Source organism: Ictidomys tridecemlineatus, unplaced genomic scaffold (genome assembly GCF_052094955.1).
Source record: "Ictidomys tridecemlineatus isolate mIctTri1 unplaced genomic scaffold, mIctTri1.hap1 Scaffold_50, whole genome shotgun sequence".
NCBI classification, from domain to species: Eukaryota; Metazoa; Chordata; class Mammalia; order Rodentia; family Sciuridae; genus Ictidomys; species Ictidomys tridecemlineatus.
In genome coordinates, this window is record NW_027523264.1 from 1310344 (window position 1) to 1454522 (window position 144179).

The 144179-nt window shown below is 38.1% G+C and overlaps 1 protein-coding gene across 1 annotated transcript; it reads left to right on the forward strand.

Annotated features, from left to right (window-relative positions):
* The first annotated feature begins 16300 nt into the window (after positions 1–16300).
* LOC144373815 (biotin--protein ligase-like) lies at positions 16301–105161 on the forward strand. Its single transcript, XM_078036792.1, has 7 exons — positions 16301–16451; positions 16893–17001; positions 44064–44224; positions 83279–83360; positions 93121–94088; positions 98961–99143; positions 105115–105161. The coding sequence occupies exons 3-5, from the start codon at positions 44105–44107 to the stop codon at positions 94062–94064; spliced, it is 1146 nt and encodes a 381-aa protein (XP_077892918.1). The 5' UTR covers positions 16301–16451; positions 16893–17001; positions 44064–44104; the 3' UTR covers positions 94065–94088; positions 98961–99143; positions 105115–105161.
* Positions 105162–144179: the final 39018 nt, after the last annotated feature.

Genomic DNA, 144179 nt, shown 5'->3' on the forward strand with positions numbered 1-144179 from the left:
TTACTCAAGTAGCCACAGAGAGTGTGCTCTAATTATTTTCTGGGAATTAACAGACATGTGTGCTTTTAAATCCCTTTTTTGAACTACTGCTCATGAGTGTAGCAGACAATGGAGACACTTGCACACAAAAAGAAAACCACTGAATTGTGATCCTGAGGACATTTGCAAATGCTCAATAAGCTTTATTCCCAGAGCTTGAGGGTTTAGAACATTTTCTGTTTTTTGTTTTGTTTTGTTTTGTTTTTGGTATTGGGTATTGAACTCAAGGGCACTTGGCTACTAAACCATATATCCAGCTAAAGTTTGTATTTTTTTAGTTGTAGTTGGACACAGTACCTTTATTTTATGTATTTATTTTTATGTGGTGCTGAGGATCTAACAAAGTGCCTGACATGTGCTAAGTGAGCACTCTACAGCTGAGATACTGCCCCATCCCCTAATTTTGTATTTTATTTATAGACAGAATGTCAGTGAATTGCTCAGCACCTCACTTTTACTGAGGATATCTTTTAACTCATGATCCTCCTTTCTGAGCCTCAGGTTTACTGGGATTACAGGTGTGTGCAACTACACTTGGGTTCCTCCTCTTAAGCCTTCTTTGTTTATATTTCTAAATATTTTGCTATATGTGAGTCAATTATTTTCTTCTACTGAATGAAACATGTTTGCGATGAGACACATAGTGAAGAAAAATTTTTGTTCCAGGGAAAATTGGCAGTTGTGTAATTTTTACAAGGGAGGCTAGAGATTGAAGCTCACTAAGTGCTAAACACCAATAAAGGTTATAATTTTCCTATATATTTTTATCATTTGTAACTCTGATGCAGGCTATGGAGTACCTCAACTGTCAACATTAGTTAGAAGATTACCCTATCAAATCTTTTTAGGCATATTTCATGCCAGCTGAGCTTTAGCTTATCTCTCCCTATCTGAGGTACTGAAGCCATGGATGAACTTGCATGAACATAAACAACTGTCACTTTTTTTGTGTACTTGTCACTTATGAATGTGTAGATTTTTCTTCAGCACAGGATAAGACATAATCTATATAAATATTTTTAGAGTTAGGGTGATATATATATATATATATATATATATATATATATATATATATATATATATATACATATATCAACTCATTTTTTTTACTTTTTCTAAGAGGGACCTGAAACATAATATATGTGTTCAATATATTCAATACATTGGAGGGATAGTCAAGAGCCTCCTATTTTCTTATATTCCTAATATCACCCTCAGGTAAGATATGGCTTTTATTGTTGTGCTGAGATTTGACCCCAGTGCCTTGCAGATTTTATAAATACATTATGCAATTGAACTGTGCCTCCAACTCAATTTTCCTTTAGATTTGCCTCTATCATCCATTCACAAGAAATGTTGTTTGTGATGTGCTTATTTATGTAGGCCTTTCAATTGCTATGAAAATGCATAAAATTTTTACATGCATATTAATGCACCTATACATATACTTTGAGTTATAATTTCTTGGTTTTTATTATTGCAAAATAATTTTATTTTTTAATTCAAATTTTTAGAGGCTAATTTCAAATATATACATGTAACATTTCAGATAAATTTTAGAAGTTTTGCTCTGGTCCCTCTTCAATTATAACTAAAATATGCTGGTATTTTGAAAAAAAATAGATATCATGGGAATTTTACAAATTGGTAATAATCAGTTTTTTTTAAGAGAGAGTGAGAGAGAGAGAATTTTTAACATTTATTTTTCAGTTCTCGGCGGACACAACATCTTTGTTGGTATGTGGTGCTGAGGATCGAACCCGGGCCGCACGCATGCCAGGCGAGCGCGCTACCACTTGAGCCACATCCCCAGCCCAATAATCAGTTTTATTGTGTACATATGATGTGCATAATTGAATCTTTTATGTTCTTTGTATATTTTTATTTTCTTAAATTCTAAATATTTATTTTAAAAATATAGATGCATGTAAAATATAACATGTATATGATTTCTACTAAAACTCTGGTGTTTCAGAATATTTTTCCAAATAGATACAGTATGATGAAAATGGGTTTTGGAAATAATTTTCCCCAGTCTTTACTACTTATGTCTTTCCCAATATGCTTTGTCTTTTATCCATTCTCTAGGTTTCATCTGTTTGTACAAATGCTGCCATATCCTCACATGTTACCATGGTACACATGTACGATGATTTTTATAAGCATATGCTTTTGCTGGGGAATGAGCATGTTTCTTTTTTTTACTTTTTGGTATACAAAATTTAACTCAGGGGTACTGAACCACTGAGCAACATCCTCCATCCTATTTTGTATTTTATTTAGAGACAAGGTCTCAGGAGTTGCTTAGTATTTGACTAAATTGTTTAGGCTGGCTTTGAACTCCTGCTCCCCCTGTCTCAGCCTCCAGAGCTGTTGGGATTACGGTCATATGTCACTAAGTTCTGCATGATCATGTATTTTTAATAGCCATTTTATTCAAAGAAATAACAATTTTAACCCCATCTTCAGTTCATAAGAATTTATTTGCTCTATATGTTTCCTAGATACTATTCAATTTTGTCTCACAGGTGCGATTTTATTTTTCCTTTTCTCTAATTTCTAACACTATTGAGCTATTTTATAATTAGTGAGCACTTATGTTTCCTTTTATGAAGTGACTTTTTAAGTATTTTTTTCTCTTTGTTTGTTTGTCTTTTGTGTTGCTGTTGTTGTTGTTGTTGTTGTTGTTATTGTTTTGGTATTTGGTACTGGAGATGAAAGCAGAGGCACTTAACCACCACTGAGAAATATATATATAATATATAATAGACAGGGTCTCAGTAACTTGCTTAGGGCCTTGCTAAATTATTTTGGCTTCCTTTGAATTTGTGATTCTACTTTCTCAGCTTCTTGAGTTGTGAAAGTATAGGCATGTGCTTCCATGCCTGACTCTTGACTTCTCTTTTTTGGAGTCTCTTTTTTTTCTTTATTTCATTTTTCTTTTACTTCTGTGACATCAGGTTATGTACTCTGGGGTGCTTCCAACTGTGCAACATCCTCTGGTCTGTTTACTTTTTAAATTTTGAAACAATGCCTCACAAATCTGCTTATGGCCTGGAAAAGTTGCTAAGATTGGGTTTAAAACTGAGAGCCTCTTGCCTCATCAAACTTCTTTATTATTATTATTATTATTATTATTATTATTATTATTATTATTATTTGGTGCTGGGGATTGAATCCAAGGCTTAGTGCATTTGAGGCAAGCACTCTACCAAATAAACTATATCCCAGCTTATATATATATATAAGTGAGAGAGAGAATTTTTAATATTTATTTTTTAGTTCTCAGCGGACACAATATCTTTTGTTGGTATATGGTGCTGAGGATAGAACCCGGGCCACAAGCATGCCAGGCGAGCGCGCTACCGCTTAAGCCACATCCCCAGCCCTGCTTTTTCATTCTAAGTAGCTCATATCAGGAAAATTTATAATGACATATATGTCACAAAAATACACTATTGTCCCAGTAGATTTTGTGGAAAAATATATCAATTTTTGTAATATATTTCAATGTAGTTTTTATCTTTCATTGTCCAAATGGCTGTGTGTTTTTTTTTTTTAAGTAATCTCTGTTTATTTCCAAAGGAGAAATTTTTCATCTCATTAGAGATCTATACAGATTGCTATAATGTTAAATCTTATAGTTATATATAGCATAATATTTTTATATAGGTACTGGAATTCATTGCACTGATGGTTACAATATAATCTAGGTATGTAGGGGTTTATGCCATCTAGTAATGTGTCAATAACTTATATATTTTGATAAATAAAGGAATATACTTATGATGCATTTTTTAGAATGTATCTCCATCATTAATTTAGGCATCATTATATATAACCATACATGTTGAATCACAAAATATAAATAGTATGCAATGTTTACTTATAAAATTTACCAGAACTCTTTCAATTTATTTGTTGTCTAATTGCAACATCTCTCATTCCTGATACTTTCAATGGTATGGTCATTGCTATTATTTTAAATGTTGCTCATTTTCTGTGTATTTTTTTCTCTACTTGCCTTTTTTATAAAAATTTCCTTTAGCAAAATATTGAGACTGATATTTAGTGAATGAATTCTCAGTTTTCTTTTAAATTTATTATTTATATGTGTGATTTATTTTTAACCTCAACCTAGACACATTACACATCTTTCAGTGTTATTGATATGATTACCAAACATATTTAAGATTTATGTATTATCTTTTGACATTTGAACACATCCATAACACCAGCTCAATAATCAACATAATTAATATAACCAACATCCCAATGTATGTTCTGGTATTTTTCTAAATCTTTTCTTTTCTGCTCTTCCCCACTTAACTTTTATTTAATGAATTCAATATTATTAACCCACTCAAATAATGAACCAGCATAAAAACTATAATGAATTATTAAAAGGTAAAATACAATGGAACTAATATTTATATCAATGAATAGAACATTAATTATGCTACAGATAATACCTACAGGTACTCTTGCTTTCACTATACCATCCAGTCTCACTAAGGCAACACATTTGTTTTGTTCCAATTAGTTCTTTTAAAGAACTCTTCTTTTTGAAAATGAAACAAAAAACAAACAAAAAATAATAATTGTGACCATATATTTATTTAATTATACAAAAAAGGTAGCTTATTGTGTAGAAAACAAAACCTGATAATCATACTTGATGCTTTGTTACTACAGAAAATCTGAGGGTGTTACAGAAACCAGAATAAAGAGGGGTTGGGGCATTAATAGTGATGGTATGAGAGGTTACCAGAGAATATAATTTGGTAGGATGGGCTGAAGAAAAACAAGAATGGGTATGCATTACTAAAGACAAGCTGGGGGAGATCATATGGAATAGGTCAGAAAGTGGAGCAAGGAGCAACAGCAGATATAAGTTGGATGAGCAGTGGCTGGAGGAAAAAAATTTAAAAACTTGAGAGGAAAAAAATTGTGGAATTTCTTGAAGAGCTGTAATAGCAGGGAGCCAGGTATGTGGCACACTTGTTTGATTGCACCATTAACTCCTGGTTTATAGGAATTTCTAAATATGAGGCCACTGGAATAAGTATTATGCTTTCACAATATCTTCTTTTTTTTTTAACTAAGAGCAACCTATTTATCCCTGCATCTTATACATCTTAAGCAGTTTCTCGTTTCTTCTCAGATCGATTCTCCTTCTTCATTACTATTTTTTTCTTCTGCTCTTTTTAGTTTGACTTTTCTTCCAACTTCTTCTCCTCTGATCCTTGACTCTCAATTATGCTAGTGTTATTTGCTTTTCTTGATATCTGTTGGGATATTATCATGTTCCATAAACATTTTTGACAACAAGTAAAAAAATTCTAGAAGTCACCAGGAGCTAGAATGAATTTTTTTTTCCTAGAACCTCTAGAGAGAGTGTGGCTTTGCTAACCCTTTGAAATTAATCTTGTGTTATGATAATAATAATATAACATTTTTTTCCTGTCCAAGCAAAACGTATTGTATCTTCCTTGTGTCTTTTGCTATCTTTGTTTTGTTCTTTCTTCAAATGAGAAATACCAGAGTTTGCAAAGTGGACACTTTCAAGGTCATTCAAAATGAAATGTTCAAAAGTTGGAAAAATGAGAAGAAATATATAAATTAATAGAGCTTATATTTTGGGCTTGTGATCAGTATGAATAAGGTGGTGAATTTCTCTTGAATTTTTAATAAGGTGAGTTTTCATATGTGTAGATAAAAAAATTGAGAGCCAAGACTTAACTTGACTATGTTAGCATAGGACTGTTTTCCATCTTCAACTTGTCTGAGAATTGTCACCAGGGATATTAATGGCTTTCTGCACTTTTTACTGTATAGTGTTCAGTAGCATTAAAACCATTCATGCATTCCCTTTCATGTAACTTTTAATAAACTGAGAGCAAAATATCAAGTTAAAAAAATGAATTGAGTGCTTCATGCATGCCTAATTCTATTCAGCATGTTTTAAATTCTGGTTTCCTGTTTGTATTGAATGTATTTGTTGATGAGCTATAATGTATTACAAACAACCTGCAAACTAATTCATGATTCAAATGAACAGTTTATGAGTAAGACCAATTTAGACTGTGTTAATCTGAGCTATTCTGAATTCCTCAGGATTTTTTCAAGCACATGCTCTCTTATTTGACTTTGTTACCCTGTGCCTTGAAGAGAAATAGCTGTCCTCTGTGGTCTTTTCATCCTCATTTATATAGCTTCTTCTCCTTCATAAGCCTAATATGAACTTCTCCTTCTTGAGATGGTGAGGTTTTAAAAGATAATAACAGGAAGAATTCAAGACACTTAAGTCTAGGCACCATACCAGTAAACTTCCATATTGTCTGTCTTCTATTGGCTCTAATGTAATAACCATTTTTATTCACATCTTGACAAACAGATTCTGCCTGTTGAAAAAGACAGCTATAAAAAATATTGTCAATGGCCTGGATGCAGAAAAGAATATGAAACTGGAGGTGTTTTTGCATTTCATACCTTTTTTTCATATTGATATGACAAGGGGATTGAACTTGTGGGCCAGGGTAAGGATGGATGTGCAGCTGCAGGAACAAGGGAGGGCAGAAGGGAACAATGTAATAACAGCTGAGGCCAAAACTGACTGTACAGTGACTCTGAGAAAGTAAAATCAGCCTCACTGACAGAGTGAGATGAAGAGAAGCAGACACGATACATCCCCAAATAGAAGCAAATTTAAATGAAATTACAGAGCATTTACTGAAGGGATCACATGAGTCCAAAGAAATGTAAAGCATAAATATTTAGTTGAGGAGAGCAAGAGATTTAAAATAGAGTGCAAATTCTAAGCCTGGAAAGCAAAACACAAAAGCAAGTTCACAATTGACAATTAAGTTGTGTTCCTCCTTTTCATTCACTAATTGTTTTCTTCGGGCTGCTTTGTAACAGAGAAATACTTTCCCACAGCAACACCATGATAACTGGTGGATAAGTTCCAAAAGAGACCCACAAAAATCTCTTGAGTTATTAAAATCCTACCTTAACAGTGCTCCACTAGTCTCAGCCTGAGTTCAGGGTCCTGGGCATGAGGAGTGTGTTGTCAGCTTTGCGTTACTGACAAGGATCCGAGATGATCAACTTATAAGAGGTTCTGGTCCATGACCAGGACATGCTGCTCTTTGGGCTCTGGTCATGGGTAGCTCATGGTAGCTGGAACCCAAGGCCAGCACAGAGCCATTAATTTCGTAGGAGAGATGTGGAAGGAGGAGAGAGAGGAGGGGCTGGGGTCCCACTGAGCCCTTCAAGGCCACTCCCCCAGTGACTGGAGACCTTCCCCCAGGTGCCACCTCTTAACAGTTCCACCACCTTCCAAAGCTTGAGACCAAGTCTTTTTTTTAAGTTGTCAATAAATCTTTATTTATTTATATGCAGTGCTGAGAATTGATACCTGTGCCCACACAAGCTAGGCAAGCTCTCTACCATAGAGCCACAACCCCAGCCCTGGAGACCAAGGCTTTAACACACAGGGCTTTGGGGAACATTCCAGATCTAAACTATAGAAAGGAGTAACAAAATTCCTGAGAGGACAAGAGGAGAAAAGGAAAGGAAAGGATGAGAAATAAGAGAAAGGTGAAGGAAGGTTTCTTCCTTCTCGAACACTGGGTTTCAGAGCCCTGGCTTCAGTCTCCACAGTTCTGCTCAAGGTTAGAAATCACCTAATTCACAGCAAGCTCTAAGCATCCGTGATCATTGTCCATTAGACTTCCTACCAAGGGTCCTTGCTGTTTTATTTTTATTTTTTAAGACAGGGTCTCACTTGTTACCATGCCTGGTCTTGAACTATTGGGATCAAGAGGTCCTCTTGCCTCAACATCCCCAGTAGCTGGGAACACGGTGCACCACCACACCCAGCTGTTGATTTGGAATTTAGCAAGAATGTTCCAGGACAAGTCTCCCAACCGTTCCTACTTCTCCCAGCCTCATCTTTCCTTTGTTCCTCTGAAGCATCCCGGGTTTTGACTTGGGGCTCTGAAGGTTATAGATATAGAGGGTTGGGTAGTTGTGTTTGGCAGATACAAAGTGTCTATGCAGAAGGCAATTTTTTAACTGCACCTAGAGAAGTGATATTACAGATTGTAGGTGAAGTATACAGACTGTTTAAATCTTTTAACGTGGAAATATGCCATCACATAAAGCATGTCAAAACTCTGAATCAGCGGGCGAAGACTGTGATTACTCAGAGACCCATAAGGGAAAGCAACAATTTAGAGAAATAAATGGATGACAGATAATTCAGGAAAACATGGAAAGTCAACTTGGAAAAACAAGGTTGGAAAGAGAAAGGAGTCAAGTGATTGGAAAAATAGAAAAGGGATATGGCAAGGAGTCATGAGGTTCACATCAGCAAGGACACAAGTAACCAAACACCAGTAGTCAAAGGTGAAAGGCAAGTCACCCCCAGAACAGAAAGAAAGCGCAAAGGGTTTACAGAGTTCCCACTGATGAGATGTTTGGAAGAACAGTTTTCAAAGAGGACTGGGACAGGAGGAAATCTTCAGTAGGACAGGAAAATGCTTGAACTGTAGAGCTATGTTCCACACTGGCAGGGTGTGTACATACATCTGTGAAAGGATTATTATTAGGGGAGGAGATTTTTTTTAAATGTGTACTTCCAATAAAGTGTCTTCTTACAGTTAATATTTGGAGAGGGGCTCTCTCAAGGACAATGAAGGGCACATTGTGATTGTGGGTTGGCTTTTTGTTGTCATTGTTATTGTGTGTTTTTTATTGTACTTCCTCCACCTGGGCCAATATGCCTCTAAATTGCACAACTAAAGAAAATATCAAAAAGAAAGAAAATATTGAGGGGCTACGGTTGTAGCTCAGTGCAGAACACGTGCCTAGCATGTGTAAGGGACTGGGCTTAATCCTCAGCACCACATAAGGATCAATAAATAAAATATTTTAAAAAGAATGAAGGATCAATAAATAAAATATTTTAAAAAGAATGCTACATTAAAAAAAAAAGAAAGAAAGAAAGGAAAGAAAATTATCTATACACGACAGCTTTGGCTTTGTATTGTCCCTTCATTTTTGCCCATGCAGAAGTTATTTTTATTCACCTCATTTCCCAAGTAACTGAAAAATTTTGTGACTTATCATCAACAATACTCCATTGAACACTCTGCATGTTATTGTTAGACATTGGTGTCTGGAAAACAGAGCTGAGAATATAGAATCAGGGAAACCTAGTTTAAGCCCCAGTCTGTTCCTTACGAATAACCAAGCAAAGTCATCAAACTTCCCTTCCCTCATCTTGTTATGAAAGCCTTGGATGAAAAGAACTTGCTGGATCTTGTAGTCCCCTTGTAGTCATAATATTAGTCCAAAAGTTAATCTATGATAGTTATTATTGTAAGTTTTTCTTCAGGATGGCTTTATAAAATTTATTGATAGCCTGAAATAATCAATAATTTATAGATATATAATAGGTAAGAGGAGAAAGAATAAGTATATTATGTCTTCAAAGGCAATATTTCTGTCATTATGTAGAGAAAAATATTTGGGTATCATTAAAAATTTTAAATCTGTAACTAGCATGCAGTTATTGATATGCAAGCATGTTAACCATTAATATAACCTATTAATATATATATAGCTATTTAAAACACGAATTAGTGCCTCATTTTGCTGAGGCTGACTTTGAATCTGTGATCCTCCTACCTCAGCCTCCTGAGCTGCTGGGATTATAGGCCTGCACCCCTGTTCCTGGCTGTGATTCTAATCATTTTGAATCGCTTTCTAGTTCATTGCTTATATTTTCCTAGTCTGTAAAATGAGACAAGTAATAACTGCTGCATCAATCTCTCAGAAATGCTGATGTAAAGACACACTGATCACATAGCATACTCACCTTGAAATATATGGTTTGTGACCTCACATCTGATGTCACTGTGTTGGGAACATTCATAAAGAAAATGTTTCTTTCATCCTCTACAGAGAGAAATGGAGGATTGTTTGAGTGGCAGGGGTTCTACTGAGCAGGAGTCAGCATGTTGACTTCCACTAGTTTAGTCTAGTATTCAAAGTGTTTTTCATCAGTCAGTAGTAATCCTATTTCAACCTTATAATTTGGGAAGCTGCTTGGATATGTAGAGAATCCTTCTTTGAAGTTCTAGTGAGATGACAATCTTCTCAAATTCATTGAGCTTCTGTTTCTTCATCTGTCAAATGAGGGTAAAATCTACCTTGTCTACTTGACAGAATTCTTTTGAGGATTCAGCGAGGTCTTTCCATTCATTTTATTCATTCAGTAAATATTTATCATGTGCTTATCACTTATGCTGGAGGATGGGAATGTAATGTTCATCAAAGTAGACAGGTTCCACACCTTCCTATAGACTCCCGTTAAGTGACATAGACAATGTGTGTGAGGCACCTACGATGGTGCCTGGCATGTTTGTAAATGCCAGTAAACATTAGCTTTCTACCTGTGATGTTTAATTGTATGTGTCAACTTGGCTGGGCTATGGAATACCCAGACATTTGGCTAAACATTATTTCTAGGAATGTCTGTGAGGGTGCTGCTGGATGAGATTTAGCATTTGAAGCTGTAAGTTCAGTAAAGCAAAATGCCTTCCTCAGTGTGGTGAGCCTGCTTCAATCCACTGAGGGCATGAATGGAAAGGCAGAAAAAGGAGGAATTCTCTTTCTTGACCTGCCTGCTTGACATGGGAAATGGCCTTCTCCTGCCCTCAGACTAAAACTCACACCATATATGCTCTTGGCTCTAAGGCTCTTGGATTTGGATCTGAGTCTCCAGTTTACAGACAGCAGATTGTGGTACTAATACGCTAACCCTTGAGGTAAGCATCCTCAGAATGACTCGTGGGTATCCAACTCAGTGCCGTGGAATCAGGAAGCTGGATCTCAGTTGCAAACTGATTCCCTTACTCGTTGGGTCATGTTGTTCATAATCACAATCCTAAGCTATTGCTACCCATAATGTAAAGAGTCATTCTTCTCCATATAATATGAAATGAGGTGAGGGGCGGGAGAGGGAGAGAGTGCTCTCACAGATCATTCAATTTATCTTCCCTTGAGAGCTGGTAAATGAGATTTTATGTCCAGAAAATAGAGGATTCAAAAGTTTGCCAAAGTCCTGGGAACTTAAAGTGAAGGCAGGGATAGTATTGCTGTCCATCACTGTCTACTTATTTTCTATTTAAAGAGTTCTATTTTCCTAGTAGAAGGGGTTGGTTTAATACAGTGTTCAGTGAATGTATTGATTGAATGTATGATGATAAATGTGGCCAACTTACCTCCTAATCTTCCTCTATGTTTACCTAGCTGAGGGTGAATGAACTTATTATTTATTAATTTTTTTTAGTTGTAGATGGGCACATTACCTTTTTTTTATTTATTATTATGTGGTGCTGAGGACTGAACCCAGCGCCTCAAATATATGAGGCACGTGCTCTGCCACTGAGCCACAATTACCACCTGAAATAATTTTAGTACAGCCATGAATGTCTTTTTTCTTTGCCTTGGGACTGTGGTACCATTTATTATTATTATTATTATTATTATTATTATTATTATTTTCATTTTTAATATATATATATATATATATATATATATATATATATTTAGTTGCCAATGGACCTTTGTTCATATGCAGTGCTGAGAATTGAACCCAGTGGCTCACACATGGTAGGCAAGTGCTCTACCACCACACTACAATCCCAGCCTAATATTATTATTATTTTTCTTTTGCAAAGAGTAAGAATTTGGGGCCTGGGGATGTGGCTTAAGTGGTAGTGTGCTTGCCTAGCATGATGAGGCACTGGGTTTGATTCTCAGCACCACATAAAAATAAAAATAAAAAAAAGATATTGTGTCCACCTAAAAAAAACTAAAAAAATAAATAAATATTAAAAAAGAGTAAGAATTTGTAGATTGGCATCAGGTGGAAGATATTTTCATATGTGGCACTATATGCCTGAATATGAAGTTTTAACATTTCAGCTAAGAACAATTAAGTTATGCCAGGATAATACATAAGGAAGGAAATGAAGAATACATACACTGTTTACATGTCAAAAATTGTCCACATTTTACCAGAGAAGATGGCTATAATACCTGATCCAGAAAAGGGAAGGACATTTATTAGCAAGGGAGATAAAAGATTTCTAAGGAACTTTACATATTGCATGCAAAACCAAAGCGACCTGGGTGCATAGAAAGAATGAGTTTGTTTAACAAACCACATTAATTTTAGTTTTAAGACTCTATTCTCTAATATGCAATATTTCTAAAAAAATAGTTGTATTAAATGTAGCATTTTTGTTGTACATCTCTCTTTGGCTTGCTCAAGACAAATGCAATGCTGAAAAGGTTTTTTTTTTTCTGATGATCTAACAAGAAGTGTACTTCTGTCACATCCAGAGTGACTGATAATGCTCAGGCCTATCCATTACTCCATTCAAATAATAGGGTTTGCTTGCTTTTAAGGTCACTTGGGCTATAATGTTGTTATTGTCTTTCCTGCTGTGCTGTAGTCTCATTTTCATGGAGGACTGGTAGAAGAGGTATTGGGCAGCACTCTTCACAGACATAATGCCACTGTTAGACCTCTTTGCCTGCAGTCTTGAATTTCCTTGCATACAACAGGGGTTTTAGTGGCATAAGAAACTTGAGTTTCACTATGGATTCAACAATGCAACAACAGAAATCATTCTTGAATATCATTTGTCTTCAAGTTAGAAAGTAAGATGAAAATATTTAACAGTTTGCATCTCAAGAATGCTTTTTGGTGCTTAAAATAAACAAATCATATATTTGAGGCTGGAGGTATAGCTCAGTTGTAGAGATTTGCTTAGTATGTGCAAGACCTTGATTAGATCAACAGCAGACCAAAGAAATATCATATACTAAGCAGAGTGGTAGAAGGAAAAGGCTTTTAGGTCAGAATTTAACTAAATTACTGATCATTTGAAGTTCCATTAAATAGCAAACCACATCTTGAACTTTAGAGTCAAAAACATTCACTTGCATTTTAAATGAGGTCTCATTTTTCTGTAGTGTATATAGACTAATCTGAATTTCTGTCTTGTTGTTTTTATAAAAGGATATACACAACCTCATACTTTTCTATTTATGTAATTTCCTATTATAGGCTTGATTTTATTAACTTCCAAAAATCTTACATATTTCAGGTTTTGCTTTGTAGTCTCATTTTCATAGAGGATTGGTAGAAAAAGAGAGAGGAATTGGTAGCACTTGTTCATGCAAAAAGTCCAAACTTTTTATTAAACTGAAATAGCTCAGGAAATTTTAGATTGTTGTTGTTTTGTAGAAATAATTGTACATGAGGAAGCCTCAAATGTTAATAAAACACAGGACTCCTGGGTTCGGAATCCAGCTCTATTGTTATGTTGTGTGACATGGGGTGAGACATATCTCTCTGAGGCTCTGTTTGTACTACAGCATCTCTGATGTCATATTTAACTACATAAATATATGCAATCTTTCCCATGTCTGCAGGGAATTGGTTCCAGGACCTCCTATGGATACCAGAATCTGAGGATGCTCAGGTTCCTTATGTAAAAACAGCATAGTGTTTGCATGGAATCTTCACACATCCTCCTATATGCTTTAAATTCTTTCTGGACCACTCATATCTAATACAATGTAAAAGTCTCGTAAATAATTTTATACTGGATTTTTTTTAGGGAATAATGACTAGAAGAAATCTGTACATGTTCAGGAAACACAGTTCTTTTTTTTTTGGGGGGGTTTACTATTTTTGATCTGAGGTTCATTGTGGCTGGAGAGATAGAACCTGTCCTGAAATTTCGAGTCTACATAGCAATGTTTTTTGTATACCTGGTGCTGAGCCTGCTCCCTTTGCTCCACAAACTTGGAGACCTCTGTGTTTTCTCAAAGCAAAGCATGTTGGCTTAATGTAAATAATTAAACCCAGGACTTCTTTCCCTAAGAAATGCTGGATTTTGGTTTAATAGGTTTTCCCAAGCTTTTTTGTTTTGCAACATTTCAAATCTTCAGAAAAGTTGCAGGCAAAGTATAATGAGGAGCTTGTATTTACCAATTGCTAACATTTTGCCACATTTGCTCTCTGTTTCTGTACTCCTTTCCTTGGTGTATAGGTATTGTTGAACCATTGGATAATTTATTGCAGGCATCCTGACACTTCATCCCTAAATACTGTAGCATATATTTCTTAAGAAAAAGGACATTCTTCTACATAGCCACAATACGACTACTTGGGAAATTTAACATTGATCCAATATTATTATCTGAAAATAAACTCTATATTAAAATTTTCACAATTGTTCCAATACAGTTCTTGTAGTTTTATTTATTTGTTTGCATTCCATGATATAACCAAGATTATCTGTTACATTCAATTTTTCTATGTTTTACCCTCCCTTGAGTTACAATTTTCTAGTCTTTTTTTATTTGTTCACTTTTATAGTATTAACATTTTTTTAGAATTCGTGCCAGTTTTCAGTATGTCCCTCAAGTTGAATTTGCCTGGCTGTCTCTTAATGATTAGATTCAGGTTAAATATTTTTGGAAGGAAGGGCTCAGGGGCCGAACACATGCTTAACATGCACACCTGAGTACCACCTCCAGCATCATAAATTTTTTGAAGGAATATCATATAGGTATTAATGTGTATTCAATGCATTATATCCAAATTTATGTGCTCTTGTAATTGGTACAATATTTTGAGTCATTTGATTAAGGCAGAACTCACCAAATGTCTGCAATGTTAAAGTACTATTTCTCCTTATAATTAATAAGAGATATGAAGAGGGACACTTTGAGACTTTATTTGTCAAAGATTCTGACATCCATTATCAATGGTGATTGTAAGATTGCTATAGTTTGATTGCTTTCTACAAAAATAATTTGGATAATCATTAGATCTCTTGCAAACATGGGCTGGACCACAGACAGACCCCAGAGTGTGTTTGTGTAAGGGAGGTGCTAAGGCAAAGTGAGAAGATAAACTTACATGCTCTTTGTATTTTGAACAGTGTTAAGTGGAGGGCTTGGGGTACCTAATGGGAAGAATCTAAGAAAAGTAAACATTTGTTATGTGTTGAACAGAACAAACACATTATACTGTTTTCAGTCTTTGCAGATAAGACCCAGATTGAAAACAATGGGTTTCTGCAATGCAAATAATGTATTAAAGTCTTTCTTTTTTAAATGGTGAGTTATAATTTCCCTTTTTTATTTCAGTTCCCCTCCTCCATTATATTTTTGGTTGCAATTTCATTTTGTAATTTCACTCTAATTCTGGTTGTAATTTCACAAAATTCAAATATTATTGATAGTAAACACAATTAGTAACCAATACTGTGTCAGAAAGAAAAGTTTTCAAGAGACATTACCGATAGTGAAGATTTTAAGTGATAAGGAACAGTAACAAATAATCCAAGTATAAGTCTATTTTTATCTTGAATAATTTGTTTTCTTTGTGGTTCTCTGATTTATCAGAGTTAATTTACAACAAAAGCAAATTTTACACCAATGTGTGAACCAGCTTTTAAATAATAGGGAGAACATACCAAGTGTTGCAATAAAGAGAAAATATTCTGCAGAGAAGAGCAAAAGTTAATAATAATGGCAATAATCATGATGATGTTAAAGAATGCTAATGAGCTTTGAGAAAAGATCTTTTGAAGCTGAGGTAGTCTAATAATAGCACAGTAACCAGAACAGAGTGCATAGAAGGTGGATTGTGCAAATTACATTTTAAGTGGTGAGAATAACCTGGCTTAGGAAACAAGGAAGAGAGATGTGAAAGGATAGACGGCATGTAATCAATAAAGAAGTCTTGTCAAAGGAATTTTTGCCTTGCAGAATTGCACTAACATATGTCTTCTTTTTGCTATCTTTATGTTTCTCTAATTGATCTGATGACTTGAACCCAAAGCAGGCAAATCACTTTTTTGCATGAGAATCATTTGGTCACCCGCAGGCATCTTTCATTGGCTTCATAAGGCAGAAACTGAAGAATATGTTTGCAGGAGCGCTGCGGGGGCCTGCCCTGATGCTTGATCCATCTGCTGTGCCTGGGCACGCCCTGGCCCCGAGCGCCCCCTGGCGTCCCCACCCTGAGCACCCTCCTTGGACCCCACGGGTCGCCCAGGGGGAATGCCCTGGGGCTCAGCCCATCCCCAAGCGCTTCCCCCAACGCTCATCCCCCCTCTCCCTAACCCTAACCCGCCCCCCCCTCCGCGCGGCGCCCCGCTACCCCCAGTGCGCATGCCCGGCCGCCCCAGCGTGCACGTCCTAGGCTTGGGAGCGCTGCGGGCCCCCAGCCGCCCAGGTGATACTGTTGGCTGCTGCCCTGCCCGACCGCCGCTGGCTGCCCGGCTTGGACCTCTTGCGGCGGCCCGGTGGTGAGTTTCCTGCGTGAGCAGCGGCTGGGGCTTTCTCCTGCGCCGGGGCGGGCGAAGTTCCGCGCCCCCCTTCTGCCGCGCCCTTTGCGGGCTCGCCGGCGGGTGCGGGCCACGAGCGTCTGCGCGGGGCGGAGGGACGCCGTGCTGCGGGAGGGAGGGCTCCGAGTCAATTTTTTTGTGCGGCTGCGGCTGGAGCCTGTGGTGCGAGGGCGGCGAGCGCAGGGACCCCGGCGTGGCAGAGCCATGGATGGCCCGACTCGGGGCCATGGACTCCGCAAAAAGCAGCGGTCACGGTCGCAGCGAGACCGGGAGAGGCGCTCCGGGGCGGTCTGGGGACAGCGTTGCGGGCGGCGGCGGGGCTGGCCAGACCGGGGCGCCCTCGCTGGCCTCGTCTTCGGGCTCCAACAGGGAAGACAATGGGAAGCCCCTGTCCTCCGCCAGGTCCCGGCCCAGACCCCCGAGGAGGAAGAGGCGAGAGTCCACCTTGGCCAAAGAGGACATCATTCATGGGTTTGCCAGGACCAGCTTTGTCACTTTTGAAGCGCTAGAGGTAAGCGCCCCCTCTCCCCTCTGCCTTTCTGCGCGGCCCCATTGGCAGCGCCGGCCTCCCCACCGGCCTCCCCGCCGGGCCTCCCCCCTGGTGCTGTCTGTTGATCTGTCTGGCCCGCTGTGTCTATACCACGTTTTGTTTACCCATTCATTTTTATTTTACATGTGAGGTGCTTCTGCCTCTTGGCTATTGTATATGTAGTGTTGCTATGAACATAGATGTGCAAGTCTCTTTGCAATCCTCTTTTCTATTTTCTCTCTGTGTGTATGTACAGACATAGATATTGGTATATGTATATGTGTGTGTGTGTATATATATATATATATACACACACACGCACATACACAGAGAAGTAAAATTTCTAGATCACATGAAAAGTCTGTTTTTATTTTCAAGGAACTGTTTTTCATAAATAACTAGATTTTAAAGATACGTGTTTAAGGTCATCTTTTTGGTCCTTGATCTCTAGATTGTTTTGAATTGACCCTGGGTAAGTACTCTCAGTCACCTGCTGTAGCATACCTTGAACTTGAACACACTTCCACCACTGTCCGTTGCTCACTGAGGCCCAGACCCAAATAACAGATTCTCAGGATCCATGACTGGCCAGAGAAGTAAGTTGAATCTTAGCAGGCTTGAGCTTAAATATTTCTTAATTGTCCAGATCTTTCAGTGCCCCACTTGGAGATTACTGTCATCACTGTGTCTCATCAGTTCTATTGTAATTATACAAGACAGTTTTTTTTAAATCAGACTTTATATTCCTATATGTAGGTACCACGTTTTAGTTTTATCTCCTCTAAAACCTGCAGAATTTGGTACAATACTCTGTTGGCAATTTTCTAGTGAATGTTTGGTTTATCAGACAAGTGATTGATGGAAAGGTATATGGTAGAATTAGTGTCTTTAATCTTGACCATGGCCCCAGATGGCTGTTTGACCACATCTAAGCTACCAGCCCTCTTCTTGTCATGTCAGTTTATGAGCTCAAAGAAAGAATGAGCATAGGTTAAAGAACATTCAGCACTTACCTTGTGCTAGGTACTTTGCTAAGCACTTATATTAGCTCATTCCACTTTACAGTAGTGCAGTAGAATACATTTCACTTTTGTAGGCAATGAAACGATGGAGAAGGGAGACAGTCTGCTCAGCTCAAAGAGGTAGACTAGGCACAGAATGTATATTTCTTTTCCATGAGGCTAGAAAACTCATGTTATAGTTATAACCAGGAGCTAGGATAGTTTCAACACCACCAGCAATGAACTATAAGTTGTAAGGTTTAGAAGAATGAATAGGAAGATCCTGAGGTGGGGTACTGAGACCCTGTATAAAAGAACCACATTTTAATTAGTAACAAATGGAGGGAGTGATCAGTGCAAGTTGAACAGTGGAGAAGGTTGTATGCTATCGGAAAGTGTTTGAGAGAGATAGTTGCCCTGATTTGGAAGAAGGGGAGTTGAGGGAAAATTAGTTCCAGAGGACGGAATGAGAGGATGAGGTGGCTGGAGAAGATAAGTTCCTTCACAGAGGGGCTTGGGTTTTCCAGTCTCCCAGCAGAACAGGGAAATGTGACCTGATGGCTTAGCTGGTGTCAATGCTCCAGGTAGCAAGATAGCATCCTTCTTCTTAGATTGGGCCCTCAGCATCCCCACCATGGAGCGTGTGGGGCCGAGTTTCAGCACACATTTTGCACATATTCTTTTCCCCCACTATGAGTGAAATAGAACATGAAGGAGAAATCAACAAATACTCTGAATCTCTTGACACAGAGAGCAAAACACATTGATGGTGTCCCACAACTCTTGATAATTTCATTGAACTATATGAAGCTTAAAATTGATACGTAGGCCTAACCTTGATTAACATTGTTACTGTCGTTCTGACTTGACTGGATAAACTGATGTGGAATAATCTATTAAATATATCACACTTGAACAAGGAATGTAAATCATATTTCATCTATAATTAGTTGGGAGGCAAAAATCACAAAGAGACAAGTTTAGTGAATATGTCTTGGTGTGTACACAGCATCACTAGAATTTTTTTCCTGTTCCATGGGGAGAAAGAAGTTGATTGCCTTTCAAGAACTGATTGCTGTACAGGAAATGAGAGGCTGAGGGGTGAATTATGTAATGTTCACAGAGTGGGTTTTATTTATGGATTCACTGAGATTAGCTGCAGTCTTCCTAAAGTTAATGGCACTGGAAATGCACCATTCTGTATTTAGCTGGAAATACCTAACTTTCCAAGTTAGAGAGACCTAATTGCTTCTCAGATTATAATGTGGTTGCATTTGTATCTCCTTCTCCTTTCATGGGAGCTGTCTGCTGCCTTTATCTTTTGTGAATTAATGTTGCAAACCAGAGCTTGTGAGTGAAAAGGATGGTATATTTTGAGTTCTTTGGTGCTCTTGTTTCACAGTCACAGAATAATCTATAGTGAACCTGATTATTGATAATAAATAAGAGACATAAACCAAAGTAAAAAATATAAATACAGTGTGTTTGGAGGGGTCATTGATCCAAACTGTAGCTAGGAAATAAGATAATTGTAGTTTTTACCTCATATGGTTGTTTTGAAGGGTAAAAACATATGCTAAACCTTTAGAACAACATGTAGAATGTGTTTCAGTGCATTTTATTTGCTTTCATTATTATTAGATACATAGTTGGTGTTTGTGGTGAATGGTGAGTGTGATATGAATGTGAATGTTAAGAGCATAAATAGGCATGTAACTGATATGTTTATGTCTTTTTCCAGATGGTTGGCATAATGAAACAAAAGGTGACATTATGGAATTGTTCTTATTTGGAACTAACATATCAGAGAATGTTTTAAGTTGCAGTTTCATTTTGTTTTGTGAGGTTTTTCTTGACTGTTGTTGGTTTATAGTATTTTTGGTGCTAGGGATTGAACCTGGGACCTTGCACATGGTAAGGACATGATCTACCATTAAGCTATACCCTAGCCCCTTTTTGTTTGTTCTTGATATATTAGTTTGATTTATTTCAGGTGATGTTGTCATAATGAATCAAAGCATCTTTTTATACTTTTAAAAATATAAATGAGGACCATACCATCATTTGGAAAATGCCTGTAATGATAGGTAATCAGTATATGTGTGGGAGTATTTTTTAATGAGGATTGTTTAGAATTTATTGACTCTGTGACACTGTCCTCAGACTTGAGTTATAGGGCTTTCCAAAAATGAGATGTGAGTGCTGCAGTAGAATCATCCAGGGCTACCTGAGGGTGTTTTTGAGGTGCCAGCCTTTTGCCTCCAGCGTTTTTGGAGAAGGTAGTTGTGTCTTGAGTCACCTGGACTATTGGGCATGGGCTACATGGTTATACATATTATAGGGTTAGCTATGTGGAGTTAGGTGCAGCTGTGGTATTTCACCTAAGTCATAGCTTTTTGTGGAGTGCTTCACTACAGAAACTTGGTGGATTTCAGAGATGATGTACTTCATAAATGGAGTCTAGAGAGGCCTATGAGAGAATAACAGAAGGCCGACATTTCCCACTCTGCGCCAATTGTTTGTCTCACAGCTTTGCATAATGACTTTCTGTCTCTCCCCTCCCCACCTCTTCTCACATGCACTTAGAAGGACTTAATGGCATCATTTATAGTTGGAGAATAAATGTAAAACTGATTTGTTCAAGAACACCAATAAGTTGCAGTTAAAAAAGTAAAGACTCATATAAGGCAGGACAGATTGCTACTTGAGGGAGCTAATGGCCAGTTGGTTTTAGAGTAGATCACCAAATGAAATGTAGCTTTACCTGCTGAGCCCTCAGTTCAAGGAGCTGTGTTCACAGTGTTGGAGCACTGTGGGGGAGGGCTCAGATTTTACAGCAGAAAGAACTGTGGATGACTAACCTTGCAGTTGCTCTGGCCTCTGCACCCATGACTCTTGTGCATTTCCCGTGAAAATTTCCCCCCACCCCCAACCCGTCTTCTAAAGCTGGGGAGATCTTTCTACACGTAGCCACAGGCTTAACCTGGTACCTGGACAAGGGACTGATGAGAAAGGGGATTTGGGATTTTTAGGGGAAAATTACTTGGCTTTGAGAAACTTAATGGAAAATATGTATTCAGTGCAGCTAGGTTCCACGCACACACTGGAATAAAGAATTAAGCATTGTTTCATCTCTCAAGAAGTTGTCTAGTGTGAACAATCTGTGTGCAAATAAATGGTTTCAATTACTGTGAAAACAGCAGCAATGAAAGGGGCCACAAGAATAGTGGTAGTATAGAACATGCAGTAGAAGTGTTCAGGAGGACGTTGATCAAGGTGGGTTTGAAAGACAATGAGAAGCTTGCCAAATAAACAAGAAGGGAGATCACCAGGGCAAAAGAACAACGAATGGTCTGTCTCTTAAGAAGATTTGGAGCTAAGAACCAAATCCAGAGACTGGGTGTATTTTGCTTCAGTTCCACCTTATACCTGCCTGTTATGTGACCTGATTTCTTTGCTTTTACTAAGGGAAAGAAATGGGAATCCCCTTGTCTCCCTTTTGTTTGGCATAGAAAGCTAAAATGTCTAAAATTGTGATCTTGGGCTAAGATTATTTAGTAATCATCTAATCATCAGTGATAAAGTATTGTCCCTCATAAACAAGGCACTGAGTTCCATCCCTGGCAATAGGGGTGGGGTGAGGGAGAATTGTGATTGTGTCTAACTTGGATAATAAAACTTATAGAGCCTGAGATAGATGTACATGATTAGTTTAGTGACAGATATAGGGTCAAATAAGACATTCACATTGGTCCGGTTCCATTTTAGTTGCTCTGCATTTGAGTCATTACTTTTTTTTGCCCCCCTTGCTGGGTTCATTGCTTCTCATTCATTAAGTCAGTGCTTACTGAGTTGGTTCTAAACAGCTGTGCAGTCTAACAGAAGTACAATTTTTTCCTGTCCGGAGCTTAAAGCCTTAAAACGTGAATTAATTTTGGAAAATATAGGCTGGTATCAGTTTATGAAGAGCTAGTCTAAGAAGTTAGGACTTAATAATTTGCACCCCCAACCCAGGGAGAATGGCAATGAGTTCTTTGAATTTATAGCCTAAGGCAAATCCTTTTTGATTCCCATGTTCCTTTACTTTATTTATTACAGGAGGATAATGCCTTAATGTGTTTGAGTAAATTTTGAAAATGTATACTAAAGGTAGTTTTATAAGCTTTGCATTTTTGTGTGAGAGAGTAGTTTGTAAAAATGTGGACTCAAGGAGCAAAAGAGCATGGTTTTGAATTCTATCTCCATTATTTATGAGCTGTGTGATCTTTGGCTATTAAACTAGGAGTATTTCCTTATAGGAAATACTAAGGAAAATGATAATTTAAATCATTGTCACATAAAAATTACTATAAGGAATAAATGAACAAATTCAAACAAAAGTATACAAGTAGGTCGCCTTACACATAGTATTATCCACAATTGGATTGTCTGGTGACCTCCTTTAGTGGGTCTGATTTTTCTAATGCCCTTGAACATTGCTGCTGTTTCTGTACATTTGTGCATCAAAATCATTGAGAGGGCATCTTAAAAATATACATCTCTAAGAGTTCTAGTTCTGCAAAGAGTGTTAGCCCCTTTCTTTCCTTTAAACTTTTTCCCCTTAAGATCTTTTCCCTTAAACTAAAAACCTTGAACATGACACAACAAAAAAGCACATGAAAGGTAGAAAGAATCCAGAATGTCTACCACTTAGGGACTTGAGAAAAGGCATGACGGCGAATCTTCTGGATTTGCTTAATGATGCCTAAGGACACAAAACTCATAAATTGTGTAGTTTTAGAATGAGTATTGTGGGAACTTCTGGTCAGTAATGGCTACAGTTATAGGAACTGCCCTCCTGCCCTGCTCCCCTATCCAAAAAAAAAAAAAAACCCCAAAAAACTTAAATGTCTGTTTCCCTACTGTATCCAATACCAAGGGAAAAACCATATCCCATACCCCTAAAGCTACAGCAGGACAGAGCAAAAAAATTGATCTTCGCACTCTGCTTGTTGGAAGCAGGCAGTGTTCATCAATATCCCTGCCAGGTGGTGTCAACAGCAGGGTGCTGATCTTTCATTCCATGATTGACAGAACTAGGTGGTAGTCTAGAAGAGGGCCAGGGAATATAAGTAGGGGTGGGGGTTGGGGCGTCCAGGCTGAAACTGAGCTTCCATTCCCATCCTTCTGCAACAAAGTGGTAGAATCATCCCTTCTCTCCCCTTCCCTGGGTGCCAGCGGGGCTGAGAGGAACCTGATCTTACACCCTCAACTGGCGGAAATGAGGCAATGCCAGCGAGTGCATATTTTATTTGAAAGGTGTCATCATGGCCAAGCAGGGAGGTGAACTTGCACCTTGCCATCTGTAACAGGCAGTGAGACTCAGTGCATTCTTTTTCCACTGTAGTATTTGGTGGGTCCCAGAGGGAAACCCTGCCTCCCCATCCCCCATGCTACATTTCAACATGCCTACTAACTAAAGACATCTGGAATAAAATGAAAAGAATCAGGAAAATCGAACATGAATGAGAATAGCCAGTAGCACATGTCAGCACTGAGATGAATTAGATATCAGAATTATAAGAGGAATTTAATACTTCAACAAGGAATTTATTTAAACAATTGAAAAACATGAAATCTTAGGAAAAAGTCTTATGGACCTAACAGGAGGCCAGTTTTGATGTTCACAGCGTGATGGAGATGTTGTAGATCTTGGTTGTGGATACTACACCAAACAGTGTACTTACAATAGGTATTTTTTTCCTAGGTCTAAAGTTTTAATTTTAAATAACCAAACTTTATAATTTTATACATAATCCAATACAATATTAATAAAATTAGCATTTCAGCCTCCAAGAATTGTTTTGTGATGGAGATAGTCTTGAAACCAGAATGGGTACTTTTATTTGAAGTAAATTATACCTTAATAAAGTTGATTTATAAAAAAAAATACATGGGGCCAGTAATTCAAATATGGAGCTTCTGGTTCAGTAGTTCTATGACAGAGTCCAAGCATATATATATTTTTAATAATTCATCACATGGTTTGAAGGCAGCTGGAGGCTCTGAGGAATACAGATTTCTCCAGAGGAATCTAGGCTAGTTGTGAATTCATTAGCATATAAATCTGTTAGCAATCTGTACAAATAGAAACTTGTTCTGGTAAATTATGAATTACTGGATAAGTACCTGCAGAATAAACAGAAAACATAATTACAAACGGTTAAGTGTATTATCCCCATATGGAAGTTATTTTTGTCTGTTTCTTTTATTGGGCAATGTTGTGAAAAATGTTATGTGGTCACCGAATTGGATGGGGGTTGGGGGTAGCCAGGGGAAGCAATATGGGGTGGGAATGGGAAAGATAGTAGAATGAATTGGATATAACTTTCCTATGTTCAGATATGAATAAATGACCACTGTTACTCCACATCAAGTACAACCACAAGAATGGGAAGTTGTACTGCTTGTATGTATGATATGTCAAAATACATTCTGTTGTCACATATAACTAAAAAGAACAAATAAAAAAAAAGTTATGTGGTATTCCTGGAAGCTGTCAATTATGGTGCTAGGTCATAAAAAAAGCTGAATTGTGGTATGTCTCGTGACTAATAAGAGAGGAGATTAGATACAGTTCTATATTCTAATCCTATTGGCTTTGTGTTAGGGAAACTATTTGTGGGGGGAATATAAACATTTGGAATTTTCAGCCTATATTAACAGGTGATGACACTTAAAAAATTTGTGTATGTATCTGTCTTCAAATCTGTATGATTTCTAAGATGGGGTAGCTTTTTTTCTTTCCTAATGTAGAACCATGACTGAATTAGAAGGCAAATACAGTATTATTCTGTTTTAGGAACAGCACTCTGGTAACATTTTAAGAAATGTAAATAAGTCTTATGTAAGTGAAGGTATTCAAGAAGTTCTGGGTGTGGCACAGAAGGGATGAGTACTGGGAAACCGCTAAGAATATTTTAAAATTTCATTTTCTGCTGTTCTTTAAAAGACAATAAGCCATGAATACAACTGTGGAACCATAAGAAATACTCATAAAAAGTGATTTCTGCTGGGTGTGGTGGTGCACACCTGTAATCCCAGCAGCTCAGGAATCTGAGGCAGGAGGATCCAGAATTCAAAGCCAGACTCAGCAAAAAGCAAGGCACTAAACAACTCTGTGAGGCTTTGTCTCTAAATAAAATACAAAATAGGGCTGAGGATGTGGCTCAGCAGTTCAGTGGCCCTGAGTGCAATTCCAGTATCTCTCCTGTCTCCCAAAGTGATTTCTATATGTGCTGGTATCATTGGCTATGGATCTAATGTGCTTGTTTTTTTAGTAAACCTAGGAGTTAATAGTGAGGAGTCATTTTTGTTTCCTTAGGTGGCTCTGGGATCTATGAGATAACAAGAAATACCATGGTATGTGCTTATCTCTGTGTCTCTTGCCCTTCCCATGGATATTCCTAACTTTTCAGGCTCCCTGTTACCTGTCTGTGTTTGACAGCGTGATTCTTAATCATGTGTAGTATGTACAGTCACTTTCAGCATCACCATTCTTTTACCTGGGGAGGAACACAGCCAGTTTGCTAATCATTAATCCCTGACTGTGGGAAGCAGTTTACTCAAGAGTGGGTCCTGATTCCTACTCGAGATGAAGCTTCTTTTTTTGAGAGCAAAAATAAACTCAAAGTGGTTTTTCTTTGGAGGTAGGGGTGGGAGTAGGGTTAACAGGGGTTGAACTCAGGGCCATTTGACCATTGTGTCATATCCCCAGTCCTATTTTGTATTTTTTAAATTTAAATTTTAAAGACAGGGTCTCACTGATTTGCTTGGTGCCTTGCTTTTGCTAAGGCTATCTTTGAACTCAAAAGTGGTTTTTGAAGTAACCATCATAACCACTTTTCCCGATTGGTGCCTGTACTTGCCCTTCTATGGTTAAAACAACTTAATATGTTTGGAAAATAATAAAGGCATTGTATCTAAAGGGAACTTTAGAATTACATGACTTTCCTTGATTCTTGGGCAGTCTCAGGTAATCCCAGAAAGCGTGGTCACAATAAATCAGCAGAGGCTTTCATAAACAGAGGAAATCTATCCCATTATGCCTGCCCCATGCCATTTTCTTATCTGTCACTTAGGATTTCTAGACTACTAAAGTTTTCTGGTTTTATTAATGGAATGGTTGTATTTATTTCAAGCTCTGTTACTTAAGCAACTTTCTAATAGTCATTTGTACACTTTGTAGTTCTGAGAACACACTTTGCTTTAGTTGAAGGTCTTGCACCCATATTCTGATGGAAGCAGCTAACATTTTTTGAGCAATTCCTGTGAAAGCTTCCCTTTATGTAGATGATTCTCAGAAAGCTAGGTTTTAGAATAATTCCCTATAGGTGCTACTATTTTACTGTAAGGCCTTTGAGCTTTGATGTTTTTAAGGTTCCAAGTATTGAATCCAGGGGTGCTTAACCACTGAGCCAGGTCCCCAGCTCTTTTATTTTTTTGAGAAAGGGTCTCACTAAGTTACTGAGGCTGGCGTTGAACTTGGAATCCTCCTATTTCAACGGCATGCACCATTGCATCTGGTCTGAGCTTTGATTTCTAAGAAATAGTTGAAACCTTAATGAAGTCCAATGAAGTGTTTTTTATTCAATAGATGATTGATTAATATCGATTTTAATATAAAATCATTTCCCAATAATTTTTCTTTCTTTCTTTTAAAAACAGACTTTGAAGAAAAATTTCTTCTTCAGGATAATTTTTTTCCAAATTTCTTCTTGTAACTCTTGATTAAAGGAAGAGAATTTTTGGATAGTATGGGAACAGCTGACTCCTTTAGGTTTAGAAGGAATTGGCATTTAATCAAGTTTCTGAGGACAGACCACTCATGCCAGTTTATATTGACATAGAGCCCTCCCTTTTCTCTGTGGAGAGTGTGGCTTATGATTTCACATGGAGGCTGGCTGAATGATAAGCCACTAAATATTAACAAAGCACCTACCTGTGTAAGTCACAGTACTGGCTATAGGGATATTTAGAAGGTTCATTTTCTTCCTTTGAGGACTTTATTATCTAATTGTAAAGGTAAGATTAAATGCCTTAAAAATGAATCAACAGTACAGTAATTCTTAAATTTTTTTTTTAGGTTTTCTAGTGTAGTGGTTCTTGGATGTTAATGTGCCTCAGAATCACTTGGAAGCCTTGCTGAAATACCGATAGTGGCCAGGTGCCGTAGCCCACACTGTAATTCCAGTTACTTAGGAGGCAGAGGCCAAGAGAATCTCAAATTTGAGGCCAGTTTGGACAACTTAGACCCTGTCCCCTCCCCTCATTATCTCTCCCTCCTTCTTTCTTGTTCTTATCGTTTCTTCTCACCACCTCCCTTTTGTGCTTCTGGGGATCAAACCCAGGTCCTTTACTGATGAGCTACACCCTCGACTCCGAATTTCTAAGAAGTTCCCAGATACCACTGGTGTTCCTGGTCCAGAGACCACACTTAATGAAGTGCTAGCCGTGTGCATTAGAATCATCCAGGATCTTTAAAACACACACACACACACACACACACACACACACACACACACACACACACTCAAGACCAGGTAAACGAGGATTGCTGTGTGATGGGATCTTCAATGTATTTTTCTATTTTTAAAGCTCTCAGTTATTTGTAGTATGCAGTCAGATTGGGGAGTTACTGGTCTCACGTGTAAGGGGCATAATTTTAGATTTAGAGCACATGATATTCCTGAGAAGTTATTGATTCTTATCTTAAAGAATGGTAAGAGAAAAGAAAGGTATGTTTTATGTTCTTATAAAACTAACACTGAGAATAAGTCAACTAGTTTTCTAGTGGTTTCTTGGGGGTAGGCAGAGGGGCTTGTGAGGCAGCAAGGGGCCAGTGGGTAGGACTGAGGTGCATGCTACCACTAGCAGTAAGGAGCATTTGCTAACTGCCTTCTGAACTTCCCCTTAAATAGGCTAGTACTTACCCTAACAGACTTTCTTGTAAGTGCATTTGGAGTGAGGCATGGCTGTGGAATATGAAATAGTGATAGACTGAACTTTGAAAAATGACTGTCATTTTTACATTTCATTTAAACTATATTTATTCTTGTATAAAATAAGGGTACTGCATATAGTTGCTACAGATCAGTGTGTGTGTGTGTGTGTGTGTGTGTGTGTGTGTGTGTGTATAACAATTTTAGAAACATTGTTTATTACATGTTGATCCCTTAAGTTCTAGCTGTGGGTCCTACATACAGTCTGTGCTCAATAAATTCATGTTTGTTAAATGAATTGGAAAGGCTATCTTTTCACATTAAGTGCCCCTACATTAGGAAGGACATAGAACACTTGTTTCTGAGCTTTACAAAACAAACAAGCCCCTGCCATTTTAGGTTTCCTAACCTAGGCAAGAAGTCTCATAATTAAAGGAAATAATAAATAATGGAAATGCATTTTCTCTATGTGTACTAGTCATAAGCTGCTTGTCATCTTTAGAGTTCTTTTCCTTTTCAGTTCCAATTGATATTTAATCATGTAAAATTTAGGTAATATTTTTAGATTTTGTTTTTGACTTTATTAACTTAAATTGATTATAAAAAACAGAATATTTTGTGTTTAATTTCTTGGAAATAGAACTTTTGTTATGAATTTCGTAGGGCTCAAAACTTACAAAATAAATATTGGAGATTTGGTATTAAAATTTTGACCTTTACTGTTTTAAGTCAGTTGAAATGCTGTGGTGAAGTGGCCATCCTGTGTTGGCGACAGGTCTTTTCTCCACCCATCAAGGGAAATGTGACACACAGCAGCATCTGGATTTTTGGCCCAGGGTGAAGAGGAGGAGAGATAGTAAAGAAACCTGATGAGTTCATTTGATGCTAATTTCACAGGTGGCTGGTCACTGCGTAGGGCCTGGCTGTTGCTATTTATAGAGCTGTAAGTGGATGTAGGTACACACTGGGGCCTGAAAGGATGGTGTGACTCAGAGTGTAGGGGTAAAAGCGGGAAAGTAGAATCTAGGGATAAATGGTCATTGGTGAGTGTCATTGCTAGAGTTAAATGAGACTCAAGTGGCTGTCATGATTTCCACTCTGAATTCATTGCCATTCTTGAGTACCTTTGAAAGCAAACAACAAAACAGACCTAAGCAATCACTGATAGGCTCTGATTTAAAAAAAAATTCGTTGATATTTTAATCAGGTAGACTTGATTTCAATTTCAATTTAAAGAGCTATCCACAGATCTATAAATTAATTCAATTTCAAAAGGACTTGATCATTTTCACTGCTTCCTTCTCCGAATCCCTATCTTTCTGATGGTGAACCAGATCTAGCAGGGCCATATAACCAGCTTAGTTTCACAGCATTGAAACTGGAGCAGGAATCTGGATCTTGAACCTCTTAGTTAACTTTTTTTCGGTTTCATTCTCCTTCCCATCCTTTTTCTTCCCACTTCTTTGACTGGATATTGAACCCAGGGGTGCTCTACCACTGATATACATCCTCAGCCCTTTTAGTTTGTACTTTAAATTTTGAGATAGGTTCTAATTATGTGGCCGAGGCTGGCCTCCAACTTGGCAATTCTCCTATCCTACCTCAGCCTTCAGATTCATGCCTGGCTCAATTTTTTCTTTTTCTACTCTGTTAGTTATATAAGATTATCCTTTGGTGTGATATTTTCTCAGAATTATTTTATTAGTTGAAAAATGTCTCTCTTGTTTTTATTTATTAAAATGAAAAATACAAACTCCTTTAATTGATAATACATCTGCCTAATGCCAGCATTATTAGTAATAGTAACAGTACCACTTGGGAGAAAAGGGGGGGTGGCTAGGTATGGGGGCCAGTGAGTAGCACATAGCATTAGTTAGCTGTACCTGAGATAATGCCTGGAGGGGTAGTTACTTTGAATTACATCTTGGTCTTGACCTCAGATTTGGTGACCAGCTCTCCTAAGAAAACTCTTCTTCTGTTCTGCCTTCAGCAGCCTTGCAGAAAAGTAGAATAACTTATTGTTTAAATAATTGTTTGTTTAAAGTTTTACTAGCTAGTTCTTCTGCACAGAATTGACAGGCATCTCTGTGAGAGTATTTCCAGTCTATTAAAGGCTCTTCACCACATTACTTGTAATCTAATCTCAGTGTAGAATGTAATGATAGGTTTCTGTTTTTTTCTCCTTCCCTTCCCACTTGTTTCAAAGGCCACACACCAAGCTCTGGGGAGGGAGATGCCTGTGGTCTGGGAGTTGGCTGCCCTTACTCTGGCTGGCTATATGTGGCTGCTGAAACAAGTGCCTTGGGTCATTCATTCTCAGGTCACAAAGTTCTAATGTGAAGGCCTGAACATGCACTCTCTCCTGAATGATTTATTAGTTTCCCATCTGTAATTGGAGGGAAAGAGATGAACTTAGTGTTTTTGAACTTCAAAATAACCCCAGGGAACTTATTAACAGCATACGCTCCCGGGTGCTACCTCTGGGGGTTCAGGTTCAGGTCTAAGATTAGGGCCATATTTTAGAACCATGATTGCTCTGAGTCCTAGGATCTCATTTAGTCCTGATGATTTTTTATCGTATCTACCAGTGGAAGATGGATTTTAGGCAACAGAAAATTTATTTGTAGTTATAGTCACGGATTTACCTCATAGATGTTTTTAATCCCATAAACCTTTAGCTTGGGAAGATCCCAGGTTATATTTTCAGGCAACCTTTTTGGTATGTATCCAGATACTGAAAGATATATATATATATATATATATATATATATATATATATATATATATATATATCAGAAGAACTAATTTGGATGGGAAATCTGCCATTTGAAAAAAGTTCTACCTTCTGTTACTGTAGTCAAGTACAACTGTTGGCATTCTCTTTTGGGAAAGAGCAGTATGATATGTTGCCTTGTGTTTGGGCAGTTCATTCGGGTCAGCCAGTATAGTAGCTCTTAACATTTGGGTCATGTTAAGAGTAAATTTGATTTTTGAAAGGACTTATTGAGTCTATTTAAATGGCCTCTAAATGTGTGTAATTCAGTATTGTTTCTAGTTGGTTAGATTTGTTGTATATCAGTATTGGCTTAGACTTCTGTTCCTGGCTCTGGATGTTACCTCTTACTCATATCCAAATCCATGCTCCACATGCTGTGGGGCTCCCTGGCATGTCCAGCTTTGCTACGTGGGGCAAGGTAATCCCTGCATATCCTCCCATCCCATTTGACATCACCAAGCCTGCTGTGACCTGAAGCACCACTACTCTGGTGGCTCTCTCCTGTGCCTCACTGAGTCTGTTGAAGATTTGAACATTCACCTTAGAGGGAGGAATGATTTTATAGTCATTGGAACTTCTAACAGGCCAGTGGTGATTTTAGGAGGGGTTTCTTCTCTGATCCTAATAACCACACGTTAATACTTAACTATCTATTTAAATAGATTCTTGTTCTTCAATTATCGAGTAGTTCCCAGTTGGCAAATTTTAAATTGGGATCGAATTTCCTAGGCCACTGCTCTTTGTTGTGCTCATGCTGTTTTTTTTTGCGGCATCTCTCCAGGCTCTTGAGCCTTTTCTAAGCAGGAGAGATGTCACAGTGCTTTGTCTCATTCTCTTGGCTATTAGGGAAGGATATCCTGTAAAATAAATGGAGGGCAAAAGAGAGTATCATGCCTCTCCTTTGTTAGCAAGTTTGAGGCATATCAGAGAGATAGGTCCTATGAGTAACATTTACTATTGCCTTTCTGCTTTGGAACCTTTTTTTCCTTCCTTTTTCTGTTTCTGAGGCCGGAAATTTATTCTGAATTTAAAAATGGACTGGTTTTGGTCACTTGAATAGGCAACACATTCAGCAGGGAATACATGTGCAGACTGAGATGTCTCTTAAAGGCAATTTGTAGTATGAAGTCATTTGAAATGATATTTTGAGTTAGTAATGTATATCTGCTTCAGAGTCTCTGGCTATATTTATGCATTTATCTCCTGTTTTACTAGGTTATTTGCTTTTATTCTGCTAGGAGAGCCCATTCCACCTCCCAAACTTTAAATGTCAACTCAAGACACATACATGTTTTAACGAGGAGAAGGCATTAAACTACTTCCAAATGACATCAGACAACAACACCATAAGCTTAGAAACAAGAAGAACCTTGGATTCTTGTTAGATTTTCCAGCAAGCTTGATCAAGTCATTGCAGAAAGGATTACTTGACCCTTAACAAGAGTTTTGTAGAGATTCAGTCAAATAGGTGCATGAAGTACCAATGGCAAATCAGTAGTCAACTGCCAGTTGGTATGATCTTTTCTCCCACAACCTGGGGTATGCAGCCAGAAGACAGCCCCTTTTTCAGTGTCCAACTACTTCTTTGCAGAGGGATACAAATAGAAAAAGATGAAACCATTTTCAGTTTTACTGGACTACATCAAGGTAGAAGCCTCTGGTTTGTTTTGCCCTGCTGTCATTTGCCTTTTCCTTGCTGCTGTTATTCTTTGTGGCCTGAGGAGCTTCTGACTTTAGCTGAAGGAGGGGCATAAGGACAAGGTGCTTTGATTTCACATCTGTGTTTTTTTCAGAAAGGAAATGAGCAACTGGTAGTTCTAAAACAGTGCCAAAGGGAGCTGGGGAGTTGTTACTTGTAAATGTACAGGAAGAAAGAAACAAGCACTGATAGGTAGTGCATGGTGTACAGCTTATGCTTTCAGAGTATAGGAGCGTGGCTTTCTGTGATTCTCTCATAACCATGTAGGAGGGAAAAGAATGAGGCATGTGATTTGTTGGGGTTGAACTTCTGTACAGAAGTCAATATTCTACTCATTTTATCACTAATTTATTAATTTATTTCACAAATATCTCTTGTGTTCTTAATCTTCTAAGTACTAGGGATAGCAGTAAAGTAGACAAGCAAAAAATGGTCCTTGCCATCATGAAGCTTAGACTCAAGTGAGGGGATGCTGCTGAAGACACATGGTGGTAGTGGTGATGAATAAGATGAAAGGAGAAATAAAACAGCAGAGAAGAGAATGAAATAGTGTGGTATGGAATATATACTTATAAATGACCAAAAGATAAATAAAGACCATTAAAAATGTGTTTTTTTTTATTATCTAAAATTTGTATAACATTTCAGTTGTTCAATTTATTATGGAATATTGTGACTTAGAAGATTTCATTTTTCCCTTGAAGTATAGAAGTTATCCAAGAACATAGCATTTCTTGGATATTCAGCCTCAGTTAGCTGGACTATAGTTCATCATCACAGTTGATTTTAGTGTAGATTGTATATTAAGACATGTTTTATAGCCCCCCCCTTTTCTTTCATATTACTGGGGATTAAACCAAGGAATCTCTAACAATGAGCTATACAAGATAAGGTCTTGCTAAGTTGTTGAGGATGACTTGGAATGTGTGATCCTCCTGCCTTAACCTCCCGAGTTGCTGGGATTATAGGCATGCACCATCATGTCTGGTTTAAGGGCTTGCTTTTTTTTCTTTTTTTGGGGGGGGGGTTGTATTGGGGATTGAATCCAGAGCCTTGTGCATGCTAGGCAAGAAAGCTACCAGCTTAGATATATACCCTCAGCCCAAGGGCTAACTTTTTATAAAATTTCTATAAAATTATTTTCTGTGATTAAGAGGAGCCTTCCCACTTTAAATAGGTGTTTAGTGGTTTTCATTGTCATTTTGTTTTTAACAGTAATGAGTAAGCTTAATGCATTATAGTTATATATAAAATCAGAATGCATTGTATTATATTCACATGTGTACCCAGTATAATTTGGTCAAATTTATTTCACAGTTCTTTCATTTCCCCTCCTCTCCACTTTATTCCTTAATCCCCTGCTTTTATTTTTTGATCTCACTTCTGTTTTGACAAGATTCCTTCTCATTCCTATCTCCTCATGTAATTTTGTGCACTTTAGGGAATATTTATTATTTTTATATCTTCTTGTTGGATAAATTTTATTCTCTTTGACAGTATTTAGTGTTCTTCCTTGTCTCTTCTGATTAACTTTTCCTTGCAATCTACTTGGTCAGATATGAGAATAACTAATCCTGCTTGTGTTCAAACTCCATTTGCATGGAATGATTTTTAAAATAGCAGTTCTCAAGATATTAGTGATACTGAGCATTTTATAAAGTGGAATCAAATAAATGATTATCAGAGTATATCACACTTTCTAAGATTGCATATTATTTTAAAAAACTTTTTTAAGGGATATGTGTACATATCACACACATAGATGGGTATGTGTGTGCATGCCACATCCTGATGATATTTCCATTATGTGTCATGCTTAAAAATCATAGAAAAACATGAGCTTACTGATGAATTTACTGTTATTTAGAGAGGAAGAAACTGAGAGTCTGAAGTTACAGATACTATCTACAAGAGCTAAAATTTGAATTGCACTCTCTTTGACTTTGCATATTTGATTCAGAATTCTATAGTAAAGCTTCTCATAATTCTTTCCTTCTCTAGTGTATTTCAAAGACTTTGATGTTCAGAGACACTAATTGGACTCTGAAAATTGTTCTGAAATTTGAGGCAGGAACAAACCCTCAGACTAACAGACCCAGGTTTGACTAATTTTGCCATACCATCTCTACCACATCCTATTCCCTTTCTCTGTTTCAGAAAGGGAATAAGATGTAGCTCTAGATAATTCATCTCTCCTGCAAAACAAGGAAAATTTAGAAACTCTTTTCAATTGGCTGAAAGGCAGCCTCATCTTATTAAGTAGGAGAAATGGTCTGGCAGCAGTTAACAGAATCTCTAAAATAGTTATTTAAATCTTGTAGTTGGTCAGACTGGTGTTGGTATAGTGAGAGGGTAGGCATAGTAAGAAGGGTCTGCTACCCCATGAAGATGTTGGGTTTCAGTAGTCAAACATTTTTTGGGTAGACTTTTCTATCATTTATTATAGTAAATATAGGTGTCATGTTTTGTTAGCAGTCTTGGCCACTTCCCCAGCCTTCTGGAAATAAGGTGGAAATTTCAGTATTCTTTTAGACAAGTATTTTGGCCTTAAAGGTCAGGCTTTCCAGAGGCATTATTTTCACTGGCTCTCTTTCCTTTTTTCTGAGACACCCTTGAATGAATTACTGATCCATTCAGCTAAACTTTTTCTGTTTTGCACAGAATAAATTATTTTTGCTGAAGATTCCAGAGAAACAGAGGGAAAACCTGCTCCCTTCCTGTTTTTCTACTTTGTTACCCTACCCCACCCCAAACCCCCAATATAAAGTGACCTTTTGGCTCTGGGCCCTATCTGAGTGTATTTTGTGGCAATGTCTTCTATGACTAACTCCCAGGATTGTTAATGACTTCCTTTGTTACCCCAGAAAAATTGGTAGCAAAGACAGCTGTGAGGGGAGATGTTTCCACAAGATTATAGACTTATTACTTCAGTCCCTATGGAAGAGGGAGTTAAGGAAGGTGGTAGAAATTATTTTGCCAAGAGTTGAACGGTTTGTGGGTGGGTGTAAAACAGATGGTTAATCAAAACTTGCCTGTATAGAATAATAACATACACCCGGGGAACAAATATTTGGGTTAATTGTCCAGTTCATCTCCAATACTGGTGACACTTAGAATTATGGGGGAAATAGAATAGGTAACTTTCATTTTCTAAGAACAGGAAACATTAGGTTTCTAAGAAGATAAATAGAGGTTTTCAAGAAAGTTCAGAGGTTGTTTTTTTTTTTTTTTTTGCATAGGACTTTTGGTGTTCACTCACTCCTCAGACATCGAGGATAGAGCCTTACGGCTACTTTAGTACTACATCTAATCATTTCAGGGTTGCATGTGTGACTTCTTATGCATATGTGTATCTGAAAAACAGAATAGATAATTTCCATTAAAGCATGGTTCTCAAACTTTGGTGCAAATTAGAATTATTTGGGGCATTTAAAAGACATATGACTAGAGTGCATCCCAGACTAATTTAATTAAAATCTCTGATGATGCGCCAGAGGTATCAATATTTGAATAACCAATATCAAAGGTTAATTAGCCTTTGAAGCAGTGTATTAAATGATCTTTTATGTTTATTGTCTTAACTGGATTTTTCAAAGGAGTAGTTAAGTATTAGAATGCTGTTATTTCATGTTGATAACTTAAGAAGTCCCTGTAGTTTCTATCAGCATACTTTTACTAACTTTGGGATTTGTACTTCTGCTGGGAATCATGGCTATTTATATCTTGCTTGACCTTTAAGAGTGATATCAGAATCAAAGTAGTTGTGAGGCAACAGTTTATGATTAGCTCTGAACCCAAATACCTGTCTTGATCCTATCCCAATCTGGCATTAGTTCTGCTGAGTTACCTTTCTTTGATGCATCTTTGAGCATAGCCAGTCCCTCCCTAACCAACCAAGTCATTGTCCCTTGGTCACCACAGTGAGAGCTTGACTGAAAAATTGGATGAGTGCCCTCAACATTCTGAAGTAGTTGTAGTTATTACTGTCGCCAATGTGTAGGCAGTGCCTAGTTTGGATCTAGAATGTCCCGTCATGTTAAAAACCTGTTCCACTGGGTGGTGCTTGTGGGAAGTGATGAAACTTTTAAAAGGTGTGGTCTAGTTGGAGGTTTTTAGATTATTGGGGAAATATCCTCCAGTTGGATTGTGTGCCCCTTCCTCTTTATCTTTATGCTTTCTGAACATAAAAACTGAGTGGTTTTGCTCTTCCACATACTTTGGCTGTGACAGTCCCAAAGTAACAGGTCCAATTGATCATTGACTGGAACCTCCAAACTTATGAGACAGAATAAAACTTTTCTTTCTATAAGCAAATTATCTCAGGTATTTTGTTACAGTGATGAACACACATGAAAAATCTGAGGCTTGAAGAGGCTGAATAAATGTCTTACACATGAGTCCAGAAAGGGGTGTCAGGGTACTGATTTAGATGTTCATGAACCTGGAGCCCCTGATACCTAGGAAAGAGTAAGAAACCACGAACAGCTATTCATTACTAACATGAAGCTTAAGAGCCCAGAAGAAATTTTTGATATTTGCATTTGCTCCTTTGGATAACCTTTCACACCAGAACAGAATAGGAGTACCATTGGGGTGACTCACACTTGCCTTTCCTGTTGACATGGGGAAAAAAAGACACACAACAAAACCCAACTTCTGCTGCAAGGCAGACCTCAGGTTCTGAGACAAATTTGCCATCATGCTCTGCTTTTCTGATGACTCAAGTATAGAAACTCACAAGATTTTGTAATCTGTGGGTTTGATTTGTGACAACTTACTGATGTTCTTTGGAAATGTGTCTGCTCATTCCAACAATTAAACAGTGAGAAGTGACTGATAATGCATGAGGGATTTTTGTGAAGTTTTTAGGTAGCCTGCCCTGGAATTTAAATATGGCACTGGGAAAGGAAGGAAGGAAGGGAGGGAGGGAGGGAGGAAGGGAGGAAGGAGCAAATCATTTCCTTCCTTTAATGAATTAGATTTGAACTTTAAAATAAAGGAAACAAATTTGGTTTCTTTCTTCTTAAATCTCTCTTTTCTGTATGCAATCTTCATGGTGTAGAAAGTAAAAGACCCAGTCTGAAGGGGAAGCCCATAGTACAGTAGTTTGAAACCAAACTCCAGGCCATGCAGTGTGGGTTTGAAGATCTGCCACCCACTTGATGAATGACCCTGGGCACTGTGCTGTCAGTTTTTCATCACTGTGAAAGATACCTGCAAGAAGTCAATTTAAAAGGAGAAAGTTTTATTTTTGGCTCACCGTTTTGGTGGTTTCACCCCATGACAGACTGGTCCTATTGCTTTGAGCCTGAGATAAACGGTCCTCCTGTACCATATGCTTCCTGCACAATGTGGTGCCACAGGCTCAAAGCTGACTCAAGCAGAGACCCTCAGATCCTCTCCAAAGGAATTTGCAATAGAAGTAAGAGCAGGGACAATCAGTTGGTGCTGGCGGGTGTTTGAATGGAGGGGCCCACACAGGATGATGGATGGTGAATAGGAGTTCAGGCAGGTCAGATATCAGAGAAGCTGTGAGTCAGAGGAGGAAGCTGTTTGCAGGAAACAAACCCATAAAAAATGTCAGGAATACTTCAGGGCTTGGTTGAGACTATCCCAGTCCCCAGCCAGCCCTTGGAACTGAAGGCTGAGTCTTTGTATCAATTGCTGTCTAGAGCACAGCAGCCCAGATGCCATTTCTAAAGCATTACATGCCACAGAGGATGAGCCTTGTTTTCAGGAAGAAGAAAATACTTGCTTATCTTGTCATCTTGATTTTCTATTTGCGCTTCTTTTACTTTTTGAGGGAAACAAAATTTCAGTGTAAAATCTCCACTTAAATTTAACAAATTCACAAGCCAGAAGCCCCTTGCCAATTGGTTGAAAGTGGAAATAAGCAAAATATGTAAATCACTCCTAATCCACCTGCCAGTCCTTCCTCCACAGAGATGGTGCTATGATAGTCTATAGTGTATATGACCATTTGGCAGCTGGATCCTGAGGGTGACAGGTCTGGGCTCATTTTGGCTTCTCACTGTGTCCTCAGTTATCCATGCACTGCCTTCTGGTCAGGCTTGTCCAAGTTTCTGGTAATGTAGTGTGTACTGGCCATTGTGACTGCCCATGGCTATGGTGATGGCCCATGCCCATGACTAGAGCTGGCTGAAGAGTTAGGCTGAGGATTTCAGATGTTTCCTGGAGTGCTGTGAGTTGGGTAGGTTGTTACCACTTCAGCACCCCAACCCCACCAGTACCCTTCCTGGCAGGGGGAATGTGCTCACTTACTGCTTCAGTTCTGCACATGCAGACTTTCAGATGCTAATAAATCCTCTGGAGGTCTTGCTACAGTGCTGCTGCTCGTCCAGTAGGTCTGGGTTGAACCTGGGACTCTCCATTTCAAGCAGCTCCCTGGGGAGTGACCTTGGCCCAGGACACCTCTGTGAGCAAGAAGCCCTAGGATTGCCTGAGGCATGGACAATGGTGTGGGCATCTCCTCATTGATACAGTCTATCTGAAGTGGCATGTGCTCTTGGACAACTGTCTTCTCTTTTCAGAAAGGTTGAATCAACTCAAGAATGTTCTATCACTTATACAACAAAGTAGCTCATTGACCTGAATAAAGCAGAAAGGCATGTAGGAAAATGAGAGAACATTGGATTCCAAGAAAGAAGTGTTAAAATCCTACCTCCTGTTTCTGTGAATGGAGGGATATTGTTAACTTTGAGGTAGGAAGGGAAGGAAGGAGGGGGGGGAAGAAAAAGAGACAGAGACAAGAAGACATGAAAAGAGAGAGACTCAGAGATAGACAGAGATAAGGGATAAGACAGAAAATAGAAACAGCTAAAGAAGAGGGAAAGAGGAGAGAAAAGAGATGGAGACAGACAGAATATAGACAGAGAGAAAAAAAGAAAGAAACAGATATACAGAGAAAAGGGGTATGCAGGGAGAAAAGGGGAGAGAAAGAGAGATTTTGCAGAACATGAACAACTCTGGGATCCTATGAAGGGAACTCAGGGGTTCAGGGTGCTATTTCAACTTTGATGGGTGACATTTTTCAAAATAAAAAAATAGAAACAGAACAATGTGCCAATATGCTAGTAGGGACATACATATGAAGACCCAGCTACAATAATGGTTGCTGAATTTAGTAGATAAAACTAGGAGGCCCAGCCACATTTGAATTTCCAGGGAATATCCAACACCTTTTTGGTGGACCTTTGTCCTAAACACTTCAATTCATTCCTTCACTGTCCTCAAGACAGGAAACCTTGCAGGGGACAAGTGGCCAGCCTAGGAGAGGCCCCATTCTGGAAGCTCAGAAGCAGCTCAGGGAGGCTCTACAGAGGGCCAGTGAGTTCAATTTCTGGGCCTTTCCCTGTGGAAGGAGAAGTGTGGCTTCTCATAACGGTATCCACAGTGCAAGGAACTTGGCCTAGAGGAGGATGGGCCTGTAAGAGGCAGGGTCCCCACCCACATGGAGTGTTGCTGCCTGCTCCTTCTTGGCCAGCCAGCGGCTTGGCCTGAAGCTCAGCCTGACGTGATTGCCCTGTTGAGTGGCCTTTTAAAACTGTTATGTGGCTTATGCCATGCCTCCTACTCCGGAAGCACCCCAAAATGTAAGCAGACACATGTCTCCTTAGCCAGACGTGATTCCCACCCTCTTGTCAGCAGGCCTTTGCTAGTTGGTGTCTTTCTGCTGGGAAAGGAACCTGCTTGGGAAGATTAGGGGGCGTGAGTTCATGTCTCAGTGCTGGCGCAGCCTGGCTCCTGAGCTCTCAAGGTGCCCAGCCCTGCTGGGGCCGGCCTGGGACGGGCGGGCCTTTTGCTTCTCCCTGGCTAAGTGTACGTGTTCTCTCCTCTCATGGTTTGTTTCATGATCTGTTTTCCACATCCTCTAAGCACCTCCATTGTTCTGCTGCCAGCCTGTCCCCACCAGTACTTCATGGCAGAGAGTTTGAGAAGTAGTTGGCAGGCTCTCCTAGAAGCACTGTTCTTAGTACTTGCTGTGTGTGTTTCCATGAGATAATCTTAATCCTTAGCTTGATGAACTCTAAATATATGCATAAAATCCTACATTGCCACAAACAAGACAATTAATTAGAGGAGATTTAACACTAGAAACATATCTCTAGTATTTTTCCTGTTTAACTGTGTGTGAATTACAAAGTATAATTTGAATCTTGAAGTGATACATGGAAAAAATCAAGAATGGCTACATTTGTTCCTTTTATTTATTAAAAAGTAATGAATAGACATGTTGCACAAAATTGCAGAACACTTATATAATTGTTAATCCTGGGAGTAAAACCATGCCAGGAAGGGGTATTTTCACTAATTATCAGATTCATTCTAGTATCCTTCTTACCCCATACCCTTTCCCTCCCTTCACTACCCTCTATCTAATCCAAAGTAACTCTCTTCTTCCCTATCCCCACCCACTGTTTATTGTGAATTAACATCTACATATCAGAGAAAAAATTCAGCCTTAGTTTTTTTAAGATTGGCTTATTTTGCTTAGCATGATATTCTCCAACTCCATCCATTTATAGGAAAATGCCCTAATTTCATTCTTCTTTAATATTCCAAGAATTTTCAGTTATATGTACTCAAGATAGAGTGGATATCAAACATAGTTGGGACAAGGTTTACAAATTCAGTTCTGTGTTCTGTGGGACGAAATAGCTATTTGTTTGGTCAGCCTTTTGAACATGTTAAAGATTTAGTCACCACTTGCCTTTACTCAATATACCAGTAGAAATGTTAGGAGAGAAGCATTGTATATCTAAATTTATAAATGATGTATTACTATTTTAGTAAGAGTTGCATATCCCACAATTTCTTAAGGATCCTCACCAAGAGAAATAATCACATTAAAAGTTTTCAACTACAGAACAATTTTGTCTACTTCAAAGTGTGACCCTAGCTGACCACTGCTCTGTTGCCTGTTAATGTTGGTTAGTTAGACAAAATAATGTCAAATATGTTAACATAACCCTTGAAAAAAGTCCAGTCATTTTCATTAATGAAAATCTCTTCTTTAATGGATACTGATACATTTGCCCCTATTAACTCAATGAAAGTTTGAATAAAGGTCAGTTACATCAACTGGCTTTGAAGTAGTTTTTTTTCTTCCATGTTAATCTGTCAGGGGGCCATAAATATTCTGAAATAGCAAAGAATCCCCTTTGGACTCTATCTCTAGTTGCTATCAAAGATTATCTATATTCACATCCATTGTGCTTTTATTTCCTTCAGTGTGTCTCTGTAGCCATTAAAAAATGATTGTAATAAAAGGTATTTAAGAGCTATATAGATGACATGTCAGAGCAGAAGAAAATTGTCTACTGCTATAACTATTAATCCTGTTTTATCGTGGAGAAGTTGGAAACGTGGAACAAGAGAAGAGCCAGCAAAATATAATGCAGCTGCTTTCCCTCTTTTGCACTTCAGCTGTCACATTTGTGATGAGCCCACAGACACTACTTCCCTACCTGCCCTGCTCACCTGTCAGCTCTTTTGGAAGAGGGAAATCTCATCCTTTTTGAGTTGACATTTCGTATTCTTATTTTTCTAGATCTTATCAGGTCTTTAAATGATAATGTTAATTTAAAATGTTTAAGGGGATGATAAAGTATAAAATAGAACTAAAATAGGCAATGCAATATTTTTCTATTTCTTGTTACATTAGTAGCTAGACTCGCTGCTCTAACTGGCTTCCTTTGAGAAGCCAGTGTTACTACTGCTCCATCATCCAAATTGACACACTTGCAAAATGACTTGTGTCTTTCCCTAGTGTGCTTTCTGTCCAACACAAAGAGCGGGGCAGGTCTCAAATAAGGAACCAGGAGCAGTACGACAAGGGCGTTTCACTTTCAGTGTTTTTGTTAATACTTGGAAGAGGTGTGCAGGCTTCATGAATAGTCATCTAAAGGCTTCATGCAAAGTTATCTATGAATGGTTTTGATTAAAAAAACCAACATGCTTTATGTACTGAGCCTCCTTTTTATAAAGTTGAAACTGAGTGACAAACTCATTGAAAATGACCTTTAGTGGGATGTCCAACATCCATCAATTGATATCATTTAGCTCTGACTTAAGCTAAGCTGAATGATAATGGAGAGGAAAAGGTAATGAATTTTGAATTTGTCTCTTGGAAAATAAGTAATCAAATTCTGGAAATTATCTGTGACAGTTAAATAACTTTATAGTATCTCTATCAACATTTTCATTTTTATATGAGACAAATCTCTACTTTCTTCCACTAAAAATTTCAAGACTAAGGAACTTAACTCAGATTCTGGAATAGAGTTTTGTTTTCACATTTATTTACATATACACACCTACATACAGATGGATGTATATAAAATGACAGTGAGGAAGCTTAGTGTGTGTCATATATGTTATATTGATTTTAAATACATTGATGGATACAAATGGGCTAAACAGATTGGTACCCCACCCTAAAATTATGAAGGAAGAACTTTGTTTTACTGTGGTTTTTCTCAGAAGTATGAAAATATTTTCCCCAAATATATGCATATTTCATTTCTGTCCTCTTTATAATCATTGCCTTTGTTTTTCACAAAAGTCAAAAACTTCATGTAATCAAAGGTCAGAATAGTTATTTCACATTTTAATATTTTTAAAATTCATAGTGAAGATAGAAGATTTGAAGTGTAGTCAAAAATGAAAGAAACATTTTATCAAAGCATCTTTTATAATTGTTGCATGTTTTTATGATGCATGTTGCTTAGGGAAAAGCACCATCTTCCATTGTGCTTTGAATCTTATTTGTTCATTTAACTTTTGTTGTTATCATTTGTGCAAGTTGCTATAATCTTTATAACTCTCATTTCTAGTGGTGGACTGGTATTTCTTTGTGCATATAAGCCATCATTTTAAAATTATGTGTAATTAATTTTTAATTACACATGCTCCCATTATTCATTATTTTTAATTCAAAGCAAATTTAACTATCAGGATTGCTGTAAGAATCAGATTTGCCTATAGCTCATGTCAGTTCATCTAATAAACCATAGCAATTTCTCTCTTTCATCCATTCTGTCATTTGTTTGTTAGATGCAATATGGTACCACAAATCAAGCAAATATGTATTTACAAATTATATAAGAATTGACAACAGTTATGCATGAGTTATGCATAAATTATTATAATTTTGCATTAGTGCAGGCTTTCCATTGTTGATAACTTCCTATGCAACAGATGATATATGTAAATATAATATGTACTACCTTGATCTTTAGCCTTCTTCCACCCATCCAAAACCGCCCCATCTCTGCTTGTTCTTTCCTGTGTAGGTTGTGTTAGAAAAGTTCTCAGGGAGCTAATCCTGGATGGCTACCAGTTTCAGTCACTTTTATACATGTCCCAACCCCTCACAAACTCCATCCTAAGCTCTCTGTGGCAGGAATAGCTCTCCTAATCCCTGAACAATTGACCCTGTCGCCAGTATTCACTGGATTCTATAACACCTGCTTTTTTCTTGTTTGTGATGTTTGAGGATGGAAATATGAGGAAGTTGTTAAAGACGTTTACTCTCTTGTTTTTCTTCCACCCGTGGGATGGAGTAGGACCTGTTCCAGACTGTGCAGAACCACCCAAATGGATCCAGATGCTGTGGCACCCCTCCGTAGTCAAACCCTACCTCACACTGCTCTCTGAGTGCTCAGTCCCAGACATGCTGGAAGGGGCGGCAGGTGCCCTGCAGAACTTGGCTGCCGGAAGCTGGAAGGTATGGCTAGTTCCTTACAATACAAAAGAATCTGGAGTTGCAGCAAGTCTTGAGAAAGTAATGCAAGTGTAGTTCTAAGAGGTGAAATTCTAACAAAGAGGTTTAGGAAAAAAATTATATTGAGTTGTTGGGCTTAGAAAGTTGAAAAAAACTTAAAAAAATGAAATTCTTTTTAAGGTTTCAGAGGTCTTTGAAGACCACTGGTGAATAATATGATCATTGAAAAGGCTGTGAAATTCTTGTGGTTCTATGGGGACAGCTGAGCTGCTTGACTTTCAAGGACAATTGTGACATGTGTATGTTTTCAAAGCACCATCATTGGCTGTTAAGGGAGCTAATCTGCAAACACCCATATGAGTATTCTAGATGTTGTACTGGATCCCAGCCCCCAAAAAGACCCCTTGCATTTTTAAATCATGAGCTTACAGAGGAGAACAGTATTGTTAATTCCATTTGGCAAAAATATTTTTAAAAATGTATGATTTTGACAAGATTAAGAGGATCCTTTCTCCAAGTCCTTATAAAATGACACTATTCCTGCTTGATTTTCACAGAAAATTCTCAAGACCCCAATTTTTGATAGGAAAAGATTCACCAGGGAAAAATTTCTTGACTGTGATCATCATAGTTACAAGCACCAATTTGCCTTGTTGCATTAAAATATAAAAATGTGTGACCACTCTTAGAGAAATGAAGATAGAATGTATGGGGAAACGCCAAGAGAAAAAACATTTAAAAAGTTTTGATTTTGCCACCTTTTTCCATCCATTTAATATCAAAGTAAGGATTTGGGATGTTCATAAACCACTTTTTTCTTTGTCATTCATTCTCTTCAAAGTGATGTTAACATTGACACATAGCTACAGAATTTTCAGAAGCTCAGAGGCATAGATGTCACTTGTCCTGGCCTCAGATTACCAGTTATTAGAACAACCTCTGGTAGTCATAGTGCTGACCTCTGTCATCAAGAACATGTTAAATTGCCACTAGTAAATTTTTGAAGACAGAAAGAATTTTAGAATGCCAGTCTTATTCTAAGCTCTGCTTCCCCAATAATTCTAGACAACTGAGTTAGTCCTCAAGCAGGGTGAGTTGCTACTAAGGAACATTCTATGCAGTTTTAAATAAATATATGCTTATGTAGGGTCTTTTTTATTAAAATACAAATACACAGGTACATATATAATTTAATCACATTATCAACATCTATTACATAATTTATTAATTTACAATGTGGGAAGGGAGGTGGACAATTCTTGGACAAGATTGGGAAAAATTTCATTGGACCAAACACTAACAAATTGCTTCAAGAAAATTGAGAATTAAGTGTGCAGAAACCAAGCATGGAAACCCTTACTTTCAAAAGTCTATTTCAAAAGACAGTTCTTGAATAATTAAAATATTGACAGGATACACAATAGAATTGACTTTCACACAGATAGTATTGCTGTCTGAAATCTAGAGTCTAAGAATGTGTTTTTATAGCAATTGTCAAAATTTAGTGTCCTTAACTTTTTATGGCCCAACAAAAACATAAATGTGAAGGTAAAACACCAGAATTTTGCATGGAGATAGCTTTTCATAGACCTCATTGTCTGAAACAATAACTTTCCATAATGGGAAGAGCATGCACACAATTTTTTTTTCTGTAACAAATTGACTAGCAAACTAGATCTTCATAATGGCCCTAAACACTTTTTAAAGTTTAAAACATTCATTACTTGGTTTATGAGCATCAGGAAAAGATAATGGCATTATGCAGAAGCAAAGTGATACATGTTTTTCATAGCCGACATGCACATCAGTTACCTTTTTCTCATTTACAGTACAATGGTTTTGTTTGTGGCAGAATATTAAAACAATTGGATATAGTAGCCTGAAGATTTCCAAAATGTGAATGAATGCTCCTTCATTCTATTTATGGATATTTCTATTGTAATTGAGCTTTATGGAAACCTAGGGATTAAACTACAAAAATAAAATCTGTACTGGCTATGAAGTCAAGCATGTTTGGTATCTTTGTATTTTCAACTTCCCCCCTAAAATGTGAATATGCTCCCACTGGTTTTAAAAATAAGATAGGAGAAAAGAATACTTGGATAATAATACATCAGTATTTAATGAGTTAACATGATAGCAACAGAGACTTAGTGAAGGAAACAGAATCTGTGACCACATGGACCAATTGACTAAAAATTATAAGGGAACCAGGAAATTCGAGACTTATTCTTACAGACAGAGTCAATAGCCTGAGGAAGGACACTGATTAGCATAGCTTAGTGCTCAGTGGGCATGGGGAAGAGAAACAGGCAAGATTAGGGGAGTTCAACAAAGAGAAGTTAAAGTCATGAGTTCACATCTAAGACAAAGTGAATTGCCTCTGTCTCAGTTAACAGTGTGAGGAAAAGCAAGAGGTTTAAATGCAAAGAAAGACTATTGAGAGTTTTGAAAGATTATAAAGAAAACGGGGCATGAAGCATCATGCCTCATGGGTTTGGACTGGGCCAGAATCATCACCAGAATATCTGAGGACTCTTCTCTTTTGGAAGTCTCTCAGAGACAGGGCTTGAGTGGAGCTGATGTTCAGCCTGAAGCAGGAAGGAGAGGCCCACCCTGAGGAGCAGGCCCAGCCCACAGCCACACGTGACTCAGCAGTTCCTTCTCTAAAAGAAGTACTGAGAATACCCACCCAAGAGCTGTACTGTCTGGAAGATGTCATCTGCATCCACACCACCTGGGCAGTGGACCCATTTTCTTTTTGATGGTCATTGATTTCAAAGATTTCTGAAGTGCTAAGTTGTGGAACTCCATTCTGAAGTTATAGAAACCACTAAACCAAAGGACCTTTCACTTCCAGCTGAGATAGCAAGATGGAGTGGCAAAGCTCTGATTTACCCTAAAATGGAAATATATGAAACTGTGTGGGTTGTTGATAAGACACTAAGCATTAGTCAAGGAAAGACGGTGATCTCAAGAGACAGGAAACAAACATGATGAGCCCTGTTGGCCTCAGCTATGCCAAGCCATGGTATAAGGACTGAGAACCCCCAGGGAAGCCTGTAAATATTCTGCATGGACAAGATGGAGCTGGGAATCTGGGGAGATCAAATGGACTAGAGTACCTAGACCTGGAGATACAAAGAGGATTCCCCTCCGCTATGCAGCAGAGAAACATCAGCACATGCATATGAGGGAAATACCCAAGTCTGGAGAAGGCCATCTGAAATTACAAGAGAGAGTGAAATTCAGCACTTGCATAGGATGGGTATAGTGTGTGTTTCTAAGAGACAGGAAAACCTCATAAAGCATGAGCAATCTGGTAGAGCACTTAGAGGATCTTGCCTCCATGTGAGGAATAATTAGCTCCAGACTAAACATGTGCTAATCTTTCCTGTTGAATCTTAAATGTGACATCCAAACACATCAACAGTTTCCAAGAAAATTAGTTGCATTCCTGAAGGAAGTTTTAAAATATCTGTGGGAATACAAGAGCACCCAGTATTGAATTTAAGAACATCTGGCATCTAGTTGAAAATTACCCTGTTACCACATAAAATTTTTTAAAAGTACAATTCATAATGAGAAACCAGCTCAGAACTGACAGTTAAAATTGGCAAACAGGAATTTTTTATAACTTTTAGTTTTATATGTGTTCATAAATTTAGATAGAAACACAACATACATAAAAGAATGAAATGAAACTTTTAGAGTTGAAAGTACAATGAGTAAAATGAAAAACAACACATTGGATATCTGCAGATTAGACACTGTAGAAGAAAAAATTAGTGACTTGGAAAATGGGAATAGAAACTATCTCAAATAAAAAACTGAAAGAAAAAGAAAACATACAGGTTGTTAATGAACATCATCAATTAGTATTTGGAGTCACCAAATGAGAGGAGAGAGAAAGGAGCAAGAGGACCAAAAAAGTTGAAAGAATAAAGATTTGAAAATTTTTCAAATTTAATGAAAAAATAAATGTAAACTTGCAGATCCAAGCAGTTAAAAAAAATCCCAAACTCCAGGAACATGAAGAAACCATAGCAAGGTGCATCATGATTACATTTTTCAAAACCAATAATAAAGGTAAGCACTTAAAAAGCAGTCAAGGGGAACCTGTGTTTCTACAAATCTACAAAGATGAGGCACCACATTTCCCATGAACACAGGCAGTGGAAAGACATCTGTAACACTGAAGAAACAGAGAGCCGGCTGCACTCCTCCTATAGTAAACTGGTTTTAGTTTTGTATCTAACAGATGCAACAGGTTCCTGAAGAAACATCCAGGTTGCTAATTACATTAGAGCAGCTGTAGAGCTAGCTATAAATGGAGACTCCTCCCAAGCCTGATGAGAGCCTGGACTAACCTGGAAATGGACAGTGTTCATCACCTGGGCAGTGGTGCCAGAGAGAAATCCTAACATAAAAACACCACCTGAATTGGACAGCACACTCAGAGAGGTGGTGGCTGCCATGTGCCATTCCAACATTCGGTTCTTCCCATCCTGCAGAACAGCAAGCGTGCATACACCCTGAGTCAAAGGCTCCAGCTCCCCACACAGGGGCCACAGGATGAAGGGATTCATGTTCATTCCCACTTGGAACCCTCGCAACACCTTTGTGGCAGTAGTCATTACCCACCTACCCCACTAATGACAGCAGTGGCTTTCATCCTTTCTTCATAGATCCTTTCAGAGGAGAATGCTATTGTTAAACACTAAAGCACTTGATACTGTAAATCAACTTGACATCTTCTCTCATCAATTAAACATGTAAAAATCTCCTACTGTGGGCTGGAAACTGGAAGACAGTTAAAAATGGAGAACAATATGACTTGGTCTTTTTTCTCATAATAAACCTGTGAGTAAGGAGTTCAGATAGCCATTGTATTTGCTGTGCTCAGAGTGTGTGCAGGTCCAGGGTGACCCTGAGGTCACTTTGACAAGGAAGTGGTAAGGCAGGAGGAGGCCCACACCCAGCATCATTGGTTAAAACCTCAGAGCAAGGATTCCGTGATTTAAATTCCCTTTAGTACTCTAGTATAGGCCATTATTTAGGGAAATACAAGCTGCCATAACAAAGGAATTTCCAAACATGCAAGGGCCCAAGCAAGAAGGAAACAGGAAGTCTCTTTCTCTTCTGGTGTCAGAGTAAGGGCAGGGGTTAGAGGCAGGAAGCCTCCTCCAGGAATTAATTCACTCAAACTGAGAGCTGCTCTGTCATCTTCAAAATGTGGCTCACAGAACTGCCCACATCACCACTGTACACCAGCATAAAGTGGGAAACAACACAAGAGACTCAAATTCATCACAGGAAATATTCTATTATGGAAATGAGGTCACACCTATAGGTCCTTTCTTGTATCTGGGCTCCACTCCTGGTCACCAAAAGACAAATGCTTCCCCAAAATCCTGCTCCACCAACATTGAACAAAAATTTGCAGGTAGGTAATCTAAATCCAGATTCAATAAAAATAAAGTTCTCTCTTCCAGTGGTACAAGGATTTGCTAATATATCAAATTCATATTAGAAAATGAAGCATTTACTATCTTAGTAAAAAAGAGTGGCACTTAAGTCACTGACTACCTGAGCTTCTACAACAACTCTGCTCTGCACATGCAAGACTACATGGCCTCACCAATGTGGTCCCTCCAGGCCGTGCCCTAAAGTCAAGTTGCAGATTTCCCCTCCACATCACCTAATGGAAGAAGTGGCTTACCATCTCCAAAGTAGAATGTTTTTTGGATTTAAAAGAAAAATATGAAGTTCACCCCCTCTACCCTTGAGGCGCTGTACTTAAAAAGATATATATACTTTTTTTAAAGGAAAAGTTTTTCAACCTGCTATCTACTAAGTGAGAAGAAGAAACAACTGAATTATTTTTATCATATATTGAATAAAAAATATGGCTGTATCTGCCCTGTCTGTGAACACAGTGACTGAGAGCCTAATCCTTCCAGTCTGCATGTCTGCATCTCTACTGCGTAAAGGGCAGGAATGTCAGCACCTTCATCTAAATTCCGTCCTGTCAGTCACCCCCTCTCAGTGGTGTGCTCATACAGTGCTGTCATGAAGGAAACACAGGAAGCTCAGAATAAGATCTAATCATCTTTACATTGTATTAGTTTGTTATGTAAATATGTACATTTCTTTGTATTCTCTGATAGGATCCTTAACTATTAGTTTTAAGATTTTTAATTTTTGCAACTCTGCTGAGTTAGTGGTATGTGAGAGGGGATTTTAGTGTGTTGCCACATTAATTTGCATGTGTTCCCTTGGCATCACATGGTGCAGAGTTCAGGGTATTCTAGTCTTTAGATGTGTGGGAATCATTGACCAAGTAAGAGTTATGATCCTTCCTCCAAGAGCTGACATCATCACTGGAGACAAGATGGTTGGGCATAGAAATATTAAATATAACCAGTTATTCACTTATCTACACCCTCCTATAGTTTGGGTAACTGACTAAGAGCTGTAGAACCTGGGGAAGTAAAGCCAAATCCTGATACCATTAGCAGTCCCAGCTCACTTTCTGGACTTCTATGCTATTGCATACTTTCTGCCATTTTTCTGTTTCCCTATTGTAATTTAAAAGTATAAAAATTTAACCTGGGGAAAAGATAAGGACCCTTTTGTTGGCATGGGTATACATGTTGTGGTGTCTATTATGTCTGTTAATGGATTTGTTGTGAGAGAGAATGAGCGAGCTATGTCCTCAGTCCTGGATGCCAGGCCTGATCTAGGACAGGTTAAAGTTAAATATCTTCTTTGAAAGATCCAGTTCTTTTTTTTTTAAATTGTACTTGTTAGTTATACAAGATAATACAATGAATTCTGACATACATATATGGAGTATAATTTCTTATTCTTCTGGTTGTCATGATATAGAATTACATAGGCCATATAACCATATATGCTCATAGGACAGTAATGTCCAATTCATTATACTCTTTATTGATTCTTGATTTTACTTCTTGTGCTTTAGGAGTCTTGTTAAGGAAATCAGTTCCTAAGCCAACATGATATAGATTTGGGCCTACTTTATCTTCTATTAGGCGCAGGGTCTCTGGTCTAAAGCCTAAGTCCTTGTGGAAGATCCTGAAGAAATTTCTCATCATAGTCAGGCAATGACTGAGGTGCGGTGTGGGCACATCCAGAGCTGCCACTGCAGGTGGCATTGATGAATCACACCAAGATCTCCCTCACCCTTTTGTACTTGTCTTGGCAAAACCCTGTTCTACCAGCTTCTCAAACGTGTGTATTAGTAGATGTGAATGAACAAGCTCTTGGGGGATCATTTTTCTGTCCCTTGCCCCTCTTGAACTGCAGGCCAGTGACCTTGACTCAGCTGTGCTGTCTTTGCTATTCTGGCCAGGCAGTGTGGGGCCTGAGTCTCTCTTCCCATTGGATGGGGGCACCTTTCCCCAGAGGCCTGCCTGGGGCAGTTTCTGGTCTTCAAGTCAGTTCCTTGTCTTCAAGTCAGTTCCTTGTCTTCAAGTAAGTTCTTTCTGCAGGTTATTGGCAGCTGTACAGTAACTTTGGGTTCTTTGAATGTATCAGCCAAACATCATGCCAAGATAGACTCATCCTCTCAGAAAGACAGGTTGGGTCTGTGGTGTTGCAGAACCTGTTTCTGGGTTAAGAGTTGCTCTCCCACCCATACATACGTGTATTCATATTAAGTGTGTGTGTGTGTGTGTGTGTGTGTGTGTGTGTGTGTGTGTGTGTTTGTTTTGTGAGGTCAGGAAAACGTGATGATAATATTTTGATTGGAGTCAGATGTTGTCTCCTTAATAATGTGTTTCCATTTAATAAATAGCCTCCCCTCAAAATACTATTTATTTTACTTGCTGAATAAGGTTTTGAATCAGGAGCTGTGGTTATATTCTAAAGTATACTGCCTTGTTTGGAGGCAGGTGCATTTTTAAATTCTGTGATTTTTTTTTTGTTCATCTCTTTTTATCTCATCCTCCCCCCCCCCTTATGGAAGGCTTTTAAGTCAGAAACATTTTCAGTAGTCTATTTTACCTGGTACATAGCAGGGAAAGATTTCTATGTTGGCATACTTATCCAACATTAAATAAGAATAATTGAATACTGCCTTCTAATAATCTATTCTGTTGCATTTCTTATATGAGTAGCCTCAAAGGTAGATAGTGCTAGTTGTTTACCTTCTCAAAATGGTAAGTATAATAAGTTGAACAGATACTTTTGCTTAATTCTTGGTTTTCATATGCATTGGTGCAGAAAGTGTCACAACTCCTTGAAGTTTTGAGGAGATGTGTGTGTGTGTGTGTGTGTGTGTGTGTGTGTGTGTGTGTTTATTTCTTTTTTAAATTGGGGATTGAAACCAGGGGCCCTTTACCACTGAACTACATTCCCTTCCCTTTTTATTTTTTGAGACAGCTTCTTGCTAAGTTGCTGAGGCTGGCCTCAGACTTGTAATCCTCCTGCCTTACCCTCCTGAGTAGCTGGAATTACAAGCACGTGTCATCATGCCTGGAAAAGGACATGTATATTTTGATTATTAATTAGTTTTTATATGTTTTTCTTTGCTGTGAATAAGACTTTTAATTTGCTAGCTCTTCTTTAATTGGAAGCATTAAGCATATTTACTTTATTATATTATTTAAGCACTTCCTAATTTTTATGATGATTTTTAGGAAAAAGAACATATCCTGAGACATGTATGTCATTGCTATTATTTCAAGTAAGTGACAGTTTGACTCCCAATGACACATATTTTCTAAGAGATTTAAAGAAAATATAACTAAAACAATAATTGTAACAATTTCAGGTAGGTTTACATAGCAACAAAATTAGCCCTTGTATTTATACATAATTAACTCATATTTATACTTTGATTTTCTCTGGCACCTGTACAAGATTTTTTTTTGTGTGTGTGTGTGTTTGTTGGGGGAGAGATATGGAAGTAGATACATTTAGAAATAGTTGAGGATGTCTGGAAAATCTAGAAAAGTATTAAAAAAATCTGTAGTCACACCACTGTTAGTATTTTAGTATACATATTTGGTCTTTTATTCCCTATGCTTAAATTTGAAAAATTCATTGATTGATAATGCATTTTTAATACATAAGGCAATTTTCTGTTCTGCTTTTTTTGGTAATTACAAATATTTTAATATTTTAAAGCATTTTTAATAAATTTAATGCTAATGATTAGATATACTAATGATGAATTTATTGTGTTTACCCTCCTTTGGTTGCATATTTGATTTATTTCCATTCTTCTGTTTTTAGATTTTCATATATACATATGAAAATCTATTTATAAATATAAATATAAATAGATTTTCATATGTGTGTGTATATATGTATATATATATATATATATATATATATATATATATATATATATATAAATTGATCTTCTTCATACAGAAAGTTCCCTTTTTAAGATTTTTTTTCCAATAAGCTAGATTTCCAAAAGACAGATTACTAAATTTACCCAAGAGAGTGAAGTTTAAAAATAAGGAATAAGGGTTTTTGAGAAATGGGATTTCCTATCACTTCTAACCCAATATCATGGTTAACATTTCAATGCATTCCTAATAGTTTTTATTTTTTTGTGTCTGTTATTATAATTGGGATTTTAATGTATATTCTTTTATCCTCTGCTTCTGTACCATTTAAAATAATATAAACGTTTTTCAAATATGTAAATATTATTTGAGAGTATGATTCCATGGTTGGGGATGTGGCTCAAGTGGTAGCGTGCTCTCCTGGCATGCATGCGGCCCGGGTTTGATCCTCAGCACCACACACAAACAAAGATGTTGTGTCCACCGAGAGCTAAAAAATAAATATTAAAATTCTCTCTCCCTCTCTCTCTCTCTTTAAAAAAAAAGTATGATTCCAAAGGTTGCTTACTGTTTTCTTAAGTCTAGTATACTTCATTTAAAATGAAATTCATTCTTAGTTTCTAGTATTTCTAATTGTAAATAATGCTATGGTGAATAATTTTTTGTTCATAAATCTTAGTAGAAACATTTATTTCCTAATATAGACACCCAGAAGTGAAATTATTTTATCTAAGAATCTAAACCTTTTTGTGGCTTTTAATACACAGTGCCACATTCCTTTTTATATAGTTTGATCAAATTATACTTTTATTGGCAGAATATAAAACTGTAAATGTTCTCAGCCATTGTCAATACTAGATTCTATTTTTAAAATTTCACCATTTGATAAGAGGTAAATGCTACTACCACATTTTAGTTTGCCTCTCAGATTACAGTAATGCTGCCTATTTTTTTTAAGGTGATTTGTGGCTATTTGCATTTCCTTTTGTTTTTTGTGTATTTATTTGGCAAATTGTGTCCTTTACCCATTGAAGTGTTCATTTTTCTTTTTTTTTTCTTTTTTTTTTTTTTTTTGGTACCAGGGATTGAAATAAGGGGCACACAACCACTGAGCAATATCCCCAACCCTTTTTCTTTTTTTTGTATTTTATTTAGAGACAGGATCTTACTGAGTTGCTTAGGACTCAGTTTAAGTTCCTGAGGCTGGCTTTGAACTCAGGATCCTCCTGCCTCAGCCTCCTGATGTGCTGGGATTATAGGTGTGCTCCAGTGTGCCCGGCCATGTTCAATCTTTCTGATTTGAAAAAACTCCTTAAATATTAAAAGTATTAGTCCTTTATCTTAAATATGTCACAATATATATGACAGCAGTTAACAGTACATAATATTACATAATATTAAATTGCTATCAACTTCAATACAAAATTTATTCATTTGAGAGGCTGATCTTTTCTATTCTTTGATTTCTAGTGGACATGATAAATTTTTTATGTATTTGTTAACTGGAACTTTCTGTAGCTATTTTAAAATTCTAATCTGACTGTATCATAAAACAATATACTGCTGGGCATGGTGGTGCATGCCTGTAATCCCAGCACCTTGCGGGGCTGAGGCAGGATGATTATGAGTTCAAAGCCAGCCTCAACAATTTAGTGAGGCTCTCTCTATATATGGCTGGGACTATGGCTCAGTGGTTGAATGCCCCTGGGTTAAATCCCCAGTACCAAAAAATACCCCCCAAAACCAATATACTATTGATTATATATGCCTAAGAAATACATATTTATTTCAGTTCCAAATAAAAAAAGATGTTGTAGGGAAGCAGCATATTCTGGAGCCAAGTTTGTGATTTCCGTGGGTTGGGGGTAATCTAATGTCCTGTCTTCTCAGACATCCATGAGCTCTGAGGTTTATAACACCCCTGAAAAGCATGACTGTAAGATGTCTACCACACACTGCTAATTCTGACACTTTGACCTGATTGATAAGCCTGTACGGTGGTCTAGCCAGTCAGTTTGGTCAGTCAACAGATGACTAAGATTCCCCTTTACCCTCCCCAAATTGATTAGTTGTGGGACAGAACTGACTGAAGCAGCCTGTTGTTTTGGCACCCCAGGGACACCATCTGTTTCTCCCTCTAGCCTCCCACTGTCCCGGTGCAGTGCTGTGTGCACAGTGGGTAGGAGATCAATGTTGTTGCTAAAGAATGTTGCAATAAAGAAGAGTAGATTGCATTTTTCCAAGCTTGTGTGTTCTTAGTGCACCCCACTGCTTTTGACATTCAGTGATCCAGCTGAAAACTGCTGTATGTAGAAGCCCTGCAGATCAAGTGTTTGGTTCAGAGTAATTTCAGGCAATATGAATGCTGTCTTAAGTATCACTGGAATTTACTGGGCTGGTCATTTGCCAGCTATTCCCATATTTAGTGTGAGGAGACCTGGGGAATGAGGACATTTCTGACCAACCAAAGAAGGAAACTTTTCTCAAGGACGGCATTTATTTGTTTTTATTAAATTAAGTAGTTAAGAGAATGCCAGTTAGACTTAGCTGGTTAGACTAGTTTGTGTCCATTGGTCCTTCTTTCTGTGATCCTTCCATATAATTAATCTGTGAATGAAGAGATTCAATAGTGAAGTTCTTTCTCACCCTGAAGTCTAATACTGTTTCTGGGAGGAAGTTAGAGAATCATTATGCTCAATTGTGCACTGAAAGGCTTAACCAGCAGGTGAAGCTGGCTGATTAAAAATGTAGGTTGATAAGTATTTGTTTTCATTTTTCTCTTGACAGTTTCTGTTCTGTCATGGTCTGAATGTATTTTGGCTCTGTCTTTATCTTCACCCTACTTTTGGGATCATCTGTCTTCCTGCTATGACTTAATATCTATCTTCCTGTGTTCTTCCATGTTACAGATGAAGATTCTAAATACCTGGAAGGACCAGTAAATACAGTTAGCATAAAAGATATTTTATAAAGTAGCCCCCAAAATTTATATAGCAATTTATAGTTTACAGAAGGCACTCACATAGTGCCTCCTTTAATTCCTTTAAAACTTTGGTGGAAACTCAACCTCAGAGGGGTAGGGGTCTTGTTTACTCCTAGATTTACACCTAGACAGTAAGTGATGGAGCTGGGACTTAAACTTGTGACTTGAATTTTTAAAAATATGGCAGCTTTTTTCCTTTTTTAAAAAACATTGAAGTTTTACTGCATCTATCATTCTGCTAGGGGCTTTATGTGTGTACCTCATATCATTCACATGGTTATCCTTTGGGGTAGATAGTATTCATGTATAGTACTGATAAGGAATTTGGAGCTTGGTTTATAGTTAGGATGTTGTAGTGAGTCACAGTGAGGGAAGCAGCTCAGATTCAAACCCCTGTTCAGCTCCTAGGCCTCTGTAGTTAGTCATAATTTCACTTGTCAATAACTCTATGAGAAAGAGGTAGGGAAGTGTGGAAACAGGTTTGTCACATGCTCAGGCTAATGCAGGTAGTAAATGGCTTAGTTGAGATTTAGAGCTGGTTCTGTCCTCATAACTGTTACTTACTCTCCTACCTTGCAGTTGCATACTTTAATGATTTGAATAACTAAAAATTAATTCACCAAACTACCTTCTTTGAAGAGCCAACCTGTAAGGAATCTTTTGTATCTTCTGAATAAGAGAGAAATGAATGTGTGTTAGTTGACTGCCTTCTCAGGTGATTTCTAGTCCCAAGACAAGCAAACAGAATTCAGAGGGAGAAAGAGGGGACTTGACATTAAGAATGAGTCTTTAGGCCAAAATGGACCACAGCAATGAAGCAGCACTTTGGAGGACCGCTCTCCAGAGCACTGGCCTAGACTCCTGTGGGCTCTGCTTGGGGACACTACTTTTTGTGTTTAGGAAAACTTCTCTTTGAGAAGGAGTTGTCAGCTTTTGGGGATAGAAAGGTGGGGATACTTATAAGTCTGGCTCTATACTTACTAGTGCTGTATCATTGGGCAAGTTTCTTAAATACCCTGTGCCTTGGTTTTGTTATTCATAAAAAGAGGACAATAGTAGTATATGATTGTTGTGTTTGCTCTGAGGATTAAATAAGTTAATAGGTATTAGATCCATAGGATAGTGTCTGCAGGGTCTGGCACGTAGTATGTACTTATTGTTGTTAGTGGTGGGTTTTTTTTTCCAGTACTGGGATTGTACTGTATTGTACTGGGATTGATCTGTATCTATATCTCCAGCTCTTTTTTATTTTGATACAAGGTCTTGCTAAGTTGCTAAGGATGATGGTCTTGAACTTGTGAACTTCTTGCCTCCGCTCCCCCAGTAGCTGGGATTATAGGCATCTACCACTGTGCTTGGCTGTTAGTGGTGTTCTTTTATAATAGATAGAATGTCATCTTTGCAGCATGCAGATTGTTCACTGGTTTCCTGTGACCTTATAAAGTTTCTTAATGGGGTATACTTCCCATTTTAAGAATTTTTTCTTTTGTGCAAATTGCATTGATAGATGTTAAATCATTCCCCTATTTCTTATGAACCATAAATTGTGTCTAGATGTCACATTTAGTGATATTTCTGAGGTTAAACTTAAAGAACACTATTAGGTCCAATACTTTCATTCTCAAATTTCCTATGACATGGCAAAGTTTATCACATGCCATTTAGTGCCACCATGAGGAATACTACTCTAAGGCTACAAACTTGATGTTTCCATTAGCTTAAAAGCAGCCATTGAATGATCTCTGTTAGACATTTGAAACACTACAAATACCTCATCTCTCATTATAACCTCAGAGGCTTCTGGAGATTTGGGATCTTAGGCTGAGAATCACCCATCCTAATATATTGCTCTTTTAAAAATAAGAAAACAAAAGTCCACAGAAGTGGAGTGACTGGCCAAAGGGATTGGAGCCAGGTCAGGGTTTGGGTGAGAACCCATGCTCTTGATTTCTGGTCAGATGGTTTTTCTTCTGTGCTCACTACTCAGATGATATTTTAGTATGTTGACCCTCTGGTTTTTGAGGCCTTGAAAACAACAGTGAAGGAGTAGGAGGGGTGGGAGAGGACAAAGGTGTGGCCATATTGAAAATGTCAATGATAGCAGAGAAAACATTTGCTTGTGAGCCCCCACCTGTCCCTTTGGACTTTGTTGTAGTGTTAAGACAACCCAGCAGGTCTGATGTCACTAGTGATTCAGAATTGGGTTAGCCAGGACTGGTGTAGTTACTTTCTCAGAAAAGGGTTTCATATTTTAACATTTGTTTCCCATGACAGTTTGCTTATCTCAAGTTTTGGCAGCCTTGAACAAATGGTTGTCGGGGTTTTTGTTTTGTTTTGTTTTAAGACAAAATTCCAAATTTCATTTTGCTGAATTTTGTAAACTGTCTTCTACATGCCACTCCCTTTTTCTCCCTCTATAATTATTTCTAAGATTTTGTTTTTCCATTGTGGGAGTACTGTGAAAGGTTTTCTTTTATAGTCTGAAATATTTATAATTATGTGTAAGCACAGTTTACAGAAAAGTAAGTGGTGCACAAGTTATCTCAAATACCCTTGAAACACTTAAAATATTTTCCTATAATTTAAATCTTTCTGAAAAAGCAGCTTAAGCTGCTTATGGTAAAAAAAAAGAGTTATACACTAAGGATACCTGCATTTGGATGTGATGTAGATAAATGTGAATGTCACTTTGGAGGAACTGAGAGTGTTTGCGTGAAAGCTGATCCTTGTATTAGAGTGAACCAAACAGACAAAACTCTATATTCATGGAGCTTCTACAAGTATCAGTAGGTTCCATATACTGAGGGTTTGTTATGTGACAGATGATTGGGATGACAGAATTTTAACTGTTTCTTTTAGTCCTTATAGTTGGTATTATGATTCCTACTTAACATTAAGGAATGATCATACAAGTCACCCTCCTAGTTAGTGGAACAGGGTAGTTAGTGAAACTCCCCTTGCCTAACTAACTACAAAGCTAACATACTTAACCATAGTAAATAATGCCATTGTCTGTCTTGTAGAATCCTCTAGTTCCACAGATAATGCAGTTTTGGTTTAATGATGTCTTGTGTTCTAAATTGACTTTTAGTTTACTTTTCTGAATAATAATTTTGAATGAGCACCTACATAATATGGGAATTATTTAAACTGCAAGATCCCATCTTAAGGAATTATAGTTCCTTCTAAATCTTTTCATAATTAGGAAGAAAGGATTTAAAATGGATTTATGTTGTAATACAGATAACTTTTTTAGAAATTCTTTTTCTGTTACTTCTTGATCCACCCCGCCCCAAAGAATTCTTTAGTAGATTAAGACCAGGGATGAATACATAGCTTTTTTTTTCTTTAAAGTAATTTCAGAAAGATTGAAAATAGTAGTCTAGAGTCATATTTGTGCTTGGAAATATTTTATGCCAGCCTTTTTAATTACAAATAGCTTTCTCTGGACGGTGCAGCTATAGTCTTAACTGTACCATTCTAAAAGGGATGTGAGAGACCACATAAATGACTGGAATATCTCCACATCTGAACAATGGGCTTAATCAATTACTAAAACTACCTAGTGCTAACATATCCTGATCAAGAATTTTGGAATTAACTGTGTGTAGTGTTTCTGCACATATTCGTTACAGAACAAGAATGAGGACAGCTTTACTTTTTCTTCTTTTCTGTGAATTTTTTTGTAGTTGTAGATGAACAGCAAGCCTTTATTTTATTTGTTTATATGTGGTGCTAAGGATCGAACCTAGTGCTGCACACTTGCCAGGCAAGTACTCTGCCAGTAAGCTACAGCCCCAGCCCTGAACTTTTTATTTTTTATTTTTTATTACTGTGTTCTTCATTACTGAAAACTGGTGGTCATCTGTACTAATATATGAGAAGTATGCTTGACACCAATGGAAAATCCCAGAGTGCCCCTGCTCTTTCAAAATGTAGTCTTTTTCTGCATGCTCAAACATGTGGGTCCTTTCAAATATTCCTAACTTTCTCCTTAGATTTTGGTTGTTTATCACCAGTTGAATGATGAAACAGAGACTTCCCAGAGATACTAAGGATAAAAAAGATAAATGACTATCAGTGTTTATTGAACATTTTAAAATATCTTTCAGAACAACATTATATACCCTCCCCTCATTAGGTTTTGATTTTGACTTTAACATAGATGATGAATTTGAATCAGATAGACTTGGCTTTGATTCTTACTAGCCAAGAATATTGGATAAACCATTAAACTTCTCTAAGTCTCAATTTCCTCATTTATATAATAGGAATAATGTTAATATCTAACTTGCAGGATTGTTTGTAAAGACTGGAAACAGCATATTTAATTGTGCTTGCATAGTTCTGGGCACAAAATAGGTACTGAAGTGTGGGGCCCTGAACTTTAAACTTCATTAGTTTCATGGAAATTCCCCCTTTGGAAGAAAGAGTCTGGGAATACTTGTCTCTGGACCTCTTTGTTTCCGTTTCTTTTAATGACTCCCTTTAAGCTCTGCTTCATTGCCAAGGCAAGATTATGGATTACCTAAAGAACAGACTAAAAGCACTATTGTCTAATAATTTCAAGTTTGTAGATTAACCCAGTATGAATTAAAAGCCATTCTAACTCCTTTGTCTGTTCATAGTTTGCAGCCTCCTTTACCTCTCACCTCAGAAGCAGTTGATTCACAGAAAAACATTTAGGATTTCTAATCCTAAGGACTGCAGGACTCTTTTAATAAGGAGGAACCTAGTTGGTTGGATTATTTGTTTCCATCTTTCACGCCCCCCAAGTCTTCATGGAAATCAGGTTTGAAATGTTAGAAGCAGTTGGTTTTCAGAATTGGGAAAGCTTATCTAATCAGGTATGTGAAGTGGCCTATGTTGGATTTTTGTGCCAGAGAAGGCCAGGGGAGGTGGAGGAGATTATTGCTTTTGCAATAATTTCTGACATTGGTTGAGGCACTAGGAGAACAGTGGGGAAATTGTTCTAAAAGAGTTGTTGAAGTTATTTTCACTAGTCTAACATATGTATACTTGCCATCCATATGGGCTAGAGGAATGGGTCTTATAATCACAGATAAGTGTATGTGACCTAACTTGAACTATATAATCATTTATTATTTTAGGCTAGATGGTGAGGGTTTCCTGTTTCATAGGATTTTGGACTAGGAATTTTACTGTTATAAAACAATATTTTATATTAAACAATGCCCTCAAGTTTATAATAACTTTTATAGACTGATCTTATTTGAGCCCCAAATGAACTCTGTTAAGGATAGAAGGCTAATTATATTATTAGTTTTATAGATGAGAATAGCAAGTCTCAAATAAGCTTAAGGGAGTTCTTCCAGATCATGTGGTTAGTATCAGGGCTAGAACCCAAGTTCTGATATGTAGGGTAGTTTTGTTTTATGATATCCTACCACCTTGCCGTTCCATAATACCCCTAAATCTGTGTTCTGTTTCCCATGACATGGAATAATTTTTTTCTGATTAACTGTGTCAGAACATGACAATAGTGAACTAGAATTTAAGGATTCTTTTCCCAGATGGGTCAGTTAGCCATTCTTTCCTTTTTTTCTGTTGTCTTCCTTCATTTCTTTCTTTGGTACTGGATATGGAACCCAGGACCTTGTGCACATTAGGCAAGTGTTGTACCCATGAGCTATAACTCCCAACCCAAGTCAGGTTTTCTTAAAACTATTCTGTGCCTGGGATGTTAACCACTTGTCCCCATTATCTAATTAGGATGTTGGACTGAAGTGAAATATCTAGGGGAACATAGCAAACTCAGTTCAAAACAGCCCAACTTACATATGCTTTTCTATTTGGTCCAGGATGTCATGTTCACTTAGAGGCATTTTGTATTCTGTGATGTCTGTTTCTGAGTATTGTTACTCAGCCATTTGTAACCGTTTCAAGCCTTGTCTCTTCCTGCGTGGCCTTGAGTGACTTTGCTGTTCCTTAAAGTTTCCTAAGTTTCTCAAGAGCGTACATCTTTAATGTAATTTTATGTCACAGCTCTTGGCATTTCTCTCCTTAATCAGTGTAACTTTAAATTTAAACAGAGTACACATTGCGTATGCAGAGGGGTGTGTCGGTATTGCACTGTGGCTTATGTAAGCACACTGCAGCATTTCTTCTTTTAATCAAAATGAGGAAATAGAAAATATGTTGTTATGGTAATTTTACACATAAATCAACAAGGAAGTATGTATCTAGGCTCTGTGGGAACTGTAACTGATACATTTCAGGAAAGAAAATGCAGACTAGCTAAAATTTTAACTGCTAAGTGTTCATGGGGAAAGAAAGAAAAATTAGCAACCTCTCATATTATACTTCAGGTCAGCCACTGAATTCTAAGGTTAATGGCACATATGAGAGCTCCTGCCTTGTTTACATCCCTTAGCATATGGAACTGTGCTTGCCTTACCACAACAACATATTTTACCAGTATTTGACAGCTGACCACAAGAAACTAGTTCAAGATTTGACTCCTCAATATCATTAAGATGCCACATGGAACATTTTGACTCCCACGGCAATCCAGCTGGACATTTCACCTCACCCTGAAGTCAGATGAGCGTTTCCTCTATAAAGACCTCTGTTATATAGCTACATCAGGACCATGCATCTCACTAGGAAGAATTTGGCACTGGTATATTGTGAGAGGTGAAATTCTCTATTCCTCATCCTCTCAAGAAGGGGCTGCTCCCGAGGCATGAAGGCTATCCACAATGCATTTAAATTTTCATCAAAGTTTGATGATTAGTTGTATTTTTCATTCAAGTCAAGTTGAAGTTATTAGACTTACATTCCCCACTGTAAAGGAATATTTATGATTTGGGTAAAGTTTTAAATTTCAAATCTGAAAATTTGAATATCTGAATGATAAATTAAACTTTTGTGATGAGAGAGAGAGAGAGAGAGAGAGAGAGAGAGAGAGAGAGAGAGAGTGTGTGTGTGTGTGTGTAGGGAGGAAGAGTAGACCTTGGACTGTTTCTTCAACACATTTTTTTATAGTAGTACTATTTTCAGTTGGTAGAGAAAAGCTATCCAGAATGTTGCTCAGGTCTAGTGAAAAGATTTAGGGAAGTTGTAACTAGTTTAATAACCATTTGTGGAGTGACATAGATTGACACACCCAATTACACAAGACCAGAGTCTGAGAACTATTGATGTGTAATCATCCCATCAGCATCTGCTCGTCATTATCAACAATAATAATGGCTCAAATATTTCTTTGGGACCACATGAAAAGACAATGTACCCATAAACATAAGTCAGAACTGATGAAAACATAGTCCTTTCTCACTCCCTTGTTCCCAAACTTCTCTTTTTCTGTGAGGTTTTGAAAGAATTCATTTAATTTTTTAAAATTAATTTTCTTCTTAAAAACCATGTTCTAGCAGGCTCAAATTTTTGCCAAAACCAGGAAGGGCCAGGATGCTGTAGGTCATTTTTTAAAAAACTAACTTCTTTGTCATTGGGAGCCTTTACTTAAATAGTGTCATTGCTTTATATGTATGAAAATATTTAGAATCTTTTCTACTTTACGCTTTTGTCACAACTGCAATTAAATCACTTATTGGCACTTTTTAATATAACCATTTGAGCCACTGGGAATGGGTGGAAATGAATCTGTTCACAGGGATAAATCTGAATGTTGAGAATATGTGATAGTTTGCAAATTACTTAATATGTTTTTATAGAAACAGGGCCATGTGTTCATTTGTAGATACTGGACAGAGACCCCAGGAGGGTCATGAAGGGTTGCTCTACAGCTACCAGAGCATGTTAGGAGAGCAAAGCCAGGTCCTCTGTCTGTTTTTCCGTGTATAACTGGATAATTATTTCATTGACAGAAATATGGAATCTTCTGGTTTTTAAAAGGCACCCTTTGCCCTTGGACAGTATATGAGAATTTCTTTCCAGAATGAAAGGAAGATACATCTTTCTGCCTCTTGATAAGAATCATTGTATTTTCTCTAAAGCTGTTGTTGCTGACATGAGGCTGATACTACTTCAGGGCTTCTGAGTAAAGTGCCTTTGAAAAATTAGGATTTCATAGAAATTACTTGAGTTTTCTATGGTTTTCTGCAAGAGTAGACACAATCGAATGATACAGATGTATTCTTTGATTTATCAGAATATTATAAACCTTGACTTTTGAGTTTCAATATTTGGTTGCTTTCTTTATGAAGGATCTTATCAGGGCACAAAATTGTTGCTTAATGAAATCTCATCATTTTCTCATCATTTGTATATAAAGAGTCAGTTTTGACAGACCAATGCAATTGTAACTTTGGTGCCAAGAGCACTGTGTGTAGATTAGCTGTGTGACCTTGTTTGGTTTTTGAGAATTGATGAAGAGTTTGAGGAAGCACTCTGAACCTGCATCCCAGAAGTCCTGGTGGTGGACAGTGTGAGCCCAGAGGGAGGAAAATATAATTTAACAAATAGATTTTACATTCCTTTCAGGAGTCAGTCAGGGTGCTGACTGTTTTAGAGTAGTTGGTTGGTATCTCTTTTCAGTGCTTCCAGTAATTGAGTTGAGCTTTCAGATATATTCATTCATTTAGCAACAAGTATGTGAGTCCCCACCACATATTTTTAGTTGGTAGGGAATATTGTGAAGAAAGCATCCAAGAACCCCTTCAATTGTGGGACTTCCTTGAGCACAGGGCAAGATTAACCTGGTAGCAGTCCTTCTGTATTGGTGCATACAGGTGAGCCTGTTCTTTTTGCTTGCCTCCTTCTACTCGTTTTACTTCCTTTTAGAATCCTTGCATTTACTAATAATGATGTTGATGTTATTAGTCACCACCAAAACTTGACCTTGAGTGCCTATTCTGTGTGAGACAGTGTGGCTAATGCTTCATATGCATTAGCTCATTTAATCCTTAGGAAAACTCCAGTGTTTTAATTTTAGTTTAAAAGATGATAAACTTTGAAAAGGTTGGTGATTTACTCAAGATTACATAGTTAGTTAGTGGTGGTGCTAGTCTAACTGTAAGGCCACATTCTTAACTACCAAGCTCCTGGCCAGTGTTTTTAAACTGCAGATCATGTCAGTTCATAGGTTACAAAATCAAATAGCATTTTGGGAAAAAATGTAATAAGATATAGAACAGAGTAAGGATAAGTACTATTTCTTGAAGTTTTTGTTCTTCGGTGTGTACACGTTGTATATTGAGTTTTGATGTACATTTACATCTTAATGTAGATCACTATAAAAATGTTTTTAAGCTATTGCTTTGTTGGCTACCAGACCATAGGTCATCCAACTTTTTTTTTAACAGGTTAGAAAATTTAGGGCTTGGAAAAGTAATTGACTTTTTTTAAATACCTTTATTTTGTTTATTTATTTTTATGTGGTGCTGAGGATCAAACCCAGGGCCTTGAACATGCTGGGTGAGTGCTCTACCACTGAGCCAATTGACTAAGAACACGAAAATAGTGACTGTCTTGTTAGCCGTGGGCTATGACTTCACCACTTATATCATGCTGCTTACTTAAAAGGAGCACTCCCTTAATGCCTCGGAATTGAACCTTATCTCTTACATGATGGGACATATGCCATGGAACCTTCAGGAATGTTGACAAAATCTGAAAAGGGAAGTTGAACCTCAGCTTGCTCTTGGTAGCTGAAAATTCTGCCACAGAGCCTCAGAATCTACAGATAAAGATGTGACATTTCTCCTAGGATTTCTGGTGTACTTGATGTAATGAATGTGATGATATTAATAAATGACACTGGGTGTATGTGTATTTCATATGTAAACTTAAACATTGTTCTGCTAGAGGGCCAGGGCTGGGATATTGAACTTAGCTGTTTTGAGTGTATATTTGTGTGTGTATGGGGGGTTATCTTATCAGTGAGTTAACATTTCACTATCCCTAGATCCTCATTTTGTTCGTTGAGTTCAGAGCTATTTTGCTCATAGCCTGGCTTACCTAGGGTTGGTCTCAGCCTCAGTTTTCTTTTGCTATATCACATGTCCTCATTGTGTGGGTACTTTTGGTTCCTTTCACTTTCCCCCTTAAAATTAGTAACTGCTGATTTGAATCAGGGGCAGAGCTGTGGATTGTTGGCTAGATCAGGTGATAATATGTGTTAGCTCCCCATGCATAATGTTACCCCAAGCACTGTATACAAAAGGAGCTTATAGTCTGCCCAGAAGTAATGAAGGCACTGGAAAAAATTGAGAATATTTATAAACCCTTCCAGCAAGTATCCTTTAGAATCATAGTCATGGAAGCTAAGGGAATGTAAAGTCAAGCTTCATCAAAGTAGGAGGCAGGGTGGTGGTGAGGAATGGCTAATGCATTCTAGTTAAAAAACAACATGTGCTAGGGCTTTAAGAAGTAAGGATGGGAAGGAAAACTCATGAATCATAAAACAACGGAATTGAGAAGGAACCTAAGGGACCTGGAAGAATAAAGTGATTGGCTTTTGGTCAGATGGCTTGGCATTGGAGAGCCAGGCATAGAACCTCGGTCTTCATTGCATGAGTTCCTTCATCCTAAGACATGATCATCAGAGCTATCTTAAGAGAACACCTGATAGTAGATAAAAGTGAATATAACTTTCTCTAGACTGAGTGAAATAGAGATGCCAGAAAGATGTACCAGCTTTATCTAGTTTCTTTGCATTTTCCTAGTGTGCCATGTACTCTTAGGGGTTTGCACATCCTAGTTTGTGAAAAGTGTGGGCAAATCAGAAAAATATTATTTTTTAACATGTACCTCAATAAGTAAATAAGTATTTATAAATTATATAAATATACAGCCATAAACTGTGTGTGTGAATAAACTACTAGTCAAGCTTAGGTATACATTTTAAAGCTGTAAATTTTTAAGCTAAAATTTCTTCTAGAACCCAAGTGGAAGGTCTTGCACCTCTCCCATTTCTGGGATACATGCACCTCATTTTGCAGACCACTGATCCAGAGTATAAATTGAAGAGTTTAATGCCAAATCTTTTGGTTCTTTCATTAAATAGATTATCTTTTACTCCCAGTGTTTCAAATGTCCCTTTACAAAACAGTGTTTGAATTAATGTTTTGACTTAAAAAGCTGTCTTTTTGGGGGTGCAAAAGTTAAGAATAGAATATGTATGTGAATTAGGTTAAATTTCTCCTTGAGAAAGAATACTATTTTAAATTTTGCATAAGGAGAATTAGCAACCTTCCCATTCATGGCCTGGGTTGGTGTACGTGAAACCCTTGCTTAATATCATTAAGCCTTCCCTTCCCACCATTATAGTCAGTAGCCTGGTTGTAATTCAGAGTTAGGGCTTAGTAAATGTTTACTCATTTAAAAAAACATTCTTTCAGCCTTAACTAGAGAGCAAGCTCAAAGTGACAGAGCAATAGAATGAAGAATTTACCAAGAATCCTTTGGAACCCTTTATAGTGATACTTGTAGCATGCAAGGGTTTTAGTTTTGTCATGGGTCTAGCTGAGCAGAACATATAACCAAAAACAAGGGAAACAAATTAGACAGTTCATTTCATTTCAGCCTTTGGAAGCCTAGAATAATGAAGCTTAGCTAAGATAACAGTATACTGAGCAAATGCAATGAAAGATTATTTTTATTATTAGAAGAATTTTCATTTTTATTACAAAATCGGAAGGGAGAACTCTGGCCATCAATTGTGGCAAGACTCTGGAGAGCAAATTAGAAAAAGGAGTAAAACTTTTTTTCTACAAGGTAGAATCAGACAAGCTCAGGGGCTAAATATGTAGGTATTTCCAAGTATTTTCTTAGTTGTGGGAATGCAAATTATTTCAATATTAGAGAGCTCAGCTCATTACTTTACTGGAAAAACAAATTAAACCAAATGCATGTCCCACTAAGGGTGAGTCAACAATGTCCTTTTAACATAAGGAGGGACAGTATGTTAAGTGAGTTATTCCAAGTCCTGTGGTTTTTCTCCAGCTGAGCAAAGACAGCTGTTGTTTTAGAAGTGGGTCTTAGATGCACAAAAAAGGTTGCCCATTTCCTTTCTTTCTTGATTGTAGCATTTTATTTTTTTGCTTGAGTCTTTTAAAAATCTATTTTTTTCTTGGATTTCTATCTTTAGATTTCTTGACTTTTGATAGGGTGCTTATTTATAAAATATATTACTTATTATAGACCTATTATAGTTTAGAACTTCATTTTAATTCAGCTACCAATTTGAAGTCCAGGTATATGATGCCAGATAGCCTTTAAAAAAATATTGTAAGGAGGGCTGGGGTTGTGGCTCAGTGTTAAAGCACTCTCCCAGCACATGCGAGGCCCTGGGTTTGATCCTCAGCACCACATAAAAATAAATAAATAAAATAAAGCCATTAAAAAAAGGAAAACACTAAAGTGATCTATTTTTAATGTACCATTGTTTTTGACAGTCCTTTAGTGGTGTAGACAGGAAGTAAAGTGGTATTTTATGGGACAACATATCAAACTATATTGATAAAATTTACACTTTTAGCTTTGGAAGACAAGAATGTTGTTGTGGGCCTTGTGGGAAGACAGTACTATGGGCACCTTAAGGTTTGTTGGCTTGGGATCCAGCATCATTAGGGGTATGTGTTAGAATAGTTTATTTCTTGGTTTGGGAAGGCAAGTTTTGTCTTTTTTCTGTCTCAGTTGATTCTTTTAATTGGAGAGAAGTAGACCAGATGAAGAAAATATTCTATCTCTTATGGCATTTTTGGTTTACCATATTAGTCATTACTTGCCTCTCTGAGTAGTAGGCCACAATTTTCCTGTTTAGTGGTTGAATTTTCATTACCTTAACTGCACATGTGTTCTTTGGAAGGATTTATTTCTAATCAGTGGAATTATGGGTACTTCAATCAAATGATGAGAGATTGCCTACTTTTAGTAGAGTCAGGATTTTAAATTTTTTATATGTATTTTTAGGTGTTGATGGGCCTTTATTTTATTCATTTAGGTATATGCCGTGCTAAGAATCGAACCCAGTGCCTCACACATGCTAGGCAAGCACTCTACTACAGAGCCACAACCCATCCCCTAGAGTCAGGATTTTTAACAGTAAACTCTTGTCAAGATGAGTTACGACCATTCTTATGATCTAGTTCTATCACTGACCCCATAATTTCTGCTTGTTTTATGCTACTCTATTATGGAAAAGAAATGGTGTCTAGTCAATTTTATGAAAAAAGAGAGCCCTGTATAATTTCAGCCATTCTTTTTTAAAAATATTTATTTTTTAGGTGTAAATGGACACAACACAATGCCTTTATTTTTATGTGGTGCTGAGGATCGAACCTGGGTCCCGCCCATGCTAGGCGAGCACTCTACCACTGAGCCACAATCCCAGCCCTTTAGCCATTCTTTTACCTCATGGTTTTTTTGGTCTTGTTTTCTTGAGAAGTAGTATGTAGCAGTGTATTGAATTCTAGAGTTTCCATGTTTTCCAAGTGGGATTCTTTTATTTTGGAGGTCATGGTAACACTAACGAATAGGTGTCTGTCATTAGCATGTGTGTCAGGGTGGTTCCAGAGTACATCATTGGCAGGCCCTCTTGTCCTAGGCATTCATTATTTTGACAAATATAAGGTCATTAGCTGGTCTTTGGTATAAATGTTCTTTATTTGCGTGGCCAATTTGTGGATGGTTATATGAGACTGTTACAGTCACATATGTGTATTATGGAAGTTTAAGGTTATGGTAGATACAAGTTTTCATGACCATGTCAGTACAGATGTGGTGAGTTGAAGGAATATAGGACCTGTACATTAAAAAAAAATGTGTTCTAGTCCTGGCTTAGATACCTTGATTTTTTATGACTTTGGGAAAGTTCCTTATTTTTTGAGTAGCATGTTCCTCTTCTGTAAAATTATGCTAATACCAATTTGCATGCCTCATAGGGTTGTTGTGGGGACCAAAAAAGATATTTTATATGAAAATGTTTGGTAAACTGTGAATGTACTTTTAGTATAGCATTGTCTTTGGCCAGTTCATCTGTGTATGGCCAGCCTTCTAGGGCGACCCTCATAGACTGAGGGTCATGAACTGACTTTCTGATGTATGTGGCCTTGGTGTTCACAAAGGCCATCAAATGCTTGTGGATTTGGCTAGAGAAGGATAGATGCAAATCAGCAGAAAATCTCTGCCCTTTAGAGGCCAGGATGTTAGTCCTAGCCCTAAATATGTCCATGGCCTTGCTCTCCATAACAATGCTTAGTCAATACCAGCTCCATCTTTTGGTATAGTAGATGCCTGTTGGTCTTATTTTACTAGGTGGATGCTGACCATTAGAATGTCTTAAGATGTGGCATGCCAATTTCTGAAATTCATATCCTTAGAGTTACTTCCTGAGAGTATTGTCTTCTGAAAGGTTGCTGATTTGGGGTGGGGTGGGAGGTGGGTGGGCACTTCTGAAACTCACTACACTCAAATTTATAAACTTGTTCTAGTTAACATTTCTAAAATCAGATTAAATTAGGTGGGGGTGAGGGAGTGGATATTTTATTTGCTTAATGCTTTTTATATAAAACTTAAAAGAGTTTTTTTGTGACTTTCTGTGGTAACTTACATTCCGGCTCATAGCCAAAATGATTATAATGCCTTGGTTTTAATATTTTCAGTGAGGTAATGTGTGCTTTAGTGGGAGAGGAGGAGAAATGTTATTTAAGCACAACACTGCATTAATAACCACATTCACTGAATCTTTTGTCCCTTTGCTTGAACTGAGGGTTACTTGCTTTCATACTTGTTTTCCAAAGGACTTAATCCTATAATTTGAAGAGGAGATGGTGGGAAGCACTTTCCCACTAGGCCCGGAGTAGTGAAACTGGTAAAACTCCCTCTGTAAATCCTTAGTGTTCATCATGAGTTTCACTCTCAGTCCCCCAAATGGGATGAATTTTTATGGAAGAGAAAAATTTTAAGAGTGATAAACAAAAGAAATTGAAATATCTCTTCTGTCAAGTCATTGTGACCTTAAAAGCCTAGAATAAACTATCATTTTTCAGGTTTTCTTTTTGTCTTATGGGAAATTAAAATCTTGTTTATCATTCTCTTGGAGGGAGTGAGAAGACCACAGATCTGCCCCTTCAACAGTTCAGCATGGCAAGCATTTTCCAAGTCCTGACCTTGTGTCAGGCCTCATATTTGGGTTGATACTAGGTAGAGCAGACATGGCTTGTGTTGCCCAGTTCCAGAATCCGCATTCTTCTGGAACTCTCTCAGGCTCTAGACAGGGGTGGCAGTGAAGCAGATGAAGGGATGGGGGACAGGATAAGCCAGGGCATTTTTTAAAAATTCTTTAAGGAACTTATGTCTCATCCATGAAAGGGAAGGAGGAAGCACTGAGTTAAGGAAAGTCAACACCTCTTAGAGGACTTGCCCCCAGACTTTAAATTTAATATTTTGGAGTTTATTTACTTTTTTTTAACCTTTCTGAGAACTCCACACTGAAGTTCAAACAAGCAAACTTTTGTCAAAGACTGTAACTCTTTGGGTTTGGCAATCAGGTGTTTCTGCAGATGGAGAAATCTAGAGTTTCCTTCAGTGTTTGAAGATACAGACATGGGAAGTTTAAGTTGCAACACGGTTGCTTATTATGTCTACAAAATTTTCCATTTGTGCTGTCTTTGTTCATTGAGCAATAGTTAGATGAGCAAAGAGAACAGGTGTATTTGCAAAAACAAATTGTGATTTTTTGCTAGTGTGCTCAGGGTTGTTTTTTATTAAATTGACTAACAACTCCACAGAAATGTGTGTCGCTTTGGAGATAAATTCTTAAAATATATATATATATATATTTAGTTATAGGTGGAAATAATCTTTATCTATCTATCTATCTATCTATCTATATATATATATATATATATATATATATATATATATATATATAATTATCTATCTATCATGCTGAGGATGGAACCCAGTGCCCCACACATTCTAGGCAAACACTATACCTCAGAGCCACAACTCCAGCCCTGGAGATAAATTCTGACTTTTGCTCATAGTAAGGAAAATGTATGAACAGTTGAAAAATGTAGAGTTGAGGACTGAGGTTTTTAAGAGGAACTTATGGAATATGGAAGTCATTAGCTGTTTATCAGTTATGCTTTAGGGGTTCATTATTATTTTTTTCAGTTGACTAAGTTATATTGGTGTAGGTTAACACAGATTTATGTATGAAGAATCAAAGAAAGTGAGAAATTGAAAAATCAAAATAAAAGTTGAAGTTTGGGGCTATGTTTCATATGTTTTTCTGTGCTTAGTATTTAATAAAGGTTTGATACTTTCCTGTTGTCTGCCTTCCTCTGTTCCAAGGCTTTTGACCCCAGGCATGTTCTCTAGAAATAGGAATGATATTCATTTACCATCTCCAGATTTAGATATTTTCCTTACAATGCTAGTTTCTGTGTTGATTTGAAGTGTTTGGGGTACAAGCCAAGGGTTAGGGCTTTTTGAGACTCTAAGATTTAGATGGTTCTCAGTGACATGTGCAGGGTTGGGTACTATACACAGGTGAGCAGGGTTTGTTTTGGGCTGTAGGTATAGAGCTACTGTGGCCCAGATAAAAATGTAAGAATAGCCCCTTGTTGGGACTCTAGCTTCTCCAAACCTGCACTGCAGAACAATCATCCATGTACAGTTGGACCTTATATGAGACTGCCCTATCTACCAACATTTACACAGTACATTGTTTTTGGCCTTCTAGGGACTCCCCTCTCAACCTTAATTCTTGAGAATTAACTTCATTGCCAGCACAAGGGTTTTTGTTGTGTGTGGGGGGGGGCACAGGGAGGGGTGGAAAGAGAGAGAGAAGGGATTTTTTTTTAGTTGAGATTTTTGTTTTAGTTGTAGATGGACACAATACCTTTATTTGATTTGATTTTTGTTTTAGTTGTAGATGGACACAATACCTTTATTTTATTTGTTTATTTTTATTTTATTTTTATAGTGTGGTGTGGGGGATTGAACCCAGTGCTTTACACATGCCAGGCAAGGGCTCTACCACTGAGCCACAACCCCATCCTGAGGGAGAGAGTTTTTAAAGTCTATGGGGAAGGATGCACATGGTGGAAATCTGAGACTGTTCTCTGGATTTTCCCTCTTTGGTTTTGGGAAGTCTTCATAATTTTGTATAACAATATGAAACAATCATAGCTTTTTCCATTTCCATTTTATAATTTGCCCTTTTTGGGAGTCTACTTCTAAATGAACAAACACTAGAAATTGTCTCCTACGTTTATAAAGTGTTCTGAACAATTTAAGCTAAATGAACACTTTGTTTTTTTGGGGTGGATAGCAAGAAGATTATATATATATATATATATATATATATATATATATATATATATATATATATATATATATATACATTTTTTCCAGCAAGGGTACTTAACAACATCTATTTAAAATTAATGGCTTTAAAAAAGATTAAGTTGTACTTAACAATTGTCTTTAGAAAATTTCTTAAAAAGGGAGGGTTTGCTAGAAACACAGGATATTGGTGCAGGCAAAATTTGTCTTGATAAGGGAGAGAGAGATAATAGAATTGAACAGAGAATACATAATAGAGAAATAAAGTGAAAACACTTTGGATTGACATTTTTTGATTTTGAACACTAATAAGAACACAAGTATACAGCCTTTTTGTATAGAAAATAATTGAACTTTTCAATATTATTATACAGCTTCTTCTATTTTGTTGGGTTTTCTAACACCAAGATCCTGAACCTTCTGGACATGTACACCCTGTGTTTATTTTGGTCAGTGTCATTTTACCAAGGGTTGGATACTTACTCTGAGGTGGTATGTTGGGGCTCCTTTGGATCTCATTGGTACTTGTTCTGTGGTTGTGTATCAGTGCTATTTAGAGAAAATGGTTTCATACAATGAAAACAGACTATTTTACCATTCACTTGGAATTATTATTATTATTTTATATTTAAATGTAAATAATTTTGGCTTTTGTTCAAACTATTTCAGGCAGTTTTTACCGCAATGCACATAGCTTAAGAGTCACAGAGGGGCCAGGTTGGAGGGGGTAACTTCATTCATGCAAAATTTAAGATAGGAACTTTCAAAGTTGTTTTAGTTTTATGAAGATTAAAAAAGTTCAGTTCTACTTTCTCAACTTTTCATCTTTGTAAAAGGCCAGGAAGTTTGCACTATTTTTTCCTTCAATTTTACGTTTTCTACTTCTTAAACACAGTGAAGTAAGAATTCGACAGTCACATTTTAAGTATTTCTATACTTAATTACATTGGAATCTTAGAACATGTTGAACACACAAACTGGTTTCTGGGTTTGTTAATAAATTTTTGTCTTAGTTACAGATATTAGTTCATTGAATGTCTTGTTGAATGTTGAGTACTTGTTATGGCCCAGATAGAAAAAGTATGGAGGTGATCATCAGTAAAATCAGCCACATCCTCATTTATGTGTGGAGTTTTAAACCTTGTATTTCCTAAGAAGAGTTTCATCTCCAAATGCATTAGTTTCATCTGCAAAGCACAGGAATTGGAATTTTACTCATAAAGTTATTTTTTTCCCTGTAGTCATTATAAGGACAGAAAAACAAAAGTAAAAAGGAAAAAAACAGTGCATAGTAAATTTCCATATGATGTAGAAAATTGATGACTTTTAGTTTTTGTAATAAACCTAATGTTATAAAAAGGACAATTGGAATTTTTAGAATTCCAGGATTATTGTAGATTTATTAATTCACTGGAATGAATTTTTTATTAATTTATTGGTGCATTATGATACATAATATGGGCTTTTTTGTTGTTTTGATGCTGTGGATCCAACCTAGGGCCTTATGTAAGGCAAACACTCTACCAACTGAGCTATATCTCCAGCCCTATAGGGGATTCTTTAGGTTATATTCTTTTTTTTAAAGAGAGAGAGAGAGAGAGAGAGAGAGAGAGAGAGAGAGAGAGAGAGAGAGAGAATTTTTAAAAATTATTTATTTCTTAGTTTTCGGTGGACACAACATCTTTATTTTATTTTTATGTGGTGCTGAGGATCGAACCCAGCACCCTGCACATGCCAGGCAAGCGCTCTACTGCTTGAGACACATCCCCAGCCCTAGGTTGTATTCTTACATGCACATCACATAATACAATCAACCTCATTCTGGAATGAATTCCTTTATAAAATGAAAATTCTACTAGTCATGCTAAATATACTCTGTCTTGTAAGTTCAATTTATATTGATTATATATCCCTAAATCAAGGCATATTTCCAGATTTGAAAAGCAATACTGTTTTGCTGTGAAATGTGGGTAGCCTAACCCTTAATCTATGGATCTGGTATTGGTTTCTTTCAGGTAGGAAACACGTTTTCTGATAGATGATATCTGTGAAGAGCAAGAGTTTGTGTTGTTTCACACTGTAAAAAAATAAAATTTGTGTCTCTCATTGCAGTTTTTTTTTTTGCCTTTTAATCAAGACTAATTTAAAGGAGGAAGACAGATGTTTTTCCACTTCATTTTTATTTAAATGTACCACTTGGGATTTGAAGCTTCCACACTTATTCTGTTTGTTTGGACTATTTTCTTTTCTTTCTTGCTTTTTTTTTAAATGGCTTGATCCCCAAAAAATGGAATGAAAAAATTTAATAAAAGCTTTGTTGTTTGAAATTGCAGGGTGCTGTGAGAATTATTGCAAATCCCCAGTGTCTCCTTGTCTGCCCTCAGTTCTCCTATTTTTGGTAATAATACACACAGTCATTTTAGAAAACTTTGCTGTGTTCATTTTTACTGTGCCTTTTCCAGAGCCCATGTGCCAGAAGCAATAGCAGGCAAACACCGCCAAGTCCTAGGAGTAAACTCAGACTTCTTCTCTCAAATACTGCTACTTGAAATTTGCATAAACATTGCGGCGGGAGGGAGGACCCTGTATAATTCTTCTTCACATATTTTAGGAACCCCAACCATTCAAGTCTTCTGAGTGAGCTATGGATCTGCAACAGAGAATCATGTGGGATAGACAAAAGAAGTTTATTTGAAGAGGATACAAAGCAACAAGTAATACCAATTTAAAACTATTACACGTCAATGCAACAAGTGAAACACATTGAAGGTTACTCAGATTACACTGTCTTGGGTACCAGAATTAATTACTCATGTTAGAGATTCCTAAAACAAAGGGAGTCTTTTAAGCCAGTGATATGTAGCTGGCATGGTACTGGAAAACCTAGGGAATATCAAGGAGGAGGATTTTGTGGAGTTTGGACACTTCTAGCCTATCCCTAAAAGAGATAAATTCCTGAGGCACTGGAACTGGTAAAAGTCAATGACAGCTTATTTTGTTGTTTGCAGTATTTGTATATAGTTGAGTCTGATAGGCTTGAATAAACACACTAGAGGCTTGTCTGGATTGAGTTCAGATTTTTGTTAAACAGCAAGAGTTTGTGTTGTTTCTTAAAGGCTCTTTGTGGGTGATTCTGAGATGGATATTAGTAGTAATAAGAGCAGTTTTTATTTCATTCATATTTTTCTTACATTTATTTGGGTCATAGCTTCTCAGCCCCTACTCCTCTAACTTCCCACCATTACATTGTAAGGACCATATGACCAGGGATTGTTTTATTCATGTTTGATTTCCATGCATTGCCTAATAAAGAGCCATGCTCATAATAGTTCTTCAACAAATATTAGTGGAATTCTTTTTATTAAGTATGAACAACATTTTTGCTTATATAGTGTTTGTTTTACCTTTAGTCAATCTTAGTCAATCACTTCTCTTTATTCCTGCAATGCTATAAATTTTTTTTTGGTACTGGGAATTGAACACAGGGGTACACAAACATTGAACCACATACCTAGTCCTTTTTTTATATTTCATTTACAGACAGGGTCTCACTGAATTGCTTAGGGCCTTGCCAAGTTGCTGAGGCTGTCTTTGAACTCGTAATCTTTTGCCTTAGCCTCCTGAGACTCTGGGATTAGAGGTGTGTGCCACTGCGCCTGACCACTATACCTTTTTAAAAGAAGAAGAATGAGTTCTGTTTTGTCTTGTTTGTGGCAATTTGTTATGTCTTTTATTAGACTGCTAGTGATGGCAGTTGGGAAGAATTTATTCCATTTATTGATATAATATCCTATGTTAAATTATGCTATTTCCTTGTAAGTTCCCTTGCTTAACACAACCCAGGAGTTTAACCTCCCACCGAGAGTAGAAGCTGCAACTCTGACCACATCCATCCAAGTTCTAACCCTTGCCTTCCTCCCTTGCTTGTCTTCTTTTTTATCCTTTTGTTTAGTAACTTCTGGCTGTGCAGGCCTGGAATGCCAGTCTCATTACCACCTAAGGGCTTTTCACATCCTCTCTTTTTCTTGGAGTGATCTTCCTCCTATCTTCATGACTTTTGTCCACTTCACTCTCAGCCCAAAGGATACCTCCTCAGGCAGGCCTTTTCTGAACACTTTAGAAAGTATTCCCCAGCTCCCTCAGCCATCATGACTGCTTTGTATCCCATTGCTGGGTTTTGTTTCTAACAGGATATATCACTGTCTGAAATGGCTTTATGTAGTTTTATATTTGTTATCCATTTTCCCCCTAAAACAAATAAGGATCATGAGGGTGATCTGTTAGCCATGGTGTTCCTGAAATCAGGGCACACACCTGCTCATAGAAGATGCTCTGTGAGTCTGTTGTGAACTAGTGTGCTAGTCTTGAAGCACACTATGTTGAAAAATGTTCAAATTGGAAATTGGCCTCTAGATTTTTTGTTACTTTGCCAAGTAATAGAGCAATGACATTGAAATCCACTACTTCTGTTTTCTTGTTTGTTTATTTTTTTGAGTTGGGGAGGAGCATGCACAAGCACACACAGATACAGTAAGATTTATCTCACTCAGCCAGTATTTATTTTTTAATTTAAATTTTTAAAAATTATTTTTAGTTATATACAACACCAGGATACACTCTGACATAGTTATACTGTCATGAAATACAACCTGCTCCCTGTCTCTCCACTCCATTATTCTCTTCAATCCATGTACAGTTGATTTATTTTTAAAAAATAAGCTAGTGTCCCCTGTGGATACACCCAATGTGGAATGGACTATGCCACATCCATGTATGCACATACAAAAGTTCAGTCAGATTCATGCCATTATTCTTCTGTTTTTCTGTCCCTTCTTCCTTCTCCTCAACCTGAGGATGCTGCCTAGGTTGTCTCTATTGCTTAGCTATTGTGAATTGTGCTGCTGTAAATATTGATGTGGCTATATCATTGTAGAATGCTGATTTTAGATCCTTTGAATATATACTGAGGAGTGGGGTAACAGGGCCAAATGGTGGTTCCATTCCTAGTTTTTTAAAGAATCTCCATACTGCTTTCCATTGGTTGTTAATTTATATTCCCACCAACAATGTATGAGTGTACCTTTTTCCCCTGCATCCTCATCAATATTTATTATTTGTATTCTTTAAAAAATTTTTGTTTTGAAGTTGTAGATGGACAGAATGCCTTTATTTTATTTGTTGTTTTTTATGTAGTGCTGAGGATTGAACCTAGTGTCTCATGCATGCTAGGCAAGCACTCTGCCACTGCACTACAGCCCCAGTCCCTATTTGTATAATTGTCATTCTGACTGGAGTGAGATAAATTCTCAATGCAGTTTTGATTTGCCTTTACCTAATTGCTAGAGATGTTGAACATTTTTCCATAATATTTGTTGACCATTTGTATTTTTTAAGAAGTGTCTGTTTAATTCTTTCAGCTAGTATTTATTAAGTATCTACTGTGTGTGATGTAAGAAGAAAATTCGAGGAAAACACTCTGAGTGGCTTCTGTCTTGAAGCCATTAAAGCATCAGCCTAAGCATCTGTTCTCTGTGATTTGATTTAGTATTTTGTTTTCATTCTACAAATATTAAGATGCCTTCAGTTTCATTGTTAAAATTAAATGTATGTTGGAAAAAAGAAAATTAAAGTGTGAGATGAGATCTTTCCCAGTTTCATCTTATCATTTTGTATTATCGAAGTTTTCACTTCTACAAATAATTACAGTATTCATTTAGAAAGAGCCCCAGGTAAAGTCATGAGTCTGGAATTTTACTTTATTTTTATTTTTATTATTCAGACAGTATATCTAGATATTTTAAGACCTGTGGAGGAGTGTATGGTTTTAGGAGACACTTACATCTTCTCAGTGCCTGTATTCTTAGCATGTGGTTCCTCAGACCTGTATTATTAGCATCTCCTGGGATCTTGTTAGACATGTAGATATTCAGGCGCCCTCTAGACCTACTCAATCAGAAACTGTGGGGGTTGGGTCTGGCACTGTGTTTTAACAAGCCCTTCAGGTGATTCTGATGCATACTAGAGTTTGAGGACTGTGGTATAATAAATGTTAAAGGTTCAAAGTAGCATGATCCCACAAATCAGTCAAACAGCATTAATTATTAGCCTTGTAAGCCTGCCTCCTTTTCAGTCACGAATTGAATTGGTTCACTAAGGCTAGGCTATAAAGTTATTTGCTAGGTTGATTGCCTCATATTGACTTTGGGTTGTTTGTATTTCTCTGAACCTGTCACAACTATAATGATTTGCCAGGACACTTAATAGGAACAGACTGTGATTCCCCCCCACCCCCTCACCCACAGTTTTCTGAGTCATGGATGGCTGGGTCCTGGATAGGTTTCTCCAAGTATGGGCCATATTGTTTATGTTCTTTTAATACAGGAGAGTCATTGTTGGATCACAGGGACCTTTAGGGGCATTTAGTCCACCTCCAGATTGGTTTACCTATAGGGAATTGAGCCCTTTGAGATTGTGCCTTGCTTGCAATGGCGTAGGAAGGTATAGTTGAGGCAGGAATTTAGGTCTGCTGCCTTCCTCCACTGCATGGGGATTCTCACAGGAACCAGCACCTTGCTTTGTGCCTGGAGGACTTTTCCTTTCCTAAGAGAGTTTTCCTTTTTATTTAAAGGGAAGGGCAAATAGAGAAAAGCCAGGAAGTTCTCACGGAAACTAATAAAAGTGTCTAAAGAGAATAAAAAAATCAGTTTGAGATCTTTGGTATGGAGGAAATAACCTGACATTAACTGTTTTAATTATAGTTTTTGCATTGGGCTTATCAGTGGGGAAGAGGGAGCACTTGAGCCTTACAGGGAAGTGGGACATGGGCAAGAAGATGACCCTCTTTCTGAATCTGCCTGTTCCACCCATGGCCCAGTGACTGCTTATGTGATCCCAGCAGCTGTTATGGAAATGGTTTTGGGACTTAGGAAGAGACATGGGTCTTAGGCTCAGCACTGCCATCAGCTAGTGGGGTGATGTCTATGAGGGGACTTCTTAATGTCCCTGGCCTCCACTTTCTGGTAAATGGATGTGATAATGCCTTCCCTACCCTTCCTGTGAGGACCAGTGTCAGGCTGTGGGAAGCAGAGTAGTAAAGAGCACAGTAGTTAAGAGCACAGTTTCTAGATTCAGACTCCTTAGGTCATTAGTGTAATAGTAATCAAGTCAGGTGCCCTCTGTGGAATACATAAAGTTAAATTAACAACTTTTTATAGTTGTTGTGAAGATAAAATTAATGGATGTATATTAGGATAGTAACTGGTATTTAGTAAGTGCTACATTGTGTTTGCTACTATCATTGTCATTACTATTTTTTAAACAGCATTATTTTAAAGGATGAGATAAGGTTTCTGTAAACATGTTCTCAGATTATTCCACTTCTTGGTGCAGTACTGGGCTAATGAAGGGTCCTTATGTAGTATGTCAGAGGACTTGCTCTGACATCCAGCTTGTACCTAGGCTCTCTGGGAAAAAAAGTTGATTTTGCTGTTGGGATGGGCAAGCTTATAGTCTCTGACACTGCACAGTTTATATATAGAACATTGTGGCTAGAGAAACTCAAATGTGGGGACTTCCCAGTTTTGCTTTCAAGTATTTGTATATGTACATCTTAGGAGATGGACATCTTCATGGTCTCCAAGAATGGAGTTTTTGAACTTTGATTTCAATTGTTAGACTAAGTTTATTTCTGTCTTTCCTGTCTAATTGTCTTTAGGATTAATGATATGCATTTTGGTGATGAAAATTATGACTCTTAAAGCTAAAACAATTAAGAAACTGTAAGTTTCTGACAAGTGCATGGCAGATTGGGATGGACTTTCCTGGCTGAAATCAGTGAAAGTTTCTACTAGTGCAGTTTCTTTTCTGAGTAGTCTGATTTATTTTATTTTATTATTATTTTTATTATTTTAAAAGATACACAACAACAGTGGAATGCATTACAATCCTTATTATACATATAGAGCACAATTTTTCGTATCTATGTATATAAAGTATGTTCACATCAATTTATGCCATTATACATGTACTTTTTTTTGTAAGATAGTAGAGTGTATTTTGACATATTATGGATACATGGAGAATAATTCCCATTCTTGTGGTTGTACATGATGTGGAGTTACATTGGTCATGTATTCATGTATGAACATAGGAAAGTTATGTCCAATTCATTCTACTGTCTTCCTGTTCTCATCCCCACTTCCTTCCCTTCATTCACCTTTGTCTAATCCAATGAACTTCTTCTATATTTCTCCCCACTCCTTATTATGTGTTAGCATTTACACATCAAATCCATACATCATTTGGCTTTTTTTTTTGGGATTGGCTTATTTCACTTAGCATGATAATCTCCAGTTTCATCCATTTACCTGCAAATACCATAATTCCATTTCTTTTTATGGCTGAATAATATTCTATTGTGTATTTATACACACACACACACACACACACACACACACACACACCACTTTTTCTTTATCCATTCATCTGTTGAAGGGCACCTAGATTCGTTCCAGAGCTTTGCTATTGTGATTTGAGCTACTATAAACATTGATGTGGCTGTGCCACAGTAGTATACATCCTTTGGACGTATCCATTCATCTGTTGAAGGGCACCTAGGTTCGTTCCAGAGCTTTGCTATTGTGAATTGAGCTACTATAAACATTGATGTGGCTGTGCCACAGTAGTATACATCCTTTGGACGTATGCCGAGAAGTGGGATGACTGGATCCAATAGTGGTTCCATTCCAAGTTTTCTAGGAATCTCCATAATGCTTTCCAGAGTAGATGCATCAATTTGCAGTCCTCATTTTGTTAACTTCTGTTCTCCCTTCCTCTACAATCTCTATTCATGATTTACTCCCTTTTTGTGAGCCCTTATAATTAGAGATTATGTTTTATTCATTAATATATATTCAAAAATTTCTCCTTTTCCCCCCTGGGTCTTAGGAGTGTGTATACTAGGCTTTCAATTTCTGTTTGTTGAATGGATATTATTGATATTTCTGATTTTTTTGTGTGTGAAGTGTTTTAAACTTTCAGCTTAAGGCTAAATAACTCCTAATATGGTGACCTAGTATCTACCTAGGTCTTCTAAACATTCATTTATAAATTCTAATATTACTCTATCTGAAGTATCCAAATCTCAAGATGGTTATGACATGCCATGGATGTTATAGATTAAAGTGTCTTACTGTCTATCTCTGGGAGAGAGATCTAATAGCCAAAGATACAGAAACACAGAGAAATAAAAGCATATAAGACCACAAAAGTAGTTCATGTGGGAAGACACTTGAGGAATGAATTTTTCTGCTTTTATGAATTTAGAAGCTAAAAGATAAACTGATTAAAACTTGAGGGGAAACCCAGATCAGATTATATGTGGGGATCAGTGTTGATGAGGATCTCATTTGGTGTTGAGGGTTATGATTAGTGACTAATTTCTGTTATATGTATGTTTCTTGTTTTCAGCATTGCAGTGTCGAGATGGCTATGAGCCCTGTGTTAATGAAGGAATTTGTGTTACTTATCACAATGGCACTGGCTACTGCAAGTAAGTTTTTCTCTTCACATATTTTCTTTTTATACAGTAGGATACTGGACAATATTTGTTTTTTTATTTTTAATATTTCTATGAAATGTTATTGGTTTTTAGACTTTGCTGATAGTTTTAGTGGGTGATGAATATAGAAAGATGTGGATGTCAGATAAATGGTCAATAAGAATTTTTTGCTATCTTACCATTATATTTTGCCTTATGAAAAAAGACTTCATAGAATGGAGACTATTAGAGAAAAGAAAGGGGATCAGGTGGAGAGGCGGGGAAGAAGAAGAGGAAAATGAGGCTTGAAATAATAAAAATATGTTTATGAATGTATAGATATGCCACAGTGAAATCCATTGTTCTATGTAATTAATATGCATTAATAAAAAATTTAAAAAAGGAATTTTTAGTGAGTGGCTAATTAATACATATTGAGTGTGTTCTCTTATATTTTTCAGTTTAAAACATAGCCTTAGAATCTCTTATCATCTATGATCTTATTTTTAAGATAAACTCTAGATAGTAACTTTAATTCTGTCCAGTGTAATATTATAATCATATGAAATTTTCCTCCTGGTATAAAAAAATCCAGTTCTGAAAGTGAGACTGTGAAGGAGGAAGATGTATAAGATGTATATGCTGTGACCCTTCATTAGCCCAGTATATGCATATGTAAGGTTGGGGCAGGGATGTGAGTGGGCATCCTGTGGGGTTAAATCACTGTTGAGGAGGAGGAGGGATAAGGTAGGCTGTGCCATCTAGTTTTTGAGTCAAGAGCATTTCTTTTCTTTTTCTCCAGCCTTGTGGTCTCACCAGACTTCCTCCCTACCTACCTACCTCCTTCCTTCTTTCCTTCCTTCCTTCCTTCCTTTCTTCCTTCATGACAACAGTGGAATGCATTACAATTTGCCAGACTTCTTGTTTGAGGAAAGCTGTGAGATAATTTCATACACAGCTTCTTTATATTTTCTCTAGATCTTTTTTTTAACCTTAACTGAAAAGTTTTGATAATAAAGTATCATTCTATTTATTTCAGGGAAAATGTTGGAAAAATAAGATTTGATAATATTTGTCTTCTTTTTCTTCATATAATTGTAAAAATTTTGCCAATTGAGTTCATTCTGACACCAAGATCTAACTTTTTTAATGTCACATTTATTTTTTTCCCAAGTCAGAAACAGTTTTCTTTAACAAAGTGAAAATATTTTAAGCTGTGATGACAGTAAAGCTTAACAATAGTTTGTTTGGATTGAAATAAAGATAACATTGGAAATGAAAGATTTTATGTAACTGATTATGGACTGCTCACTTGGTTTTTCTAGCTGACAAAGAAAACATGTGGTGTATTCTCCTCTAAGAATGGGACTACAACTGGACATAATAAGGGAGGGAACTTAATACCTTAGAATTGGTCACTGAAATCTTGTTTAGTCTCTTAGAGGCATCTGGTGCCTTAGTTGCTTGCTTGCTTTGTTATTCAGTTCTGTTATTCAGTTGTCTTGTGCAGTTAACCCATTACACTGTGATTACTTGTTGATATTTTTTTCCTCTCACTAGATTATGAGGTCCTGATCTTAGGCATATTTCATGGTTAATAACTTGCACAGGACTGGCCATGTAGCTATTGCTTAACAGTGTGCTTCCTGAACTAAAAGCTCTTCAATTTACATGCCTCTTAACAGTTTTAAAAAATTAGATACTGGGGGCTGGCATCGTGGCTTACAGATAGAGCGCTTGCCTACCATGTATGAGGCACTGGGTTTGGTCTTCAGCACCACATAAAAATACAGCTCAGTTGGTAGAGTGCTTGCCTTGCATGTACAAGGCCCTGGGATCAATCCCCAGCACCCCCCCACACACACACACAATTGTGTCTGCCTACAACTAAAAAATAAACATTAAAAAAAAAAGATACAGGTTCTCTCCTTTTATTTATTTTATTTGCTTTAGGCAGCATCCGGAATAGTAGTACCATACAGAGAGCCAAGTTATTTGGATATAATTTGATGTGGTGATTTATGTGGGGAGAATTTCACATAGGTTCTTTTTTAAAAATAGTTTTTAGTTGTAGATTAACACAATACCTTTATTTTTTAAATTTATTTTTATGGGGTGCTAAGGATCTCAGTGCCTCACACATGCTAGGCAAGTGCTCTATCACTGAGCTACAACCCCAGCCCTCACATAGGTTCTGAATGTTGGTCTATAGATTATGATCTGCCATGGGGAGAGAAAATTTCTAGAGGAGAAAGCTCTGAGCACTTACCTGGAGAGAACAGTAAGGGTCACTTTTGTGAGGAAGCAGGTATGTGAGTTCTAGTCTCAGACTTCGTAAGCATGACCAGAGAGGGAAGGTACCTGGTATTTGCTATTGCTCAACAATGTGTTTCTTTCTTTTAAATATTTTTAGTTGTCGATGGACCTTTATTCTAGTTATATATATGCAGTGCTGATTGAACCTAGTGCCTCACACACTCTACCACTGGGCCACAACCCCAGTCCCAACAATGTGTTTCTTGAAGTAAAAGATGTTCAATACATTTTCTGTGAGAAACACTACTCGGAAGCAGGGAACTTCCTTTGTGGCTAACAAAAATAAAGCTATCTAAATTCTGTCACTGGGCCTGTGTTAATTGTTGATAGAATGGAATATTTATGGATATAAAGTTCTGGATGGGTCAGTCAGTCCCTCTGGTATCTTCCAATCCTGCTCTGAGGGAAGCAAGGTCCTTGATTGAGAAAGGGAGAATAAGAAAAAAAATGGTAAAGCCATCCTTCTCATCTGAGAAATCAATATGAAGAACTGAACTTGTAAAAAGAGTGTTTACTTCAGAAAAGGTAAGATTAGCCTTTTCAGGAATGGCAAAGTCACCACCTGTACTCATATGGAAAGCAAGAACTCACCACAGAGGCTGAGTTGGTGATTCCTTCACAGAGTCTTAAGCAAAAGTAATGTGTACTTGGTATACTTTTCAATATATCTTAATCAGCCTTGCTTTTTCTTTCTTTTCTTTCCTTCCCAGGGGAAAGAAGGTAAGCCGGCATGTTCAGTAAATATTTTCACAAAATAGTAAATAAATATTAAAATATTTAGAAAGTTTTATGAAAATTATATCAGGCATGCAGGATATGTGATTATATTTTTATTCATGAGATTGCTCAGTGGATTAAGAAAATAAATTTGTAGCCAAATTCTTTTTTTGGAGGGTGGGAATTGGTAGAAAGTGATTTTTAAAACAGAAGATGTCTGACTCCTCGAAGAGGGCATTGTGTTACTGACTCAGCTAAAACATAATGATTGTTTATAGAAATTACAGAAACCCTTGATAATATCACATTGACAGATGAGGATAAGTACTTTTAAAGATTGGTTTTATGCAAAGCTCTACTGTTTTTTCCTCACTGTTAGAAACTTACCTACCCTGTCAGTGTGTGATCAGATTGTGATGCCAGACAAGGGGAATCTGTGTAATCTCGCATAAAACTCAATTATTGCTGCTAAATAGTTGCTGTCAGGTTTTAATAAAGCCCTCTCACTACACAGAGAGAAGGCATTTTATTCTCTCCCTTGTCCTACTGGGAGGTGTAAATATATAATTAAGTTTGGATGTCATTAATCACTTTCAAGTTGTTTGCTCCAGGTTTTCAAAAATAACCCATTCCAAATCCTATTTTCATTAAAAATCATGGGAAACTCAAGTTTGCTGAGATGCTGGGGGTAGGTGAGGTTATGAATTATACAGTTTATAAAATGTGTATTATAAAAACATTTATCAATTATTATTTAAAGTTTTTTTTTTTTCTGTCAGTCCTTAACATCTAAGTTGTCTGTAGCTATGTTTCTATCAACTTCTTCTCTTGACTATGGGTTCAGTTGCTCTTTACTTTGAGTGTGCTTTAGTTTTTAATTATTGACTGGACATTGTGGTTGATGCATTTAAAAGGTTTTTCTACTAAAGAATGTTGAATTTTGTTTTAGTAGGCAGTTCCATTCCTGAGAGATTACCTTGATCTGATGGAGGCTTAGTTTGAGAATAGGTTTGCTTCTCTTTCTAACAGGTGAAATCTTAGTCTTGAGATGTGATCCTTATTTCTAAGGACCCTTCAGAGAGTTCTGTGGAAAGTATGAGGGCTTGACCAAACCCTGGAGTGTTTATCAAGGCCCACTAATTTGGCAAGGCTCTAACCAGGAGCCTTCTGCCTGCTTTTTCACTCTTGAGTTTCTTGCTTCCTCTTGGTTTCCTGAATCCCATTTGCTTCTGCATAGTGAATTGTTAAAGGATTTGAACAGAGTTCTATGCATACTTTGAGCTGCTTCTTCTATGGTTGTCTTTTCTAGGAAATTCCAGCTGTTTTGACAGCTCCAGATGCCTCTGGCTCCCCATCCAATAAAACTTTCATTGTCTGCTTTCACTGTCTGTCTCCCTCTTGTGCTGTGTGGCCTGTAAACCTGGCATTAATAGATATGAGTTTAGCTTGACTTCTTTCAACACAGTCTCCAGGTTAACAATAATCCTATGTGAAGTTTCCTTCTTATTGTTCAACTGTGGGTTGTCAGCACCATTCATTTCATGTAGGAATTTTTTTTTGTCCCTTCTCTTGGAAGCAGAATGAAAAAATATTTCTCTTTCAGGATTCAGAGAAGCTTAATTAAGTCCTTCATTTTAATTTTATCTATATGTGCTAGCAAAGGAGTAGGGCATATCAGAATACAATAAAAATGAAAACCTTGTAGACTTTATTTGTTAAGCTAGTATAAATGTGTTGGTATGATGGAGGTTTTTATTAAGCCCTCTTCTCAATGTCCAGTAGTAGGAATTTTGTAGGTAGGAATGAAGTTTAGTATCGCTCCTACCTCCGCTGTCATACATGTGTGTCTGTATGAGTATGTATATGTGTGAGTATTATGTATGCTGTTTCCATATTTGTCCTGTTTTTTTGCCTTACATACTGATGTCAGGTAAATTGGAATTTTTCTTGGATTTCCCCAAATTTTCTAGAACCTATTTATTCACTATTAGTAACTATCACTAAGCATTTAGTCTCATATGTCTAAAATGGTTGCTGATTTTCAGACTAGTACCATTATCATTATTAATGCAATACCTTCGATTTAAAATGTTCTTCACCAAAGTAGTCTCCTACTTGATCATTATGAAAGGGGCTTTAGGAAAGAAAAGTGAAAGTAAAGAACAAGAAAGTTATTTAAGTGACAGGTGGTATTACTCTGTGAACACATTGAACTGGAGAATTTTGTCCAAATTTTTCCCCCCAAATAAATATGAAGAGAAGATTAGTGAGAAAATAGTGTGATTTGGTGATTGTGTAGAACAGTGGTATTTAGAGTAGATTCAAGCCAGTTTCCTGCAGTTACTCTCTCTGTGACCCTGAATCCTGAATGCTGTAGGGTTAGATGGACTCTGAAGCACCATAGAATTCTCACTGTTCAGACAAAGGTTTAGTTTACATCACACTGATATTTATTGAGCAGACTACTATGCCCGATCACCATGCTGGGTGTTGTGAACAGGCAGAAAAACCACGAGGCCTATGACTGAATTATCCACAGTTGTACCATGCGAGCTTGTGTCTGTGCACACTGTTTCTCTTGTGTAAGAAGAGTGGCAGCCCTCTGAAGTCTTGCTGGGGGGAGGAAGCATACATATGTGTATAAGATAAAACTTCCTGAAGTGGCACGGAAAACAAGAACTACTGAGCATCCCATGAGGAACAACTACAATGGGACCGAAGGATTTTTGGTGTACTACTCAGATTCTAAATCTTGGAATATTATTGGAGCTGTAGGAGATGGAGTGATAGAAAAAGGATGGGTGGGGCTACTGAGGAAACTAGAAAGCACTATTAACACTTGGAGTAGTCAATACCAGTTTCTTTATTTCTTCTTCAGTGATAGAACTTCAAAACTTCTACAGTTTGGTGGCTCTTTTCTGTCTCTGCTTCCATTTGTGTGAGGTTTTAATAAGACGGTGTGTGGATTAATCTGGTTTCACAGTGACAGGGAAGCGATTTGAAAAATCATTCTTTAGCATGTGTTAGCTTTGTTTGGAGATGGAATGCCTGGAGAAAAGGGTGAGGGGAGGACCAGGGGACCAGAACAGAGGGCAGCTGGGAGCAATTACCATTCCCTTCCCCAGACCTTTTTGGCCTTGACTGTTGATTCTTGTGCTGCTGCCAGACAGAGCAGCCAGGTAGGCTTGTGAACACTCTTTTGTAAGCAAACAGTCCAGGAATCTCTAGGGCAAGAAAAAGAATGGATTGTGGTAGATGGAGTGATAGAAAAACAGAGAACAGGGCTGGTCTTCATAGTGCTGCGTGGTTCAGTTTCTTAGCTGAGAATTCAGGTGTCTCAAACTCTTTTGTCCAGTGAATATTGGTCAGAATCTGTTCATTTTAGGGATCCAGAGTAAGGAATCATCTGTTAGCCAAGTCTTTGGTTACCCCAAATTAGCTCTTGTTCTTTACTGCTTGTTTCCTCTGATTATATACTACATATCCAAACCCTCAATTATCCAGAATAAACCAGGACTGCCTATTCTGTCTGGAAAACATTTAATAGTGGTTTAAATTCTCCTGCCTAGACCATGGCAGTGCCTTAAGTCATTTAAACACTCATCCCTTTAAGATTTTGAAATGTTGGTTCTTGTGTAAGCCAGACACATTTTATTTCACCAGGCAGCTTGTCCTTTCTAAAACCTCAGTCATCCTAAAAAGTACCTCAAGAACCTCCTTGACTTTAATTTTTCTTCCTTAGTCCTATTTGTGTATAATGTTTGTGGTGTCTGATGTTCTGTCTTGTATTTCTGAAACTCATATCCTTGAATTTCTGGGTCACTCTTAAAAAATGAACAAACTTGATTACTAATGAGAAGGTGACTCATTTCCTTCCAGGCAAAGGCTGACACTGATTATCAGAGTTCATAATTACTCTCTAAAGAAATAAACTCTCTAATTACGGAGCATCACCTAGTTTTTCATTGGACAATGAGTTAAAATTGGGATTTAATATTTAAATTATTTGTGCAAAAGCAAAAATAGCTACATTATGACTCTGTTTAAGTGAGAGGCAAGCATGGTTGACAGTCTATTAATAGGAATCACTTGTAATCTGATGAGGAGCGTGATGATGCTGTGTGAGCTTTGAAAGCTTGCCTTTCCTGATAACAACCTGTGTGGACACAGACCTCTTTGTCCTGGCACCTTTTCTGAAAAGGTCTGCATGAGTGCACCAAAAAAGAATAACCAGGAGAAGAAAAAGTAAAAGCTGTGTTCTCAGCCTGCTAAGCAGAGGCAGCGCACGCAGTTCCCAGCCTCTGAATATCTAGTGGAAGATGTCATGTCCTGCCAGGGCTGTCTCTAGGACACAAGCAGGGGTCTTGCAGCAGCCCCAGGGAACAGTGGGGCAGACACGGGAGAGACCCAATTCATTTGCATGAGACACACTCACTGCCCCCAGGAGGGTCACCACGAGGGAGCTGACCCTTACCACGGAGGCCGCCCCTTAGACCATCCCCTTCTCTAGATGGGTTTACCAGCCCGCCTCTGCCCTGTCCCTCTGGGCCATTTTCCTGATGACCTTCTGACTCCTGGCACTGAAGATGGTAGGTCTGTGTTTCCTCCCCTTGTTCTTCCTCATCTGAATCCAGCTCAGACTCATCATTGTAGAAATGAAGGGTGGCTTGCACTGGGAAACTGGCTAGCACCTTCTCCCCGGAACTCTGCAGGTATTCTTGGCGCTTTGAAATGGGTAAATAAAGTCTAATATTTAGGAAACAAATACATCATTAATCAACCTGAAAACTGGCCTACACTACCAAGACTCTCTTCCCCAGAAGCAGCTAACTCCCCCATCTTCCTGTCTGATTTTGCCTTCCCTACATACAGTGGATTTTAAGTTAGTAGAGCATGAAACTGTGACCACCTAGATAGGGGACTTGGTAATAAACCCCACACTAGATCAGAACTCTGAATGAGCAAATCAATTTTTTGATCTGAAAAGGTGCACTTCAACAAAGGGAATACGCTACTGAAAACACTGGATTCCAGAATTAATAGGCCCACTCTGATTAAATGGACAACTTGAGACCTCTGGGATAATGATGTCCCATTTAGGACCCAGGCCCCATTCCACCCCCATCTTTTGAGCATGGAAAATGGAACCCTCTGGGCTCTGGAGGAAACTTTACTCTGAAATTCTGATCCATGGAAACAGCTAATTTTCCAAATGTTACTATAAGAGAACCTGGAGGGGTGGATCCCTGGCTTAGACAAAATAGAAAAGATGTGCTTAGGGGGAAAAAAGAGAGAAAAAAAGCTTGAATATATAAAAATTGATTCCAGGTATTGTGAGATTTGGAATTCAAGTTATTCTCATTTATTAATTTTCATGCTTGGTTCCCTGCAAACTTCTCAGGAAGGGTCCTGACTGATTCCTGCTGATTTCAACATCCCCTTCTTGACAGAAGAACAAAGACATGGTGTGCCATATAACATAGGGCATGGTTCACACCTGTGATTCCAGCACCTGGAGAGGCTGAGACAGGAGCATTGCAAGTTCAAGGACAGCCTGGGCAACCTAGTGAAAGCCTGTCTCAAAAATTAAAAACAACAACAAAAAAAACCATTCTGGCGATGTTTTCCAGATGGATGTTCTCCAGATGGATAATGGACTGGTGCCCCAAAAGATTGTCTGTACGTAACTTTAGGAAATGTTTCTGTCCTGTTTGGAACGTCCTAGGTTGTCAGCTTATAGACTCTGGAGTGCTGCTGTTGGTGTAACTTAGGGCAGTGCTTGGTTTCAGTTTGATTCAGAAAACTGATTTGATTTAACAAGGAAAATATATGATTCACACAAGTGTTGAGGTTTTTTGGGGTCAGGGAGATGTATCTTTAGTGCTTAATTAAAAACCAGGGTTTTTCATAATTGCAATATCTGTGACATAGCATCCATATTGGATGACTTATAGTGTTTATTTTACATAACATAACACAATATAATGGTTCTCGCCTAAAGTTCTGACTGAAAGGGAATAATAGCCAGTTGTACTGTGAAGGTCTAAATCTAAAGGCTTTTTATTTAAATATGCATTTTACAGTTTTGGACAGGTAGCACATGACCTGCTTTCCTTAGACTTGTGTGTGACGCTTTCATTTGTTTCAGGGGCAAGTAAGTGCCACTTATTGGCTCTGGGAATCTGATTTACCATGCACACATGCCTAATATTGTGTCCCATGTGCAGAAAGCGCTCAATACCTGTTTTTTGGATCAGTTATTGTAAGCTTATGTTGCACTGGATAGACCATTTCGCAGATCCTCTGAAGTGTCCTGTGCATGACTCCTCCTGGGGCATGCTTGGGTAGGGTCTATGAATGTGTCCTTTTTATTCCTCAGTTTCAGTGTCATGTAGGATAATAACAGCCTAGCCTAGTTGAATCTCTAATAGGCAAAATCTCCCCTCTTAATCTCACCTTCTTCACCAGTCAAGAAGATGATCTGGGGTCTGATTTGAGTAGGAAGGATGTGGAAATCAGGAATTTCACTGGAGGTCTTCAGGAGCACCCTTCCAGCTGGTGGCAGCGATTGTGTGGCTCCCAGGGATGCCCAGAGTTGAGGTGGGGATGTGAGTGGGAGCTGTGCAGGTGGCTCTGCCATACAGTAGGTGGCAGAATGTGGAGAGCTGGTGAGGCTCTTTTGCCAGCTGCATGACAAATAAGTGCTGATGAGCCCTCCGTGATCTTTCCTGTACTCCAGCTGTGCACTTGCAAGACTCTGCTCTGAAGGAACTCAAGGATCAGGCTGTACACAAGCAAGCCCAAGTCCTACAGCCAAACCCTGAGCCCTCCCTGGAGACCGAGCCTGCGCGGGACTTTATGGAGCACCCTGGCAAGGATGACCCAAAGGCTCTTCCAGAAGGTTCTTCTCTTCCAGAAGGTTCTTCCAAGCCGAGGAGGGGCAGTGCCTCTGGGAGTGAGCCTCCTGGAGACAGTGATCAGGGAGCGGGCCCTCTGGAGCATTTTCACCTCCACCTGTCTAGTTGCCACAAATGCTTAGAACTTGAGAATAGCATCATTGATTCGGTCAAGTTTGCATCTGCAGAGAACATTCCAGACCTGCCCTATGATCATGGCAGCAGTTTGGAGGGTGTTGCCGATGAGATCTGCCCTAAAGAAGAAGGGAGGAGAGTCAACATCATGGGAAAGGCACCCAACATCCTTCTGTACGTAGGCCCCGACTCCCAGGAGGCCCTCGGGTGGCTCCAGCAGGTGTGGGCCATCCTGGCTGACTGTGTGGACACCGACAGCTATGTTCTGTACCACCTGCAGGAGGAAAGTATGCTCAGGGACCCATGGCCAGACAACTGCCTGTTGTTGGTCATTGCCATCAGGGAGCTCATCCCTGAAGACCTGTACCAGAAGTTCCTAGCCTATCTTTCTCAGGGAAGGAAGGTACTGGGCCTGTCTTCATCCTTCACGTTTGATGGCTTGCAGGTGACAAGCAAGGGTGTGCTGCAGAAGACAGTCCAGAGCCTGGTTTTCTCCAAGGCTGACCAGAGTGAGATGAAGCTCAGCGTTCTGAGCAGTGGCTGTGTTTATGAGGAGGGCCCCGGGAAGCAGCTCAGTCCTGGAAAGCTCCAGGGCCACCTGGACAATGAGGACAAGGACAGGATGATCATGCAAGTGTCTTTTGGAACCTGAGGAGGGGAAGCCATTCTTTGCCAGGTACTGAGTTGGTGTGATGCTGTTGGGTGTCTTTGGGAAGGAGAATGCTCTTGAAGGCTGTATGTGTATAGGTCTCAATGCCGTGTGCCACGGTGCTGGGGACAGAGGCCAGGGCCTCACGTGAGCTGGGCAAGTGCTCCTCGGCTGAGCCTGCCTGGCTCACTGGGCACTTTTGACTCCAACTGAGAGTTGTTCTGAGGTGAGGGGAAGTTTAGTTTGGTGCAGGGCTTTTGTGAAAACCCCGAGGAGCCACGCGTTGTGAAGGAGGCAGGAGGCAGGAGGGCTGCTGGCTAAGCAAGCATTAGCCCGGAAGTTCTTTCTTGTTCCCATCTTTATTGGTTGCAGTCTTTCTGAAACACAGTGCCTTCAAGTACACTCTGGGTAATATCAGGAGCCTTTATTTAATGTGGGAAGTTGGAATACTCAGGGGTGGTGATTCTAGACATCAGCGACTGATCATCTTGTTAAAATATTGCAGTCAGTCGTGGAGGGAGTTAGGGTTAGAAACATCCTCCAATCCTCAGTTCCTTTCTGTCACTCTTAAAACTAAGCATTGAGGAAAACTTCCTAGTAAGAGAATGTGGAGCCGGGCCTGGTGGCACATGCCCAGAGGCTCAGGAAGCTGAGGTAGGAGGATCACAAGTTCAAAGTCAGCCTCAGCAACTTAGTGAGGCACTAAGCAACTCCCTGAGACCCTATCTCAAAATAAAAAATAAAAAGGGCTGGGGATGTCGCTCAGTGGTTAAGTGCCACTGGGTTCAATCCTCACTACCAAAATAAATAAATAAATAAATAAGGTGGAAGTTGCGTAGATTTATAATGGCATACTCATACACTGGTAAGAAGAAAATGGAAGAAGGACAAGAGAAATGCAGATTTCCTTCGCAAGCTTAGGAAGTGCTTGGATTCTTCTGCGGTTTCCCCTTTGGCTTTTTGTTGTTGGGGGCAAAGTCACAGATGAGATCAGCATCATTCATCATCTACTGCAAATCCTGAACACTGAGCGCACGAGTTTTTAGAGGAATGCTCCCTCCTCAAGGCACCAGGATCTAAAGAGCTGAGGAGATGAAGGTGTTTTGCCCAGAAGGCTCCCAATGGTGGCCGTCCTGGATTTGGTTTTATTTATTGGGTTTGAGAATCGTTCACTTCCTCTGTTTCGTTTTCCTTTTGTAGGTCTTGTCTCTTTCCTGTCCCTCTGGAAGCTCCAGTCCCCTGAGTTTTCTGAGCCAGTGCCCTTCCGGTTGGTCAAGTTGGTTTCTGTGCTATCCTAAAGCCCACCCATCTGTTCTGATGAGAACTCGGACAGAGATGCTTAAGATTAAGAAATCTGGACGTTGGTCTAGATGAATGTGTGCAATCTAAGTAGGTTTCCTGTAGGGCTGCAAGCCACCTGGGTTGGTTTTTGGAGTTCTAATAAATGTACTTCTTATCTTCTCTGCAAATATGGTCACTATAGTGACTGCATTCTCAAAAAATCCACCTAAACACCCAACTTCCGAGAGCCATATTTCAGTTCTGAAGAGCGAATTTTACCGCCTCTGCGTGCAGATTTGTAGTAGGAAGTTGATTCAGCACTGTTGCGATCCACTTCTTCTAGTTACACAGCCAATCTCTTGGCTGCACCATTTAAATTGACCCCATCACTGTCGTAAAACTTGATACTGCAGTGTGTAGCCCGAGGACAAAAGGCAACATGATGCTGCTCCACACATCAGATTCTGAGGATTAGGATGCCATTTTTTATTTTAGATGACTTCCAGTCTTCTGTGTGACATAATCCGTGTTTCTTCCTCAGGCTGTGTTGCTGTGATCCCTCGGCGGGATCAACCAGTAAATATTATAATCTGGTCAGTTTCCTTTCACTGTTCAGTTCCATCGTCTTCATCTCTGTGATTAATTTGGTCATGAGGAGGAGAAGTACTGCAGGTGACACACAGCTGTGCTGGCTGAGGCACCCCAGCAGGCAGGCTGCCTGTTAGATGCCCGCTCACTTTCAGTGATGCAGGAAAAAAGGACACATTTGGATGCTCCGGTGCTGACCAAGTTTGCAGGGAAAATCTAAGGCCATGGATTAAAGCTATTATTTGCCGTACTTTTGATATCAAATGTATCAAGAGTATGGCATGAAGTTGTTCAGATAAAGCTCAAAAATGGATCTAGAAAGATTTTGTTTTGTTTTGGTACCAGGGATTGAACCCAGGGATTCTTAACCACTGAGCCACATCCCCAGCCCTTTTTAAAAAGGTATTTTATTTAGAAACAGGGTCTTGCTCAGTTGCTTAGGGCCTTGCTAAATTTCTGAGGCTGACTTTGAACTTGTGATCCTCCTGCCTCAGCACCGAGCTGCTGGGGTTATAGGCATGGGCCACTGCGCCCAGCTAAGATTTTTGTGTTTTCTTATTGAGCTTTAACTCAGGGAAGGATTGGTTCTGCTTTTATAGCAGAGTTCCCAACCATGGCCCCATCAACATTTGGGGCCTAATAACTCTTTGTGGGGAGGGATGGTCCTTGTTCATGTTAGGATGGTTGGCAGGATCCCTCGGCTCTGCCTGCTAGAGGCCTTTAACCCCATTTGTAGCAAGAGATGTTCTAACTTTCAGTCCAGTTAAAAAGCCTGAAGTTTAGAAGCTGAGTTATGGAGATGGGCCTGTCTCTGTGGTAGTAGTTTTATAAGCAGAGGGTGAGACTGAGGTTTGACACCGTGGAGAACCAGTTACACACCTGACACACACACCCATGGTGCTGTTCTGTCCCTTATTAACAGCACAGAGCCAGATGCAGCCTCTTTTCTCATGGCACCTAAACCTTTTCCTGTGGTGCTAGGGATTGAACCCAGGACCTGTGCATGCCAGGAGGTGTCCTACCACTGACCTACACCCCAGTCCAGCAACTAGCATTTTTTGTTTCTTTTTAAATTTTATTTTTGGTACCAGGGATTGAACCCAGGAGTGCTTACCACTGAGCTACAACTTCAGCCTTTTTAATTTATTGAGACAGAGTCTTTAACTCAGGGCAGGATTGGTTCTGCTTTTATAGCAGAGTACCCAACCATGGCCCCCATCAGCACATTGCTTAGGGCCTTGCTAAGTTGCTGAGGCTGTCCTCGAACTTGTGATCCTCCTTCCTCAGCCTCCAGAGTTGCTGAGATGACAGGCATGTGCCACACTGTACCAGGCCCAGCACCTAAAATCTTGAAACCGTAAGATAGTAAGTAGAAGTGTTTTCCCCATTCAGTGGCTTGTCTCCTGGAACTCAGAGGCCTAATGGTGGCTCAGTGGATGGAGTCCCCCTCGGTGTCCTTCTCGTGTGAGGATGAGTTCAGCACGTTTCACTGCCCCAGCTTCTAGAATATTCTGTGTATTCACCCCATCCAGTGAATTCATGTGTGTTCACTCAGTGCCTCCCTCTCTCCCTGAGCTCTGGTGGGAACAGAACTGTGCTTGTTTTATTTCTCCTTCATTTTAACTCCTGGCATGTTAACCCCCCAGGATGGCCACCTGTTCACTTGAAGGAAGTGTGTCCACTGTGGTGTGGCTTGTCCACCAGCCTGGCTGTGTCTACTTGAGAGCAGAGGCCCATCTTGGGGCAAGGAGACAGGAGTACACAGATCCCATCCATGCTCCCGCTTTCTGCCTCCTCCCTGCCCAGGGCTGTCTGGAGGACAGGCAGGACCCTGCTGCCCACTGACAGGCCTGCTCAGTCTGTGGGGAAGCCCCAGCCACTGATGCCTAATTGGAGCATGGGAACCATGTTGGACAGTGTTTGCAAACCTTTTCAGATGTGGCCTCGATGTTAGCATCTGGACCATTGTAGACAGTATATTGGGACAGTCTTTGGCTTGGTCAGAGCTCAGGTGGGAATCGAGAGTTGTGCAGGTACCCAAGGCTGGCACCTTGCTTTTTATTTTCCTAATCTTCAGGTCAGAAGGTCTCCATACAGTGGACAAAAACCAAGTAAAGCAAACCAGTTCTGGTCACTTTGCTGGTATCCTGGAAGCTCTAGGCTTTAAAACACAACTAAAATCTGATCTCGGGGGAGCTGGAAGTTCCAGTGTGCGAGACAGACGTTGGTGGTAGAGATGATTTGATTTTCACTGAACAGCAGGTCTGGGTAAGCACGTGAGGCTCTGAGTCTTAGAATTGCACCAGGTCAAGAAGGGCAGTGGGGGAGGTCCCCTGTGTTTCAGTTCCTACAGATGCTCCCCATGCTGTCCTCCAGGGGTTGCTTCCCAGTTTGGACTGATGGACAGGGTGGACGTTTTCAGCGTGGCCCTCTGCCTCCCTGTGTGAGCTCAGTAACACCTCATTTAGGCTCTCAGCACAAGGATACTGCAGGTGACTTAGGCTTACAACCAACTTAAAGTGACTTGCCCAAGGTCACACAGCTGGTGATAAAAATCAACCTGTAAAGAGTTTGATAACCCCTCATGGTTGACTCTACCCAATGTCTCAGCCTGATAGCAACAAGTGCAAGAGGCCCTTCAGGGCCCAGTGTGGTAGCACACACCTGTGATCTCAACAACTCAGGAGGCTGAGGCAGGAGGATCACAAGTTCATGGCCAGCTGGGCAACTCAGGATATTAACCCCCAGGATGGCCACCAAAATAAAAATTGAAGATGCCTGGGGAAGTAGCTCAGTGGTGGAGCACCCCTGGGTTCAGTCCCCAGTAACACCACCACCACCACCAACAACAACAATGAAAGGGTCCTTTTGAATATTTTTGTTTTTATTGCCATTACTTTTCAGATATTCAGGTCCCAAGTTTATATTGATGTTGGTGAGGAGAGGGATTCACACTTTTAGAAAACCCGTTGAAGAAGCTCTCTGAGACTGTAAGTGCCTTGATTTAACAAGTGTTGTCTTTTTGTCCAGGTGCACTTAGAACTACTTCCCAGTTCCTTCATGGTGCAGACCCAAGAAGACTTCGACCTGCTGAAATCCAGCAACATGAGAAGATACGAATTCCTCCAGGAGACCCTCTTGGCCCTGGGTGTCAGCTGTGACCTGCGAGAAGCTCCTGCCTTAATGCCCCTGTACCTGCTGTTGGCTTCGGAGGTGAGCACCTCATACTCCGCTCTGTGGCTGTTTCCATTGGCTTTGATGTTGATTTTTATCATGATTTTCCATTTCTGCTTTGACTTTGAGTTTAGGAACCCTCTTACTGATGTGCGGGTATCTCTGACTTGATTTGGTGTGCATAGGTAAGGGAGGTGGAGAAGACTGGAATTCAGGAGGTGTCAGGTCTGCAAGTTATGACCCTTTTTAGGGGGAAGATCCCTGTTGTGTGTGTCAAGAGTGAACAGTGCCCCTCCACATCTGTGGGCTCTGCATCTCAGGGTGTAGCCAGCCAACTGCAAAAGACAGTGGAGAAATTAATTGTCTCTACTGAGCACGTGCAGGCTTCTCTCCTGTCCTCACTCCCTAGACAACAGTGTGATACTACTCACACAGCACTCACATTTTGGGAGGTGTGCAGGTCATCTGGAGTTCATTTAGGGGATTCAGAGGATGTGCGTATGTTAAATGCAAATACTCTGTCCTTTGCTATGAGGGACCTGGGCACCTGTGGACCTCAGTGTGCATTGGAAGGCAGTGCTGGACCCAGTCCCCCATGGATCCCGAGGGATGGCTGCATTTGGGAACCATAATTGTTTGGGATAAAAATGAGTTATTTTGTTCTGGGCCTTCCTCAGCGTATCTTTGGATGAGAAAGTCCCAGCTTCCCTGTGTTGTGCAGACGTCTGCCATCTTGTGGCAGAAGTGCTCTGGATCTCCATCCCTGTCACTTGTGTCTAGAAGGAAAATGCCCTGAGCTGGGGATGTGTTTGGGGATTCTCTGGCCTCGGGTCTTCATTTGCTCCCTGTTGTTGAAACCAGGTTTCGGGCAGGCCGCCAAATTCTACAGGTGTGTGTTCCTGCTAATCCCTTCACATGGCCCTGCCTGTCAGTTTCTTATTCCTAGTGACAATCTGATTATCTTGGGGGTGTCTCTCCATTGTCTCCCCTAAAGAGGGGGATCTCAGTTTAGTGATGTGACCATGTAGCTTCAGAAAATACCCTGCTGCCCAGGTGACGTACACACCAGGTTCATCTGCCCTCCCTTGAGAAGAACGAAATATAACCTTCGCCCCAACAAAGGGGCTAGAGAGGGCACTGTCTTCCTGACCGCTCGGGTCCTTGGCAAGCTGAATTTACAGAGGGATGCCATCTGCTCCTTAAAGAAAACAGATGTCAAACCCGAGAGCTGCCTCACAGGATTCCCTGAGGACAGAGTGAAATAATATCTGTGGAAGTTCTGTGTGAATTATTATTAAATAACAGCTTATTAAATAAGCCAATAATAAAATATCATAATAACAATTTATTTTAATAAAATATAATTATGTACTATATGATTATATATAATATACATTATGATACAAAGAATTATTATTTAAATAACAGTGTAATAATGATTATTATAGGTTTTTGGGAGGTTGAATGAGTTAAAGTTTAGAATGTGCTTGACCAGTGCCTGGCACCTGGTCTAGAAAAATCAAAGGTAATGTGTTTAATTTTAAAAATTAATAGTATAGCAATGAGGGCTGAGGTTGTGGCTCAGTGAGGAGTGCTTGTCTGCATATGTGAGGCCCTGGGTTCAGTTCTCAGCACTGCATATAAATAAATAAAGGTCCATTGACAACTAAAATAATATTTTTTAAAATGCAGCAATGGATTGTTTCTTGTTTAAGAAACATGCTCTTGCTGTGTTTTCCTCACCCAACTCTTGACAGCTTGCCCTGCTCCTGATGCATGCCTGGGGAGTTATGATGGGGCTTTTGTTTGTACCTTCATCTCAGGAACTCAGAATTCCCCATCTTTCATCTGTTTCATGCATTCAGATACTAGAAGGAAAAGCACCACTGTGTCGTACAGAAACACCACAATAAAGCCATCTGCGGCATTTCAGGTCCTGTAGACAAGCCCCTTGTAGGAGGGGCGGGGCCCTGTGGGTGAGGACTGCGGGTCCTGGGGGAGTGTGATGTCATGGTCTGGAGCTTCTCCCTCCTTTCCTCAGCTGGACTGGACTGGGAGGGAGTGCCTGTCTACTCCGGGGCTCCTCCCACGTGGACCAGACTGGCCCTTGGTAGTGCTCCCTCACCTTTCCTGGGAGCTCTGACCATGGTGGACTCGGGACTGGGACCTTGGGACTCTTGGACTGAGAACAGAGAGGAAAGAGTGGCCTGTGAGCAGACTTTTGGAACACTTGTCTTTTCTGGTATATTCTTTTTTTTTTAAGTTGTAGGTGGACACAATACCTTTATTTTATTTTTATGTGGTGCTGAGGATTAAACCCAGTGCCCCATGCATGCTAGGTGAGTGCTCTATCTTTGAGCCACAACCTCAGCCCATTCTGGTATATTCTTTAGGGTGGGCATAACGGAAATACCCAAGCTAAAACTTTGTGTTAAACGAGCCTGAGCTATCACTTTACGTGATAAAAGGAAGATGGCTTAGCAGACATTTATTGGATGCCTACATGGACCGGGCATTGGTGGGATCTGGAAATGACCAGGCCTGATTCAGCCGTTGAGCAACTCCTAGGATTCGGATAGTGAGACCCTACGTGGGAGATCCTTCAGAGCCGCAGAATTGCCATGGTAGATTTGGTCTAGGCACTGGGGAAAGATCTGGATGTGCGGAAGCTCATACAGCACCCCGGGGCCGGCCAGTGCAAGGACTAAGTGGTTAACCAGGGGTCCACATAGCCATCCCTGAGCTACGGTGGTGTTCCCTCCTGGAGGGTGTTGGCCACACTGTCCACCCTGCTCTCTGTGCTGTTGGCTCTTCTCTGGGTGCCCTTCCTCTTAGTTCTGGTTGACTACATCACTGGGATGCGCTGGCTGGACTGATGGACAGAGTCCAGAGCCGTGTCCCTACCTCTCCTTCTCCTGGCTAGCAGCTCCTGTTAGTGGCTCTGTCGTCCCTGCTGCTAGCCCTGGTGCCTCTCCACCCCTTGCACTTTGCTTCTCTGCAGGCAGTTCTTTGTTGAATTCTTCTCAAAGTGCCATCTCTTCTGCCAAAATTGGATTGTGCGGAGGTCAGCCATAACTCACTCACGTGGTAAAATGTGAAAATGTCCTCTTGGATCTTTGTCTAAGTAGCTGCAGTTAGTGGGTGGTGGATCCAAGCTTCAAATTCCCTCCACCCCACTGCCCAGCTCCCTCCACCCCACTGCCCAGCTCCAAGACCTGCCCATGTTTATCACTGCCTCATGCTTGCATACCATGTGAGTGTATGTTTCTTTGTGATGCCATCAGCATTTTGGTGGCAGTAGATAGGCATTTCCTAGGATGAGGCTTGTGGGAGAAAAATTAGGGCAAGGATTTAGGGGCGGGCAGATTTTATTTCACGGGTTCAAATTCCAGCTCTGTGACTTAACTGCCTTTGTGGTTTGGGCATGCTGTTAATGCTGCCTGAGGCAGTGGTGTGGCTTGGGGAGGAGTGGGGACCCAGGTCCAGGGCGCCCAGCACAGTGCTCGGCAGGGAGCGAGTGTGCAACAGGTGTGGCATTCATACTGTTGGCAAAAGAGGCTGCTGGTCGCTTCTCGGTCTGGGTGGAAAGTCATTCTGGAAGAGACTTTGTTCTGAGAAGTCCCTGAGTGGCTAAGGTGCCATCTGGCTCAGGAGTGGCAGGTGAACTCACAGAGATCAGGGAGCTTCTTGGGAATAAAGGAATCGAGGCCTCCTCCCTGTTTCTCTCTCCTGATCAAGTATCTGTAAAGTAAAACTGCCACGTCAGCCATCTCTAGGGGTACAATTCAGTGGTGTGAATCCCATTCACAGTGTTGTTCAGCCACCGGTACTGTTTCCCAAACTTTTTTTTTATCACCCCAAATAGAAACTCTCCATTAATCAATTACTCTCTATTTCTCTTTCAACTTCCAGTTCTTGATAACTTCTGTTCTGCTTTCTGCCTCTATGAATTTGTCTATTCTAGGTATTTCATAGGAGTGGAATCAGTTATTTGTCTTTTGGTGACTGACTTATGTTACTTAGCGTAATATTTTCAGGGTGCGTCCATATTGTAATATGTATCAAAACTTCATTCTTTTTTTAAGCTGGATAATATTAAATTAAATATTATATCTAATGCCTGTCCCGCCCCCTTTACATCTTGTTTATCCAGTCATCTGTCGATGGACACAGTTCATTTCCTCCTTGGCTGGGGGACGCTGCTTCTCTGAGCAGCGGCATACAGTATCTGAGTCCCTGGTTGAGCTCTTTTGGGTGACTGGGTGGAGCATAACTGCTGGGTCATATGTTAATTCTCTGTTTAAGTTTTTAAGAAAAAATTATAGGCCCTTTCTGTTTCGAGGGTCGGTGTTGCTAGACTCACTCTGATGAACTAGCATGTACCTAACTAGAAAAGTGTCATCAAGGGCCCCAGGGGAGTATTTGCTGGATCGGGGCCAGATGAGTGGCCTCCACCAGATACCTGTGGAGGAAGGAGGAAGGGCAGACAGTGCAGCTGGCCAGTTGGGGGACATGCTGGTCCAGTTGGAGAGTCTGTCCCACTTGGCCCCAGCCAGTGACTGCCATGTGGGAAGAGTTGCTGTGTTTTCAGAAGAGGCAGAAGAGGTGGTGTGAAATAGCCCCATTCTAAATGTTAGCCCTGGTTCAAAATGGGTGGACCAAACAAACCACATCTCCAGGTTCATCTTGGCTCCTGGTGTCTCTTGTCGATGGTTGCCCTGAAGTCTTTGAGGGGACAGATTTCAGCACAGTGTCACTGAGGTCAGAAGCCCCTCTGGGCCCATCCACTGTGGCATGATGGTGCTTGGGGTCAACAGATGAGCACTTGAGAAGTAGGAGCCCAGCCTTGGGAACCCAGGCTGGGAAGCCACCGTCCAACCAGGAGTCTGGCCAGCCAGGCAAGGGCAGCAGACCACAGAGGGGCTGGTGTGGCTGAGACAGGTTGCAGTCTCATCAATAAGCTGCCAGTGTATCTTTTCCCCTGCAACCTTTCCAGCATTTATTGTTTTCTGTATTCGTGTTTCCATGTGTAAGCTGGTGGCTCTGTGTCACACTGAGAGTCACTGTGTGCTGAAGCCTATACTGCAACTCATGCTTTAAATCCAGTCAGCTCCCTATTTTCCTTGGCCTTTTTTCCCAACAATATTATAGGCCCTCCATTCTCATGGTGGGCTAATTATTCTCTTCTATTTGCCTGAACCATAATTCAGTGGAAGCTATTCCTACCTAAGGAAATGAGGACAGAAATTATATAATTGAGAATAACGGCTTTGAAAGCTATGAATGTCTAGAACTTTGTGCTAAGTATGATACATACCAGCTTGGTGGTCCTTAGAGTCAACTCACTGGAAAAAAAGTTTTTTCTGTACCTTTAGAATAGCATCCTCACAAAGACTATTCATTAAATGAGCCCATCTCTAGAAAAATTAAACTTACTATCCAAATGCAGTGCAGTTAAGAGAGGTAAATTTACTCAAGTGATTATCAGTTAAAGAAGTTTCGTATATTCACATGTAATAAAAATAGAAATATTTTACAGCTCTTTTCCTTGACTGATATTACATTTAATTAATGGCTAACTAAATATTTCTAGAAAGATTATGATAAACCTGACTGAGCAGAAATTGTAGTCACTGGGGAATCAGTACTTTCTATTGGTCATATACTAAAACTTTCAGAAAATACATATTTTTAACAAACAAAATCTCAATACAAACACTTTGCTTTGCAAAACCTTTCTTTACTGATGATATTAAGCAGGATGAACAAAAATTCTGACTCTAATGTTAAGATCAGATCAGCTTATAATTAAATAGAGCTTAACAGTTTTGCTGAAACACTAAAGACAACATTGCTCTTTACAAACATCAGGTCTCTTTTTGAAGTTGGTGGTTTAAAACAGTGAGAAAATATTTAGAAATCATGTACTAACCATTTTGCAATGCCCCACCACCACCACCCCGGGAAAAAAAGTTAAAGTACACTCAAAAATGTATTTTTTGTATTTCAGGTCCTCCAGGAAAACGAGGGAAGAGGGGTCGGAGAGGAGAATCTGGTAAGTCTCTCTCAGCTGCTGTGTCATTCATGTTCCAGTGAGGTCCCCACATCTGTTTCTTCTAATTAATGATACTACTGCCTTATTGGAGGTTGAGTGTATGTTTAAATCTTCTACACTAGCCTTAGATATTTTTTTTACTCTTCTTGTTTTTATCAAGTCATAAGAAGTTTACAAAATATTAATTGCAGTTTGATAACCACTGACTCCCAATTTTGCTGTGCCCACTGGAGGGTTTCTTAGCTGTGCACAGTGTGGTGACATTGCCCATGTTTCCATCTCTGTAGGGAGTCAGGAAATACAGGATTTTTGCAAAAATATCTGACTTAGGACACTGAGGCACATGCCTTGGAAAGCTTTATTATTATGTCATCCAACTGGCACAATTTTGTCATGCTTTTATTCCCATTCTTTTGAAGTGTTGAAGATTTTGATCCTTCTTGTATAGTTGAAAACTTCTAGTGATGACAAGAGCATTGGTATTCAATCCAGCATATTCATTTTGTAGTTGAAGAAACAGAGGCCTGGAGCAGTCAGGTGATCCCTCCAAGGCCATGCAATTTTTATGAGCCAAACTTGAAACAGAACTAATGGTCCTGACTCCCTCTCCAGTCATTTTAGCTTTCAGGCCAAATCCCTAAAGGCAAACCAAAATGGAAATGCCAAATTAAAATATTTTTGCAACCACGATAATACCAGTAGGTAAGTTCACTTACTATTTTGTTTTATGAAGTCTAAGGTTCCAAAAATGTAAATAGCCAGATGAAGTTTTTATCAGCTCATTAGTTCGTACTTTCATGGTAAGGTAATTTAAAGTTTGATTGTAACATGCTGTGAATTTTTTTTTCTGTAAGTTGTTTATTAGTATCAAAATGGTCAGTTACTGAGTGTTGAAACCTTAGGAGACTAACCCAGGAGGAGCAGACTGCAGATTAATTGGGAGATTGGGGAGGTCTCATTTCCTTTTCCGTTTTGAAAAGAACTGTCAAATTAAAAAGAGGTTATGAAAATTCATTAATGTGAGCCATATAGCTGCTGGATTTCTTTAAAAGTATCCTCAAAAGCTATCTTTCAACCTCATTGAAACTGAATAATTGAAAACTTGTAAAGGTATCCCTTCACCAAGTGCAAACTTTTTAAATAGGCTGCTTTATAAATTTGAGGTAAAAGAAGTGACTAAATATTGCTGAAGTCACATAATTATGGAAATGACGTTTTTGTTATAAGAAAGAGAGCATTTAAGGCAAAAAGAAAATTTTATGCTTATGCAAAGTTTTATTGGAAACATAAAAATCAATTCTCAACTTCTTTGCTACTTAGAATTGGTGCTTTAATTGAACATATAGTGCAGGAAATACTGAGATTTTCTTAGACTTTGCCTTGGCTTTGAAGAGAATCCATAGTTTTAATGAAACCCTGGCAGAAACACTAGGAGTTAGTCTTTTATGTTTTGATAGTATTGTATTTTCATTAAGAATGAAAACAATTCTTAAAACAAATCACAGGTACATTTCTGATTTGGCTGTATTACCTAACTCAAGAAGTTAGATATCAATTCTCATTAACTGGTCTGTCTTAAATAACCAAAGATTTTCTTGATTCATATTTTATCTAAACTTATAATGGAACAGACTTCACTTAAGATAATTGGCCAGGCATGGTGGAGCATGCCTGAAATCCTATTGGCTTGAGAGGCTGAGACAGAAGGATCCCAAGTTCAAAGCCAGCCTCAGGAATGGGGAGGTGCTAAACAACTCGGTGAGACCCTGTTTCTAAATAAAATACAAAATAGGGCTGGGGATGTGGCGCAGTGGTTGAGCATCCCTATTTAATCCCAGGTACTGGCTCCCCTGCACTCCCCCCCACAAAAAAATGATGGCCCTCTCAGTAATTGACAAACAGATCTTGAGGAATCTGAAAATCCCATGAGATTGTATGTAAAATTTTTGTGCCAGTATCAGGCATTTTTCTGAGATGGTCTCAAGGAGCTCATAACCTAAAAAAGTCCATATCTAGAACAAAATGACCAATAATCATTGAGTTCTTAGTAACTTCCATGTCCCTTGTATTGTGATGAGAATGATGAAGAACTTTCAAGCTTTTATTTAGTCTTAGCATTTTGCACACTCACTAATTCATCTCTCCCTTTTTCTTTTTCTTCTCTCTCTACCCCTTACCCTACAGGTCCTCCTGTAAGTATATTTGATGACTTGGGCTCTTCTACATTAATCAGCATCATGTATGTTAAAATTTGGTTAAAGGCATCAAAATATTATCTACGTTTCAACTAGAAACATGTTGTTGACCTTTTAGGAGTACTTAAGTTTGAAAGAAATTTTTTTTGTTTGTTTTTTCACAATTTGGGGATCATGTGATATGTTGGAGATTGGAGTGTAATATGTAACCGTTTAAAACACAATTTAATTTTTGATCCTTTATCACACACCAATTACTCACTTGGGACATTGGGGATAACTTAAGAAGTTATAATATTAATACATTAGCTCTATTTTGATGCACATGTGTTGATTTCATTGAAATCTTTGCAAAATTGAAAACTTGGAATTTAATGGATTAATACCAGGGGGTGAGACCAGGCCTGCCGGGTAACTTCATAAAGCCTTTTGATTTTAAACACTTTCCACATGTTTAAACACTAGTCCACATTGCTATGGCCTTTCCTTCTGTTTCTCTGCCACTGAATGGCTTCATGGCTTTTCATCGGTAACAGAATTAGGAACAAGGAAACCTCCTTAACTAGGAACAATACTGGTTATCTATGTTGTCTCATATTCCTGTTTGTTTCACACTGAAGTTTGATCTTTAATAAGGACTCTGAGATAAAAGGATGAGCACTTTTAGGTTCACTTTCATGAAGTGTGAAGTGTGATCCCTGCTGTTCTTATGGTGTGAAGTCAGGTGATTAAAGCAGAAAAAGTGAGAGGTTAGGGGTGAATCCTCTCTCTTCCAAGGATAGTGGGTAGAATAAAAGGGAGCTAAAGAGTGCTTAAAAAATGAATATAGTACATGTCCATCTGATTTTTTAAAAATAAACTTTATAGATAAACCCAGGGCTTCATCCATACTTGGCAAGTGCTCTCCCACTGAGTTATACTCCCAGCTATAAAAAAAGTAAGCTCAATTCTTCAGTTTTAAAGTCTTTGCTTTTAATTGATTAGATACCTGCATATCACCATTAGTACCCAGTCTACTAACAAATGGAGTGTCACATAACCCCTGCCTGTTTTACTTTCTTGTCGCCAAATACTTAGTTACATTGCTAAATTCCTAGGGCTGTTTATATGAGCACACATGTAAATATCTTATGGGACAAATTATTATGGGACTCCTGTGGATTTATAAAGTAATATCTACCTATATTCAAGTAGCCACTTTAAAATCAAGTGCTGTAACAAAAGCAGGCAGAACCATTGTGAATGTTGGAATTTGAACAAGGTCAAATGAGTGATCTGGTTGACCATTTTTTCCTCCTCAGTGGCTGAGCATTTGACAGTATTCAGCAGCACATGATCAGAGCTCAGTGTTCTCATTCTTCTAAACTAGCTACTTAAAATGCTGTGATTCCTCTTAAACAAAGTGTGGTTCCTGTTTAATTTCCTTTTACGTGGACACCATGAAGCTCTCCTGTATTTGGTCTAAGTTAACAAAATGTTCTGTTGATCTGAACTAGGTTGTGAGCTAGAATATGGAAAGCATTCCTTCCTTTAGTTATTAAATGTCCTGAAATTTTGCCTTTGGTGGAATTTAAAAGGTATCAAGCCATGGAATCTAAAGTGTTCCAAATTGTCTCAATGTTTTAATTTATAATGATATTTATAATGCATGGTTTAATTTCACAAATCTTCCTGCTTTCATAAATTAACTTAGAGTTAAATTACATAAAACTTTTGCTTTTCTGTTACTTGCTAGTATTTTGAGCCTCAAAGATTCCCACAAAATGTATTTATTTCTACATAATTTTTGTTAGAATTTCCCTGTGGTCAAGGGAATGAACAAAAGGTATAATGTAGAATTTAGACACAGGAAATGCTTTAAGGATAGTTAATCATTAGTTCATATGGTTATTTAAAACAGCATCCTTTCATTCATCAAACTTATACCTAGCATCTAATTTGTGCCATTTCTTCTGCAGTACAATGGAGATAAAAATGGCAAATAATACACATCCCTGTTTTCAGGGACCTTAGAATCTTGTGGAGAATGAAATAAAGCAAAATCCTAGCACTATTATGAGAGAAATATTGTTCATGATATGTCAGGGTGTGGTGGGGGGACAGTGGAGGAGTAAATGATCCAGATTTAGCAATACAAAGGGCATCAGGGATGCCTCTGGATCTAATCAATTTCAAGGTCTTATCAAGGTGACAAATCAAAGTAGTGGGTATTTTTAAGAAGTTAGCATTTTCAATACCTTTGAGGTAGAAGAAAGAATGGCATTTTGAGGGAAATCATGTATTCAGTAAGGCTAGAACATAAAGTCCAGGAAGGGAGATTGGAAAGTAAGGAATGAGAGCTGAGACTGGGGAGAGAGGCTGTGAAGAAATGCGGATGCAGGCTAATTTGTTTCCCTAAATGTAGACTGTCTCTGAGAGACTCAGTTAAGCAGGAGAGCAGCAGCATGGCTGGGGAAGAGCACTCATGCTAAAGGCCAAGGTGGAGGAGCAATGGGAAGAGAAAGATGATCAAGACAGTATTGCAGCTATTAAGGTGGGAAATAGAATGGTGTGGAAGAATGGTAGCAGGGGAGATGCAGAGGATGGGGCAGATTGAGGGACGTTAATGAGGTCGAAATGGTGAGATGCACGGCTAGGTAGAGTAGTGAAGACGAGCGAGCAGTAAGGGTGCTCTCAGGTGGAATCTGGGCCATGCCATTGGGACAGAGAATAAAAAGCAAGAGCAGAGGAAGGAGGATGTGGAGGTCTTCCGCTGAGAAGGTATCAGGGAGACTTTCAGGATTTATACAGAGGATGGGAGGAGTGTCCCAGAGGAAGAGATTGAGGATGATTCTCCAATGAGGGCAAAGAAGGATACTGCAGGTGCGGAAACCTAAGAAAAGGAGAATTCTAGGGAGAAAAATAGATTTCAGTTCTGAATATTTTGGGTTTGAATTATTGGTAAGATATGGAGTAGAGATTCCAAGCTGTTCCCATTGTGACACAAATGAGTATGCACTGGGGGTTTTAGTCTCTTCACGCTGAGCTGCTGGCATGGTTGGAGTGCTGGTGCTCCTGCAAAATGCCAAAGGAGTTTTTTTAAAAAAGGATCAATGGGCTTACTAATAAAAATGACCTTGGTGATTTGATCAGTCAGGATTGTCAAATAAACACAACCAATAGGAAACCTAAATATGTAGGGAGATTTATTTTATGAGATTGACTCACACAATTGTAATTCAAAATTTGTATGCAGGCCAGCTGGCTGGAAACTCGGGCAAGATTTCTCTGCTGAATCTTGAAGTAGAATTCCCTCTTCTCTAGGAAAAACCTCAGTTTTTGCTCACAAGCCCTTTCACTGGCTGGCTGTAGCCTACCCACATTATTGAGGGAAATCTACTCTACTTAGTCTACTGAGTATAAATGCTAATCACATCTACTAAATATCTTCCCAGCAGCATCTAGACTAGTGTTTGTCCAAACAGCTGGGCACCAGAGCCTAATCAACCTGACACAAAAAGTTAATAATCCTTCTACACTGATGTTTTAAAATAAATACCGCTTCAAACTCGGCTTTTTCAGATCCCTACTGAACATGACAGATGTACACTCACCCTTGTCCTATATTTCTTTCTTCTTCCCATTCTAAATCGTTTCCTCCTCCTTCCATTACCTCTTTCCATGATTTAGCTTTCATATTCCATGGGAATAACTTTGTAACGTTGGGGTTAAGATTATGCTTGTGTAACGTGACACCCATTCCTGACTAACAGTAATGCAATTAGATATTAGATGCCTAAACAGTTTCCTATTGATCATTTGATGACACAGCCCTATGAGGTAGGTGGGCAGAGAGCTTTGTTCTGTTTTACTTCACATAGCTGTTAGTAGAACTCAGGGAAGGGGAGTGATAGGCTTAAAGGACATAGATCCTGTTATTGTTTGGATGTGATATATCCCCCCAAAAGCTCCTGTGTTAATGCAGGAGTATTTGGAGGTAGAATGATTGGATTGTGAGAGCTATAATCCAATCAGTCCATCCTAGTTTGAATGTTCTACAGGCAGAGCTGGGTTCAGTGGCTCACGCCTATAATCTGAGTGGCTCAGGAGGCTGAGGCAGGAGGATCAAATCCAGCCTCAGCAAAAGCGAGGTGCTAAGCAACTCAGTGAGACCCTGTCTCAAAAATACAAAAATAGGGTTGGAGGTGTGACTCAGTAGTTGAGTGATCCCGAGTTCAATCCCTGGTACCAAAAATAAAAAGGAAAAACTACAGGCAGGTGCGGCATGGCTGGAGGAGGTGGGTCACTGAGGGTATGCTCTGGAAGGGTGCAGTCCCTTCCCCTCTTCCCTCTTCATCCCAGCCACCATGAAGTAAGTAGCGCTCTTCTGCCATGTCCTTCCACCATGATGCGCTGCCTCACCTTGGTCCCAGAGCAATTGAGTCAGCTAACCATGACTAAATCCCTAGAAACATGAGTCAAAATAAACTTTTCCTCCTCTAAGTCGTTCTTGTCAGATATTTGGGCATGGTGACAGAGCTGACTAGCCCAGATTCTAAATGGCAGGTAGGCAGAGCATGAGCTCTGAATGCTTGTATCTGACCTTTCTGCAGCAAATAAATGCAGACGCACACTTCTGTGGGAACAGCTACAAGATGATCTATTTGACACATTTGAGGACGAAACATTTCTAGAAAACCCAGAATTTAAAACCTATATTTAAGATAGAGTGGTTGGTGATGGCATTTCTGCTGCCTGGAGCCTGTATCAGGAGGGAGGAAAAAGGACAGTCCTGGAGCAGTCCGGGGTGCCCAGGAACTGAGGGGTGCATCAGTCAGGAGGTCTGAGTCAGGCAGCCTGGGCTGCAGACCAAGCCACAGAGGTGAGGGGCTGGTTCCTCCTGACTTCTTCCCCCCACAGTTTTCTCCTGGCTCTGGACCTGTCCCACCTCCCAGTGTTCTGTGGGCAAAGAGGAGAGTGGAGACGGGAAAAACTAGAGCATCCGCACCAAGTGGCTGAATCACCACTTCCTTCTATGAATATCCAAATGAAATCCATATTTGTGTAGCTAACCCACAGAAAAAGAAGGGGAAGGTTTGGCAGGCATAGTAGAAACCCAATCTGGAAACTAAAAATTTAAAAACAATTATTTTAAATTTCATATCACAAACTTCCTTTTGGAGACTTCTGTTAACTACTTCTATGTTAGGCTATTCTTCTGTGAGTAGAAATATAAGCATTCTAGAGCTTTGTGCTGCCCAGGGCCCATGGATTTTATAGTGCACATGAAAACATATTCTGATATATAATTTCATTCAACAGTAGTAGACACACATACTTGGTCTCTTGATTTGTAGTTTTGGGAACCATTTCAACTTGCTCCCTTCCAGAGAGCATTATTAACAACCAATTGGCATACAGTCTCAGGCTTTTTCACAGGTGAGAGTGGAAGTTGAAAGAGTGGATTAGAGAGTTCTCTGCAAGCACCCCAGATAATTTATCGCCCTTCTGTGGTAACGGCTGAATGTATATATCTTTCACCATATGTAGCCTTCCATTTAGACTTCTAATCAATGGTAAAGAATAAGAACTAGTTTTTAAAAACCATCCCTTGGAGTGGAACTAATCAGCTTGTGGTTTCCTTTTAGGTAGTGTTACCATTATTCAATATGCCCTATATATATCCTTGGATAGGAAATGACCTAAACTTCCACTTCCAGTTGTGTGTATTATTTATCCTGAAGCCCCCTCCACCTCCATCCAACCCTCTACTTTGCATATTAAAGTTAAACCTCTAATCACTGAATCTCCATGTCTGGAAAGTTGATCTGGGAGTTGCCATTGCATACAAACTTACTTTGTACATTATATGGCAAGAGTTGAAAAGAAACTATTTTAGAATTCTCGTATTGTTTACTAGTTTGAAAGTCGTGTGAAAGATGAGGATTTATCCCTTTGCCTGACGAGATTCCCCTGGGTTTTATTTGTTAAGAATGTTATTTTCCCAGAGGAATTAGCTTCCCCTCTTTAGAGGGCGTAGAAATTCCCTTTTTAAACTTGAGTTTGGTGATGTTAATAGAGTTTAGAAGAGAGTTTGGAGAACGTAAATAAGCTGATGGCAATTTCAGATCGTTGGAACAAAGTGAAAAATGGCTTGACCTTGTATCAAATATCATAATTTATAGGAAAGTCACTACAGAGATTATATATTTCTTATAATATGATGTTTCCTATGTGCAGATATTTAATCAAAAACACAAGGCAAATGAATTTGAATTGGAAACCACCTCCTATTCATCATTGTGAGGAGGGAAGGCTTTTATTTTGTCATTAAAAAGTATCCTTAAAAAGTGGTCAATTTTTTTCATCCCTCTTTCATATCATACTTTATTTCAGAACTTTTTATACTTTCTAGAAACTTCAAAAACTAATTACTCCATTCTCTAGGTTTCTGTTAAAAATAAATTAAACAGGACGTTTTCATGCATGTAAATTATCACTGGAAATCGACCTTCCTTTTCTCTGTAGTGTTAGGTCTTCTTTCTGTTGCAGGTCTTCTTTCTGTTGCCCTAAAAATAGGGTGATCACCAAGAGGCAGCCTACTCTAGGACTTTCAATGATTTTAACACTCTTATAATGTCAGTAAATTAGTCTTCATTGGCCATAGAAACATTCCTTTTGGGAAGAGTTTGGAAGCAGTCAGGGCGATGGGTTACATTAGGATGTTTCTTGTTCTGGGACTGAAAGTGAGCATCATTTCAAGTGTGAAGTATTTCCTCACTACATCCTGCTTTTGTTGACTGACAGTAGCTATGAAAGGTGGCATACTATTAAAATCATCATGATGAATCTCTTGCAAAAGAACAGCTCTTAGTGCAGTATTTTCACCTTGCCTCACTCTGTACTGGCTAGGATTTTAAATACTTTAGCATACCAAGAGTGGTCTCTAAATGGTATCCTAAATTGCAGACCTTCAAAAAAAATCTATTTTTTGATACTGGGGGTTGAACATGAAAGTGCTTTAACATTGAGCTAAACACTCAACACTTTTTATTTTGAAACAGGGTCTCACTAAGTTGCTGAGGGCTTGTTAAGTTACTGAGGCTGGCTTCAAACTTGTGATCCTCCTATCAGCCTCCTGAGTTGCAGGTTTATAGGCATACACCATCGTGACTGGCAATCTTCAAAATTTTTACTTTATAACCAAAAATAGCTGAATGTTTGACATTATCCATTCATGTTATCTTATGAAGCTCTATAATATGGATTACTTATATAAAACTTTAGCTACTTATCTATATATGTATATATGTATATGTATAGTTATATATATTATATATAATATATATTTTATATATGTAGAAGTATATAAATCATATATATATAATTATATATGTATAAATTATATATATATATAATTTATTATATATATATATATATATAATGTGTAGATAGATAGATCTAGCCTATGGAATATTAACTCCATAGGGGAGTATTAAGTTTTAACATCTGACATGTGCAAACTTTTATTCTTAATAAATTTTAAAATAATGTATCTATAGAAATCAACCAAGATACTATCTCTTCAGTCAGAATGTTTGGTAGCTCAAACTTTTCTGTTAAGTGAGAAAAATAAACTTTTAGAAGAATCTCTTCCTAAGATTTTAATCTTCAAACCATGGAAAGTCTGAGAATTCAAAGAACACTAAAATTATAGTGTTTAGTAGTTGGGAATCTTAGAGATTGAATCCAAGTTATCTCTTCATTTTCTAAGTTAATGAAATGCAGATGAAGCTCAAGTGGGACTTTGAAGAGGGCCATTGCTACACCAACATAGAAGCATTTGGCAGTAGTGACAAAGGACACAGTGAATAATGGTATTCAGTATAGTGTACCTAAATTAATTCATTTCTAAGGGAATATCTTTTAAAATGCTTCATATAATAAAGAGTTCAATTCATCAAAGTCATTGTGTCACATCTGTTAGAAAGATTTATTTCTTGCTGAACTATAGCCAACAAATTTTCCAGAAATGACATTTTTCACAGCTTATTCTGTTCTCCTCATCTTGACACAAACGACATCACAAGTATGTCTTGAGTGAAACTGAAGATAGATTAGAATAAGCTTTCTGATGGTGCATATGGAGGTTTCAGATCTTAAGAGAAGTGAATATTTGTAGGTCAAGATGTTTTTTGAGTTTCAGTTAGCCATGAACTATTTATTACATTTTTTGCTTCTTAAATACTTGTGGGGTTAAGGAGTAGAATAGCACTTTGGAAGGAATTTATTTCCTATTCTTTAAATAATATTCTTTAATTACTTTATTATCCTTTAATTACTTGATTTAGACTTCAAAATTTGGTCAATCTCTGGCTCTATCTTAATTTAAATGGCAATGGGGTTGAGAGAAGGTTGGAGAATTTACTTGTTGAATTGAGTTAAAATACTTGAATAACTTGGTAACTGATTTTGTTCCTTTTGGATTCAAATATTATTTAAATATTAATGTTTGTACACCTGTAAGATTCAAAATTTATTATGCAATGGTATAAGACTGAATAATATGTGTGTTTGCGGTAAAGGATATTGCCATCAAAATGCAATGGATTTTTTTCTACTAAGTTTAGAGGAAAACATGATTCTACAGAATCATTAAATGGGTTTAATATTTCTTCTTATTGCCTACTATGTGCTGTTCATGAAAAGGAGGTGTTGAAAACAATTTAAACACCTTGACTTTTTTCTACATCAGAAAACAGGCACGTTAAAGTTTCATTTTTTATGATATTCTTGGATCATAAAGCAAAGATGTTCCAAATCTATCAGTTCCTGAACAATTTTGAAAATCTGAATCATGGCTTATTTGAAATACTTAACCTTGTGGTGTCCTGGTTGGAAGTGCCTTACACTGCTCCCTCCAGGCATTGCAACAAAACTGTGTAAACAGGGGGGCCAGATTGCACTGTACTATAGATGGCTCATGTGGGAATTTACACAGGAGCTCAAGGAGCCCGGAACTCTACTATACCTGCCCTCTGACATTGGTGAAAAATCCTCCCTCGTCTTAATGGCAGAACCAGGTCCCTTGATTGCCTTTGTGTGTAAAGAGTCTCCATATTGCTCATGGCCTAGTTCATGCTTCATGTCCCTGTACAGTCTTTGGAAGAGTTCACATGCATGTGTTCTGTGTGAACAGAACTTTCCCCTGAACTCTCCTTTCAAAAAAATAAAAAAAAAATAAAAAATAACATGATTGAGATTTGCATTTTGTCAAAAGCTTTGAAAAGATGGCTTTAGCAGAATTTATTTCTGAAGGTTTGTACTGCCTTTCTACCTTTAAGAAGGACCTGGTGGGCTAGCCTGATTTACTTCATGCACACCAATTATTAATACAAATGTCCACCCTAGCCTACTTCCTTTCATTTATACAATTTCAGATTAGGCCAGTCAGCCATGCCCCAGGTGGGAGATGAAGCCATTCGTGCATGCGGCCATGTGCTCCATTCTCTCCCCAGTAGACTCCTGAGCATGCTGTGGCTACAGCCCATGTAACACTTTATTTTATCCCTTAGCAGTTATTTAGAATCATTCACAAAGAACCTGGGGAGCCTCATCAATAGAGGTAATTTAGCAAGTGGCTCTAAAAATGCTAAACTACATTCTCTGTCTCAACCGAGAACATTTGTATTACAGAAGAAAAGAAATGTATTCAGAATACTCTCAGTAATATTACATTTTCTAATTCAATCCCAGCATCACTAATTATAATGTTCCCTGTTAAAATAAAATGGTTTATTTTTCATTACAATCAATTCTTTTTTAATTAGGAGAGAATTTTAACTAGTTCTCACAATCTGATCCTCTGTTACAAGGTTTTCTAATCGCTTGGGAAGCATAGGAACAAAATAAGGAAATCTGAAAGAATTTATGAGTCTCTGTGTTGCCTATGGCTGTAAGTCCCCCATTAAAGGGTCTAAACCTTATTTTTTTCTTGTTTATCTAGCATCCCTGTGGTGCCTGACATTTATTTGACTAAATACAAATGCATAAAAGGAGGAATTTTTACAGTAAGATGTTTATGATATGTTTCTCACTGCCCAAGGACTGTGTGGTATGACCTCATAGTTAGAAAAGTGTAGACTCTAGGATCTAACAGAACTGAGTGTCTGTAGCTCAGTTATTTCCACTGATTATGTAATCTTGGGCAAGTCACTCAATGTTTCTCTTAGTTTCCACAATAGTGAGGTGGGGCTCTTCATGGCACCTACTGAAGTTCACAAAAAGCATTAGCACTGCCCCATGTCCGTTAGCCATTGAAGGAGCATGCAGCATAGTAGGAGAGATGAGTCACCAATGTCTGTAATTTCAGGCACATTGTAACGTCATGAAAGAATTGAGACAGTATCCGTGGATATTCACAGGAAATGAAGTTCTCTGCCACAGGGGAGAAGGTGAAGCTTTGTGAACGAGGTATAAGCCCCTCATCATGAATGGGATTTTGATAAGTGGAGTGAGCAGAAGGCCACTTGGGGCTGTGGGACAGAAGCAACAACGGTGTTCCAAAGGTCAGAAGCAGGTAGCAATTGGAGGGAGGTCACAGGGCTAACAGCCTCTCTAGAGGCTAGAGCCCAGAGCTTTGACTGCCAGGTCTAACTGCACCTTGATTTGATCCAAAGGAGATCCTTTGATGATGGAGGAAAAGTGAAGTTTTAAGACCTGGCCAGTCCATCCTGCTGGAGCTGCCTGAGGGCTCCAAGGACAAGAGTTCTTTCTCTGACATTTTGTCTGTGCTCTGTATACAGAGCTACTGTCATCCTGTAGTGTTGCGACTTGCTTGGTAAAGTTCCTTTGGCTTTATTACAGAAAAGGTAGGAATGAGTGATTCATGCAGTTTCTCTGATAAGTCACCGTGAGATTGTCTAAAGGCAATATCTAAGAATTAAAAGGAAATTCAGCATATATTAAAAATTCCAAGTTTACATAAGTGGTTTTTGAGTCCTATTTGAATAAATATAATATCTTTATTTTTTTTATAAAATGTATTACTGAGACTAATTAAATATGAGGTAGAAGCATAAATTAAAAAGCATGTTTTTAAAAAACTGTTTAAGCATTACCAGTAAAAACTAATAATAATAAATCAATCCTCTACTAATTGATAAGTCTTGATGCAATTGAATTTATTAAGTCTAGGTTTGTGGGCATATCACAAAAATAATGTGGAAAGAATAAAAAGAAGTTTCTGAAATAGAAGTGGAAAACAGTATCTCACACACCTCCCATTTCCTCATTTCCCTCCCTAGCAGATTAGATGTCTTGCTTTACCATCAAAATCACCATTCTTGCACAATCCTCTCTATCTTCTCCCTCTCTCTCTCTCTCTCCGTCCTGTTGGGGGAAAATCCCATGCCTAGTTAATACCAGCTCACCCTATCTAGCACCAAGACCAGAATCCCTGAATGTGCTTAAAGGATAACATCTCTGAACACTGGTACCATTTTTAACTCAGGAGCCCTAATCTCAAGAGGGTAGTGCTAGTCAATAGTCTACTACAGGTCCCTAATGCAGTCATTCTCTTACTTTCTTAACTATTTTACATCTTTTTCTTGCTCCCAATTCCTCCAGTAGCTCCCTCCCATTTAGCTTTGTTGATAACTTTGTTTCCTATTCATGAGAAAATGGAATAAATCAGAATGTAGCATTCATACTCTGCCCCACCCTGTCTGCTAATTCACTGAGATTCGTGCCCTCCTTCCCTCCTGTTGCCAGGCATGGACTGTCCTTTCACTCATGCAGTGGTCCGGTCCCCTCTGCTTTGCTCAAGATCATTGCTTTTCAATTGCCCTCCTGCTGTATCATCAATTTTCCCTCTCTTTTGGATAACTCCATTAGCATAAAATTATGCCACCATATTTTCCATCTTAAAAACATCATAAAGCACAGGCTTCCTTGACCCCACCTCTTTCTCCCTGCACTGTTCTAGTTCTTTGTCACATCCATTCATTCCCTCCCCCTTATAACCAAACTCCTAGAAAGAATCGTCCATATTTCTCAAATGCTATTTTCCTATTCTCTTCTTTTAAAGTATGCATCTCTATACCACACTGCTGGAACTTTCTTTTCAGGATCACTGGTTATCTTCAGCATGATAAATTTAATGATCAGGGTTCAGATCAAATTTTTCAGGGCTACATTTGACCAGTTGATTGATTTCTTCTTGAAATACATTGCTTGCTCTTCTCTTCTCTGGGTCTCACTCTCTCAGGGTCCTCCTCCTGACTCGCTCACCACTTCTCAGCTTGCCTTGCTAGCTGGTTGTATTTCTTCAGTATAGTCTCTGAATGATGGGATGTTTAAGGGCTCAGTCCTCGGATCTTTCTCCTTCTTTACATTCCCTTGCTAGGTGACTTTCTATTGTGACTTTAAATATTATCTGTATTCCAAAGGCTCCCTTGTGCATAGCTCAGCCCAGACGACTTCTCTGAACTCTGGACTTGTATATCCAACTGTCAATTCAAGACCTTCACGTGAATGTCTCATTTATATCTCAAATTCAATGTGTCTAAACTGAATTCTGGAATTTCCACCTGTATTCTTCAAAGCTGCTTCTCTTACAGTCTTCTGCATACCAATAAAGGATAAAGGGCATCACATCCCTTTAATTGCTCCAGTCAACCCTTGGAATCGTTCCCATCTCTCCTTGTATTTTTCCTCTCACCCCACATTCAATCTATCTTCAAAATTTTCTCCAGAATCTGACGGCTTTTCACCTCCTCCACTGCTACTATGCGGGCATAGCCATCATTTATCTTTCATTGAGAATATTAGAGGAATCTCCTGACTTCTCTTCATAGGTCCACCATTTCCTCCTGCAGCTTTTTCTTCAGAGTGACCATGATCCTTTTCAAACACCTCAGATTGTGTTGCTTCCTCACGTAAAACCTCTCCTTTGACTTCCTGCCTCTTCCAGATTCAACTCAAGTCATCATCATGACCTGCATAGTCCATGGGGCCTGGCCCCTTCCCTTCTATGACTTGACTCCTCACCCTTTCCTGTCACTCACTCCAGGTTGGACGTGCCCTCAGTTACTAGAGTATGTTACAGCCCTCTCCACCTTACAAGGCATGTCCTCTTGCTCTTTCCTTTGTCTCTTCTCCTCTGTTCTGAGTCTTCCCGTGACCACCCTGTAAAAGAGCACCCTCCCTCTGGATTCTCTGGCCTCTGTATTCTCTGATATTTTTCTGCATCACCATGAACACCTTATTTATAAACCTTTCTCTTAATGTTTGCCTCTCCTGCCAGAGGGATAGCAGGGACTTTATTTACTCTGTATGTCTGGCATGCAGTAGGTGCTTAACATATATTAGGTGAATACATAAATAAGCTGTCAAGCTTATTCTTCCCACTCCCAACAGACTTCTACCTCAGAGTCCCTTGAGGTTTGGGGCATGGAATATTTCCACTTCTGTCTCTCTACATGTAAGTTTGCGTCTTCAGTTTCTCCTCCTCTCAGGTAAAGTGCTGTCCATTCTCCTAATCTTCATTCTCCTGCTCTACTTCCTTTTGTGTTCTCCTACATACTAATTTTGCTCCTCAAGCCATTTCTGTTCTCCCAATGGAACAGTTTTCTGTCAGTTTAGAGACATTTACAATTACCTGGTACCTTACCACAGGATCAAAGAAGCACTTTTCCCCAACTCTACATCTCCTTTCTTTTCTTCCCTTTACACAGTTACTAAATTAACTACTCAGGTTAGCAAGTGTTGGCACACATCCCTTCCACATCCCTTTCCACTTTTTACCTTCTGTAGATATTGCTGATTAATTCCAGCACTCTTTTCCTAAACTCAGCTTTCTTAATACATTATTCCAGGCAACCAATCAGAATTGGCACTTTGCAGGACACCTGCTTGACATCTGTGGAGCTTGTTCTTGTCTTAATTTCCTCGACTCACTGCTCCATCAATTACAGTAAAACTTCTGGAATCCTTGCAGTCCTAAAATAATCATCTCTCTTCTCTCTCTTTCTTCTCTCTCTCTCTCTCTCTCTCTCCTCTCTCTCCTCTCTCTCTCTCTCTCTCTCTCTCACACACACACACACACACACACACACACACACACACACACACACATCCATCTTGATTTCTGGGACTCTCTTTTTTGTTGTTATTTGTTTTAAATGCTGTTCCTTCTTAGTTTCCTTTTCAGATACTCTTCTCTTACCCCTCAAGTGTTTCTATTTCTCTATTTAGGAATTCTTTTTTTTTAAATAACTTTTTTATTTATTTATTTATTTATTTATTTTTATGTGGTGCTGAGGATTGAACTCATTGTCTCACCCATGCTAGGCAAGCACTCTACCACTGAGCCACAACCCCAGCCCTATTTAGGGATTCTTAACCTTAAAGAATGATTTCCTAGGGAATCTGCAGATGAACTTAAGGGTGTGTGTGTGTGTGTGTGTGTGTGTGTGTGTGTGTGTGTAACATTTTAAAGTGTTTCAAAGCTAACCAGAGCAACTGTAGCATTTATCCAACTCAAACGAGGGCTGAGAATCCTGGGTACTTTCTTACCCTGGGTAATCTCGCCTAGGCCCTGGCTTCAGCCATCAGCGTGATGACAGTGAGACACACAAGGGTTCCAGTCACCCATGTTCATGGTCCAGCTTCCTCTGTTAGAAGCTGACTCAGGGAACATTACCTAGCCTCTTTGAAACTTGGTTTTTCTAACTACAGAATGGCCAGAAATGATTTCCCCTATGCAGGATTATTGTTAACAAAGAGAGATGTCATTTGTCATTTGTAAAACTCTTGGAGACTTATAGTAGTCAATAAGTGGTAGTTGTCATGGGTAGATGACCCATGTCATCTGGGTCCCTAAAGCACATATTCTTGTCTACTTGCTTCTCCCTAATTTTAAAATATATTTTCAATTTTAGGGTTCTGCCTCACTGGAGCAATAAACATTGCGTGACTCATGCATTATGAATTAATTGACTCTGGGTGTTAGAAATTTGCTAACATGCACTTATTAATGCACAACATCTAAGACAGCTGCACAAAGTACTGTAAGTTCATTTTTTTAGCACAATATTGAAAAATTGGAATTGGGCATTTATATAAATTTAATCAGTCTGAGAGATGTTTATACATTGGCTTTCAGTATTTGGAACAATAAAAATAGCACACTTTGAAGGATGTTATTAAACATAGCAGAAACCAAGTCATTCAATATGTACAATGTAATGAAAATTGATGGGTCAGAAAAAAATGGCCTTTTAAAGCTATGGAAGCTGAGGAGGTGTCTACCCTCCCATGTATTCCTTATGTTTATTGTATCCCACTAAACATATATCTGTTAAGCTGATCATTTATTTTTATCTTGGAAGCCAATCTTGATTCCATGCCAGATTTTGAAAAGGCTTATGTTTTTAGAAGTATGGTACATATTTATTATCAAAAGCAAAAGTCCTTTTATATAAAGAACTTTAAAATAACATAGCTAAATTCCAACCCAAATATTTTGGTTTGGAACATAGCAAGGGTTCCAACAAATTCTGTGGCCTAGCAGGCTTATCATAAGTCTATATGGAGCCACCACATTCTTTCATTGTAATCAATAAGTCTCCTGTTCCTTCTCTCCCAATATACTCCTAAAGTGATGGTGGGGCATCTACAAGGTAAATTTAAAAGCTTCACTGAATTATGGAGAATATATTTGAAGAATTTTGCAGGACTTTTCTAAAGTCATTGAAAACACCATGAATTGGGAAAAAGTTAGAAACCAGAGGTCAAAGTCACTGCCTAGATCTACCACTAAATGACTCTAACATGGAAAAAATTTAGCAACTTAATAATTAAGGTTCTTTTAATTTTTTTTCTGTAATGAATTAGTTATCATGTGATAATGTATTTTTCTAATCAAGAAAAGACCTAAAGCCAGATATGGTGGTCCATACCTGTAATCCCAGGTACTTGAGATAAGGAGGAAGATAACAAGTTTGAAGGAACCTGGACACTTAGACCCTGTATCAAAATAAAAAATAAAAAGGGCTGGAGATGTGACTTAGTGGTATAGCTCCCCTGGGTTGAGTCCTCAGTACCAAAAAAAATTTTTTTAAATAAACAATAGACTTAAAGTCTGGGAAAGCACAGAGAACTGCAAAGATAAAGCAATTATCCAAAATTCCACCACCCAGAAATAACCAGTTTTTGTACACTTTATTTTCACCTACATCCTCCCTTCTCTTCTTTTGATTTCCCTTCTTTCCTCCTTTCCTTTCTCTCTCTTGCTTGCTTTTTTCTTTTCTTTCTCTTTTTAGATTTAGAATTACATGTCTAAATAAATATACTTATGTACACTTATTAAATGATATCTTAGAATTTATATGGGAATTTCATATGTGAAAATATGAATAAATATCTACATAAATGTAAATAGTTAATAATTGGAATGAACTATTTAAATTAAATTATTTAATTTAAAAATTAAGTAAATTCTAATGCTCCTCATATGAATATACAAGAGAAAAAAGTAAATGTAGTATTATATTAGAAAATGCAGCCTTTGAGTTCATGTGGGAAAGACGTGAATCCATCTAAATGTGAGTACATCGTTAAATACATTTTTTTAATTTATGAAAGGAAAGTGCTATATAAGAAATTTTCCTAGTTTTGAATCAATTTTTACTGTCTTTACATCAATCCTAATAAAACCATCTCCATGTTCATTCTGGCTCACTTTATTGCTCAAATTGTTAAAGAGAAATATGAAGCAAGTTTGATACTAGCTATTTATTTTCCTCTAGAGTAGAATATGGCTTTTTCCTTTCCTGCATTAAAATCATTAAGGATTAAGTATTTTTCAGAAGAAAACTTTAAATTGAAGGACTCTTATCTAAGTAATATTATGTGACTGCAGCTAAGGTAAGAATTATTAATATCTATCCTGTAGGGCAGCACAATAGGTAATATAAATTATGAATTATGTTTATTTCAACCAAATGTATGAGTCCTTGAAAGCCTGAGTCACTTGGAGATACTGAGAGATTATGCAGTCCTTGCAAATCCATTTTTTAATTAACACACATAATCCATAATGCTTTATTTCTTCAATTGCTTCTTTATCTAGTTTATTATTTGCATGTTAATTAGCTTTAAAAATTAATAGACACTTTTTATGTCAATTTGAATTGAATAAATTTTTGGTATTGACCATGTAGCCTGTTTAAAATCTCTTTGCTCTTTTGTACAGCATAGCATACAAAGTACTGTAACTGTGTATTCTCTTATTAATTGGGTATGGAGTCTTAATCAAACTTGGCACTATTTCTTGAAGACAGAACTTTCATGCTCCAGTTTGGTGGCACATGTGTCAGTAGGAATGCACCCCACCACACACGCACCCCTGAAGACTCTGCTGCCTGCAGCTGCCTGAGTTCCAGCTTTATTATGTGAACAAGATTCCATAGGAGGCAGACTTCCTCTTGACACGGATGTGTTTGGATTCTGCCATGAACAGAAGCCAAGAGAACTCTTTCTGAAATATTAGATTGAGAACCTTTATTTTGAAAATGTGACCCTGTAATGTAGCAACAGAAACCCCTCTAATGGTTCTTTAAAATATCTTTGGCAAACCTTGAGCCAGTCAAAATATTTTCAGCTTATAGCATTTCAGCAATTGTTTTGGAAGCATCTTCTAGCTTGAGCACTGGTGTGTTAGAGATTGAAATTCACAGTGCAGGGAGGCTGGGAAAAATTCCTGCTTTCTGGTGCTGCAAGTGCAGAGTACATCTGTTCTACTTGTTGGCACAGAGTGAAGGTCAAACTGCTGGAGACTCTTGAGAGGCTAAGGGGTCCCATTGGTTCCATGATAGGATTCCTGTTGGTCCTTGAGAGACATCCTGCCACTAGGATGCCATTCTGAATTCCTTTGCTGTGGTTCTAGAGCTTTATCCAGATGCTTGCTTGCTACAGGTGTTTTTTTTTTACCTGGGGGGGGGAGATTGACATCCACATGTGTGAATTTTTAAGAAATAATGAATTTATAGGATATCTATTCAAATGACATTTTTTAGACAGTAAGGTTTCCAAATGCAAAACAGAAATGATTTCCTCAGTTCAGGAGACTGAAATACATCTGACTCTGAGAGTGCTAAAATAACAGCAATAGTCAAGCTTGGTTTTCTCAATGATGAGATTCTGAGTTATTGAGGCAATTTTCTTCTCATTATTTTGAAGTAGAGGTAGCATCTTTTTGAGTTGCGTGAATAATGCTAATATTCCCTCAAGATTTTGTAATTGAAAGAGTTTTTATTTGAAACTGAACACAGTAAAGATATATGTGAATCTGCTATCTCAATCAAATTTTAAATAACATTTTGAAGTTACAACCTTTGTGTCTCTGTCTATGCATATGTTAAGTGAAAACAAACAAAAAAAAACAAAAAACAAACAACAACAACAACAAAAACCACAAAAAACCACATTGGTCCCATCTGAAAAAAATGATACAGATTTACCATCAATTAAAAAAAAGTAATATGTAGTGAAACTAATTATCTTAGTCACAAATCCAAATGACTTTGTCGATTGAGCAAAGTGTGTTAGCAATTTCTGGCAACTCTAATTGTGAAAACAGCCCCGCAAAGGATATTACTATTGCTCTTTAATTGCCTCAAGTAACAGTACATATTCCAGTGATGGGTCATCTCATTTATCATGTTCCTTTGTGGATTACTTGCCTCACAGTGTTTAGCCTCCTTGGAACTCTTTCCAGTCAAGCCTCAGCTACTGGCTGATGGTTTTCCCCACACTGTTCTGATTAACACTTTTAAAGCAGCTCTTCGGATGCTTCTCTTACTTCCACTAGAGCCTGAGCTGCCCTGGGGGTACTGCTTTAGCTGTTGAGGACTGTAAATCAGCCACTTGAGAGGCCCAGAGTTCTCCACTGGATGCCCCTGACATGTGTGATTCTGAATCTCTGTGACTTAACCCTTGCTTAACATGGCCCTAGATTATACTAGATTTGGATTATTATTTATGTGAAACATTCTAGTTATTTGCTTGGGGTGGGGGAGACCTATTCAGTAAGTTTGCTTTTAAAAAAATATCTCAAGTTGTGATTTGTGAGGGTTCATCATATTTGTAAGTACTCGTTTAGGGTGTATTTTAGGAAGAATTTTTAAAAAGTTAACTTTCATGGTTTATTATTAATAATATTCACTACAATAAATGAGAATAACCTAGAAAAGTATCCACTATGAATGAATGAAAATGCTTCCATTCCTCAGTAAATGACTCAGAAGCAGTGTAAGGACATTCTGAAATATCTCTTCTGGCAATTAGTCTGTGGCAATTCACTTAGGGCCCTTGTTCAGGAGGGGGTTTCTGAAATTCTCTGGTGGGCTCTGCTGTCTTTCTGTCTGCACGCTAAGAAGCAGACCCTGCCACACACCAGAATCCTCTTGATATCAGCCCTATTTGGGTCACATGGCTTTGTTCTGATGATCAGCCTCCAGACTATCTCCTTAGGTGTATTGTAGGTTTGCACTGGTGAATAGACTCTGATGTCGTATGGAGAGGACATGGTGCAGGCATGATTTGTAAGGCTTGTATTGTGTGATCTGTGACTTTGGGCAGTTACCAAATTTGTACTATTTTATGCTTGTTTCTCGGGGAAACCTCTCTACCAACCACATCTATTCTTTTTCATGTTCCCCATCCTCTGCACACACACATACCCATACACACCTGCTACATAGACCTGAAATATATACCATCCTTTAAAATGATCTTAGTTCTCTGGTGCTACTTTTCAATGCCTAGATAGAAGTCAGCTTCTTAAAATTTCACTGTCATTTACTCCTAGTTATTCTCCCTAAAATGAAGTCCATACAACAATTGATATTTGTATATGATGATATAAATGTGCATGCTATGCTAAATAATTTGTTTGGCATAATACAGAAGTGCCACATTTTAAAGATGAACAGCAAAAGTTTGTAGAACAACCATAAGAATCAGAAAATCTCAGCAACTGTGCTAAATTGATTCTTTTGAAGACTAATTTTCTGATTTTAAAGAATCTTACATTTTAACTTTTCATATAATACATGTAAGAGATGTAATATATTCTAGGGTTTTAGAGATGCACATTCATATTTCTGAGTTTATATGAGTTCTAAACCTTAGAAAGGCCAGAAATTTAATGTGGAAAGAGATGAATAGGGAGAAGGAGAGCAGAAGGAAGAAGAGAAAAAAAGAGGAACAGAGAATAATTGCACATATCAAAATTTTATTTAGTCCGTGGATCTTCTAGACCTATATTTACATGTCACTGGAGAACCTGGTTTTGGAGGTTTTTGACTGAAAACTTTGTTTAGTGCTGATTTCAGAAGAAGCTCTTCCAAACTGTTGCCTGTACAGGTATTAGTTAACAGGCTATGGTGCCTATTGGTCCTGAATGTGCCTTGGAAGCAGACGTGCATACTGTAGCAGCCTGGGAAGTGTCCATCCAATTGAAGAGTGCCATGGTACCCTAGTTATCCCAGCAAATCTAGATGTATATGTGAGGTTAAATTTCCAGAGGGAAAAGCAGAATGGCTTTGTAGGAAGTGCATGAACTTTGCTATCAGATTTGGTGTTAAGTTCTGGCTTTTCCATCTATAGACTGTGTGAACTTTTAGCTTAACTCTCTGAGCCTCAGTTTCTCTGTTTGTCAAATGTAGAGCAGTTATAAGGAATAAATGAAACAACATATATCCCAAAGTGCCTTGTACTTAGTAAGAAATGTTACTATCTTTCTCTTTTACCACTGAAGAGTATAGCAATGAAGTGGATAACATCCTCAGCAACTTAGTTTTGCTCTTCTTCCTGGTTTGACTAGATAAAATCTGTTCCATCACATTTTTAATCAAAACTCTTGTGTTTTATCTGGTCTATCCTCAGTGAGTTAGAGAAGAAATTCCTAGAGAAATTCTAATCCTAGAGAGAGGCTGAGAGAGAGTGTGTACCCAGGCATATTACCCAATGATATACAGCTAATACAATGAAACTGCACATCATTTTTTTATAGATTCCCTAACTTAGAGGGAACTTATTCTTTAATCTCCTCTGACATAAAACTCAATTAGGGATTAATAAGGTGATGTGTAATCAATATTTTTATTAAAAAGTGATTTTTCTTTAGCTAGAAGCACATACAGTTACACTGCTCTGAAATCTTTATCAGCTTAGACAACAAGAGAGTGACATTCAACACATATTAGATCGCCTAGAGGTCACATAATCTATTGTGGGTGGTGTTCTGTTGTACTGTAATGATCTAGAGACCTTGCAGACTCCTAAAATGCCCTTATGTTTGATTTTGTAAAGTAAAAGAGAGCTGTTAATCAAAAAATTCACTCAAGATATTATTGAAACAATGAGAAATTCAAAGACACAGGGAGTTCTAAAACTAAACTTTCTACCTTATATTCTCATTCATATTCTCTCTCTCTCTCTCTCTCTTTCTCTCTCTCTCTCTCTCTCTCTCTCTCTCTCTCTCTCTCTCTCTCTCTCTCTCTCTCTCCCCCACCCCCCTTTCTCCTCCATGTCATGTTTGAATCAGTATCTTAGTAACACCCATGCTGGAAGACCTCCCTCTAGTAGCCTGTTGATGGGATGCTGTGAGATGTGATACTCCTGTGACTTCTTTTTCCTCAGTTAAATTCTAGAGCATGCTACAACCTTGACATCATTTTGGAATTATACATAACAAATTGTAATACCAAAATTTTAGAACAATAGTGTAGAGTAAAAATATCAAGATACAATTTAATTGGGGAAGCCACAAAGCAAAGTTTGTCAGTAGTTAGTTATTATTATTTTTGATAGATTACATATTATAATGTACATATTCGAAGCTTCTATATTTAGGTTTTCAGGGCTAATTTAAGTTTTAGTAGTGAAAAATATTTATATAACAATCTTATAATTATTTGTCTTCTTATCAATTTCAGGGTCAGCCTGGTCCTCAGGTAAGTGATCTCTTTTCTAATAAATTGGCACCAACTTAGGATTTTCTCAAGTTTTTCTTCAATTCTTTTTCAAAGAATATAAGAAAGCTATGAGATGGTAATTATGACACCACATTGTTGACCAAATATTTCCCAGGAGTAAAGCCCTGGGGCCTCTGTAGGGTTGTGTGAGCCACATCAGCTGTTAGGCCAGATGGCAAATTGAGCTGAGTGCCATCATATAAAGCAAAACTCCTCACTGACCTCGACCAGGGCCACACGACTGTCATGGAAGGCAGAATGACTTAGTTAAGGTTGGAAGTGAACTGATTTGAATTAGGTAGTGGTTAATTATGGACTAATAATGTTGTAGACCCACACAGTCTCTGATAATTTAAACTGTAATTCTGCTAGCTTCTCTCGATTCAATATAGACAGATACTGACTTTGTTGTACATTTTCAGTATAGACTAACTGCAGCTGACATGAATTGTAATTGAGCATGAATACAGTCAACAGAAAATTTTTGAGCCTTAAATCATATTGAAGAAAATAACAAAATTTTAGTGTGGGGAAGAATTTGTATAAAGCTAAAAACAAAAGAAGAGGATTTCTAGAAATAGTCAATGCGACAAACTTAAAGTCAACAAACCCAGTGTCCGTGCTAATGATAATCTGAGAGGTGCTCTTGGGAAGGAAGTACAATTATTAATGCTTTACCTAGAACACCGTAATAACCTGTAAACAATGCAATTATTCATTGAGTGCCATTCTCTCTTTTGTAGTCAATATTATGAATTACCTATCATGTGATAATCCTCACAGTAGACCACAAGAATATTTTTCATAGTTTTTGAGAGCTCTGTGTATAAGAATAATAATCCAAAAAAAAAATCTCACTGCGTCAGTCAGTTCTTTTCATACTAAGCTCAGGAGAAAAAAAATTTATCTTTAATTAGTTTATGTTGCTATCAAAGAATACTCTCGTTATTTGTAACGTTCACTCTTGCATTCCAGGTGAGCTCAAGGTAGTTATTAGAGGAAGAAAAAAATACAGAAGGGAATTATGGTTTGTTTTCTAAATTTGAGCTAAATTATAATGGGATAAAGACAAAGTATAAGGAGCTTAGCATGCTTTATTTTAATGAATGCTTACAGAAGCCCTGGACAGGTTATACTAGAAGGTAGTTTTATATGTACATATATAAATATAAACATATTCATGTATTTATAATTGCCTATATAAATATGTAAAATATACTTATATATAGATATATAAATTCATAAGAGATAAATTACTTGCCTGGGTGATACCATAGAGCTGGAAGCAGAGGTCATTCTGACTCCAAACCCTCATATTCTAATACTCAGCCTTTGAGGGAAAAGAAGGTGAGACAGCATATGGTAAAGTTGGAGTGTTAGTTTTGAAAGAAGATTGTTATCTTTAACACATTTGAAGTTTATATAGAACCTCTGTTTTAGCCAGCCATCTCCAACCATGTCCAAGTAATTCTTAAGAATTTGGGCATAGGAGCTGGGGATGTGGCTCAAGCGGTAGTGCGCTCGCCTGGCATGCGTGCGGCCCGGGTTTGATCCTCAGCACCACATACCAACAAAGATGTTGTGTTCGCCGAGAACTAAAAAATAAATATTAAAAATTCTCTCTCTCTCTCTCCTCTCTCACTCTCTCTTTAAAAAAAAAAAGAATTTGGGCATAAGTAGTTCAAGATAGGATCCCAGGAGACATTGTAGGGGAAGAATTATTCTGGGAAAACAGAATAACAACAACAACAACAAAAAAGCTGATACATTAATGAAGAGTTTATTGCTGTGGACAGCTGAGGTTCAATCCAGCTGAAAAACCTGTGAGAGACAATGTAGAACATGCCTCAGAAACATCCTGCTGAGGGGCAAGGAAGTTGATGTATTTATCCACTAATTTCCCTTTCTTCTTTCTTGAAAGTCCCGTCCAGATTTTCATTCTGTGGTACTTCTGGCCTGCACCAGAAGGTCTGAATACTCCAGCTGCTAGAGAAATATGGGAAGCTGTAGGGACATGCAGAATGGGTATTCCAGCACTGTCTTTGAGCATGGTTGTGGTGTGGGTGGGCAACTACATCCATTCCCACATCCAAGTGAAAGCATCTTACATAAAACAGGATGGAAAATTTACAAATGAAATATAGAGACTTGGATATTGGAAATAAAGACAGGATTAAAAGTATATTATTTAAGAAAGTGCTAAAGAAAATAATTACAAATAGCAAAGTACAGTCATAATAGGTCTTGAGTATTAGCCGTAGTTGATGAATAGAAGAAAGAGAGTAAGCCAGATGACAAGCCAAGAATGGACAGAACCAGGAGCATCATGGATCATTATAGCTAAGACTTGAACATGTATCATGGTACTTCAGAGGACCTTGATTCCAGGTCTTATATTTACTGTGAAAAAAACACAAAGTAGATCTAATTTTCATGTGTATTTGACAATTCTGGAAATTTAGAGTGAAAATGGACCTGGAATTGTCAAATGGTGCCCTGCTCTTGTTTTTCCTTTGTTTTAGCCTGTAGGGACCAAGACAATCACATGAGAATTTAATTCAAAACATCTTCCTCAGATCACAGCAAGAGGAGTGCAATTAATTTAGGGAGAATAGGTGTGAGAGGGAAGTGAAAAACCAACTCATACTCTCACATTGTATTTCTGGAGCACAAAAGAAAAAGTCTAGCCTACCTCTAAGACTCCATTATTATCATAATAGTTTTCCAAAGAAACTTCCATTTTTGTGTATTAAATAGTTCTTAGTGAAGTTTTCAATTGAGTACATGATCATTAGCTGTTTTGAGGATCTTTATAAATTATAAGTGAATTTTATATAGAGGCTCCTATCCATCTTTATATTTAATTTCCACCACTACCTGTTTTAATGTGTTAATTTCTCAGGCTCTAATTTGTTCTTGGGAAATTTATTTTGCAAAGAAAGTAGACTTTCAACAGGATTTTAACTCAAGAAATAAAATTCATCTATCAAAAATCTGAACATTTAGAAATGACTCCTGTAATAGATGTGATTATCAATTAGTGCAGCAGTTATTACATTTTATACAATTATATCTTACATTCACACTTTAGAATGCATCTACTTTTTTCTTGAGTAAATTCATATAAACTATACATTAAATCTGTTTAACACAGCTTCATAAGGTGCATTCAGTGAATAAGCAAGCAATATACACTTAAAACCCAAAGTTGGGAAATTTTATGGATTTATAAATGGTTAAAAGGTTTATTTTATGTGATCAAATTTATCTTAAAATTTTCTTATTCTGTTATTTAGCCACTGCAAACGACTAGTCACATAGAATGTATTTCTAGTACCAGGAACTTGTAATTTGGGGTATGTCTTCCTCTTTTTTTTTAATGACTTATAACAATCTCTTCTTTTTCCTTAAAATGTCAATGTTTTTAGTTTCCCTCACTTTCTTCTTTTTGTGTGGGTGTAAAATTTAATATAATTTCCCTACACTTCCTCCCTGCTGATCCTCTTCCTTCTTAACCTTTGCACATGCCATTAACTGTGGGAAAGGGAAGGGCATGAACATTGAAAAACTTCCTTCTTACCTTCTCTCCCATCTCCTTCTGCAACTACTTTAGGGAGGTGGAAAAAAAAGAAGAGAGTTTGCCATGTAAATAAGGGACAACTTATTTCCAAGTTTCCTTCCCCTCCCTGAGTCATAGCCATATCACCTGTGGCCTCTGTTATCTAGCCTGCCTAGTCCTTTGAATATCCACTACTGTTGAGCAGTATTCTGAATGATACATTTCTAAATGTCAAATTCCAATTTTTGATGGATTTTTCATTAAGATACAAGTACCAATTAATGGTTTGTTTCTATAATAAGAATATTTGGGGGGATTGGGAATAACCTGTGGATTATTATAATAATTATATCATAATCCCCATGGGAAGACAAAATAAGATTTCCAAACAATTAACTTCCAAAGAGAATCAGAAATGTTTGAATTGTGATTTTTGAACACTTTTAACTTTTAAAAAAGATTTGAACAGAATTGCAGCTAGGCACTTGTTATTCTTGTGCAGAAGTTTATGTTTATGATTTTTTGCATAGTTTTAAACCATTCCACATCATCTTATTCACAGTATTAAAAGGTGTAGAACTCTTCTTTAATACTTTTTTCCATATCACGTGTTCTTTCATAAGGGCTTCCAGATGAATAAGGTTGTATTTTGAAGACTGTTGGTTATGAGGGAGTTAATTCAGTGAGTCGTTCTGATCATTTTCCTAAAGTTGAATACAGCTTAGATGGACTTAAGCTGAGATCCTTAAGACATTGTGAAGAAGACTGAGAAGTAAATGGCAGTGAACCCTGTTACAATAGTAGTATAAAGCTGATAGGAAAGGAGAGCTTAGGGAAGACAGGTGAGTGTTAGCATTTACCTGGGGGGTGGAGTGGGGGGAAGGTTCCTGACATGGAAAACAAAATAATGAAAGGATATTAGAAAGAAAGGAGAAAAGCAATTCTAGCACCTAGGGTTAAGGTAAAAAATAAATAAAAAATAAAGAGGCAGGACGTGAATGGAGAGGATGTTGCTGTGACTCTACTGAATCAAAGGACATTAAATTTTTGGAGGGGGAAGATGACACACTAGAGTAAATAATGTCACAGTGACTTGAAAAACATGAGTGTAAAGAGGAAAAATAAGTGACAACAGAGGACAAGTAAGGCAGAAGGAAGGAAAGGAAGTTAGAAAAAAGGCAGATGAGTGTTTGAGTATTTTGCATTGTCTCTAGTTTGAAATACAAGCTATTGAAATGAAAGTGACCCTGATATTTGTTCAGTAACTCATATTAACATAATTAAATTCAATCACTCAACAAGTATTTATTTAACCCCTGCTAAGGCACAGGAAGACTGGAATTATGGTGAATAAAACAGATTCAGCTTCTGTTCTTACAATGACTCTGTTTTATTTTTATTTTGAAAAATTATATATTTTAATTTAAATATTTAATTGAATGTATTGAAGGTGAACAGTGATGACTTCATATATATTTACATCAATGATGGTTACAACAAAAGAATCATCATCCACCTCTATCCATGCAAGACAATGTTACCTCCTCACAAGTGGTTCCTCTATTCACTGAAAGTTTGTAATTTTTTGCCAAAATCTCCCCATTTCTGCCACCCATAGTCCCGACTCTGTTTCTATGAATTCAGCTTCTTTTAAATTTGACATATGAGTGAGATCATACAGTATTTGTCTTTCTGACTCTGGTTTACTTTACTTTGTAGAATGTCCTCCAGGTTAATCTATGTTATCAAAACTGCCGGGATTTCCTTCTCACTCATAGCTAATAATATTCTGTTGTCATTATGTATATGTATACACACATACACACACACACACACATATATGTGTGTGTGTGTGTGTGTGTGTGTATGTATGTATGTGTGTGTGTGTGTGTGTATATATATATATATATATATATACACACCTCCATTCATCCGTCAATGGACACTTATCCTGATTCTATATGTTGACTATTATGGATAGATTTCACATAGATGTAATATTAGGAAATATTTGTCTTTCTGTGCCTGGCTCATTTAAATTAATATAATGTCCTCCAGGTTCAGCCATATTTTTGCAAATGGCAGGATTTATTCTTTTATGTGGCAGAATAGTATTCCATTGTGTTTATATACCATATTTTTCTTACTCATCTGAGAAAGGAAAATAAACACTTAGGTTGATTCCATATTGTGGGTGCTGTGTAAAGTACTTCAGTAATCATGGGCTTACAGAGATCTCTTTAATATCCTGATTTCATTTCCCTTTGAATATATTCCTAGAAGTGAGATTGCTGAACAAATGGTGATTCTGTTTTTAATTTTTAAGGTACTTGTATGTTGTTTTCCATAGTGATGGTGATTCTTCACTTTCCTACCAATAATGAACAGGGCTCTATTTTCTCCATACTCTCACTTATATGTTGTATCTTGTTTTTTGGAAAATAGCCATCTTAAGAGGTGTGAGATTATATCTCTCTATAGATTTTATTTGCATTTCCCTGACAGTGTGCTAAGCATGCTTACATGTCCTGTTGGACATTTGTATGTCTAATTTAGAAAAAAAATTCACATTTCTTGTGATAGTTTGATAGCTTAATACTATTGGTCAATAAAGTGTGGAAGTTCGCAAATCTCCAGACCTATTACTTCCAAGGAAAGCTTTAACCTCACCTGCATTTCTGCACTATATCTGCATATCTGAGTAATCCTCAGGCTCAATCTGGACCTTAAACATAAGACACTTAAGGAGGTCTTTTGTCTGTATGCAGGTGACTCAGGATCAGTACCTTGTTCTAAGCATAGTCCTGGTATCATGTCTTAGTTTTAATAATTGGATTTCTGTCCAGCTCCAGGTAACTCTGTTCTGGTACTGAGATATCCTCTAACTCCCCAACCCTATATGCCCTTTCTACCTTACACTGTTCCTCCAGGTCCTCCTTTTCCTTTCCTCTTTCCAACTAAGTGAGAGAGTCATAGTTCTATGCAGCCATGCTAACGGTGCGTTGAATGATTAAATGCCCCAGCTCACCGACTACTTGCCAGGATTCTGGATTTCCATTTCTTTTGGCCCTGACTTCCCTATTTCCATTCCTCTCGCTGTGAAGACATGCCTGTTACCTGGCCATTTTTTGCAGCAATAAGAAAAGCAGAGAAAAGCAAATATTTGGCATTTTCCTGCCTCTATTGTGAAAGCAATGAGAGTTGGAATGGAGTATTCTATCAACCTTGTTCTGTGTATCTTGGCCAGGTAACATTTTCTGCTATGGTTCTGATTATGTCACTCTTATGATCCCCCGAAGCTTTGAGTCTCAATATGTTTACCACTTAGACTAGAATCTAGTTTCTTACCTGACATTCACATCCTCTGACTTGGTCGGTTTTCCAGACTTATCTTCCATTAACTTCTCAATAATGCTCTTTCTAGACTGTATGCATCACCCAAATGAAATGAAAACATTTAATTTTTTTCTCATCAAAAACATTTTTTTTGCCTTTTCTCATAAACAGCTTCCCTTTTAACCCTCAGTTTTCACGTGTCCATACATGATCACCTTTTACAGTGAAATGCTGCTGCTTTAACAAGATGTCTTTACTCTCCCTTACCCAAACGTGACTTCTGCTTTTTTCTGGATTCCCACATCACTTTATCTGTTCATCTTTTTATAATATTATACTCTTGAAGAAAAGGGGCATCGATGTTCAAGTCAGACAGATCATAAGTCAAATCCTAGCTCTACCACTTACAAGCGCTGCCATCTTGGGTGAATTCCTCAGTCACTCTGAGGGTCATTTTCCCCATCTGTAAAGCAGAGATAATACTATCTTATCTCAACAGATGGCAAGAGGATTAAAATAATATGCTGTATGTAGAATGTCTAATGTAGTGCCTCGAACATGGCAAGCACTCAGTAAATATTAATACCCTTTCTCCCTCTTCCTCTTTCAGTTGTATCATAGTTATTTATAAACATCTTTTTTCCACTTTCTTAACAGCTTTTATGATCTTCAGAGGGCAAGATCTATTCTCCACAACATCTAACTTAGTTCTTTGCACATAACAACAGTTCAACAAATAGAAGAGCATAAGGAAACAGAAGCTGGGGGAAAGAGAAAATGATCAATTTTTTTGTACTTTATCTAAATGCCCCAGCCCGTAACATCATGCCATAAATAATGACATGCAAAACAAGTCTTTGAGGTTTCTGAGGGCTGGGACTTTATTCAACATTTATCAGTTTCAGTATCTTGATTCCATATGGCTTGTAGACTTTAGATACCTTTGTTTTCTTTAATTGTAGGAGTTTATTTATATTGATATCTTACCTTTGGGGAAAATAAACAGCACTAACCCAGGGTCATACTTCTGATATTTTATTTCTTAACAATTTATTTGTGAGGTTCAAGAGTTGGCTTTGATTTTTAAGAAGCAAATCTTGGAGAAAGTAGTTTATAGTGATTGTGTATTAAGTAGTTTATAGTATTTAAGTAGTTTATAGTGATTGTGGCATAATACACAATTAATATTTTCCCACTAATAAATCATTACAATAATAGAAAATGTAGAAGCTAGTTGTTTTTTAAAAGGTTCATAGAATTCCATCATACACTTTTCTCAAAAATGCATTTTCTGTGGTCCATATAATCCTGTCTGTACCTTCAATAGAGGATATGAAGTAGTGGGATCATTGTCTTAGGTGGGGTACCCTTCCATATCAAGATTTTTTTTCTTTTTTTTACATAAAGTTTTTACAGTTTCTAATCAAACTTGTAACTTGGACTTGGAGTTGCATGTAAACATGAAGGAGCTATGATTCCCTTAGAAATTTGGAGCACTGAAGTGGTGTGTGTTGTAATTCTGTATTACCCAGTGAGAAAGAAATGTAAGAGAAAACCAAAAGCAAATACCATCAGACAACTGCACATGGAGGCGTGTGGCTTCCATTTGTGTTTTCTCAGATACACTTGAAAAGAAATAGAAGATGTCACATTGCCTTTTCACCCAAATCTCTTTTGTTTCTTTCTTTTTTTCTGATATTTTCATTGCCATTTCACAATATTTTGCTAAAATTTATAAAATCCAAGCTCTGTATGCCTTGTAAGGAATTGTTCCTGGATAAAGTATTATATTTGGGGGGGCAGTATTTAAGTTTCTATTCATATGTTTTAAATTATATACTAAGCTCCTTCTAACCTAACACTTTAGCAATTCCCATATTTCATGTTTGTGTTTCCATCTAGCCTTTTCCAGATTCGCATAGTTTGACTTGGGGGCAGAGGGAGGACATACACATTCTTTGAGAAATATGTGCATGCGTGTGCACACATGTAGGGAAAAAGTCTTGATTTTACTCAAATGACAATAGAACTGTCATGTTAAGCTGGTAATGGAGCCCATATTGAGTAAATCATGCTAAACTTGCAAAATATTATCATCCCCCATACATTTTATCTATATTTTATATGAAAAAGATGGTAATAATACAAATATTAATGCTTTACTAGTTTTTTGATATTTTAAGTACATGGTTAATATGTATGAGGGGGCTGAGGCTGTAGCTCAGTGGTAGAGTGCTTGCCTCGCATGTGTGAGGCACTGGTTCAATCCTTAGCACCACATAAAAATAAAGATACTGTGTGTTCATCTACAACTAAATAAATATTTTGGGCTGGGGATGTGGCTCAACTGGTACCGCACTCGCCTGGTGTACGTTCGGCCCGGGTTCAATCCTCAGCACCACATACCAACAAACATGTTGTGTCTGCTGATAACTAAAAAATAAATATTAAAAATAAAATTCTCTCTCTCTCTCTCTCTCTCTCTCTCTCTCTCTTAAAAAAATAATATGTATGAAAGCCTCCATTGTACTCCAGATGATTTATAGTATTAAGAATGCACATAATATAAGTTTGTTTATCTTACTAGAATCCATATTATATTTTTACATTATCATTTGTGTATTTAAATGGTATAATATTATCTCAAAGTTTAATCTAGTTTACAGTTTTATCCCACTGATATTGAAGAATTTCTATCACCAGTGTTATGCCATGTTCTCTAGCAAATACATTCCTCTTAATACCATCTGAATTAAGGTGAACAACACGTAGAATTTCGTGAATAATTAAGTTAATCCATACTTGCCTGTATGAAAGCTGTTACTACCCAAACCACTCAGTTTTGTATCTCATTTTCTTTATGCAGTGTTAATACATAGAAAACACACAATAAACTTGTGGGCGTGTATGTGTGTGGGTGGCTGCAGATTGAACCCAGGGCTTCACAAATGCTAGGCAAGCATCCTTCCACTGAACTATACCCCCAGTCCCACAGCAGAATACAACAGACACTAGTATGGCAGTATGTATAAATGTGGCTGTATAACCAATGTAATCCTGCAATCTGTACACGTGGAAAAATAAGAATTCATACCCCATTTGAATCAAAGGTATGATATAGGATATGTCAAGATGATTGTAATGTTTTGAGCAACTAATAAAAAAAGAAATAGAAAAAGAAAAAAATATATACGCATTTACTAATTTGTATTTAATGTTAATTTATGTGCATATGATTAAATGGATGAACTAACTGAAGATATCAGCTTTTAGCAGTATATATTTTTTAATTTTAAAAAGTTTTAGTGCATTAGAGTTACACATAGTAGTGAGGTTCATTCTGACACACTCATAAAATGCATGTAGCCTCCATTTCACTTACTCCATTTTCTTCCCTCTCTCCCATCCCTTTCCTATATTCTATTGGTCTTCCCTCTATTTATTTATTTTAATTGATGCAATATAGTTACATATAAAATTGGAATCCACTGTGGTATATTCATGCCTAGTATAATTTGGTCAATTTGATTCCCTAGTTCTTCCCATTTCCTTCCCCCTGTTCCCCTGTTCCTATTCTACTGATCTTCCTTCTACTTTTGTGAGATTCCCTTTTTTAAATTCCTTTATTTATCCTTAGTTCCACATGTGAGAAAAAAAATTTAGCCCTTGACAATCTGAATCTGGTTTATTTTACTTAGCATGACATTCTCTAATTCTATCCATTTCAGCATATGCCATGATTTTATTCTTCTTTATATAAATGGAATAAAACTGCATTGTGTATGTATATTACATTTTCTTTATCCATTATATATTGATGAGGACCTAGGTTGTTTTCATAACTTGGACATTGTGAATTGAGCTGCTATAAACATTGGTATGCACATATCACTATAATATGCTTATTATAGTTATTTTGGATAAAAAAGGAGTAGGAAAGCTGGATTGTGTGGTGGTTCTATTTCCAGTCTTTTGAGGAATCTCTATGCTGTTTTCCAAAGTGTTTGTACTAATTTTCAGTCCCATCAGCCATATATAAGTGTACATTTTAGCCCACATCCTTACAGCATTATCATTATTTGTATTCTCAATGATTGGCATTCGAACTAGGGTAAGATGCAATCTCAGTATACTCTTGATTTGCATCTCCCTGATTGCTATGGATGTTGAACATTTTTTTTATGTATTTGCTGACTATTTATATTTCCTCTTTTGAGAAATGTTTCTTTATATTTTTGGCCCATCTATTGAGTGTATGAGGTTTTCTGGTGTAAAAGTTTTTTTTTCAGTTCTTTATATATTCTGATTATTAATCCCTGTTGGAAGAGTAGCTAGCAAAAAATTTCCCTCAGTCTTTAGACTCTCTCTCCGCAGTCTTATTTCCTTTGCTGTGCAGAGGCTTTTTAATTTAATGCTGTCCCATCTTCTGATTCTTAGTTTTATTTCATGAGCATTAAGAGTCTTATTAAGGAAGTTAGTGACTGCATCAATGTTTTGGTGTGTTACCTCTATATTTTCTTCTAGCAATTTGGCTGTTTCTGGTCTAATTCCTAGGTCTTTGATTTATTTTTAGTTGCAGGATGAGAGATGGGGATTTAGTTTTACTCTCTATGTATGGATATCCAGTTTTCCCAGCACCATTTGCTCAAAAGGCTGTCTTTTCTCCAGTGTATATTTTTGGCACCTTTCCTTAAGGATCAGGTGACTATTTATGTGGATTTGTATCTGTGTATTCCATTCTATTCCATTCATCTTTGTTTCTGTTTTTATGCCAATACCATGCAGTTTTTGTTATGATAGCTCTGTAGTGTAATTTAAGATCAGGTATTGTGATACCCAAAGCCTTGCTCCTGTTACTCAGGATTAGAAGTCTATCTATCTATCTATCTATCTATCTATCTATCTATCTATCTATCTATTTATTTTGTTCTTCTTAGATATACGTGACAGTAGAGTATATTTTGACTTATTTTACATACATGGAGTATAACTTCCCGTTCTTGTGGTTGTACATGATGTGGAGTTACACTGGTTGTATATTCATAATGAACATAGGAAAGTTGTGTCTAATCCATTCTACTGTCTTTCCTATTAGCATTCCACCTTTCTTTCTTTTTCCTTTGTCTAATCCCGTGAACTAGAAGTCTATTTTAAGGTAGCATGTGACACACACACATGGAATTGAGGGTGTGGGCTCTGGATGTAGACTCCTAGGTTTAAATTCTGTCTACCACTTACAACTTAGATGAGTTGGGGCAGGTTATCTAACTTTTATCCTTCAGTTTTTCAATGTAAAATGAGGATGATTGGTTTTGACTTGATACCTAACTTAATGAAGCACTTAAATCAGCATTGTTAAAGTCTATTTGTGTATAAACACTCACATATGTACTTCTTTTATGAATACTTACTGAAACAGTCATAAAGAATTAATCTTATAATTGTTCAAAATATTTGATGTTTTAGATAATTAATTCAATCTGAAAGTTAGGAAATTCATGAAAAGTGATTATTGCTGTTGGATATGGTTAGAGTATAGGACCTTCTGTAAAACAAACAGTTATGTACAAATTTGTGTCACTGATTCTTCTTTTTTTTAACTTTTTAGATGTCAATGGACCTTTATTTTATTCATTTATTTATATGTGGTGCTGAGAATCGAACCTAGTGCCTCGCTGCCTCACACATGCTAGGCAAGTGCTCTACCCCTGAGCCACAACCCTAGCCCATTACTCTTCTTTTTTTAATATCTATTTTTTAGTTGTAGTTGGACACAATACCTTTATTTTATTTATTTTTTTTATGTGGTGCTGAGGATCGAACCCAGGGCCTTGCCTGTGCTTGGCGAGTACTCTACCACTGAGCCACAACCCCAGCCCCATGACTCTTCTTAATGATAGTGTTTTAATTCAAAATTTTGAATTAAATAATGTAATTATCCTTAATTATAGCGTTTTAATTCAAAGAATTTTAGTGACAGAGTTTAAATTCAAAATTTTGTTCTTTATTGAAATAAAATCTATGTACTTTGAGCCATCTCAGACTTTTAAAAGGCCTTCTTTTTGTTGGATACATTTAAACCTAGTTAACATAAAGAATAAGACTTTTCTCCCTCTGTAAGTGAAATTTATGGCTTCGGGTATTTTTTCCCCTACCCAAATGACCAGTATATTTGCATATTTGTGCTAATTATTTCAGATCTTAAGTCATGTAGAAATCTACTTTAATAATTTACATTTAGAAAAAAAATTCTTTTAATAAGAAATACATGGAATTGAGTGTAATTCAAAGATGATACATCCTCAATTGACATATTCAAATAAATATTGGTTATCATGTTGAGGCACCTTTCTTGAAGCATCATACCTGGCAACATGAGTTATGGAGAATTTTAGAAAAGGCACAGTAGGGTTTTGAGTTTTTGAAATAAATATTATACTTGCCATAAACTCACCACCACGCCTGCCACTTAACATTTGTGTAAGTTGTGCACTGTACAAGGGGGCTCAGCCAAGGGCAGGGTACTCTCTAAAATCACTTCATGCTCTACTTGCCAAGTCATGAACCTTGGCCTGGGGCTACCACCATCCAGAGGAAAATCCTCCTTATCTAACTAATACAAAGCCTCAATATGGACCAGTAGAGCCCTGAAGAAAGTGTATGCAATTTTAGAAGAGAACTAGCTGGTCTTAATGGTGGACATAGTGATCTAAGATGAGAACATGCTATCTGGGAGAAGATGTAGGGTGGACACAAGTAGAGTCCTGGAGAGAAGCCACATCTGGGAATAGAGTTGGAAAGTAGTAGCTGAAAGTGTGGAAGTGAATGTAGAGGGGAAAGAAAAGCTAGGGGTGAGATTAGTTATGAAGTGTAGAAAGGAAGAGGATTGAGGAAGGAGACCAAGGAAGCACTATCAGATGGAAGCCCCAGAGGAAAGCATTGCCAACAAAGCTAAGGAAGGCACCCAGGCTTGTGAAATACCGTCACTAGGTTTGCAAGTAGGAGGTCATTTAGTCATTTAAGTAGCATTGTGTTTTTTTTTAAAGCAGCATTGATGTGATTTTAGGAGTGACTTTGTATTGAATGAGGGGAAGATTGAAAAATAGCACATTCTTTCTCAAAGTCTGGAGTCATAGGGAAAAGAAAGACAGGAGCCAAAACTATCTGCCTAGGTTTATGAGAATTTTTTTTCCTATTGAACTCATTGAATTCTGTTTATTTCACCCCCAAAGACAATGCAAGGTTGATTGATTGATTGATTTGTAATGGGAATTGAACCCAGGGGTGCTGTACCATTGAGCCATATCTCCAGTCCTTTTTATTTTTTTATTTTGAGACAGGGTCTGGCTGAGTTGCCCAGGCTGACCTTGAACTTGCTCTCCTCCTGCCTCAGCCTCCCAAGTGGCTGGGATCACTGGCATGCACTACTGTGCCTTTTTGCTATTAGTCTTACTTCTTCTGAACTAGTGTCATGAGTCAACAGATGAGAAATCATAGTGATCCCCAAAGATAAAATTTCTAGCTGAATTCTCATGTATTCACTAGCAGTCCTTAGAAGCAAGTTGAGCACACAGGTATCGGTCACTTTTTGATTGCCAACAGTCTGTTAAGAGAATACTAATTTTGGCCCTGGTGAGTAACAGTTGCAGGAAACCTGCTAATGTATTTATTAAATATTTACCATGTAGAAGGAACAAAACTACACACTAGAATTAAAGTAGATGTGAAAGGAAGTAACTTTTACAGAAAACCCTGGTCTTTTAATTGCTTCCTTGAGCTCCCATTGGAGGTAATTATCTTCACTCCATCTTACAGATGAAGAAACTGAGGCTTAAAGAATTTAGATGACCTGCCAGAGGTCATGTGCTAGTACATATAAAACTCCAAGGTCAGTGTTTTTCTTCCCCA

Bases quoted from the DNA above. Each gene is read 5' to 3' on its own strand.
- LOC144373815 (XM_078036792.1), top strand. From the start codon at position 44,105: ATGCTGTGGCACCCCTCCGTAGTCAAACCCTACCTCACACTGCTCTCT. The intron at 44,225-83,278 runs GTATGGCTAGTT...TCTTGTTTTCAG, and splicing joins TGGCTGCCGGAAGCTGGAAG to CATTGCAGTGTCGAGATGGC. The intron at 83,361-93,120 runs GTAAGTTTTTCT...CCTGTACTCCAG, and splicing joins AATGGCACTGGCTACTGCAA to CTGTGCACTTGCAAGACTCT.